The sequence below is a fragment of the Chiloscyllium plagiosum genome, unplaced genomic scaffold (assembly GCF_037043375.1).
Source record: "Chiloscyllium plagiosum isolate Xiang-an unplaced genomic scaffold, Cpla_swu_hap1 HiC_scaffold_2, whole genome shotgun sequence".
Lineage (NCBI taxonomy): Eukaryota > Metazoa > Chordata > Chondrichthyes > Orectolobiformes > Hemiscylliidae > Chiloscyllium > Chiloscyllium plagiosum.
The window spans coordinates 127,380,523-127,524,701 of NW_028270140.1; the positions used below are offsets into that span (position 1 = coordinate 127,380,523).

General features: G+C 41.7%; 2 protein-coding genes across 8 annotated transcripts; both read right to left on the reverse strand.

The window, feature by feature from the left end:
- Window positions 1-5,747: 5,747 nt before the first annotated feature.
- Window positions 5,748-64,176, reverse strand: LOC122557939 (neurolysin, mitochondrial-like). Of its 7 annotated transcripts, none has more exons than XM_043706222.2 (13): window positions 64,068-64,176; window positions 58,109-58,287; window positions 53,984-54,132; window positions 50,714-50,821; window positions 50,389-50,491; window positions 46,170-46,330; window positions 40,674-40,809; window positions 34,014-34,380; window positions 31,429-31,630; window positions 30,187-30,373; window positions 14,317-14,445; window positions 10,291-10,427; window positions 5,748-6,878 (listed from the first exon to the last, which is right to left on the reverse strand). In XM_043706222.2, exons 2-13 carry the CDS (start codon window positions 58,281-58,283, stop codon window positions 6,726-6,728), a joined length of 2,007 nt encoding a protein of 668 aa, XP_043562157.1. In that variant the 5' UTR covers window positions 58,284-58,287; window positions 64,068-64,176; the 3' UTR covers window positions 5,748-6,725. The 7 variants fall into 7 exon arrangements, 5 of the variants coding, with proteins under 5 accessions (XP_043562157.1, XP_043562130.1, XP_043562111.1 ...); XM_043706195.2 differs by having other exon boundaries at window positions 58,109-58,361; window positions 64,068-64,171; XM_043706176.2 differs by lacking the exon at window positions 64,068-64,176 and having other exon boundaries at window positions 58,109-62,442.
- Window positions 64,177-83,670: 19,494 nt separating this feature from the next.
- Window positions 83,671-120,489, reverse strand: LOC122547166 (toll-like receptor 3). The gene is made up of 5 exons (XM_088000837.1): window positions 120,161-120,489; window positions 112,986-113,454; window positions 99,746-99,937; window positions 92,593-94,433; window positions 83,671-87,998 (listed from the first exon to the last, which is right to left on the reverse strand). The coding sequence occupies exons 2-5, from the start codon at window positions 113,424-113,426 to the stop codon at window positions 87,770-87,772; spliced, it is 2,703 nt and encodes a 900-aa protein (XP_087856963.1). The 5' UTR covers window positions 113,427-113,454; window positions 120,161-120,489; the 3' UTR covers window positions 83,671-87,769.
- Between the last annotated feature and the right edge of the window lie 23,690 nt (window positions 120,490-144,179).

Consider the following 144,179-nt stretch of genomic DNA (forward strand, 5'->3'; position numbering starts at 1 on the left):
ACAAATTAGTTGGACCAACCCTTGGTAAACACCACCTAATTTAACAAATAGCTATCCACTACCACTTACTGCATTCTGTCACTGAATCGCTTTCTCAATTGCACGGGTTTCCATCTTCTTATTAAACTTTTGAAAGTCCAGGTAATTGCCTGGGATGCTGGCTGGATCAATTTCTTCTGTTTTGTTTCACATTTGCTTCTCTGTTACCTCATCAAATAATTTAGTATAATTTGTCAGTCAAGGTTTTCCTTTAACAGATGCATGCTCTCTCTTCTTCATTAACTACATTCTTAAAAATGAATGTTTGTTTTTTCTCTGATAATGGTTTCCAAACTTCGCACAGCCCTAACACCATGCTGACTGCATAGATGGAGACAGAGACTTCAATTTGCCCACAACAGAGCCTTCTGGCACCTCCCACCCCCCAACCCTTCCCAAATCCCCAACACCGCTGATCACATCCTTCGCTCGACTGTAGTCCACTTTGGTCAGGGATTAGGGAAATTGGTGAGATGGAGGGCAAAGTACTGAGGGCTCTTTCTGAATATACTTCTGGCTCAGTAATTTTGTAATTCATTTAAAGGGCACTTCTTAAATGGATAGGCTCCAGGACTACTCATGTATCCAATGGGGATTGAAAAATTATAACCAATGCCACAGTTATTTCTGTCTATACTTCTTTCAGCAACTAATGATACATCCCTTCCGGACAAGATGACTTACCAACTTCTGAAATGCTTGTCATCTTAGTGAATCTTGGTTACAACCCTATTCATAAATCACTTCTCTTTTTATTGCAACTATCTGCTTCCTTTGTGAGAGCTGATTCAAAATACCTTAGCTATTCTCTACCTTGACAAAATTAATTCTCCCCTGTGTTCTTAAAAGATCTAATTTTCCTCAGCCAACTGCTGATACTTTGTTTACAAAATGTGTTAGAATTAAGTTTAGTATTACCTGCTGATCTTTTCTGAAAAACTTATTATTAACTTTATAACATTTTAATTCCCTCCCATAATTTCAATGATATTCCTGGTTATCAATTGAATGGACTGTTGCTTCTCACATTCGTCACAAGTTTCATTGTAAAGTTGTATTTTAACTTTTACCTCAATTGTCACTCAGGTGCATTTACATTTTCCCTACATTTTCTCCTACAAAGGACTATGCCTTGATTGCACGTGTATTGCTCCATTGCTTTACTATACAATTGATCTTTTCCAAATTTAATTGTGATAGACTCCTTCATGAAAATTAATTCTGCACCAGTTGAACATTTCACTATTGATGTTTTCTGGGCTCTTTTCCATAATTCCTTTAAACCAAATTACATTATAGTCACTAATCTCTGAAATGATCTCCAAATACAACACACTCTACTTGTCCAAATTCATTTTCTGAAACTCGTTCCAACTCTCTTTCCTTCTTTGCAGGACAGGAGACATTTATTGACAAACTTACCTTGTATGTATAAGGAAATATCTCTTATTGCCTTAGCAATATGGTTTCCCAATGTACACTGGCTAATTAAAGTCTCCTAATATTACTGTTCTATTTTTGTTACATGGTTTTGAAATTTGCCACCAAATTTGCTCATCAATCTCTCTCTCTCTTATTGTTTGACACTCTATAAAAATCTCCAGCAATGTAACAGAACGACCTCTGTTTCTAACATCAGCCAAAAGATGCAGATTTAGTTTATCCTTTCTATTAATAACTATAACATAATCATGAGGCAATATTGCTGCACACTTCTCTTTTTCTACCTGAATGCATGCCAAGCAGGAATATTAAGCATCAATTCTTGGCCTCATTTGAGCCATTTCTCTATTAATTCAACCATGTCAGAATTCTACATGATAATTTGTAATTGCAACTCACCAAACCTTATTTTATGACGTACATAAAATTTAACACCACCTCCATAACTTTTGCTATTTTCTGAATCTGACCTCTGCAAATTCAAAGAAACTTTACGTTTGAATCATCTTATCTTGTTGCTGCCCCTTTCTGCTGTTCACTGTTTCCTGGCACCAGCAAAATTAGTTTAACCCCTTCTCACTGTACCAGTCAACACCTCTGCAACATTGGTTCTGGTTTTGTTCGAGTGCATTCTATCCAAGTTGTAAAAGGCGCACCTTCACTGGTCCCAATGCTGAAGGAACAGTCTCTCCTGCATCATTTAATTCTAGAATCTTCCTGCTTCTATATTCATTAAATTGTGGCACCACAAGTACTCCTATGATTATTATCTTTGAAGTTCTATTCTTAAAATCGTTTTTCTAGCTCTTCAAACTATCTGAAAGATCATGGGACGTTTTCTAACAACATTGTAGCTTCCAATATGTACCCTAGCTGTTTTCCTTCTCCTTTCAGCTTGGTCAGTACCTGCTTTGTCCCTGGACACCATAGAGACAATATGGCATTCCAAAATCACACTCATAGCTGCTTGAACATGTATTTGCCTTAACTATTTCCTAAGATACTGCATCTACACTTTCATTTGCCTGGCAGTCAACTCTCCTGCATTCCTGTTAAACGTCCAGACCCTTCTGAGTGTTCAAATGGATTTGTATATGTTACTAGCTATGAGAATTCCTGGACTATCTGTGTTCTCTCAAATCCTGTCTGGAGACCACATACCTCTTTACCTCCAGTACCTCCTGTGGCAGTGGGAAGACCATTGCCTATAACTTCTGATCTCAGGTTCCTGTAGTACCAAAACTTGCTACTCAAGCTTCTTACTCTGAGATTGAGTTCAAGCAACTGCTAATGTTTATTAAACCTTATGGTTATGGATGCAAGAAATGTTCTGATTTTACCACATAAAATCAGACAATCATAAAATGGCTCCTTTCTGGTTGACAATGATAAACAGTCCGCAGATTTCTAAACAACTAAGCCCCTGATAAATAAATCACTTGATGCTGAACTCTAATGGCCAAAACTTGTGTAAGATCATGCTGTATAAAGTTATAATGATCGCCTCGAAGGACCCTGATCTCTTTTTTAAAAAAAGGAACATTGAAATGATAAAGTTAATGAAAATACTGGAGTTGACTTTTTATTCCCCACCTAAAAGTGGAAACTAACATCAAACTGTGATTTAAAAAAAATGAAACAGTCAAGCTCTTACCTGATACCCATCATTCAGCTTTCCTCAGTGTTGCACACCTCTCAAATTTCTTAGTGTTCTGTGGAAAGTTCATGCATGACTTTCACTGGCTTACCCAGTTTCCTTTCAGGTTGCTCTTTCATTCTCACTGACTCCCTACCATCACATTTTCTGTTTTTACCCATATGTTCACATTGTTTCCCTTCAGACTTGCTGTCATTATCTCGTTGACACATTAAGATGCATCTGGACAGATGCATGAGTAGTTGGGGAGCAGAGGGATACAGATGCTTAGGAATTGGGCGACAGGTTTAGACTGTAGATTTGGATCGGCTCAGGCTTGGAGGGCTGAAGGGCCTGTTCCTGGGCTGTAAATTTTCTTTGCTCTTCTTTGTATTCATTTTTCCTGCTTTTATGTGGTTGGCCTCTCAGATGGTTTCTCCATAGAAATGTTTTTCTGCTGTTTTTGTTTCAATAAATCCTCACATTTATTTTCTTTATTTACACCTGTGTGGGCGGCACGGTGGCACAGTGGTTAGCACTGCTGCCTCACAGCACCAGAGACCCGGGTTCAAATCCCGCCTCAGGCGACTGACTGTGTGGAGTTTGCACGTTCTCCCCGTGTCTGTGTGGGTTTCCTCCGGGTGCTCCGGTTTCCTCCCACCATCCAAAGATGTGCAGGGTCAGGTGAATTGGCCATACTAAATTGCCTGTAGTGTTAGGTAAGGGGTAAATGTAGGGGTAGGGGTGGGTTTCGCTTCGGCGGGTCGGTGTGGACTTGTTGGGCCGAAGGGCCTGTTTCCACACTGTAATCTAATCTAATCTAATCACCTACAATATTATTAACTAAAATCTCCAAGGGATCCTTCCATATCCGCCACAAATTCACCTGCACCTCCACACACATCATTTACTGCACCCGATGTGGCCTCCTGTATATTGGAGAGACAGGCCGCCTACTCGCGGAACGTTTCAGAGAACACCTCTGGACACCCTGACCAACCAACCCAACCACCCCGTGGCTCAACACTTCAACTCCCCCTCCCATTCCAAGGACATGCAGGTCCTTGGACTCCTCCATTGCCAGACCATAGCAATACGATGGCTGGAGGAAAAGCGCCTCATCTTCCGCCTCGGATCCCTCCAACCACAAGGGATGAACTCAGATTTCTCCAGTTTCCTCATTTCCCCTCCCCCCACCTTGTCTCAGTCCCAACCCTCGAACTCAGCACCACCTTCCTAACCTGCAATCTTCTTCCTGACCTCTCCGCCCCCACCCCCACCCCAGCCTATCACCCTCACCTTAACCTCCTTCCACCTATCGCATTTCCAACGCCCCTCCTCCCTACCTTTTATCTTAGCCTGCTTGGCACACTTTCCTCATTCCTGAAGAAGGGCTCTTGCCCAAAATTTCGATTCTCCTGCTCCTTGGATGCTGCCTGACCTGCTGCGCTTTTCCAGCAACACATTTTCAGCATTAAATAAAATCTACCCATATAGCCCACTAAGCCCGCGTTAGTCAAAAACAAGCACATAACTATTCCAATCTAATTTCCCAATACTTGGTCCATATTCTTGGCATCACAAGTGCATATTAAATACAACATTAATGTTGTGAGAGTTTCTGCCTCTGCTACCCTTATAGGCAGTGAACTCCAGATGCCCACCACCCTCTGGGTGAAAGTATTTTTCCCCACATCTCCTGTCAATTTTCTGCATCTTCCCTTAAATCTACGCCCTCTGGTCATTGATCCCTCCATCAAGTCCCTTCCTGTATACCCTATCTATGCCCCTCATAAATTTATACATTACAATTATGCCCACTCTCAATTTTCTCTGTTCTAAGGAAAATAATCAAAGTCTGTCCAATTTCTATTCATAACTGAAACTCTCCAGCCCAGTCAACATCTTGGTGAATTTCCCCTTCAACTTGTCTTGCGCTATAATGTAATGTGGATTCTAGGACTGTCTCACACAATATTCTAACTATGGCCTAACCGTTCCAGCAATCCTCCCTGCTCTTAATTCTATGCCTTGGCTAATAATGGCAAGTATTCCATATGCCTTCTGAACCATTTTATCCAGCTATCCTGATAGATTAAGAAATCTATGTTTAAGCACACCAAGGTCTAATGTTTTTCAGGGTCTTACAGTTCATCATGTGTTCCCTTGCCTTTTTGTCCTGCCCAACGACATTACCTCATATTTACCTGAATTGCATTCCATTAACCACTGATCAGCCCATCTGATAAGCTTGTCTATCCTGTAATCTAAGATTATCCTCTCCACTATTATAACTCTACCAATATTTGTATCATCTGCAAATTTACAAATATGGTGGATTTCTAATTAAATGTCTTTGCTTTTATTTATTCAAGGCATATGGAGATTGCTGGCTAAGTCTTCATTTATTGCTATATCAAATTGTCCTTGAGAAGGTGGTGGTGTGTTGCTTTCTTGAATCAGTACACGTGGTTTGTAAGAGAGTTTGAGACTTTAGCTGGGCAACAGTGACAGAACAGCAGCAATGTATTTCAAATCAGGGTGTTGTGTGGCCTGCTGTTGGTCGTGCTGTTCCCATGTATCTGCTGTCCTTGTTCTTCTAGGTGGTTGAGGTCACAGATGTGGAAGGAGCAGGTAAAGGATTTTTATTGAATTGCTGAGTAATACTGGACTTGTAATCAATGGCCAATCACTCAATAAACATGCAGTGATGGAGGTAACAACTTTTAACCTTGTGCCTGGCTTTTCTCATCATCAGCATGATCTTTATTTACTGTATATGCCAGGATAACTTGCTGTAGGCAAAAAAATAGATGAAGCAGAACAGAAATTGAAGCAAAAATAAAGTGGATGTATTATTCAGTGGGGCAATAATTATAATTGTTTTTGTTCAGATGACCACTATAAGCAAATAATGAATTGGGATCCATTTATTTTAATTCCAATGGTTACTTTAGACAAAAAACCTCAGTTATCTCTTTGCTTTTTTTTTGCAAAATGTGAAGAGATATTGTGTATAATGCACTTAAGGGTAAATTGCAAAACAGTATCATTTATCCATATGCATGGGCAGAGAATTATGGCCCTTCCCATTGTCAATGAAAGGAAAGTTAGTGGTAAGCTGAAGGTTCTGATTGAATCCTAGACCCAGGTAGGTAGAGACCATTGGCTGGGGAGGTTTGGCCACTGAGTTGGCAGGGGGGGGGGGAATTATGGATTTTGTTTCTAGTTGGAAGCATTTGTTTTACATTACAAGTTTTAAATGAGAAAGGAAATGACTACTATCTTTTGTGGGGGTGCTCTGATGACCAAAGGGCAGCCTTCGAAGATAGACCCTACTTCTTCCAGTGCTTTTTATAATTCGTAAATACAATGGACTGCCCAAGCCAACAATTCCATTGTTTGGGTGGGGTAATACAGGGGTCAACTGAGCTTTAACAAGTTCAACTGATGTTTAATTATATTTGGTGAGCCAGATGGCAACTGCCTACTCTATATTATCAGAGGGAAGCTTAGGGCTGGTGGGAAGATGGATAGCTAAGCCCTGAACTATTTTAACATACTCAGTCGGCAGGCAGATAATATGCAGCCCTATGTCTTACTAGCTTCAATGAGGACATTTTTGATGTTTGATCATCAATCCTTTACTCAGAAGGAAAGCGTTTTGATTTGGTTCACGTCCGAGAAAGTTTCTGAGCATGTCCATGCCATCCAAAGATCCTCCTGGTCTAAGGATACAATTTCTGTAATGTAAACCAACCTATTGATGAAAAAAGAAAACGTTAGTATACTTCAGAAAATAATACTTTTAAAATGTATCAACAACTAAGAATCATTCAAAGCTTGCCACCTCTCAGTAGATTTGGGGCTCTAGGATACCTTTGGGGCTCTGCAGACCAATGAAAACTGGACAACTGAGAGTTTGCCACAGAAACCAGAAGACCCAAGGCTGAGACTGGGATAAAAGGAATTTCCTCCAATAAAAACTGTGCTGAAATCTTTGTATTTTTGAGAAGTTCTCCTGTGTAACTATGAGAAACTTGTCACAGAATAAAATCTTTAACTGCTGAACCTGATGACGTGAATGGACTGTTTAACCATAGCATTACCTACTTAGAGTCGTAGAGATGTACAGCATGGAAACAGACCCTTCGGTCCAACCCGTCCATGCCGACCAGATATCCCAACCCAGCTGAGGGGTGATCTTATAGAGGTTTACAAAATTATGAGGGGCATGGATAGGGTAAATAGGCAAAGTCTTTTCTCTGGGGTTGGTGAGGCCAGAACTAGAGGGCATAGGTTTAGGGTGAGAGAGGAAAGATATAAAAGAGACCTAAGGGGCAACTTTTTCACACAGAGGGTAATACGGTTATGGAATGAGCTGCCAGAGGAAGTGGTGAAGGCTGGTACAATTGCAACATTTAAGAGGCATTTGGATGGGTATATGAATAGGAAGGGTTTGGAGGGATATGGGCTGGGTACTTGGAATGTTTGCTGGCAGAGTGTTATCGATTTAAAGCAGACCAGGGAAGGTATTGGAAATATATGCAGCAAAATCCTTGAACAAGGAGATGGTTCTCTTCCCACCAAATGACAAATGTTTTACAACTTACACAACCAGCTGTGAAACTACTTGATTGGAGTTATTTTAAAGTATAAATAACTACCTTGACATTCTAAAATTTATAGTACTCTGGTGCAATCAACATAATAATGTAGTACTTTTCAATCTGGACAACTGAAACTGTATTTAAAAAGCATATAAAGGGGTGCCATCTAGGGCACAGAAGTACAGAAGCATTTCTTCCAAGAGTTGAAACGATGACCAAAGTGAGTTTAATAAGTATGACTGATGAGCTAAAGGAAGTTCAAATAAAATATTGTCAATCACCAACCACCTTGCAGATAACAAGGTTGGTTGTGGATAAGCATAAATAGTGGATCTCCCTGTTGGTCATACCAGACCAGAAATTATGGCTCAAGTCTTCCAAGCTGTCACATCACCACCAACAGATTCAGAGCTGAACTTCTGATTTAAAAAGTTCTCCTGAAATGAAATGAGGTAGTAAGCTTAAAGGGCTAGGGTGGGACAGATGGGAGAGTTAAGTGGATAAGAATGTACAGTGGCACATGGTAGCTAACAGGCAACAGGTAAAAGATGATTGGGGTTAAGAAGTGTGGTGCTGGAAAAGCACAGCCAGTCAGACAGCATCTGAGGAGCAGGAGAGTTGACGTTGAGCATAAGCTCCTCATCACATTCCTGATGAACAGCTTGTGCTCAAAACATCGACTTTTCTGCTTCTCGATGCTGCCTGGCTAGCTGTGCTTTTCCAGCACTTTTGACTCTGATCTCCAGCATCTGCAGTCCTCATTTTCTCCTAGTTGATTATAAGCTTACTGCAAAACCTCTTCCACAGATGCCCTACTTGAATAAGTTTTCCTCCTCCCTTTACAAGGATCTCTGTGAGTCTCTATCTCACAGCACACCCCATGTTGTCTCCTCTACCCTGAAGCACTTCAGCCACATCCTGAAGCAGACTTGCTACGACAGCCACATTTCCTTCCTTAATGCCTCATTCCTGATGAAGAGTTTATGCTCGAAACGTCAACTCTCCTTCTCCTCAGATGCTGCCTGACCGGCTGTGCTTTTCCAGCACCACACGTTTTGACTCTGACCTCCATCATCTGCAGTCCTCACTTTCTCCTAGGTGATTGGGGTTGCAAAGTACCTGGTGGGTGTAATGATAGGTGAAAAAGGTTATGGTTGACTGAAGTGACAGCTGGGTAACGTGGAAGGCTGCCAGGTGGATGAAGTGTGGAATAGGTCAAGGGTTGGTTGGACTAGATAGGACAGAGTCAGGTGAGGGAGACGAGTCAGGTTTGGTCAGGATCACATAGGGCTAGGTCGGAGGGGTGAGGGTTTGGTGCTGTGGGAATTTAAGGGAGATCGACTGATGGGGAGAATCAGTATAAGTCATTGGAGCATGAATTGTATTGTTACTCTGGAGTAAGACCAGGCTTTTCCCTGTCTAACATTTCCTGGTTACTATCTAGGTAGGTCAGAACTGCTTGCAGTCTCCCAATCTGACAGTATCAGAGACTTTCTTGGAAGTTCCCATGGAGCAGAGGAAATGTTTCAACATAAATCCTATCCTCCCATAATACTTCCAAGGAATCTTGAATTGGCATTTCCATGGGGTTCCATAGTGTACCTGCCAAGGCACGTCCATTCTCCAATGATTTGACCCTTTGCTGTTTAAGATAAGCAATACTACACCATGTGAAAGAATAATTTTATTGCTGAGGGTGAAAGTGAAGGAAATGCAATATTCAATAAACTATTAAACATAAATATCCTAACATTGATTATTTTTGTCCATTCATTCATTAAATAGGTATTAGATGTTACTTAATTGCCCTTGAACTGATTGGCTGTCTGGGCCATTTCATAAGATAGCTAAAAATTAACCACATTGTTGTTGGTATGGGCCTGTAGTCAGATCAGATAGAGATGGAAAGTTTCCTTCCTTAAAGGATATTTCTGAATCACGTAGGTTTTTACGATACTAGACCAGATTTTTGATTCCAGATTTTATTGCATTCAAATCTGATCAGACATCATGATGGGATTCAAAACCATGTCCCCGGAACATCAGCCTGAGTTGCTGGATTACTGTCAGTGATACTACACCATCCCATTGCTTCCCCTTAAGAAGGATAACCATTCCCTTATGTTTGGCAGCAACTTGTAAGTCAGTTGTTTCTCAATTGATTAGCTTCCTTTTATTTTAATGCGTTCTTTAAAATACGTTTACAAGACTTTGATGTATGTGCTTAGATATATTAATGTAAGTCTTTTTTACAAGTTTTGCTTTTTGTTTTTAAAATTCATACAGCTTGCCTTCAGTCAGTCCAACTCTCAGGTGCAACAGAAGAACTGAAATATGGAAGGGTCATCTGAAATGTACAGCATTGGGTTAAGATACTAAAAGGGATGATTTCTTAGATATTTATTCCCTGCTGACAACATTAAATATACAAAACATTGCCAGTGGAAGATAATGAATTAAATGTGTAATTGAAAATAGTTTTGTTATACTGGCCATAATCCAAGGTACTCAAACACTATTTCAACTGAATGCGAGTGTAAAATAAGGAGAGAAATGTTTTACCGTAGGATCCATTATGTGATTATCTTTGAAGAGGCTGTAGAACATGTCCACTGAAAAAACTTCACTGTACAGGTAGCCATAATACTGACCATCATAGTCATCTGCCAGATGCTCAAAGGTAGCAGGCATATTCGTTCCTGCCGAACAAACCAAGTAAACAAAATAACTCCTCTTTGATTAGAAAGTGTACTTGCAAATACAGCTTACGGTTTTTCATAGGCGTTTTGAAATAGTATTGCAAATGTTCCCTGTGATTCTTTATTTTGCATTAAAATAATCCATCTTAAGAATATTTGTAATCATGATGTGGTTGAAAACAGCATGATAGGTAAGTTGGCATTACAACAAGGCAAAATTTTGTTTGGCACTTACTTTTGGTTTCTACGAACAGGTAGCAAGTGCAACATAATGTAGGTAAGTGTGAATTTATCCACTTAGGGAGGAAAAGGATCAGCAATACACCAGATTCAAGACCAGAATTGGAAAGACCAGATTCAAGATTTCTTGTATACAAATCACAGAAGTAATTAGAAAGACAAGTTCTATGTTAGTGTTTAAGGCAAGGTGATAGCAGTATAGGTGTAAAGTTGTCTCTGATTATGCAGAGTCAGGTCACAAATTGAAATGTGCAGTTCTTGATCTCTTTACCCAAAAAAATATAAAATTCCCTTACAGAAGGTATCACAAAGTTTCCAGGATGAAAGGCTGTTCAGTGAGGAGAGATTGAGTATAATTAGTTTGTACTCAATGAAGTTTTAAAAAATAAAAAAAAATCTCCTTGATATAGATATGAAAAGATCTTAAAAGAACTTGATGAGGTAGATTCTGAGAGGTTTTAATTCTGGCTGCACAGATTAGATTTCAGAGTCACAGTCTCTGGCTATGGGTTCAGACACTTATCGCTGTGATGAAGAGAAACTCCTTCACACAGAAGGTTACATTCTCCACAACAGGGGACTGAGGTTACACAAATATTTTCAAGATTGAGATAGAATTTTGGATGCTAAGAGAAGTAAGGGATGTGGAGTTGGACTAGAAAGTGGAATTAAGATTTAAAAATTGGCCACGAAGAATGTTGCAGCTTTGATGGGTGATGTGTCCTACTTCTGCTGCTACTACTCATGCACCCCCTCAGAAGAAGCCATCTTCTGCTATATGGTATTTTTTGAATCATAGGTTAAAACAGTACTTCACTTCATTAATTGCATAGCCAAAATTAATGCTGGAAATATTGTTGTGAACTGGCATTCAGGGAAATGGGTTGCTGTAACTTTTAAACAGTCAGTAAGCAGCAGTCAGTCAGAGAATGGTTGACTGCAATTAGCAGCCGGCTGAACTGAGAAAAGTTCTGTTGTTGCCTTCAGTCTTCCTAGAAACAGCTGAACACAAACTGTTGCAGGTGCTCCAGGACGTCAGTGTGGTCACAGACCCACCACTGCACCACCACCTCCAGCACTCGCAGTATTACTGGAAATCCAACAAGAGCTTATCAATATTTTGAATTATCAGGCTGACAGAAACAAACCTGCTGAACAACTTAACACAAAATAAATGGAAACATTCTGCTTCAAAAAATGAGGTTTTATCACTGATCACATGATCACTAGCACGTGGCACTCAGAAGACAGGTTAATCGTGCAAATAGCTGCAGGAGGTTATTCAACCCAACTTTGGTAACTTTTTATGAAAAACATTAATAGGTTGGTTTTCCAGATATGACAGTTCTTGGTTGCTGAAGGGAGAACAGCCTGATTCATTCAGTAAATGACCACTTAAAGGCAGCTGGAGTATTTCACTTGAATTCCCTAAGCTTCAATTTTTATCCTCTTGGATGAATCAATCCTCTTCCCAATAGTCAATGTGATTCCCAACTGTTCTCCAGCTACGAGGCTGGAATATATACTGAGGACGGAGTCTCTGTACCCCAGCATAAAAGCCAGTGGAGCGCCCTTGTCGTGCAGTGGTAGTATCTCTCTCACTAAGGCAGGAGGCCCATGTTCAAGTTCCACATGTTCCAGAGGTGTGTCATAACATCACTGACTAGATTAGTTAGAAAATATCTAAAAAGTAGGAGAAGGGTGTCTCTGCTTGTGTGGTAGGTCCTGCTTAAAATGTTTAGCCCTTCATTTAGTAGGAGGCTTCCTTCCATCTCCAGGAGGTTGTCCTGCCTAACAGAGCCAATTGGAGGCTGGCAGGACAGTGCCACATCACAATTGGTGGCCATTGCTGGTACTGCAGGAGGACTGGGAGGAAATGAAACCATGGAAACCCCCAAAATTGGTCAATCCCAGAATTTGCTGGTTTGTCAAGGTTGGGAAAAAGAATAGAGGGATGTTGGATAAGACGTGATGGAACTAGAGACAGAGAGGCAAGTCTCTCCAATTGACATAAATGACCTAGGAATTCAGCACATTTGCTCATCAGCACATGCATGGCTAAACTTGCTGGGCAAGATTATGGGTGCAGGTCTCTTCTGCAGAACAGTTCTTTCCACAGATACTGTCAGATCTGCTGTGTTTTTCTAGCAATTCCTGATTTTGTTTCGAATCCATTCCTGACTTGCTTTTCAGGTCGACTATTTGCCAAACTGGTTAATTGTTGTACAGAAGCACCAATGCTTTACAGTAGGAAATGTACTTCCAGGATGAGTTTTAGTAATCATCATGAACACATAACACATTCGTCTCATAGATCTCTTTGGATTAATCAATGTGTGACTGAACACTAATTATATATATGTTTAACTGTGGAATTCCACCTGCCAAAGGAAAGAAATTAATTCTGATTCCTTATATTCCTTTAACTAGGTAATGGATGACCAACTGAGAAAAAAAGATCATCACAACATATGGAAAGCAAAATTAAAATGTCTTATTTTTGCTGATTTAAAAAATGCAGACGGGACATGACTCAGAACTGAGGAAAATCCAAATTCAGCCAGGCCACTCAGTGTTGATTTCAATCAGACTCCATTTTAGCTTCAGCAAGGGCCTTAGCTCAGTGTGGGTACTTCCAAATATTTTTAGAGTTGTCGTGAATGCACTTGAAGGGCTCTAAGTTCTGTAGAACTGACAAACTGTGAAGTTAAATCTTCTGCTCTTTAAGAAATATTTTAAAAAGGTCTGCCTGTGAGAGCTGAGAGAAAATGTTTGAGTAGTTATAATTGCCGATTACTGAAATTATTCAAAAGCTCTCACTGTGTCATTACGAATGCCTGGCTATCTTAACAATGTGTTATTATAGGAACCTGTGCTCATGGTTCAATTGACAGTTAAAAAGATAATGGGGTGGGGTGGGGGTGAGTTATGAATATTGATCTGTTTTTCTGAGGAATTAAGTACTTGATTGCAACTAAATGCTTGAAAAAGTTTTCATTTTCACGTAAACAATAGCAAAAGCTATAATAAACATGGAGACTATTATTTCATTTCATCTCAGCATGCCTCCTGAGGTCTCACAATGGTGCATACTGGCCAAGTCAACATGAATGCTAACAATCACACATCACCCTAGTCCAACACCAGCATCTCCAAATTATAACATGAATAGTAAGAAGGGCCATTAAGTTGGCATCGTTGAGGCATGGGGATTGGGTAGGAGAGGAAAAGTTATAAGTCCTAATAGTTAGCAAAACAACTGGGATGTATTCCCAAAGAAAAGACTGGCTTGGCAGCTCACACAGCTGCTTCTGATCCATGTCTAGGAATGGCAATCCTGACTATAACGCAGACATCAAACATTCTCTCCCCCACAGAAAGGTCTCACCATTTGGGTGAGTTTCTCCCTGAGGCTCGGGTAATAAACCAGGAGATTCTACAATTACCTTTACCTAAAGCAGGAGAAAATCACCTGGACTCATGACTCCTGTATTGGCCACAGTTATCTGATTTTCTTGACTTTCCTAGTTGGGAATGGTCAAAGAAAGGATTAACATATGGGGCAGGAATGAACCAAGGATGAGATGATGGCGCACGGGCCTGATTGCTTTGCTGATTCAAGATATATTTTGTTCTAAAGGTTTTATACCTGGTGAAGCGGGTATTCCAAGAATTTCTTCACAGCATTTGGCATACTCCTCTGCTGTATTAGCAGATGACTTTGAATGGATTGTCTGGTCAAATTTACTCAATACAATCTTCCAAAGGTTTAGAAGACCTATTTGGGAAGAAGAAAGGTAATATTGACTTCTTCAAAAATGTGGTAAAAAATTGAGAATGTGAAAGAAATAGAGCTCAAAGTCTGTATTCCTTAAGTATCAACGCTGCAAGTTCAATATTATGGAGGTTTAGCTGTTCTATAAAATGTTCCCAATCAGAATATTTTAGAATCATTTGGGGAGGGCATTATATCTAGCTCCACATTCACAGATAATTGGAACATTCACTTGGCTGCCTTTATGGGTGCCAAGTAGAAGAAAAAGGAGAGCAATAGACTCAAAAAAGGAAATAAAGTGAGAAATAAGGGGAGTGAATAAAGAAAAAAGAGAAAGATAAACAGAGAAATAGAGAAACAAGTGTAACAGCTTTTACTTAATAAAAGAAAAGCAGAAATACAAAGGGACAGAGACAAAAAGGGATTGGGCGAGTCATTTTGCTCGCCCTTTTTAAAGAAATTTACTTTTGCTATTGGAGCTGAGGTCTAAGATGTGAAAAATATTGACAACTATGTTTAAAATTTATTATCAGTAAATAAAACTAGCTTGAACAAGTGTTTAAACAAGGAAAATTAACAGGCCTTTGTTTCCCAACCATCGATTTTTCAAATTGCACTTGCGCCTCTATTCCATTCCTGAATAATCTTTACAAAATATCCCAAGAAAACTGATTTATCATTGACATCATGGGTTCTACTTCCTTTTAGTTTCTGATAAAAGCAAAACAAACAGTAAAACACAGCAGTCAAACGATTCACTGTGTCAGTGTAGACACTTCACTTGTACAATCCCAAGTTAGTCTCACTCTTTTGTTTTCCATGAAATTGTATCTTTCTCTGTTTTAAATATTTATTAATGTTTCCTGTACAGGATACCATAGTTTCTGCTTTCACTATATGTTGCGACAAAGCATTCCATGCTTCAACAATATTTTACATAAACAAATTCTTCCTATCCACTTTCTTCTCAACTTTAAATCTGACGTCTCAGCACTGAGTTTCAACCTCCCAAATAATTTTTCCATATGCAGATTAACAAATAATTCATAATTATTCAAAAATTCATAATTCAAAAATTCTCTGTTGAACTGCATGTATTATTTGCCAACTTGTGCACTCCTGCCAATTTCTTGTAAAGGGATTAGACATGCCAACAGAAATTAGATTTATTTCGCTTACATCAGACTCCATGTACATTCTATCTCCATTAGGTAAATTTATTATAAGACTCTTTATCAGAGCCATGATCAAATTAATATTGATGAGAGTTTTATTAAAGTAACTAGTGACAAAGCAGCAACTCTTTTATTGTTTTAACCATTTAAGTTAATCACTCAGAAGATGACTATTCAGTCTCATCTGTGTTTGTTCTTTGCTTGGGCAAACCAAAAGAAACGCCATTGCAAAATATTTCCAAAGGCCCTTTGTCTTCCTCTGCTTCAAATACATATTCAGTTATTTGATCCTGTAGAAACATTTCAGTATCTTTAGCACAGAGTGTTTATAATGTGGAAGCATCCTACCCGGACTGACTGACCTACCCTATCCCTGTAACCCTACATTTCCCATGGCTAATCCAACCAGCCTGCACATCTATGTGCAAATTAGCATGGCCAATCCACCTCACCCTAACATCTTTAAATTATGGAAGCAAACTGGAACACCCTGAGGAAATCCATGCTGACATGGGGACAATGTGCAAATTCCACAGAGTCACCCAAAAGTGGAATGGAACCTGGTCCCTAGCACTTTCAGACAGCAGTGCTAACCACTGAGATACCATGAAGCTCTTACTGTTGAACAAAAGACACATATTGTCTAAAGTTTTGCATTTCGCACTTGTCAGGGTAACTTGCAAGAATACAAGTTAAAGCCACACCCATTTTTCAGCAATAATCTAATTCTGTACTCTGAAAAGACAATTTATTTGTAAATTTTATGCTTTTTTATTTCCTTTGGTAAATATTCCACACATGAATTAACAATAGCATCACAGATCTCATTAAGAAAATGTTTTTCAAAAAGCCTTTCATATAATTGGGTGAAAGATTTTTTTAAGAATAAGTTTTAAAGACTGCAAATCTTTTCTGTTCAGTTCTGAAAGCCTGAAAAAAAACCATTTTCAAAGTAAGTTTTTTTCCAATAACTTCATACTAAACTATTCTAATGGATTCATTTCTCAACTGTAATAACTGATTGAAAATTTAAAAGATGTCCAGCTGCAAACCGACACAAGGGATTAAAATTCAGTTGAATCAGACAATCAACATAAAAGAAGCTGTCAGTAATTAAAGTCTCAGCTTACTGGGATACAAACGCTTATCTGATTATTTGTTACAATCCATTAAAAATTGTAAGATTAATTCTGGATTAAATCCAGGAACAATAATAGGTTAGAAAACAAAAAACGAGTAACACAAAATAAACATTCTTTCTATACGAATGCATGTGGTGTTACAATCTCTATGTTCACAGCAAGAATCAAAACTATAAATGGAGAAAGTTGGTATGGGAAAAGTTTTTAAGGACTGTACTAAACAATGAACTTTTAGTTTGGCATGTAAAATAAAATTTGATTGAAATCTGAGTACAGTGCCATGAATATGAAATTCATTCATACCCCTGGGCAACGTATATTGTAATTTCAATGTAATGTACATTTCTATCAAATTTCAATTCCTCTAACAGTTTTAGAAATGTTAGAATTCATTGGTGATTCATTCTTCAATTTATGTCAATGTTGCCAATTGGAGTTTAGAACAGATCTTTTTCCATTTTGCACTTTATTTGATATATTGGCAATAATTCCCCAAAACAGATAGAGGATGCAGTGGATTATTAATCCAGAACTGCAAGCTAATGTTCTGTGACTGTAGGTGTGAATCCTACCATGGCATATGGTGAAATTTGAATTCAATTTTAAAAAACCTGGAATTAAAATGCCAACTATGTAACTAACCATTACTGGCAGTCATTTAAAAAGAAACCATCAAGTTAATTATCTTTCTTTATAGAAGGAAATTTGTCTTACTTATTTGGTCTGGCTACATGTGACTTGAGACCGACAACAATGTTGTTGACTCTTAACTGCCTCCTGAAATGGCACTAATATTTAACAGAGGAATTAGGGATGGGCAATGAATACTAGCCCAACCAGTATACCCAAATCCCAGGAATGAATTGTAAATAAACCTACCAGGCTTTCTAACTCTGACATATACAAACATCATAAATTTCAACAATCTATTTGAAAATAAAAGATTCCTTGAAGAATGCACAAGGAAGCTTAAGATAGTAGAGATATCCAGCACCAAGAATTTCACATTTATCCATGTGGTTCTTCTCTCATTAAAAACGTAACTGGCACTTGTACAGGTGTCAACTTAAATTATCTGTGAGGACCTTGCTCTGTGTTCCATTAAATTGCTTTGGTCCACATTATGTCTATTTTTACTTTCATTTGATAAGTAACCAGCCAAATTTCTCATGGATTTCTATTTTTTTGGTGCCAATTTTATTCTCCACTCCCATTCTGATGGCTTGAATCTCCTGTTGAGTTATAAATGCATGCCATCAATTTCCCTATGTTACTGGCCCTGAAAAGCCATTCTTCATGAAATCAGAAATTCTGGATAGAAAGGCCGTTCAAAGGGAAGGAGGAAAGATAGAGGCACAATGCCAAAACTTACCTTCATCAAATATGTTCACTTACACTTCCAAGCAGAGTTACTGGGTGTTAATCAAAAGCAGGAATCCTTGCTTTATCTTTTATCGTGTTTTCACCACATATCTCCTTTGTTGGGTATCTGTGTTGGATGCAGTTAATATTGTTTTGCATGGAAGGAATAGAATGTGTGAATGTCATATTGCATCAAAAAAAACATGTAAGTGTTGGGAAATTTGATAATAGAGCAAATGTAAAGCCTTTGTACATTAATGCATAAAGCATTCAGAAAAAGGAAGATAAGGTAAACGAATATGATCTCATAGCCATTACAGAAGCACAGTTATAAAACTGGGAACTTAAATTCAGGGATAGTTGACCTTTTGGAAAGATAGGAGCAATGGAAAAGGTGGTACGATAGCACTGTTAACAAGCGATGAAAGTAGGACAGTTGTGAGGGATGAACTAGGCTTGGATAATGTATAGTCCATTTAGGTACACGTTAGAAAACAGCGAGGGGTAAAAAAAACATTGGTAGGAATAATGTACAGACCCCCAAACTGTAGTCATACTATAGGACTATAACTTAACAAATAGAAGCAGCATGTAAATATTTTCAAAATGATTGGGTTAATCAAATTGGAAAGAGTAGGTACAATAACAAATTCATAGTGTGAATTAGGGATAGTTTCCTAGTTCTGCGGAAGGGTCATTCAACCTGAAACATTAACTCTGTTTTTTCTCGAATGATGCTGCCAGACCTGCTGAGCTTTTTCAGCAATTTCTGTTTTTGTTTCTGATTTACAGCATTCACCTTTATTTGGATTTTTGCTAAGATAAGAAGACATTAGGTTGAAAGCAAAAGCATATAAAGAGGCAAAGTCATAATAGTCCCAAAGGCTGGGATAAATTCAGAATCCAACAAAGGAAATCTAAAAAGATAAAGAAAGTAAATTTGAGGCAAACTAATAAGGAAAATAAAAACTGACCGTAAGAGCTTATTTAAACGTATAAAAAGGAAAAGAGAGGTCAAAATGAATAGAGGTCAAAATGAATAGAGGCCCATTAGAAAACAAAGCTGGGGAGACAGTTATGGAGAACAAAGAAATGGCAGAGGAGTTGAACATATATTTTGCATCAGTCTTCACAGTGGAAGATAATTTGAACATCCCATTAATACTAAGGAATACAGGAAGAGGTATTACGTACCATCACTATCACTAAAATAGCAGTATTGGACAAACTACTGTAGTTAAAGGCAGCTAAATCCTCTGGCCTGATGGGATGGCTTGCATCCTAGGATCCTAAAAGAGGTAGGTACAGAGATTGTGGATGCATTGGCTATAATTTTCTAAAACTCCTTTGGTTATGGAAAAGTACCAGAGGATTGGAAAATTTCTAATGTAATACACCTATTCAAAAAGGGAAGGGGGCAAGAAGCAAGTAACTATAGGGTGATTAGCCTAACGTCTACTTTGGAATGGTATTGGAATCAATTATTAAGGATGTAAAAGCAGAACATTTGGAAAATCATAATCTAACCAAGCAGAGAAAGCATGATTTCATGAAAGGGAAATTGTGCCTGACTAATTTATTAGAGTTTTTCAAGGAAGTCACAACTGGAGTGGACAGAGGGGAACTAGTAGATGTGTTGTATTTGGACTTCCAGAAAGTGTTCCACAAAGTACCACACAAAAGGTTACATCACAGGATAAGAACCCAAGGTGTTTGAGGTAGTATATTGGCTTGGTTATAGAATTAGATAACAGGCAGGAAAGAATGAGTGGGAATAAGGGTTTTCTTTTTAGGGTGGGTGACTTGTGACCACGAAAGTGCACAGAGATAAGTGTTGAGACTGCAACTGTTCATAATATCTGTGAATGATTTGGAAGGGGAAGCATTTGCACTATGGACAAATTTACAGACAACACAAAAGTGGGTAGAAATGCAGGGTGCAAGATAGTTAAGGAACAGTGTGCAAATGGATAGAGTACAAATAGTTTACAGAGAGATATTGATAGATTAAGTAAGTGGGCAAAAAGTTGGCAAATGGAGGATAATATGGGAAATGTGAAGTTGCTCATTTTGGAAGGGAGAACAAATTAACAGTTTTATTCAAATAGAGAAAAAAAACTGCAGAAAACTACATTTCAAACTGACTTGGGGGTACTTATGCATGAAACACAGAAAGCTAGCACACAGGTGCAGCAGATAATCAGGAAGAATAACAAAATGTTGGCCCTTATTTCAAAAGGGATGGAGTGTAAGAGTAGGAGAGTTTTACTACAACCTTACAAGATGCTTGGTGAGACCATATCTGAGGTACTGAGAGTAGTTTGGTCCCTTTATTTAAGAAAAGATCTTGGGTAATTCAAGGTAAATTTAACAATGTTCACTTTATGATTGCCAGGTATGGAGGGAGTGTCTTTTGAGCAAAGATTTAACAGGTCGGAATTCTACTCATTGGAATTTAGAAGAATGAAACAGAAAGGAGTCTTAAGTTTGAAAGGGTAAATGCTGAGAGGATGTTTGCTTTCATGGGAGTCTGGAACTAGAGGACATAGTCTCAGAATTAAGGAGCATTAATTTATGACTAACATCAGGAGTCTTTTCAACTCATTTGTCACAGAGAGCTGCAGTGGCAGAGTCCTTACGCATAAAGGTGGATAAATCCCCAGGACCTGATCAGGTGTACCCGAGAACTCTGTGGGAAGCTAGAGAAGTGATTGCTGGTCCTCTTGCTGAGATATTTGTATCATCGATAGACACAGGTGAGGTGCCGGAATGACTGGAGGTTGACTAATGTGGTGCCACTGTTTAAGAAAGGTGGTAAGGACAAGCCAGGGAACTATAGGCCAGTGAGCCTGACGTCGGTTGTGGGCAAGTTGTTGGAGGGAATCCTGAGGGACAGGATGTACATGTATTTGGAAAGGCAAGGACTGATTAGGGAAATCATGTCTCACAAACTTGATTCAGTTTTTTGAAGAAGTAACAAAGAGGATTGATGAGGGCAGAGCAGTGGATGTGATCTATATGGACTTCAGTATGGCATTCAACAACGTTCCCCATGGGAGACTGGTTAGATCTCATGGAATACAGGGAGAACTAGCCATTTGGATACAGAACTGGTTCAAAGGTAGAAAACAGAAGGTGGTGGTGGAGAGTTGTTTTTCAGATTGGAGGCCTGTGACCAGTGCAATGCGGCAAGGATCGGTGCTGGGTCCTCTACTTTTTGTCATTTATATAAATGATTTGGATGCGAGCACAAGAGGTACAGTTAGTAAGTTTGCAGATGATACCAAATTGGAGGTGCAGTGGACAGCGAAGAAGGTTGCCTCAGATTACAACAGGATCTTGACCAGATGGGCTAATGGGCTGAGAAATGGCAGATGGAGTTTAATTCAGATAAATGCAAGGTGCTGCATTTTGAGAAAGCAAATCTTAGCAAGACTTATACACTTAATGGTAAGGTCCTCGGAAGTGTTGCTGAACAAAGGGACCTTGGAGTGCAGGTTCATAGCTCCTTGAAAGTGGAGTCGCAGGTAGATAGGATAGTGAAGGCGGCGTTTGGTATGCTTTCCTTTATTGGTGAGAGTATTGAGTTCAGCAGTTGGGAGGTCATGTTGCGGATGTACAGGACATTGGTTAGGCCACTGTTGGAATATTGCGTGCAATTCTGGTCTCCTTCCTATCGGAAAGATGTTGTGAAACTTGAAAGGGTTCAGAAAAGATTTACAAGGGTGTTGCCAGGGTTGGAGGATTTGAGCTATAGGAGAGGCTGAAAAGGCTAGGGCTGTTTTCCCTGGAGTGTCGGAGGCTGAGGGGTGACCTTATAGAGGTTTACAAAATCATGAGGGGCATGGATAGGATAAATAGACAAAGTCTTTTCCCTGGGGTCGGGGAGTCCAGAACTAGATAGCATAGGTTTAGGGTAAGAGGGGAAAGATATAAAAGAAACCTAAGGGGCAACGTTTTCACACACAGGGTGGTACATGTATGGAAATGAGCTGCCAGAGGAAGTGGTAGAGGGTGGTACAATTGCAACATTTAAAAAGCATTTGGATGGGTATATGAATAGGAAGAGTTTGGAGGGATATGGGCCGGGTGCTGGCAGGTGGGACTAGATTGGGTTGGGATATCTGATTGGCATGAATGGGTTGGATCGAAGGATCTGTTTCCATGCTGTATACCTCTATGACTCTGACTTAATCCCTCTAAAATCAGTAGGGGAATCATGACTTACATTGAAAAGGTAGGAAAGTGGATGACAGAATTGTCTGACCAGTCATGAACCTTTTGACAGTGCATGTTCAAGGGAACACACTCCTGTTCCTTCTTATTGGTCAGTGTTAAGGCCCTTACTGTTCGTGATTTATATAAATGATTTAGACATGAATGTTGGAAGGTTATAAATTCACAGATGATGCACGAATTGCTGGGGTGGTAAACAGCGAGGAGGAGAATCTTAGATGATAGGAGGCCATAAACAGGATGGTAAGATGGCCTGATCAGTGGCAAATGGAATTCCATCTGGATTAATGTGAAGGGATACACTAGGGCAGGACACTCAAGGCAAGTGAATACATGATGAACAGTAGGACCCAGGGAAGCATCAAGCCGGGAGGTTATGTTGGAAGTGTATAACACTTGGTTAGGCCATGGCTAGAGTACTGTATGAAGTTCTAGAATCCACATCATTGGAGGGATGTGATAGCACTTAAGAGAGTGCAGAGGAGATTTACCACGATGTTGCCTGGGCTGGAATGTTTCAGTTATGAAGAGAGACTGGATGAATTGGAGCTGTTTTCCTTGAAGCAGGCGAGATTGAGAGGAGACATGATTAAGATGTATAAAATTATGAAGGGCACAGAGAGTGTAGACAGGAAAGAACATTTCCCCTTAATGGAGCAATCTCTAACCAGAGGGCATAGATTTAAGGTGAAGGGAAGGAAGTTTAGAGGAGGTGTGAGGAAAAACATTTTCACCCAAGGATGGTGGAAATATGAAACAAACTGCCTAAAAGGATGGAAGGGGCAGAAACTCTCAACATTTAAAAAGTATTTAGATGTGTACTTACAATGCCGAGGCGTACAAGACCATGTGTCAAATGCTGGAAAATGGGATTAGAACAGTTCGGTTTTTGACGGGTGTAGATTTGATGGGCCAAAGGGCTTTTTTCTTTCCTGTAGATTTCAATGTATCTTATTGTGGTGCACCTATCCGTTCAATCAATACAAACTGGGTAGCAAGCTTGAGACCTTTCATATATTTGTAATTGACCAAAATAATACATTAAGTCTTTAAAATGTGCCTGTGCTGCCTTTTTGATGAACACGTAGATTTGGGGTATGATGAATTTTGTTTTCCCATAACTACTTCTCCATACATCAAGATTAATTAATTATTTGACTCTCCTCTCTCAATTGTTTGTTCCCTGTTCTCATGACGCTGCTGAAGCATAAATGTCTCATCTTCAGATGTAAACCCATCTAGTGAGCTAACAAATGAATCTTATCTTGTTCACACTCAAAATTCTGTTAACTATAAACTGGTGATAAGTAAAAAGCATAAATTCTTCCCACAAATCAACTCCCTCTCATGCACTTCTGAATTCTTACTTTCCCTTGCTCGAAATTTATGTTTTCAAAATTACCGGACGTGAAACACAATGCCCAGTGTCTGCAATGCAAAAATAAAATCACAATTTTTTTCATCATTCACTCTTAGATCTTTTCAAGCTCAGCCATCCCTGGAATGTGCTTCTACACAGGCCTGACTTCTCTCACAACAAGAAGGTATATGAAAATTTCATTTACAAAGGTATATGAGGCATCTTGAAACCCATTGAACAGGGGATTCCCAGCTTCTATCATGACACTACGGATTTCTTACAGAAACTCAGCACCCACGGACCAGTCGAACTGGGAACATTCCTCGTCACAATAGACTTTTCAGCACTCTACACCAGCATCCCCCACAATTATGGCACCGCGACAACAGCCACAGTACTCAACACCAACAACTGCCAATCTCCGAACACCGCCCTACAACTCATCCGCTTTATCCTCGATCACAACGTCTTCACCTTTGACAACCAGTTCTTCATCCAGACACACGGAACAGCCATGGGGACCAAATCTGCACCTCAATATGCCAACATCTTCATGCACAGGTTCGAACAAGACTTCTTCTCTCCACAGGACCTCCAGCCAACATTATACAACAGGTACATTGACGACCCATGGCGAGGAGTCACTAATAAAACTACACAGTGATATCAACAAGTTTCATCCCACCATCAAACTCACCATGGACTACTCGCTACTATCTGTCTCATTCTTGGAGACATGAGTCTCCATCAAGGATGGACACCTCAGCACCACACTCTACCGCAAACCCACAGACCACCTCATAATACGCCACTTCTCCAGCTTCCACCCAAAACATATTAAAACAGCCATCCCCTATGGACAAGCCCCATGCTTACACTGGATCTGTTCAGATGAGAAGGAATGTGAGGGGCACCTGAAAGTATTCAGGGATACCCTCATATGATGCTCAACTCATCGAATGCCAGTTCCGATGTGCCACAGCAAGGAACTATAATGACCTCCTCAGGAAACAGATACATGCTACAACCGACAGGGTACCCTTCGTTGTCCAGTATTTCCCAGGAGCTGAAAAACTATGCCACGTTCTTCGCGACCTGCAACACATTATCAATGAGGATGAGCACCTCGCCAAGATGTTCCTCACACTCCACTGCTTGCCTTTAAACAACTGCCAAACCTCAAACAGATCATTGTTTGTAGCAAGCTGCCCGGCTTTCAGGACAACTCCATACAACCGTCATGGTAGGCGCTGCAAGACGTGTCAGAGTGTGGAGACGGACACCACCATTATGCATGGGGACACCTCCCACCATGTACATGGCAGGTACCCATGCAACTCAGCCAACACTGTCTATCACATATGCTGCCGGCAAGGATGCCCTGCACCATGGTACATTGGTGAAACCAAGCAAAGGCTACGGCAACGGATGAATGGGCACCACACAACAATCAACAGAAGTGTTCCCTCCCAGTTGGGGAACACTTCAACGGTCCAGGACATTCGATCTTGGTCCTTTGGGTGACCATCCTCCAAGGCGGACTTTGGGACAGGCAGCAGCGAAAAGTGGCCTAGCAGAGGCTGATAGCTAAGCTCCGTACCCATAGGGAGGGCCTCAACCGGGACCTTGGGTTCATGTCACACTACATGTGACCACCACTGCACTATACACATACACAGATATTCCTACGCACACACTCCTACACACAAACACAGGCACTCCTATACACATGCATACACACAGACACACATATACGCAGACATGCACATAGACACTCACATACACTTCTACAGACATCCACACTCACACATGCATCCTCTCACAGACTTACCCTCACACACACGTACACTCTCTCACAGACACTCACAATCCTCAACCCCATACACACACGCGCACACACACGCACATTCTCACATGCATCGTCTTACAGACTTAGGCACTTTTTTTTAGATTAGAATCAGTCTAAACATTATGGCACAGACAGGGAACACCAGGGGGCTAACACCTTCAACATCTTAACATCTTATCTGGCTGACACCAATTGTTACAGTTAACCTGAGAATGTAACTTTTAAAAAAAGTTTTGTGATTTACATATGAAAGAAGTGAAACTAACATGGTCATTCTAACAGATGAGAGACTTAACAAACAATCCAGGTCTTTTTCAATATATAATTTGTTACATCACACTGTAAACTTTTGCTTTAAATTCTGTCTTACAATCATATACTCCTCAACTACCTGATGAAGAAGCAGTGCTCCGAAAGCTAGTGCTTCCAATTAAACCTGTTGGACTATAACCTAGTATTGCGTGATTTTTAACTATGAAAATTTCAATTCCAAATTTTATTGAATTCAAACCTGACCATTTACCATTGTGAAATTTGAATTTACATTCCTTAAATTTTGCCTGAGGTTCTGGATAATTAGTCTAATGACATTAAAACTATGCCACTGCCTTTTTTAAAAAAATCATTCACAGGATAAGGATGCCATTGGCTGGGTCAGCCCTTCTTAATTGTCTAGAGAGTAATTCAGTGTAGAAATATTGTAGATTTGGAGTCACATGTAGGCTAGATGAGTAGGGGTGGCAGTTTCCTTCCTGAAAGGAAATTAGTTAACAAGAGGGGTTTTTCTGACAACTGATTCATGGTCATCACTAGACTCTTAATTCCAGATTTTTAAAATTGAATTCAAATCCTATCTGCTGTGGCGGGTAACGAACCTGGTCCCAAGTCCTACATAGGTGTCTGGATTAATAGTCCAGTAATAATACCACTAGTCATCTCTCCGGCCAGAGGGACTGAGATCAAATTTAGTAATGCGTTATTGCCCTGCTGAGATTATCCAAACCATCACCTGCTGCATGTAAACCTGGGATCTTGTGCTTTACGTAGCTTTGAACTATAGTACTAGGTGGAATTAAACATTACGTCATATATTCAATGGAAATGCATCTCCCAATGGTGAATGAAATTTGTAGTACTAACATAACTAAATAATGTCAGTGTAACGTACTGTGCCAGCAGTTCAAATTACCAAAAATGGGTAAAAACAAATCATATCACGACTGTTCTTTGTTGTATAAGGTAAAGGTTCTTAAAATGTTAATATTGAAGTTGCATTAGATCTATAGTTTCTGAGAATCCAAGTAATTAAGCCTAGGACTCCAAGTTTGGGAAACTATAAATGGTGTCATCATGAAATAACCATCTTGTAGTTAATGATCCTCTTGGGATTAGGGATCAAAACATGGTAGTTTCAAATTCAGTGTGAGAGAGAGCATCTCAGTCTCAGACCAGTGTCCTCTTGAATAAGAGAAAATACAGAGATACGAAGAAAGAGTTGTCTAAAGACAGCTGGGAAAATTGACTAAGGGGAAAGTCAGTAGATGAGCGTGACAGAAATTTAAGCAGACTTTCCATAACTCTAAACGAAAATTTACTCCAGTCGAAATGTAGGACACATTGAGAATCTCCCATGATAAATAAAGGTGGTCGAGGACAATATCAAATCAAAAACTAAAGGATGCAAAGTAGTGAAAGCTTGTGGTAGGCCAGAAGCCTGGGAATTTACTTGAGGAATCAGAGTGGATGACTAAAAATCTTAGAAAGGGAGAAAGTTGATGATGAAAGTAAATTGACAAGGAATATAAAAACAAAGAAGAGTTTCTTCAAGTATACAAGAGAGTAGCGAGCACAAGAATGAACCCACTGAGTTCATTTGTGCTGACATAACAGAATTCCCTCCCTAATAGGGTCTAACTACAGAACATGATCGCAGTGGTTCAAGAAGACAGCTCACCACCACCTTCTCAAGGGCAATTAGGGACAAGCATTAAATGTTGGCCAGGTAGTGATACCCACGTTCCAGAAGTGAATTAAAAGAAGAGAACTGTTTTAACACTGTCAACATAGGATAAAGTCAAAATTATATGACATCGGGTTATAGTCCAATAGCTTTATTTGAAACCACAAAGTTTTGGAACCCTGCTCCTTCCTCAAGTAGCTAGTGAGTGAGAATACATTGGGTACAGAATTTATATGCAAAAGATGAAAGGGTCATACAATTTATGCAAACGGATTGAACAAACCTAGATGACAATTAAGTCTTTAATCAGTTAGAACAGGGATGCAGGTTTCGATTGATTAATACGTAAATCCCAGAACTTCTTTCAAGTAACTGCCCCAAGGTAACTTAAGGTTTAATCAGTATAAAGGTGATACCTCAGGTCTGATGATTCTTTTTTGGTATGAGGCATTGTTTTGAGTCTGTTTGTGTCTCAACCTGGAGTCAGACTGGTTTTATTTGCAAAATAAGAATTTATAAAATGCCCTTTGACTGACTGTCTATAAGTGTGTGGTTTTTGAACAAAATAGAATGTACCTGCAAATGCAATTTCATTCCATAGATTTATGTGTATGTGTGTTTGGGGGGGGGGGAGAGAGAGAGAGAGAGAATGTGTGTGCTTGAGAGGGAGTGTGAGAGTGTGCATGTTTGTGTGTGTTTGAGAGAGTATATGTGTGTGAGAGAGGGTTTGTGTGTGCACTTGCGCATTATATATGTGAGAATATATGTGTGAGAATGTATAGTTGGTGAGGTAATCTGTAGTGTGATATGAACCCAAGATCCTGGTTGAGACTGTCCTCAAGGATACTGAACTTGGCTATAAGCCTCTGCTCAGCAACTCTGCGTTGTTGCATGCCCGGTATTGTGTGATTTTTGACCAAGTCCATCCCAGTCCAATACCGGCTCTTTCACAACATAGGGTAACTAACAGGCTTTGCAAGACTGGTGGAAATATACAATTCTCTGTCTTCTTAAACTGAAGTTAACGCTTGTGATCGTGATAGTGCTGGTAAGCAGCAATCACTCAGTAACATGACAGAGTCTGAAAAACATCAACTTCACCACCAAAATAGTCACAGAGGGTGAATGAAAACATCCAAACTGTTCAAGAAGTTGAATAGTTGAGCTGCATTTCACTCCATGTGAGACAGGCCAATGCTCAGTGATACAGGGCATGGTCAAGAAAAAGGAATTATCTGCTCTGAGCATCCTGGATATTGCAATAAAGTGACTACCTCGTCCAATTATAGATATTGCTTTGTCCAGAAATTCAGGACACATCAAAGAAAAAAGTACATGTTTAAACAGAGCAGCTATCTTCTGTGATGTTATTAACAAGATTAAAGGTGCCTAGGTGAGGTATGGGGCAACTATTTGAACTAATAGAGAAGTAATTCTCTTAGGAGGAAATTCAGATCAAGGGTCCTCCAGATGAAGAAACTGAACTATGACAAGATTGATATCCAACATCATGTTCCACTTTAGAGATAAAAGATCCTCCAGCACAGAAGTGATTCATGGATTAGAACCAAGATCAACAGTCCTTGATGTTTGGGGAAATATCCAAACTGCCAGCATTTGTGAAGTCAGAGAATTGGGGAGATGAGGTAGTGGTAAAAATAATATATTCATTTATGATTGTATATTAGGTTACACTATGTGGAAAAAACATCTGAGAGTGTACGGAATGAGAGCATAGGGATATAGTTTCAAGTAACTGTTCTAGAATGTTAATGTTGAAGTTGCATGAGCTCTATTCAATCTGGTGACACCTGTGCACAGTCTTTGGATGGTGACAGGAGTTCTACACTATCCACTACATAGTGAACAAATGTATTCTGCTAAGTTCCTGATTGTCCTTGATTATTGAGTCTTAGTAATATCAACTGTGTTTACTTTGTTCAATAATCCATCTTGTTCCTCAAAATAAATGTCTCTTCTATCATCTGCCACTGATATTTCCTTGATATCAAGATGGCCTCTAGACACTGTATAGGCAGAGCAGTTAAAATGTAGCAGTGAACTATCTTGTACAACTCTCATCTTGTGGCAAGATACCATGAAATTCCAGCAATGGTAATCAGGACAAATACCACATTTTGCAGTCTTGCTGATACACTGTGGTTTATTTTTAATCCATTCTCAAGTGGACTGACATGCCTCTTAGCTCAGAAACATCCACGACAAGTAGGGTCAGCAACAGACCAAGAAGGCAGACCACTTCATTTCTAAAAGATGAAAGACTTAACAACAATCTAGGTATGTACAGTATATATTTCTGTTGCATGATATTGTAATCTTGTGCTAAAAAATTCTGTGTCTTTTGGTCCTGCTTCACAACTACCTGATGAAGGAGCAGCGCTTTGAAAGCTAGTGCTTCCAAATAAACCTGTTGGAGTATAACCTGGTGTTGTGTGATTTTTTTTAACTTTATTCACCCAGTTCAACACAGCCACCTCAATATCATCACACCTCCTTTAGGAATTGATGGTGGATGCAGCATTTCTATATTCTGAAAATATATTGTTTTACTTCTTATCAATACAGCATCACTACCACTTGGAACAAGTTTATTATACTATTGAGAGTTACTGTTGATCTTTGTATAATTCACTTCTTACCAGTGTTAGCTAATCTTGACTGAATAAGTTGCTCAAGTAAATAGTCAGGAATAGGATTCCCATCTTTATAATGATGTGACATTCTCTTAAGTGGTTCCTTCTCCCAAACCCAGTTCTCTAACATCTGGGAAGGTGCTTCCACAAAATCTGTTTCCACATTAGTTCCGCTGAACATGGCAAAATCAGCCTTGAAAATAAATAACATTATCAACATACTAAATTTCATGGCCTACTTAAGCAGTTTATAGAAAAAACAGTGAATTGTTAAATATCACTGGAAGTGAGAATAGCTTGAAAACAAATAAGCAATGCAAACAAGCTGTGGAACAATAAAACCAGGTATTGACGAAACACACTAGAAGACAATCAAGTAGCAGAATTTCTGATAGTCATAAAGTGTCGTTTTTGTTTTTGAGCTTATACAATGCCATAGTTTCACAGGCTCTGCTCATTCATTTTAGAGATTGTTCAGTTTCTTGTTTCACACCATGCAACTACTTTTGGGACATGATCTCTTCAGGATTAAAGTACTGAGCCTATGATTTCTCCAGCCAAGATCATGCAAGTCTAACTGCCCTCACCTGATCAGGCAAAGTTAGGTGAGATAATTTGATTCAGCATTTTGCATTTCAGCATTAATCCTGAAAAGCTGTTTCCTGGGTGTTAACACAACCGAAACTTACTAATCTGAATAACCAAGATTAGATTAGATTACTTACAGTTTGGAAACAGGCCCTTCAGCCCAAAAAGTCCACACCGACCCGCCGAAGCGTAACCCACCCAGACCCATTCCCCTACATTTACCCCTTCACCTAACACTACTGGCAATTTAGCATGGCCAATTCACCTAACTTGCACATTTTTGGATTGTGGGAGGAAACCGGAGCACCCGGAGGAAACCCAAGCAGACACGGGGAGATTGTGCAAACTCCACACAGACAGTTGCCTGAGGCGGGAATTGAACCCGGGTTTCTGGCGCTGTGAGGTAGCAGTGCTAACCACTGTGCCGCCCAAACCAACAACCACTATAAAGGTGGACAAATTAAGACAATTTTGCAAATTTACATGACATTCCAAAATACTTCACAATCAATGTAATTCTTCTCAACTGCAGCCACCATTAAAATTACAGCAATGTTTCTCAGACAATAAAAGAAATTACCAGGTTATTAACCATATTTGGCATAGGAGCGAAACCTTAGGCTGAGAAACCTTAGACTGAGAAAACTGTAAAATGAGTACCTGAGCACATATCTGGTGCATTACATGACCAAATTCATGGAAGTAAGTCTCAACTTCCTCATGGCGGAGAAGGGAAGGAGCATCAGGTGTTGGCTTGGTAAAATTTGCTACCATAGCTGTTACTGCAATCTGTCTAGTTCCATCAGGCAGTAGACATCCAGGCTGCAGATCAAAACAAGCTGCATGCCCATACTTCCCATCTCTACAACAAAAGGTCATTTTAATGACTTGATCATTTTAATTTTATAACTGTGTCAGAATCAAATCATACAAAAGTTATCTTGTGAGCATTAGATCCCTACTTTGGGATATTACTGCACTCAAATAAATGAAGTACTTTTACAAGAAGTACCAACATGTCTTTATATCAAAGATCTTTAACAGACATGAAAAAACGTTTAGCACTTGACTGAGGTGTAACTAAGCCTTTATTATTCATAGCAATAATATTAAAAAGGTAGATATAATAGAGAACATATAAATAATTTCTTAAAGTCAGTGCAGCAAAACTCTACGTATTTCTCAATTTCCTTACCCAATTCCATTAGATTTACAGAATACTGCATCCACTATCTGGTCTATATACATTTATTAAATACACAATCATTTTCCTAATTATAATAAGCAGCACGAGCTCCATCACTTGACTAAATCTAAATACTTTTCCAAGTGAGGTTTTTTTGCATAAAATGCACACATTTTCATCATATCTGTACTGTTGAAGTTAATACAGTGCATTTTAATTATCCAGAGCGATACAAATTTTTGATGTACTTTGTCACAAGTCATAAAAAGAGTCTGAGCATTTGTTATGTCGTGCTAGTTGCTTCCCACAATGAAGGGACTATAAATGTTCATGTCAATGTTCACTGACTACTTAGTCTGGCATCAGACTAAGTTATTTTCTTCTCAGCCAGAATTGCAGATTTGCGATGTTGGGTATGTATTGAAAGTATGACTTTTAGCATAGTAGTAGTGGATAAGAACATAATGTCTTCAACATTAGGACAGGTCTTAATGTCTTGAAAATGATGGCAATGCTCACTCTTACTTATACTGTCACTCAGAATTAGTTCACTAATACTGACAGGTAGAGGGAACGTTCATTTTTCTCTCATGTTGATTCACTGTTTGCCACTGGCCCAATTTGGCAGATATGTTCTTCAGGACTTGGCCAATTTGGTCAGTAGTGCTGCTGAGTCACCTTTGGTGATGGATATTTAAGTTCCCAACCCAGAGCTTATGCTATGCTGTTGCTACGCTCCTTACTTCTTCCAACAGGTGTTCAACATGGAGGAGTAGAGTATCTTTAGGCCAGGGCCAGTATAGGTTGTAATCAGGAGGCTTCCTTACTCATACTTTACCTCATAGCATGATGATGTTTGGATCTCATTTTGAGGAATGTAGGACTGTGGAGCAGGAGTAGGCCATTTGGCTGATTTGATTGTGGTCTCAACTTTACTGTCCTGTTTGCCTCCCAAGAACCTCAGACTCTCTTGTGTATCAAAAGTCTAACTAAGCTCTAACTTAGTCTAACTAAATTCAATGGCTCACTCTGGGGAACAGAATTCCACATACTAACGACTCTCTGAGAGGTAGATGTTTTTCTTCTTATCTCTTATTCTGAAACTCTGTTTCCTAGTTCAAGTCTCCCATAAAAACATCTTCCCAATATCCACCAATTCAATTCGCCTCAAGATCCTATGAGTTTCAATAAGATTGCCTCCTATTCTTCTAATCTCCAGTTGGTATTAGGCCCAAGCTATTTAAAATTCCTTCATCAGATAAGCCCTTCCTTCCAGTTGAATGAACCTTCTCTGAACTGCTTCTAAAGCAGTTATATGCTTTTTTCAAGTGAGAACTATTCAACAAGGCCTTGTAAAGCTGCAGTAAAACCTTCCTACTTATATATTCCATTCCCTTTGCAAGAAACATTTGTTTTCCCAATCACATGCTTGAACTGCATCCTAATTTTTTTTTATTCAAGTACCAAGACACTAAAATCCCTCTATACCACTTGAGTTATGCAGTTTCTCTTAATTTAAACAGTATACTGCTTTTCTATTCTTTCAACTTAAGTTGAAAATGTGTTGCTGGAAGAGCGCAGCAGGTCAGGCAGCATCCAAGGAGCAGGAGAATCGACGTTTCGGGCATGAGCCCTTCTTCAGGAATGAGGAAAGAGTGCCATGCTGCCTGACCTGCTGCGCTTTTCCAGCAACACATTTTCAGCTCTGATCTCCAGCATCTGCAGTCCTCACTTTCTCCTAGAAGATTTCAACTTAAGTTGGCAAGTTCACACCTTCCCACATCAAACTTGTCAAATCTTTGCGTAATCGTTTAGACCATTAATATTCCTTGTCAGGCTCTCTATCTCCTCTTGAAAACTTACTTTCTTATTTATCATGACATAAAAAGCAAATGTAGGTTTCCTGGGACCATTCACTCCTGGCTGTATTCAACTGCTACCTCATCCCTGCTGTACATACAGCAAAACCCTGGGAATGGTGAGAGGGGTTTTTGAGACGTTGGCTGAAACAGTTAAAATTTAAACTAGAAAATATATCCAAAGATGTAAAAAGACCTACCTTGGATACAAATCAAGATAAAACTGACCCAAAACATCACATGTGGCAGTATCCTCAACACTGTATAGAGTTACACTTTCATGCCAAGTATCAGCATTCTCTAATTGATGGAAAGTCAGACCCAACAATTCCTGATAGATGCTCAACAATGCTGTGGTTACGAACTCAATAGGGAAGAACTCCTTGAGATAATTCTCATCAATAGAATATTTGATTTTTTCAGTCTGTGTCATATAATAATGCATATCCCATGCATTTATTTTGTTATCATACTCCAATCCTCGCGCTTCACATTCTTTCTTCTTTAAGTCTAAAATGAAGCTTCTCTCCTGCTCACCTAAAGGTTTCATTTTCTCATATAAATCATCTGCAGAGCAAAAGTAAGGGAATGAATTACAAGCTAGATTTCAGTCACAAATTATACTATACTCCAACCACATTGTTGAACATTCTAAGAATAAATTGCACAGACTGGCATTTTAGTTGTAGAATAGTGTGGTGGGGGTATTTATCAGAGGTTCATGTATGAAAATCAGCTTGCTAATTGTGCAGTTCATGCTATTTTGTCAGTACTAAATTGAAAGGATAGCTGTTATGCAAACTGCAAATCAGATAAATAGACAGTGGTAATTAAAACAGAAGTTGCTAGAAAAGTACAGCAGGTCGAGCAGCATCTGTGAAGAGGAATCAAAATAGACAGCTGCTACTGATGTTCTTACTATGGGCTTCTGTTCTGCTGAAACATTTAGAGCAAAATGAACGCAAAACTCCACTCTGGCTGAAATAGGAATGTATAGAACTAGAAAAACCCAACATCCTCTCAATATCTTGGAAATATCATATCCCACAACATTGCTCACATTTTTTTTTCCAGGTAGTTATCCAGTAATCTCTGGTATTTGCTGATATAATCAGTCTCTGTTAAAGTCACTGCATACTGCATAATGAAATTGAAAGTTTCTTTTCACATTCCCTTTTCTATTTGAGGTTATACGCGCATGGAACTTATGACCATAATCAATATATTCACAGTCCACCCCATGCCTCAAATTTATGTCCGTTTATAGCTTTATGTCTCCTCCAAACCCTGCAACAGTCCCTTCCTTCCAGACTCGATATACCTCTGACCATTTGTAAATTTATCCATTTTGCTTTACCATAGGAATCTAAGAGTTGGCTACTCAGCTTGTCAAACCTGCTCCACCATTTAATGCGATTATGGCTGATTGCACACTTAAGTGCCTTCTATCCACACTATCCCCATAAACCTTTATGTCATTTGTAATCAGAAGTCTGTCAATCTCTACATTAAATATAGTCAAGGACAGAACTTCCATGTGACAAAATTACAAAGATCCATAACTCTGGTGGCAGTGCCTTCTGATTTCCAAGTCCCACTAATTAGTTCCTTCCCTAAACCCTTTTATCCCTTCAATTTGCCCTTCTATTTTTGTAGAACCCCCATTAAAATCTCCCTTTTTAATGAAGTTTTTGGTCACTTCACCTCCCATTTCCTTCTTTGGAGTGGCAGCCATTTTGTGGACTATGCTGCTGCCTTGCTATGAATCTTGTTTTGTCAAATAGCAATTTGAAAACTCAGCAAGACATCCTCATGAGGTTTTTATTCTTCAATTCTGCTGCTTCTCCTTGTGACATGGCTGGCTGATCTTATCTGTCAATTTAGTTGTCCTTCACTGCACCTTCTCCTGGGCAACACAATGGCTAGCATCACTGCTTCACAGAACCAGGGACCTGGGTTCGATTCCAGCCTTAGTTGACTGTGCGAACTCCACAAAGACAGTTTCCATGTCTGTATGGGTTTCCTCCGGGTGCTCCAGTTTTCTCCAACAGTCCAAAGATGTGCAGGTTAAGTTGATTTGCCAAGATAAATTGCTCATATTGTAGACTAGATAGATTATCCATGGTAAATGTAGGGTAGGAGAGAAGATGTGGGTGGGATGCTCTTTGGAGGGTCATTGTGGACTCAATGGCTCCAATGGCCTGCTTCCACACTGTAGAGATTTGTGATTGTCCAATATCCAGATATCTCTCTGATAATATATGACTATAAACAATAAGCAGTGATCTGAATAAAGCTGCACTTACAATAGTTTGAACAAATTTTGAATTACTTTTTCTCTTTACTAAGTGTTTCCACTTAAAAAGGGACTTATCTCGGCACTTGCGATTCCATTTTTTACAGAGTGGCGAGGAGTGAGGGCTGCTGGCACGGTAAATCTTCACTTAAAAAGGGACTGTAAACTCAGTAAGTTCTTCAGGTTTTCTTTTTTTTCCTCTTCCTTGTTTAGTCCTGTGTGGGCTGATTAGCAGGGTATGGCTGATAGGGTAGTTGCATGTTCCTTCTATAGAACGTGGCAGGTGACAGACATGACACATGTCTCCGTTGGCCACATCTGCAGGAAATGCACCCAACTCCACCTCCTTGAAAAATGAGTTATGGAACTGCAGCTAGAGCTGGATGAACTGCGGATCATCCGGGAGGCTGAGGGGGAAATTGAAAGGATGTACAGGAAGGTGGTCACTCCTCAGACACAGGATAAGGACAGCTGGGTTACAGTCAGGGGGAGGAATTGCAACTGTTGAACAGAGCTGGGATCCCCTGTGGACATTCTCCTCAGCAATAAGTATACCATTTTGGATACTGCTGGTGCGGATAGCTTATCGGGGAAAGCCATAGTTGTCAGGTCTCTGGCATTGAGGCTCAGAAGGGAAGGGGGTAAAATAGAAAAGCGCTAGTAGTAGGGGACTCAAGGTTAGACAGATTGACAGGAGATTTTGTGGTCAGGAACGGGACTCCCAGAAGGCATGTTACCTCTGTGGTGCCAAGGTCCGGGATGTCATTGGTCAGGTTTACAAGATTCTGAAGGGGGAGAGTGGGCAGCCAGGAATTGTGGTACATATTGGCAACAATGACATAGCCAGGAAAGAGACTGAGGATCTGAAAAGTGACTACAGAGAGCTAGGTTGGAAGCTGAAGAGCAGGACAAGTAGAGTGCCATGAGATAGTGAGGTGAGAAACAGGCAGTGAGTGCAGGCAGCTTAATACGTGACTGCACGGCTGGTGCAGGAAGGAGGGCTTCAGATACCTAGATCATTGGGATGCTTTCTGGGGAAGGTGAGACCTGATCAGAAGGGTTTAAACTAGTTTACTAGTTTGGGGAGGAGGTGGGAACCAGAGCTACATATCCAAGAGAGTGATAGTTGTAGTTGGGGCAATGACAGGATGTAGTGAATCTGTCAGGGAAGTTTTTCATGTGATGAAACAAAGGGATCGGTTAAAGTGTTTCTGCTTTAACGCAAGGAGTGTCAGAAATAACAGTGATGAACTTAAAGCATGGGTCAGAACTTGGGACTATGATGTTGTGGCCATAACGTAGACATGGGTTTCACAGGGTCAGGAATGGTTGCTAGATGTTCCACAGTTTAGAACATTTAAAAAGAATAGGGAGGGGGGAAAAAAAGAGGGGTTATAGCATTGCTAAACATAGAGTGCTATGTAGTCATAGCTATATAAATGAAGGTTGTTGAGGAAAGTTTGTCTACTGAGTCAGTATGGGTGGAAGTTAGGAACAGCAAGGGAGCAGCCACCTCATTGGGGGTTTCCCCTAATAGCAGGAGGGAGATCGAAGAACTCGTAGGCCAGCAGATTTTGGAAAAATGCAGATATAGCAGGGTGTTAGATTAGATTAGATTAGATTCCCTACAGTGTGGAAACAGGCCCTTTGCCCAATAAGTCCACACCGACCCTCCGAAGAGTAACGCACCCAGACCCATTCCCCTCTGACTAATGCAACTAACACTATGGGCAATTTAGCATGGCCAATTCACCTGACCTGCACATCTTTGGACTGTGGGAGGAAACCGGAGAACCAAGAGGCAGCCCACGCAGACACAGGTAGAATGTGCAAACTCTACACAGACAGTTGCCCAAGGCTAGAATTGAACCCTGGTCCCTGGCACTGTGAGGCAGCAATGTTGTTATTGGTGACTTCAACTTTCCCAATATTGACTGCAACCTCCTTAGTGCAGCTGGTTTGGTTGGAGCCGTTTTTGTCAGGTGGGTGAAGGAGGGTTTCCTTACTCAGTATGTGAGGAGAAAGTGAGGTCTGCAGATGGTGGAGATCAGAGCTGATGTGGACATGCCGACAAGGGGAGAGGCCATTTGGATTTGTTGCTCAGCAATGAGCCAGGACAGGTGTCAGATCTCGCGGTGAGAGAACACTTTGGTGGCAATGACTACAACTGCCTCATATTTACCATAGCCATGGAGAGGGAAAGGAGCAGTTACCATGGGAAGATATTTAATCAGGGAAAAGGAAATTATCATGCTATCAGACTGGAGTTGGAAAGTACAGATTGGGAGCAATTGTTCCACAGAAAGGGCACAACAGACATGTGGAGACTGTTTAGGGAGCAGTTGTTGCGAGAGAACAGAGGAGCTTCTCATCAAAAGGAAGAAGGCAACTTACATAAGGTGGAGAAAACAAGGATCTAGCACAGCTCTAGACGATTACAGGCTTACTAGAAAGGAGCTCAAAAATGGGCTGAGAAGAGCCAGGAGGGGGCACGAAAAAGGCTTGGCGGGAAGTGTTAGGGAGAACCCAAAGGCATTTTACTTATACGTGAGGAGTAAGAGAACATCAGGGAGAAGGTAGGGCCGATCAGAGATAGTGTAGGGAACTTGTGCGTAGAGTCTGAGCAGATAGGGGAAACCCTAGGTGAATTTTTTGCTTCGGTTTTCACTAAGGAAAAGGACCTTGTTGTGAATGAGAACTTTGAGAAGCTGGAAATAGGCTTGAACAGATTGAGATTGAGGAAGTTGATGTGCTGGAAATTTTGGCAAATATTAAGATTGATAAGTCCCCAGTGCCAGACCAGATTTATTATTGCTTGCTCCTGGAAGCAACAAAAGAGTTTGCTAAGCCGCTGGTGAAGGTCTTTGCTTCCTCACTCTCCACGGGAGTCGTACTAAAGGATTGGAGGGAGGCAAATATTGTTCCTCTTTTCAAGAAAGGGAATAGGGAAATCCCTGGCAATTATCGACCAGTCAGTCTTATATCGAGTCAGCAAGGTTTTGGAAAGAATTCTGAGGGATAGGATTTATGACAATTTGGAAAAACATAGCATGATTAAAAGCAATCAGCATGGCTTTGTGAGGGGCAGGTCATGCATCACAAATATTATTGAGTTCTTTGAGGAGGTAATAAGACGGGTTGATGAATGTCAGGCAGTGGATGTGGTGTATATGGACTTCAGCAAGGCATTTGATAAACTTCCCCATGGTATTCTCATTAATAAAGTCAGGAGGTATGGGGTACAGTGAGATTTAGCTCTCTGGGTTCAGAATTAGTGGCTGACAGAAGACAGAGAGTGGTTATAGATGGAAAGTATTCTACCTGGAGGTCAGTGATGAGTGGTGTCCTGCAGGGCTCTGTTCTTGGGTCTCTGCTCTTTGTAGCTTTTATAAATGACTTGGATGAGAAGACTTAGGACTGGGTTAGTAAATTTACCAATGACACAAAGTCGGAGGTGCCACTGATAGTATCGAGGGCTGTTGGAGGCTACAGGATGCAGGGCTGGGCTGAGAAATGGCAAGTGGAGTTCAACCTGGATAAATGCAAAGTGATGCATTTTGGAAGGTTAAACTTGAATACTGAATACAGGAGTAAAGGCAGGATTCTTGGCAGTGTGAGGGAACAGTGGGATCTTGGTGTTCAAGTGCATATATCCCTCAAAGTTGCCGGCCAAGTGGATTGGGTTAACAAAGCATATGGTGTTTTGGCTTTCATTAACACGGGGATTGAGTTTAATAGCTGCGATGTTTTGCTGCAGACCACACTTGGATTATTGTGGCCAGTTCTGTTTGCCCTGTCCTTGGAAAGATGTGGAGGCTTTGAAGAAGGTGCAAAGAAGGCTTACCAGGATGCTGCTTGGACTGGAGGGCTTGGCTTACGAAAAGAGGTTGGTTAAGCTCGAACTTTTCTCTCCGAAGATGAGGAGGACAAGAGGTGACCTGATCGAGGTGTACAAGGTAATGAAAGGCATGGATAGAGTCGATAGCCAGAGACTTTTCCCCACTGCCATGACAGGTCATAGTTTTAAGGTGTTAGGAGGAAGGTATAGAGGAGACATCAGAGGTAAGTTCTTTACACAGAGTTGTGAACGCGCGGAATGCGTTGCCAGCAGTGGTAGTGGAAGCAGAATCATTAAGGATGTTTAAGTGACTGCTGGACATGCACATGGACAGCAGCAAATTGAGGGCTGTGTAGGTTAGGTTATTTTAGTTTAGATTAGGATTATTCCTCAACAACAACGTGGACCGAAGGGCCTGTTCTGTGCTGTACCTTTCCATGTTCTACTTGCTGAGATGTGTGCTCTACTTGTTTGTATTTACTGTCAGTGGTTGTATTTGCTCACTTCTTTTGCCTGCGTTGCCTACCTGATATGAACACTAAATTTAAAACAAACCTTGTCACATCAGTGTACACAAAGATAGCAGAGAAAAAAGTTGTCAAGCATATTATCAATAAGATAATGAGCAGCCATAATATTTTAGATTCCATTTGTTTACTGAGGATCACCTCTCAGAAACAATCTTAAAACTGAATTCTCTGCGAAATTTGAATTAAAAGAACACACCTAAGAACTTGCCAACATTCTCCACTTTCTTGGCCATGTTCATCTCAAGTACAAAGTCAGCATGTGAACTAAATCCCAGTAATTCTGCTGCTTTTGCTCGAAGTGGAATCAACTTTTCAAGAATAATGGTGTTTTCCTGCCAATAAAACAAAGAGAATTAATCAATTAATTTAACTTAATAAATATTTCAAAAGCACATTTGAGATTTGTTTCTCAAGTATTAAGATATTCAATAGAAATAAAATCTGCCATCCAAACATTTTTAAAATTTCTTTAAGATTATGGTCACTGCATTTATACAATGCCTTAAAGTAGTAAAACATCCCAAAGTGCTGCACAGCAGCACGATAGGAGATTTGACAATGAACCACTAAAAGTGAGATTTGGATAGATAATCAAAGGCCAAAGAAATGGCTTTTAATTACTATTTTAATGGAGAAGAGGAAGATGGAGAGTTGGTGAAATTCCAGACCTTTTCTCTGAAAAATGCAGGAGAGTACGCCAGAAGCAGCACCAGGCAAATCTAAAAATGAGGTGTCAACATGGTGAAGCTACAAAACAGGACTACTTGAGAGCCAAACAGCACAAAAGCATAAAATGAGGCTGAATGGACAATCCAACCTGGCCTCATCCAGCATCAAAGATACCAGTCTCAGATAGTTTGATTCACTCTGTGAAAAGCCTGTGGACCCTGACAACACTCTGACGGTAGTTATAGAATCATAGAGATGTACAGCATGGAAACAGACCCTTGGGTTCAACCCGTCCATGCCAACCAGATATCCCAACCCAATCTAGTCCCACCTGCCAGCACCCAGCCCATATCCCTCCGAACCCTTCCTATTCATATACCCATCCAAATGCCTCTTAAATGTTGCAATTGTACCAGCCTCCATCACTTCCTCTGGCAGCTCATTCCATACACGTACCACCCTCTGCATGAAAACGTTGCCCCTTAAGTCTCTTTTATATCTTAGATCTCTTTTATATCTTTCCCCTCTCACCCTAAACCTATGCCCTCTAGTTCTGGATTCCACCAGAAAGGACGATGGATGAGGACTTGCCATCTGAGGTAGTTTGGGCTGAGGTTAGGAATAGGAAAGGTGAGGTCACCCTGTTAGGAGTCTTTTACAGGCCTCCTAATAGTCCTAGAATCATTGAAGAAAGGATAGGGAAGGTGATTCAGGAGATGAGTGACAGTAATAGGGTGGTTGTTATGGGGGACTTTAACTTTCCTGATATTGATTGGGAAAGCTATAGCTCAAGTTCGTTAGATGGGTCAGTGTTTGTTCAATGTGTGCAGGAGAGTTTCCTGACACAATATGTAGACAGGCCAACAAGAGGTGAGGCCATACTGGATTTGGTTCTGGGTAACGAACCAGGCCAGATGTTAGAATTAGAGGTAGGTGAGCACTTTGGGGATAGTGACCATAATTCGGTGATTTTTACTCTCGTGATGGAGAGGGATAAGTGTGTACTACAAGGCAAGAGTTATAGCTGGGGTCAGGGAAATTATGATGCGGTGAGGCATGACTTAGGATGTGTGGCTTGGAAAAGTAGACTCCAAGGCAAGAGTGTAAATGATATGTGGAGCTTGTTCAAGGAGCAACTATTGAGTGTCCTTGATAATTATGTACCTGTCAGGCAGGGAGGAAAGGGTCGTGCGAGGGAGCCGTGGTTTAATAAGGAATTGGAATCCCTTGTTAAATGGAAGAGGGCGGCCTATCTCAAGATGAGACGTGAAGGTTCAATTGGGGCGATTGAGAGTTATAGGGTAGCCAGGAAGGACCTGAAGAGAGAGCTAAGAGCAGCAAGGAGGGGACATGAAAGGTCCTTAGTCGGTAGGATTAGGGAAAACCCTAAGGCTTTCTATAGGTATGTTAGGAATAAAAGAATGACTAGGGTAGGAATAGGTCCAGTCAAGGATAGTAGTGGGAAGTTGCGTGTGGAGGCGGAAGAGATTGGGGAGACACTGAATGAATACTTTTCTTCAGTATTTACTCAGGAACAGGGCATTGTCGTCGATGTGAATACTGAGTCACAAATAAGTAGAATGGATGGCTTTGAGGTATGTAGAGAAGAGGTGTTGGAAATCCTGGAAAAGGTGAAAATAGATAAGTCCCCTGGGCCTGATGGCATTTATCCTAGGATTCTCTGGGAAGCAAGGGATGAGATTGCAGAGCCATTGGCCTTGATTTTTATGTCCTCTTTGTCTACAGGAGTAGTGCCAGAAGACTGGAGGATAGCAAATGTGGTTCCCTTGTTCAAAAAGGGGAGTAGGGATAACCCTAGTAACTATAGGCCGGTGAGTCTCACTTCTGTTGTGGGTAAAGTCTTAGAGAGAATTGTAAGGGATAGGATTTATGCACATCTGGATAGGAATAATGTGATCAAGGATAGTCAGCATGGTTTTGTGAAGGGCAGGTCGTGCCTCACAAACCTTATTGAATTCTTTGAAAAGGTGACGAAGGAGGTTGATGAGGGGAAAGCGGTAGATGTGGTATATATGGATTTTAGTAAGGCGTTTGATAAGGTTCCCCATGGTAGGCTACTTCAAAAAATACGGAGGTATGGCATTGAGGGTGAGTTGGAGGTTTGGATTAGGAATTGGCTGGATGGAAGAAGACAGAGGGTAGTAGTTGATGGTAAAGGTTCATCTTGGAGTGCAGTTACCAGCGGTGTTCCGCAAGGATCTGTTTTGGGACCATTGCTGTTTGTCATTTTTATAAATGACCTGGAAGAGGGGTTAGAAGGTTGGGTGAGCAAGTTTGCGGATGATACGAAAGTCGGAGGAGTTGTTGACAGTGAGGAAGGATGTGGCAGGTTACAGCAGGATATAGAGAAGCTGCAGAGCTGGGCAGAAAGGTGGCAAATGGAATTCAATGTAGCTAAGTGTGAGGTGATTCACTTTGGGAAGAATAACAAAAAGATGGGGTACTGGGCTAATGGTCGGATACTTGGTAGTGTGGATGAGCAGAGGGATCTTGGTGTCCATGTACACAGATCTCTGAAAGTTGCCACCCAGGTAAATAGTGCGGTGAGGAAGGCATATGGCGTACTGGCTTTTATTGGTAGAGGAATTGAGTTCCGGAGTCCTGAGGTCATGATGCAGTTGTATAAGACTCTGGTGCGGCCGCATCTGGAATATTGTGTGCAGTTTTGGTCGCCATACTATAGGAAGGATGTGGAGGCACTGGAACGGGTGCAGAGGAGGTTTACCAGGATGTTGCCTGGTATGGAAGGAAGATCGTATGAGGAAAGACTGAGACACTTGGGGCTGTTTTCATTAGAGAAAAGAAGGTTTAGGGGTGACTTGATTGAGGTGTACAAGATGATTAGGGGGTTAGATAGGGTTGACAGTGTGAACCTTTTCCCGCGTATGGAGTCGGGTATTACAAGGGGGCATAGCTTTAAATTAAGGGGGGGTAGATATAGGACTGAAGTTAGGGGTAGGTTCTTCACTCAGCGAGTCGTAAGTTCATGGAATGCCCTGCCAGTAGCAGTGGTGGACTCTCCCTCTTTATGGGCAGTTAAGCGGGCGTTGGATAGGTATATGGAGGATGGTGGGTTAGTATAGGTTAGGTGGGCTTGGATCGCCGCAACATCGAGGGCCAAAGGGCCTGTACTGCGCTGTATTCTTCTATGTTCTATGTTCCACCACCCCAGGGAAAAGACTTTGCCTATTTATCCTATCCATGCCCCTCATAATTTTGTAAACCTCTATAAGGTCACCCCTCAACCTCCGACGCTCCAGGGAAAACAGCCCCAGCCTGTTCAACCTCTCCCTATAGCTCAAATCCTCTAACCTTGGCAACATCCTTGTAAATCTTTTCTGAACCCTTTCAAGATTGACAACATCTTTTCGATAGGAAGAAACCAGAATTGCACGCAATATTCCAACAGTGGCCTAACCAATGTCCTGTACAGCCGCAACACGACCTCCCAACTCCTGTACTCAATATTCTGACCAATAAAGGAAAGCATACCAAATGCCTTCTTCACGTTCCTATCTACCTGCGACTCCACTACCTGCACTCCAAGGTCTCTTTGTTCAGCAACACTCCCTAGGACCTTACCATTAAGTGTATAAGTCCTGCTAAGATTTGCTTTCCCAAAATGCAGCACCTCGCATTTATCTGAATTAAACTCCATCTGCCACTTCTCAGCCCATTGGCCCATCTAGTCAAGATCCTGTTGTAATCTGAGGTAACCCTCTTCGCTGTCCACTACACCTCCAATTTTGGTGTCATCTGCAAACTTACTAACTGTACCTCTTATGCTCACATCCAAATCATTTATATACATGACAAAAAGTAGAGGGCCCATCTTGACATGCTCTATCGATGACCTTCCTTTCTTGGTAAGGTCAGGAGTAGAGAGGTCTTCTGATTATGGTAATGTTTAGCATAATTTGTAATTCCTCAAGTACTGAAGCAGTCCATACCCAAATGCAGCCAATATCCAGGCTTGGGCTAATTAATGTGAAGTAACAATTGTGCCACACTAGAGCCAGGTAATGCCCAACAGAGAATCTAATGTTCTTAGTTATTCAACTTGAAAGGATGTAGGAAAGATATTACCAAGGTTGTAGGGTTTTAGCTGTAGGGAGAGGTTGAATAGGCTGGGCTATTTTCCCTGTAGCATTGGAGGCTAATGAAAAAGGGGAATATTTAAGATGTTAGAATTAAAAGATCAAAAAGATTATACAGGATTGAAGAACTTTGTAAAATAAAAGAGATAGAAATTTGTGGTTTGAGGCAAAGGAAGGCAAGAGAGAAAGAGGGAGGGAAGGGAGAGAGACAGAGAGAGAAAGAGAGAGAGAGATAGATAGAATCAGAGAAGCAAAAGCTGCAATTACAGAAGGAACTGTCATCCTGTTTCAAGATGGAGGGAAAACATAGAACAGTGCATTCTGACCCATGGTCTAACATAGGCTGACAATTTCCCAGTGATTTATCATAATAAATAGCCTTTTATTTTAGGAGTTGCAAGCTTCCCCTAAGGCTTTTAGGTGAAGTAAAATTACTGCATGTTAAATTGATCTTTGTGACCAGCTGCCATACTGATTACAGCTGTAAATAGATTAAGGCTAAGTATGAAAGCTGTCAGATGAAATTTCAAGCCACAAAATGGAGAACTTGTGACATTTGCTTGCTAGATGGACACTTAAAAACAAAATCCTACTAATTATATACAGCACCATCCTGAACTTCAGTTCATAATACAGATCTTTTTTAAGAGATGTTTTGGAGTAAGATAGCTAAAGTTTCACTGGATGTTAAAATCTATGAACTCTGCATTACTTTAAATTCAAAAATTTTAGTACCACTATCATCCTTTTAAATCTTCAGGACAGTGACTGCAACATGCAACATGAATTTAAACATATATAAATATATTTATATACTGAAATATTTCCCAGCATTAAGCACTAAAATAGATTTCTGGAAATCAGCACTCATTCAATCTGTTTGAAACATTGTCACCTCATCTTACCTCTTTACATCTAGAATGAAAAGCTGCTTCCATTTTCCTTCTGGTTTCAGGGACATAAGACTCTTTAATGATAGGCGTGTAGTCAGGGTATTTTAAGGTCACCTTGTATTTGTTATCACTAGTTTTTTCCAAATCATCAAGAAAGTCATCTGGGAGGCCCCCTGTGAGAAGCATCCAAGCTAAATTTACAGTTGCACACAGCAAATTGGATTACAGAACAAATTTAGATCTTTACAGAAATGAATAAAAATCCTCATCATCACCATCTGAAGTAGTCTGGTGATAAATCCTTAGCTTATTCTTTTCTGAAGAATTAGCCTGAGCCATTTTCTCAGCAGGTTTTATCAATGGTGGCTTGCCATTGCCCTCCACAGATAAATAGCAGGTAAAGAACAGCTCCTAGGTCTACCTCAGCTGGAACTAAGTTCGAACCTGTGCTTTTGGTGTCATTCTGAAACATACACCAGCCATCTAGCCATCTGAGCTAATTGCTCCAAATTAAAAATAAAAACAATTAAACCAAATTTATCCTTTAGTAATGGACTTTTGTAGTGTTTGGTCACGAGAAAGAAGGTTGCATTAAGCTTTACTCACCTTAATCATAACTAAGAAATTCATATCTTCATTCACAAATCATGTCCATGCATATAAGTGGATGATTACAGAAAGCCAGTAACATCATAGCTGCAAAACCATCCTTTCTTTTGACTTTCTTTGTTTGCCTCATTGCATCCTTGCTGACTTGCCAATTCACAGAAGCCAATCAAAATATTATACCCCTTTGAAGGAGTTATTCTTTAGAAACCTTAATGGAAGCTAGTTAACATTGGAAGATAGCAGAGCTTGATTTTGTCTGCCTAGACAAGTGCATACCTTATTTTGCGATTACTAAGTACAACCATGAGGGCAAACTTTCTCACTTCAACATGTTAAGCTGGATTTTGCAGTACCTTACCAGTGGTAAGCTTGATTAGGAACCAAAAAAGAAAGTAAATTAAAGGCAAGGGGCATGGCTGAAATATTAAATGAATACTTTTTATAAGCAAATGTTCTCCATACCATGGTGACACAAAAGGAAACTTGGTCACTAGAACGGTTTAAAATTGATAAGGAGGTCATAGAGGTTTCACAGTACTGAAAAAGGCCTTTGGACCCATCATATCCATGATGGTCATCAAATATCTATTTGCTCCCATTCCATTGTCCAGCACTTGACCCATAGCATTGTATGCTATAGTGTTTCAAATGCTCATCTAAATACTTTACAACTTGAGGGTTCCTGCCTCAACATGCTTTTAGCAGTTGGTTCTAGACATGCCTAATGTGGGGAAAATTTTTTTTCAAATTTTCTCTAAACTTCCTACTACTTACCATAAAACTGTGCCCCTGGTTATTGATACCTGTACTAAGGGGGACGTTTTATCCCTAACTACCCTGTTGGTGTCTGTAAAAATTTTATACACCTCCAACAGGCTCTCCATCCTCGGCTTTCTCTGCTCTATGAAAAATAACCCCAGCCTATCTACGTCTCTTTGCATTGCTGAATCACTCCAGCTGAGGCAACATCCTGGTGAATCACTTTTGCACCCTCTTTTGGGCAACCACATCCTTCAACTAGAACTGGCAACCAGAAGTGCATGCAGCACTTAAGCTGTGGCCTAACTAACATCATATACAGCTCAATCATAACCTCTTGCTCATCAAGTTCTATTGCCTTGACTAATAGAAGCAAGTATTTAATATGGCTTCTTAGCCATCTTATGTACTTAAGGTATGCAATAAATTGTTGGTACATAAAGTTGACAAGGTACAGGGACTTAAAGAAAGGTACTGAGAATTTTGATTTTCCTGATAAGTAAAGGCTTAGATTTTGGTATTTAGGACACAATTTCACAGTTGGCAGACAAACCAAAAGCTTGGGAGAATTGTAAACTGCGAAAAGGACAGTATTGAACATCAATAGGACATTAACAAGTTAGAGGAGTGGGCAGATAGGTGGCATTTAAAAGTCAAAAAAAGAAGTGTGAGTTGCTACACTTTGATGCAAAGAACAAGAAAAGACAGTTTAAAATAAAGGGTATGGCTCTAAAGGGTGTGCAGAAGCAATGTGACTTTCCTCATAGGCCATTAATGGTAGCAGGACAGAGATGCTTATTAAAATACGCAGATTTCTAGCTTCATTAACAGGGGCATACAGCATAAGATTAGGGAAGTTATGATGAACTTACATAGGACGCTGGTTAGACCTACCTCAGATGGAATACTGGTTCTTGGGACCGCACAAAAGAAAGAGTATGAATACACTAAGGACAGTATGTAAGATATTTATGGGAATGATTTCAGGGATTTTAAAGTTTCAAGTTTAAACCAGGCAGGTTGACTTTGATTGGTTAAGGCACTGCTCTGTGTAAAAATAAAGTGAATCACTGTCATCTATTTTCTTGAGTTGAGCTCCAATTAAAATAACATGAAATTTACTTATATTATAGTTTTGTTACTTTATTTCTTTTTCTGTTTTGACTTGTCCAGTTATCTTCCCATATATCATTTATTTCCTCCAAAAATGGCTAGGATGGATTATTTCAATAGTTCATAAGAACACAAGAACTAGGAGCAGCAGTAGGCCATCTGGCCCTTTGAGCCTGCTCTGTCATTCAATAAAATCATGACTGATCTTTTCATGGATTTAGATCCACTTAACTGTGTGCTCACTGTATCTCTTAATTCCTTTACCATTCTAAAAATATCTGCCTTAGCTTTAAATCCTTTAATGACATAGCATCAACTACTTCACTATGGAATTCCATAGATTAACAACCCTCTAGGTGAAGAAGTTCCTTTTCAATTCAGTCCTAAATCTGCTCCCTCTATTCTTGAGGCAATGCCCTCTTGTCGCAGCTTCACCTGCCAGAGGAAACGTCCTCTCTACTTCTATCTTATCTATCCTCTTCATCATTTTATATGTTTCTATAACATCCCCCCTCATTCTTCTGAGTTCTAATGAATATAATCCCAATCTACTCAGTCTCTTCTCATAAGCCAACCCCCTCAACTACAGAATCAACCTAGTGAACCTCCTTTACACCCTCTCTAGTGCCAGTATATCGGTTCTCAAGTAAGGAGACCAAAACTGCAGACAGTACCCAGGTGTGGCCTTACCAGCACCTTGCACAGCTGTAACATTACCTCCCTGCTTTTAAATTCAATCCCTTCAGCAATGAAGGACAAAATTCCATTTGCCTTCCTGATTACTTGTTGTACCTGCTGACCAACCTTCTGTGATTCATGTATAAGGACACACAGATCCCTCTGCATGGCAGCATGCAACAACCTTTTAACCATTAAAGTAATAATCCTTTTTACTGTTACTCCTACCAAAATGTATGACTTCACATTTATTAACATTGTATTCCATCTACCAGGCCTTCGCCCACTCATTCAATGTATCTATGTTCCTCTGCAAAGTTTCACAGTTCTCTGCACACTTTGCTCTGCCACTCATCTTAGTGTCAGCTGCAAACTTTGGCACCCCACACATAGTCCCCAAATCAAAATCATCTTTAAATAATTATGGTCCCAACACCGATCCCTGAGGTAGATCACTAGTCACTGGCTGCCAGCCAAAATAGCACTTATTTATCGTCACTCTTTGCTTCCTGTTAGTCAACCAATCTTCTATCCATGCTAATACTTTACCTGTAACACCATGCATCCTTATCTTATTCAGCAGCCTCTTGTGCGGCACCTTGTCGAAGGCCTTTTGGAAATCTAGGCACACCACATCCACTGGGTCCCTGATGTCCACCTTGCTTGTAATGTCTTCACAGAATTCCAAACGATTTGTTAAGCATGACCTGCCCTTCATGAACCCTCGCTGCATCTGCCCAATGGACAATTTCTATTGTGATTTCATGCAATTTCTTCCTTAATAATATACTCAAGCATCTTCCCCCACTACAGAGGTTAAGCTAACCGGTTCATTTCCACAAAATGTACTGGAAAATCTGCTGTAGTGCTATAAAACCCAAGTCACTTGCTTCAGTATTTACTTGAGCATGAGCCGTAAATAGAAGCATTAAAACACCTGGCCTGGAAAATAGTGTTGATATCTTGTTACTTTTATACTAGACAGATTTGTTACTCCAAGGAGAATAAGATTTATCACCACCAAGTGCATGGGAGAAAGTTACTCGCATTTGTCATGAACCATTGTTCATACCCAGTTCTTCCTTGGTAAACAGAAGAACAGTTGTATCCTCATTGAGATTCATGCTGAAGTCAATACTGAGCTCACTCATTTGCTTCTTGATAGTCTTGAGCTCCTGAACAGTAAGGAAAAAAAAATCAGTGTTATCTAATATTTCCATGATTTTTAAATTTATACCACAGATCTTCTAACTAATTGGCTGTCCAGCTGTGAGAGTCTAGGTAACAAGATTCCACACGGTTCTAGAGCTCCCATGTAATTTTGCCAGTGAAACATTTATATAACTGACACATTTCTTTGTATTGAATATGGAAGATAATAACATGACTGAACTTACTAATTGTGTTTCTTTTGGTAGGTGTAACCCATTCCTTCTTCCCAATTTCAGCAGTCTCTCCAAGAATCGCTTAGCCTCTGGTTTCAGGGCCTTGAGATTACATTTTTTCTGTAATTGTGCATAAAACAGAAATTAATTTCAGACTATGAAAACTGGGGCACAGGTGAGGATTGAAATTTCAAGTCAAAAATTTGAAATAGTGCAAACTAACATCAAATACTGGCACAGTGAGAATTGCTATCAAGGCAATTAGGCCTTTGCACTATAAAAATGTGCAGCAATTCCAAGAGAGTTTGTTGTTGACATTTCCCAAACTTTATGTCAAGATGAATGCCTGTGTGAGTCTCAAAAGCTACAATCACTTGAGCAGGGGGATTCTGAGTTCACAGCTCTCTTTGATACAGCTTCTGAATAGAAGTTTGTTTTTAAAAGAGATTGAAATTTGAGGAGACTTAAAAGCTTTGATGAGTGTCACGAGTGGGAGTTCATTTCACGATCAAGTGAAAGAGAGAGCTATATTTGATTGTTTGAATTTATTTTTCATCTCCAAAAGATTCTAAGTTCCACTTATGGTGGATTCTTGTTGAGTGACTACAGAAGTGAATTGGGATAGAAGGACCAAGGAAGGTATGAACAAGACATGTGCTGGTATGGAAAGATCATGGGGAATGTGGTGGGTAGCAGGGGTGAGGACTAGAGAACCATGAAGCATCTAAAATGACTGAGTTGAAGTCCTAGAGAAGAGAGGAAAACAATCTATCTATCTCTATGTCTCCACCATTGTCCAGAGTGGAAACTGGGTTTCACCTTTAAACAAGATGTGTCCCCAAGAAATTTCTCGACTTGAGCAACCTGCCTCAAAAAGGAAAGAACAGTTCCTAAGATAGAGAAAGCAGATCTGAAGAATAGGATATTTTGCTAAGAAGCTTGTATTTCCAATAAAACACGTTTCGTTGTTTTACGTGTTGTTATTCTAAAGCAACTAATTGTATGTCAAGGTAAAAAGAAATACATTAATGCCCAATAACTAGACAAACTGTTATTTGATAGAATATTCTATCAAACAAAATGAATGTACTTACTCTGCTTGTTCCTGATATTGAAGATATTAAGTCATTCAGTTCTGCAAATGAATTACATGCTATTGTAAAGACTGATTTGAAGATGCTGGTGTTGGACTGGGGTGTACAAAGTTAAAAATCACACAACACCAGGTTCTAGTCCAACAGGTTTAATTGGAAGCACACCAGCTTTCGGAGCAACCCTCCTTCATCAGGTGATAGTGGAGGGCTTGATCGTAACACAGAATTTATAGCAAAAATGTACAACCTCACAATGCTACACTTCTCCAGCTTCCACCCAAAACATATTAAAACAGCCATTCCCTATGGACAAGCCCTATGCATACACCGGATCTGCTCAGATGAGGAGGAACGTGACGGACACCTGGAAGTACTCAAGGAAACCCTCACAAGAACGGGGTACGATGCTCAACTCATCGACCGCCAGTTCCGACGTGCCACAGCAAGGAACCGTAATGACCTCCTCAGGAGACAGACACGTGCTGCAACTGACAGGGTACCCTTCGTTGTTCAGTACTTCCCAGGAGCTGAAAAATTACACCATGTTCTTCGTGACCTGCAACAATGAGGATGAGCACCTCACCAAGACCTTCTCCACACGTCCACTACTTGCCTTTAAACAACCGCCAAACCTCAAACAGATCATTGTTCGTAGCAAACTGCCGGCTCTCAGGACAACTCCATACAACCCTGTCACGGTGGACGCTGCAAGATGTGTCAGATTGTGGACATAGATACCACTATTACGCATGGGAACACCTCCCACCTTGTACATGGCAGGTACTCATGTGACTCAGCCAACATTGTCTATCTTATACGTTGCAGGCAAGGATGCCCGGAAGCATGGTACATTGGGGAAACTGAGCAAAGGCTACGACAACGGATCAATGGGCACCGCACAACAATCAACAGACAGGAGGGTTCCCTCCCAGTTGGGGAACACTTCAGTGGTCCAGGATATTCAGCCTCAGACCTTCGGGTGACCATCCTCCGAGGTAGACTTCGGGACAGACAGCAGAGAAAAGTGGCCGAGCAGAGGCTGATAGCTAAGTTCGGTACATAGGGAGGGTGTCAACCGGGACTTTGGGTTCATGCCACATTACAGGTGATCACCATTGCACTATACACACACACAGGTATTCCTACACACACACACTCTCACATACACACGGACACAGGTACACACAGACGCGCACACAGACACCCACACACACCCTTATAGACACACTCACACTCCCACACTCACATGCATCCCCTCACAGACTTAAGATACTCTGCACTCACCACACACACACACTTTTTCACACTCACAACCCCCACTCCAGAAAGACAGACAGACAGACACACACACACACACACAGACAAAGACCCACATGCACACATATATTTTGTGGGGTGAATTTGTACTTGCAGAGTTACATTGTACTTTGCTCAAAAACTGCATGCATTCATGTAGAACTCTGAGCTCAAAAGCTGCATGAATTTATGTAAAACTCTGTTATCTCACTTTTTAGATTAGAATCAATTCAAACATCATGGCATAGACAGAGAACACAGGGGGCCAACACCTTCAACATATTGTCTAGCTATCACCATTGTTAACAGCTAACCCGAGAATGCAACTTAAAAAAAAAGTTTTTGTGATTTACACATGAAAGAAGTGAAACTATCACTGTATTCTAACAGATGAAAGGCTTAACAATCAATTTTTCAATGTATAATTTCAGTTACATCACACTGTAAATTTTTGCTAAAAATTCTGTGTTACGCCCTCCACTATCATCTGATGAAGGAGCGTCGCTCCGAAAGCTAGTGTGCTTCCAATTAAACCTGTTGGACTATAACCTGGTGTTGGGTGATTTTTAACATTGTAAAGATTGGTCGTCAAATCCCTGAATAAGCAGGACACAGGTTTCCAACTCAGCATTTAAAGTCTATATCAGAGAGTCAGAGATCTACAGTTCAGCAAAGAGCCCTTCAGCTCACTGACTCTGTGATGGTCCAAACAGCCATCTAAATCTTTAAAATCTATGGGTTTAGGAAGCCAATGTTTCCACTGATCTTGTGAATTCTTTTTATTTCAAGAGAGAAAAATGATCATTTTCCTTTAGTTACTGAGAGATAATAAAGTTGCACGTCTCAATTCTGCAACTGTCACTGTCTCTAAGATACTGGTCAAAATTTTCACCTGTAGAGCCACAATCCGTTGATACACATCCTCTCTCATAGACATGTCCACATCAAATTCTGAAAGGTTCTTGTCAGCCTCAGTGCAAGCAGCACGCACATCCTTGTTGTCAGAAACATGCTGTAGAAATGTAAGATTGCTGTGTTCCACTGAAAGAATTTAAACAAGGATGTTAATGTTTTTGCTTAAAAAATGAAATGGATACTAGTAGTATAGCTTATGAAGATGGTTACTGTGAAAATAAATCTACTATCTAACTGTAAGTAGTAATGAAAGAAAGGCCGGTGTTGATATAGTTTCATGTCACCTCTCTCAGAAATATTTCAAAGCAATTCACACAACACCAAGTACAATGATGGCTGCTAGCCAGGAAAACAAGTATCATTTTACCGTATTTAAAATCAGTTAGGTCTAGTTTAATAGATTAAGTGAAAATTGAGAACTTGACAACTCTTGCTTCAGTTAATTCATTAACTGGAAGATAATTAAGGCTCAGATTAAGTCATATTAAGCAAGTGTGTGGTAAGAACAATAGGTAAGAGAAGGAATTGATAACTTTCAGAGTTTTATCATGTAAATCTGATTGCTGAATAAAATGAACACTTATTGCATTTCTAGTAAATGCACATTAATATGCTTTTTTTAACTGAAATACACTTTGTGCTCCAAAATAAACTATGTTTTACCTAAATGTTTCCACCTCAAACATTATGAAAGTTAGCAACCTCCAGGCAAGGACCTTGGTGAATTTCAGGTCTTACTAGATTTTGAGATAGAAAGTTAGGCTGACTGAGGTTGGAGCGCAGGATAGCTTTGTAAGCAGCTGATCAATTGTCTGGAGCTACAGTACCAAAGTAGTGCCAAACCGAATTATCAATTAAAAGAAAAGAACTATGGATACTGGAAATCCGAAATGAGTTTGAGAAATCAGTTCTGGAGCATCTATAGAGACTGAAACATAGTTAACATTTTGAATGCGACCTTGCTCGAGAATTACTCTCTCCATAGATGCTGTTAGGCCTAGTAAGTTTATCCAACGCTTTTTGCTTTTATTCTAAATCGAACTATTCATACAAATTATTTTGTTTTACTAAATTAAATTGGTGGACAGTACATTTTATAAATGTCCCAGTTTTGGGACAACTGGATTTGAGATACCATATTTGCACTATGATTGAAATGATGTGGAGGTGCCGGTGTTGGATTGGGGTGGACAAAGTCTGAAGTCAAACAACACTGGGTTATTGACCAACAGGTTTATTTGAAATCACAAGCTTTCGGAGTGCTGCACCTTCATCAGGTAAAGTGGAGAACTGCAGATGCTGCAAGTCTCAAACTGTTCTGCCAGATTACACGTAATTGATTTATGCAAATATACACCCAAATCCCTCTGTTCCTGCACCCCTTTTAGGACTGTACCCTTTATTTCATATTGTTTGCCAACGTTCTTGCTAAAATGAAGTGCTTCATGTTTCTCCATGTCAAGCTTCATCTGCCACATGCCTGCTAATTCTACCATTTGTCTGTTTTTTTTGAAATTTAACAGTATCCTACTTATGGTTCATATTGTTTCCAAGTTTTGTATCATTTGCCCTGCAGACCAAGGTCTGAATTATTAATACATATCAGGAAAAGCAAAGGTGTCACCAATGACCCTGGGGAAGTGAACTTTAAACATTCCTCCAGTCTGTAATACATCTGTTGACCAATACTGTTTCCTGCCATCCATCCAACCTTATATCCATGTTGAAACTGTCCTTTTTACTTCATGAAAAGTGAGCTTAAATTATCTTCAGGAAACTGGAGCAATTGAATGATTAACTGGGCACCCTCTAAGGAGCAACCTTTGACATTGACAACATAGGGATGATACATTGTCATTAGAAGCATTTTACGGTTCTATCACACATATATCATTGTTAATGTCTTTTGCATGAGAACAGATGGAGTCCGTTATTAAAATTCAACTCAATAATTGCAGGTGTGCCGGCGAGACAATAAAATTCAGTTGTAGTTGGATTTTGTTTGATTCTTTCATGGGATGTGGGCATACTGACTGTGCCAGCATTTATTGCCTGTCTCTAAATGTTTTGGAGAAATTATCAGTGAGTTTTATTCCTCATCTGCTGCAATCCTTGGCGTGCAGGGACATGCTCAATGCTATTAAGAATTGAGTTCCAGAATTTTGACTCAGTGACAATAAAGGGGTGGTGTTATAGTTCCAAGTCAGGATGTTATGCAACTGGGAAAGGCACTTGCATCTGGTGGTGATCACTTGCATCTGTTGCCCTTGTCCTTCTCGGCAGTAGAGGTCACAGGTTTGAAGGTGCTGTTGAAGGATCTTTGGTGACTTTCTGCAGTGCACCTTTTAGACACACACTGCTGCCACTGTGTGTCAGTGGTGAAGGGAGTGAAAGTTGAAGGTGCTAGATTGATTGATTAACCATGTTATCTTATTTTTAAAATTCTCAAAAAGCCAGTACAAACACTTCCGCATCGTAACAATTCTGTGATTATCCTAAGTGACAGGAAGAACATGTTTTGGGAAGAAACATCAGGTTAGGTTTCAGACAAATTCTATTCTTGACAAACTGTATAGACAGGTAGTCAATGCCTGCACCTGGGATATCTGACCCAACAAGATAGCCACCAGAAAGGCATTTCTCCAATTAAGGAACTTTAATTACCCAAACCAATGGCTCAAAGCATATTCAATTAATGATCTTGATTCACATGGGGCCTTATATGCATAAGAACATAAGTTTATCCTCAAGAATCAAGAAGATAGATAATTGAAGGGAAACTGTAAATGGCTGGTCCCACTTTCTCCATCCAAATCATCATGTTATGTACCTGTGCACTAACTTTAGGGTGGCACAGTGGTTAGCACTTCTGCCTCACAGCGCCAGAGATCCAGATTCAATTCCAGCCTTGGTTGACTGTCTGTGTGGAGTTTACACGTTCTTCCTGTGTCTCTATGGATTTTCTCCAGGTGCTCTGGATTCCTCCCACAGTCCAAAGACATGCAGGTAAGGTAGACTGGCTATGCTAAATTGCACCGTAGTGTCCAGGGATATGCAGGCTAGGTGGATTAATCATGCTAAGTGCAGGGTTACGGGGATAGGGTTGGTGGCTAGGCCTGGGTGAGATGCTCTTCAGAGGGCTGCTGCAGACTTGATGGGCCAAATGGCCTCTTTCCACATTGAAGGGATTTAATGAACTCTTTCGCAGGGGTATTTCCCTTACCCCTCCAGTAGCATTGCCTCCTTCGAACACCACCTTGTACCAATCTTTCACACACATCCGTTAATAATTCTTATTCTTTATGGCCCAGCATGCCTCATGCTCAGAGAAATTTCTGTGTTAAATACATCTGAATTGGGTGGAATATAGTGATGAGGAACACACTTCACTGTATTTCTAGCCTCTGTTCCCTTGCCCCAGTTTTAAATTCAAAGGTGTCAAAAGAATAATTGTTCATTTGAGGCAAAATATACATTGATGATATAAAAATTGAAGGAATAACATTTTGACATGCCTTCCATATATCTTGCCTTCTGAACCTTTGCTACAGGATTCATCTGTTAGACATAGGAAAACGGCATTCTCCTGGTATCTTTGGTACATCTGCAGATTGATTTTAAGATGCACAAATCCAGCAGCACAATGTTTTGCTTATGTTTGATTACACTGTGGTAGTAATACTGAACCAATAATCCAACAGCTCAAACTGATGATTTGCAGCCTTCAGTTTAAATCCTACCACCATAATTAGGAAGCTAGATACAATCAATTAAATAAATGCTAAAATTAAAAATCTAATATCAATGATAGAAACCATGAAACTATTGGGTTATTGGAAAAAACATCTGGTTCACTAATACCATATAGCAAAGGAAATATGTCTTTATCAGATCTGACCTATGTGTCACTCCGACACATATGACTGCATCTTAACTACTCTCCCAAATAGTCCAGCAAGCCACTTCGTTGCATTCAAGGTAATGGCTCATCAACAACTGGAGATAAACAATAAATTTTGGCATTGCCAATGATGACCAAATCCCATGAATTAGCAAAAAATGGCGAACACAGACATTTCTTATTTATTGTCTCAAGACTTACCATCATACTCAACATCCATATTTGCCAGAGCCATCAGTGTATTTTTATATGTGACATCTTTAATGTCTAATGTTCCGATAGAGTCATACACTTGTTTGCTTTTGTGAATGAGAGCATCTGTCCGATCTCTGATTTGATCTGGTGTTAGATTCCATTGCAATTTGTTCATAATCATTATTCTGGAAACATTTGTAACAGAATTTAGAACAATTTCTGTTGCTGCAAGCACATGAAGAGAGTCTGTGGACACAAGCTTTAAGAAATAAAATAATAAAACAAACGTTTTGGACAAGCATTTTGTACATTTTGCATTAAAACTTAATACATTTTTCTGCATATATTTGAAAAAGAATCAAAAAATGATTCTGTCTTACTGCATTTCTGGGTGTATACAACCTACTTGGATTTTAATACATTTTTGTTATTCTACAGTGCATTCATTTTTAGTTTGATCATTAGCAAATGACCTCGTGTTCCTCTGATGGTTCAGCAGGTAAATGAAGTGCATTTGTGACACTTATCCCACTATGCCATGAAGTTCTCAGGTTCTGATAAGGCTCGATGTTGCTTATTTTTATATTCAATGGGATGCTTGCAAGGCCAACCATCACTGCACATCCCTAAATATATGAGTCACCTTCTCGAACTGCTGCAATCCATGAGGTGTAAATATAATCACTATGCAGTTAGGGAGTTCCAGGACTTTGATCTAGTGCATTTGAAAGATCCATGATGTAGCTACCTTGCTGATTCAGACAATTGGATAACATCTAGAAACCATTATAGTTGAGCTCAGTGAATCAGGATGCTAAATAAAACAAAGTCAACCAGGCTTCTCAGTCCTGACTGCAAAGCCATGTCCTGAAAACACGTATTGGTGAAGGGCTTGGAAGGGAACTTGCAGATGGGATATTCCCATGTATCTGCTGCCCTTGTCCTTCTAGATGGAAGTGGCTGTAGGTTTGGAAGGTGCTGTCTAAGATTTTCTGCAGTGCATCTTATAGATCAAATACACTGCTGCATTCAACCTTAGTAGTGGAGGAAGTGGACGCTTGTAGATGTGATGCCAATTATGTGAGCTGCTGCTTTGTCCTGGATGGTGTCAAGCTTCCTAAGTGTTGAAAATGGGGAGTATTCCATCACACTCCTGACTACTGAGCTAGGATGGTCATATATTAGTTTCAGCTCTGAACACTGATAGCATCGAAAAGCATCTACGTGCTCTGTGTCCTGTTTTCTCAACCCGCAAATTGCTAGCATTCAGGAGAAGGCAAAGAAATTGTAATAAGTCACTCCCAAGTTTCCTTTGAAGCACAGCAGCATTGACACTAATACTTGGAGGAAGAGATGTACTTAAATATGAACTAAGAGCAGGAATAGCTTGAAACCAAGTATTTAAAATGTCAAAAACCTGCCCATTAAGCTACATCATGATTTGGGTTGAATATTGTAAAGAATAGAATAGCAATTTATTGTCACATGTATTTCTACAAAAAAAAGTGAGAAGGTTTATAAGTCACCATACCACAGTGCCTAAATTAATGACAGAAATCATAAAGAAAAAGTGAAAAGAAGTGGTTAGCAATGCTGCCTCACAGCACCCCATCCCAGGTTCGATTCAAGCCTCGGGTGACTGTCTGTGTAGAGTTTGCACATTCTCCCCTGTCTGCATGGGTTTCCTCTGGGTGCTGCGGTTTCCTCCCACAGTCCAAAGATATGCAGGTCAGGTGAATTGGCCACACTAAATTGCCCATAGTGTTAGGTGCATTAGTCAGTGGGAAATGGGTCTGGGTGGGTTACTCTTCGGAGGGTCGGTGAGGACTGGTTGGGATGAAGGGCCTGTTTCCACACTGTAGGGAATCTAATCTAATCTAAAGTAAGAGTTCACCATTATTCAATTAATGGCTCCTGAATTCGGGGTACATTGGAAAATCAGGCCGAAACAGGCAATGCAAGGTTCGGCCAAGACCACTTCACCATGCTGAGTGACAAAGAAAAAGAAACAAATTCTGCACTGTTTATCCCACTACCTCAAGGGATATCCTGCACCACCTGCCAAAATATGTATCGGTCAGGAATGGACCTGTTCAATCAAATGAAGACCCAGTATAGAAACTTGCAACCGTGAATAGATGTCATCTTCAAATCCTAGGACAGTTAAATACAATTATAAAAAAAACTCATTTTTAAACAGTCAGACTTATAAACTGTATCTATTAAGTTTCAATTTCTCTGAGCATTGTCAAGGGAATATTCCTTGGCAGCAGCACTTCCTGGTAATTAAAGAAAATAGCAATAAGATTAGTCTGATGGCCTTGTTTCTGTGAAAAAAAATGTACAGGGCAAATATTTAGATAAGTACAGATGAAACAAGTTTCCAAATATGAACAGCAATGAGAGCAAGGATCTACAATTCTTTCCTAAAATATCCTGATTGAATCAATAATTTATGAAGTCTTTCAGACAATCTTAAAGTTTAATTTGTATTGCTTATGAGTAAAGCAGTCCCAACTGTCCAATATCAGTCATAGAATGCCGAGAGTGTAGAAGCGAGTAATTGGCCCATCGAGTCCACACCAACCCTCCGAAGGTTGTGGGCCAGCAGTGCTAACCACTGTGCTGCCCCAATTCAACTTACTTTCCATTTTCTTCCCCCACTTAGATGTGGAAATGTAGACTGAACATCTGTCATAGGATAAGTAAGCAAGGACAGTGAGATGGTGTGATATTGCCATACACAATTGGAAAATCTTAAAATAGCAGTCTGGGACACTTGCTAGTCTTTCGCCTGTCTTCACCTGTACATTATCGTCAATAATTTGGGATTTTGCGGATAGACTCAAATAATGGCAAAGTGAGGAAACCTTCCTTATTTCTCTGAGGTGAAAATAATCTATTATGTTAATGGAAAGGGATCAACGATGTAATAATTAGAACTCAAAGGAATTAAAGGAGATGTATACTAAACTGACGAGGAAAAAGAAACAAACATACTGCAAAAGAGGGAAATTAAGTAGTACACCAGAGATTTGGAAGCAGGTAATACTGACTTTTTGCTAAAAACATTCAGGAAAATTGAATATGGGGCATAAGGTATTGAAGGAATAATGATGAAGTCCAATGTTTAATGATGTTAATTCATCACTGCATATGCTAATGGCAGCTCAGGAGTGAAAGGATGGAAACAATCATGTAAGGTATAGGGTGAACTTGAAAGAAACCTAAATAGAAAATAAAATAAATGATTAAGGAAACTCAAAGAAAATGGAAAAACAATGTAAGAATAAACTGTTACATTTTCATTATTAACACAAAATCCAGATCAATATGTAATAAATGTCATAAAAACAAAAACATAGACCTCGACCCAATATACCGGTCACTGCAATGAACAACCGGAACTGGCAACCAGAAGCAGCAGGAACAGAATCAAACAAATTCCAGAGGACACAGTACAGCAGCGCTTCAGGAGGATCCAAAGCACTGAAGATGTCACCGAGACAGGGGACAACATGTCTGCAAGTTAACTTCCCAGCTCAGCCAACATACCCCCACACTACAACAACCAGATTCAGAGGATCTTGTGTGAGAACAGCTAGTGCCAATTGCCAGTGCTTGTCCAAGTCTCTGAAACCTATAAGAATGCAGGAATGAGTGCAGCCAAGTAAACCATGATCCCAGTCACAGGGTTGAGATCCTGTTTCTGAAATATCTTTTCCAAACAAAAACAGTTGTTGCTGGAAAAATTCAATTCTGAAAAGGGTCACTGGACTCGAAATGTTAACTCTTCCTTTTCTCCAGATACTGCCAGATCTGCTTAGTTTTCCAGCAATTTCTGTTTTTGTTTCTGATTTCCAGCAACCGCGTTCTTTGTTCTTTTTTAAACTCTATACCTTTGTTGGCTAAAGATTAAGCTGACTCACAGGAGGCTGCAATGAATTTTGTCATCTATGTCTTCTTTTATTTAGAGAAGCTCCCAAGATATTGAAAGTAGTATACATTTTCCAGGAATATTTAAGTAGTTATTGGAAAGGCAGAATATTGTTCTTCATTTTTTAATGGATATTGGCAGCACCAGCAAGGCATGCATTTATTGTCCAAACTAATTGTTCTCGAACTGAGTTGCTCGGCCATTTCAGAAAGTGCTGTGGGAATGGAGTCACATTGTAGGCAAAAATCAAACAAGGATGGCTGATTTCTTTTCCTTATGTATATTAATGAACCAGATTGTTTTTGACAAAGAGAATTTCACATTGCTAGCTAGTTTTGATTCATGTCACACCTCCAAAAGAGAAGAGTAACGGCTAATGTCATGTTTGTAAATAAAATTGTGGAGCTTTGTAATGTTATTTAAACAGATGAAAAATACATGGTCTTCGTGAATTGCACTACATACTCATGGTGATCAAGGTTTGCATCAAGATTTGTACCTTGTGCCAGTTGTCGCAATTGTGGGTATGTTTGCTGAGCTGGTAAGTTAAGATGCAAATAAGTCATCCCTTGTCTCAGTGACATCTTTAGTGCTTTGGAGCCTCCTGTGAAGCGCCGCTGTACTGTGTGGCCTGGAATTTACTTGGTTCCGTTCCTGCTGCTTCTAGTTGCCAGTTCCAGTTGTTCGTCATAGTGACCAGTATATTGGGTCTAGGTCTATGTTGGACCCACAGACTCCATTAACAAACACAGAAACCTAGACCCAATATACTGGCCACCACGATGAACAACCAGAACTGGCAACCGGAAGCAGCAGGAACGGAATCAAGTAAATTCCAGGAGACACGGTACAGCAGCGCTTCAGAGGAGGCTCCATGGCACTGATGTCACCAAGACAGGAGACAACATGTCTGCAACTACCAGCAAACATACCCACAACCAGGACAACTCATGGTGGTCATTTACATAAGTGATCCTCCAGCTCCAGATCATGTGCAGCCACCTCTCCATTCACAGCATCATTGGTATCCCTGTCTTTGGTAACCCAGGCCCCAGTTCCAACTCTTCTTTTTTTTTGGCCTCTCCAATATTGAGTCGTAGAAATAAAAAGCATAGAAACAGACCCTTTGGCCCAACTTGTCCATGCTGAACAGATAATCTTGTGTCATTTGCCACATAACACCCATATTCCTCTAAACTCTTCCTATTCATGTACCCATCCAAATGTTTTTAAATGTTGTAATTGTACCAGCCTCCATCACATCCTCTGGCAGCTCATTTCATACAGGCACCACCCTCTGTGTGAAAAAGTTGTCTATTAGATCCCTTTTAATTTTTTTCCCCTTTCACCATAAACCTCATCTAATTTTCAAATTCCCTACCCTGAGGAAAAACTCTTGGCTGTTCACTCTATCCACATCCCTCATGATTTTATAAACTTCTACAAGGTCACCCCTCAGCTTCCAAAACTTTTGGGAAAATAGCCCCAGTCCTTATAAATGTTTTCTGAACGCTTTCAAGTTTAACAACATCCCCTTGGGACAAGAAATGTGTTAAATTCCCTCAAAAGTGGAATCCAGGCTTTGGACCACATCCTTCCTACAGTGGGGAGATCAGCATTGAATATAATATTCCAAAAGTGTCCAAACTAATGTCCTGTACAGCTGCAACATGACATCCCAGAGGGATGGGGGTGAGAGTAGTTGTAGGGATGGGTGAGGGGATATCTTTGAAATGGGGGGGGGGGGGGGGCAGGGATGCCTTTATATTTTGTCATTTTTCCAGAACCTGGCAATCTTTCAGTGTTATAACAAGGAGTGGGCGAGTAATGAGCTTTGAATTGTTATGGCAGCCACTATTAAATTCCTCCCATTTTACAATGTTCTTAACCGGGCTCACACTCTACTGTTCACTTGAAGAAACCCCCAAAGAGTAGTAAGGGACTCCTGTTCCAGTCATGAGTAAACGACGACGACGACAACAACATCACCAACTGTTACCACCACTCCATCAGTCAGCATAAAAAAACCTTATATTTAGTTTGTGCGGCGGGCCAACGTAGTTCTGCCACTGGATTTCGGGAGAAATTGTTCCACGCGCGGTATCGTACGACGTCCAGTTGCAGAAACCAAAGGAGACGGTTAACCGTTGAGCAGCCGCACGTGACTCACCGTCTGGACACCCCGCCCCCACACATCCCCGTCCCCTAAAGCTGCAGCCCGTCTAGAGCAGTGTGCGCTTGCGTGCTGCCCAATGGCAGGGCGCTCTGGAATGTCGTGCAGGCGGCCGCGAGCTTCCGGGGGGGGGGGGTCAGCGCAAGCGGGTCCGCCTCAAGATACAGAAACAAACACGTACACGCAGGTAGCCAGCACCAAAGGAAAAACAACACGAAAACTTGCAAATGATCCATACTGGAACGACTTGTCTTGGCGTGCCTAAGAACTCTGTGCCCCTGAATGTTCAACCCCTAAATGCTTATTGCTTTGTCTTTATTCGTTTCTTTCTGTCTCTGGGTCGCACACGCTGCAGACCGCAGCTTTTGCACTCAGGGCTGTAGCTGACTCTCCATCGGGCGGACTCGATGAGACAGAATGGTTGCAGCATAGGATGTGACCGTTCGGCCCGTTGATTGCATGTCTGTTCTCTGCAAGAGCATTGTATTCAGAACCATCTTGTTGTGGTTCTGTTCGCTGAGGTGGGAATTTGTGTTGCAGACGTTTCGTCCCCTGTCTAGGTGACATCCTCAGTGCTTGGGAGCCTCCTGTGAAGCGCTTCTCTGATGTTACCTCCGCATTTATAGTGATTTGTATCTGCCGCTTCCGGTTGTCAGTTCCAGCTGTCCGTTGCAGTGGTTGGTATATTGGGTCCAGGTCGATGTGCTTATTGACTGAATCTGTGGATGAATGCCATGCCTCTAGGAATTCCCTGGCTGTTCTCTGTTTCGCTTGTCCTATAATAATAGTGTTGTCCCAGTCGAACTCATGTTGCTTGTCATCTGAGTGTGTGGCTACTAAGGTCATGTCGTTTCGTGGCTAGTTGGAGTTCATGGATGCGGATCGTTAGCTGTCTTCCTGTTTGTCCTATGTAGTGTTTTGTGCAGTGCTTGCATGGGATTTTGTACACGACATTGGTTTTGCTCATGCTGGGTATCGAGTCCTTCGTCCTGGTGAGTTGTTGTCTGAGTGGCTGTTGGTTTATGTGCTGTTATGAGTCCTAGTGGTCGCAGTAGTCTGGCTGTCAGTTCAGAAATGCTTTTGATGTATGGTAGTATGGCTAGTCCTTCACTATAAATGCCAGAGGAAACATCACAGAAGCGCTTCACAGGAGGCTCCCAAGCACTGAGGATGTCACCTAGGCAGGGGACGAAACGTCTGCAACACAAATTCCCAGCTCGGCAAACAGAACCACAACAACGAGCACCCGCGCTACAAATCTTCTCCCAAACTATCTTTCTGTTCTGCCCCCATCCCCAACATCATGGCAGATGTTGAGATCCAAATTCAGTTTAAAAAAATCTGGAATTACAAGGTCGGCAAATTGCAACTGTGCATCCATTGTCATAAAACCCCATCTAGGTTCACTAATCTTGTTGTGTTTGGAAAACACAAAACAGATCTGACCGCTTGTACAGAGAGAAACAGTTAACATTTCAAGCCCGGTGGTCTTCATCAGAACTGAAAATAACTGGGAAAAGGTATTACTTATGATCACAAAGCAGGGGGAGTGAATATAGTATATAGAAAGGCTGCAGAGCGAGAGAAGAAAGGGATAGGCAAATGAAAAGATTGTTGTTGGTATGCCGAGACAGCAATAAAAAAACGCTGCTGCTAATGAGAAATATAAATGGTTGAAAATGGGTTGGCTGTACTGGAAGTAACCCAATACAAAACAGGACCCTGGCATGGGGGGTGGGAGGCAGAGTAATGAACATGAATAAGGTTGTGAAATCATGACATTCAATGTTCAGCCTTGAAGGCTGTAAGGTACTCAAGTGAAAGATAAAGTTTTTCTGCTGCGTGCTAACTTATGGAGTAGTGGCAACAGTTAATGTTGTAATCGAAAGTGTAGTTCCTCCAGCGAGTGAGGATCTTCGTGGACTAAGGACTTGGCAGGGAGCTGCTACAAGTCACCGCCTTCCATTATTTTGAACAACCTTTACAGGCCAGTTGGGATGAAGCACTTCATTTGTTAATTGGCAGTGGGTGCAATTGTGAAGTGGAACTCTCTGTTCAGAGCTTAATTTAGAAAAAGTTTAGAAGGTGGCAAAGTTCTGTTCTGCCAACATCCCATTTAATTAAATTCAATTCCTGCCTCTGGGCCCAGATAATTTGACCCTGTGGCTCTTTGAAATTTAACACCATCATCTCACAGTTCACAATACTTTAAAGTTTCATGTCATCTGCAAATATATGAAATGGATTCCTAAAACAGACGCCTGAGGAATGCACTCTAAGAGATTGAAAAAACAGCCATTCCTCTCAGTTTCCTGTCACTCAGCCAATTTTGTATCCATGTCACCAACATGTATTTAGGTTGAGATTTATAAAATCATGAGGGGCATAGATGAGGTGTTGAGGGGTAGTTTTCCTAGTGTGGGGTAGTTCAAAACCAGGAGGTATATTTTTAAGGTGAGTGGAGAAAGATTCAAAAAGGACATGAGGGATAACTTTTTTATGTAGAGATTGGATTGTGTGTGAATTGAACTACCAGGTGAAGTGATGGATGCCGGTACAATTATAACATTTAAAAGACATTTGGATAAGTTCATAAATAGGAAAGGTTTGGAGGGATATGGGTTATGCACAGGCAGGGGAGACTAGTTTAGATTCTCTACCGTGTGGAAACGGGCCCTTCAGCCCAACAAGTCCACACCGACCCTCTGAAGAGTAACCCACCCAAACCCATTTCCCTCTGACTCATGTACCCAACACTATGTGCAATTTAGCATGGCCAATTCACCTGGCCTGTGGGAGGAAACCAGAGCAAACCCACGCAGACAAGGGGAGAATATGCAAACTCCACACAGATAGTTGCCTGAGGCTGGAATTGAACCTGGGACCCTGGTGCTATGAGGTAGCAATTGCTAACCACTGAGCTACCCATTTAGTTTGGAATGGGGTTAGTGTGGACTGCTATGTCAAATTGCTATATAGAGTACAGGGATGTACAGGCTAGGTGGATTACCCATGGGAAATGCAGGGTTATAGAGATAAGGTGGGTCTGGGTGGGATGCCGTTCGGAGGGTTGATGTGGATTCGAAGGGCTGAATAACCTGATTCCTCACTGCAAGGATTCTATGATTCTGATCTGCAGACTGTCACATGCAAGGCAGGTAATGCTGAAAGGACTGGGGAGAGGAGTTGTTTTGTACGCTCTCTTCAACACCTCGACATCACCTCCTCACATTCCTCCAAAATCTACCAAAGTGTTCAGTGTTTTCCTGAGTGAACACACCATTTCAATTAGTCACAAGCCAGGGACTCCCACAAGCTGGCAGAGATGTTTTAAATCTTCAGGGATTCTTTAAAGATTGGATTTGGTGATTAGTACTGAGTGTGGTAGTTTGGAAGAGGATGTTTCTGTTTGACCACCTTTCTTGTTACAGAATTTGGAGGATCTTGCGAAGATGCCACTGGTGATGTATTGAAATCTCCAATGTTTTGAGATGCCTGTTGTACGTGATTCAAATATTTGAAACATAAGTAGGAATGTGGGTATCACTGCCATTTGGTAACCGATGACCATAGTGTTGGGTTTGAAACATGAGTACTCAAATGCTCTCATCATCAAATCGTGAAGTTTGAGGTGGCATATTGAAGGCAAAGATGAATTTCATCATCGATACCTGCTTTCAATATGAAGCAGCTTCTAAATTTGGAGAACTCTCTGCATTTTCCAGGATCTCACCATAGATATTAACTGATGGGTAGCTGGCTGTTTTTAGTGAAACGACCATTTTCTTATATACATTTTGGGTAAATGCACACATAAGTGTTTTCTGCACATGGAGCTCAATGATTGAAATTGCAGTAGTTTTGGTTTTATAATGAAGGTGGTGTAAGGTTGAGCAATTCTGAATGGAGTTAAAGTGTCATGGATGATTTTGAATATTTTATGAAGGTACTATTAAACACATTTGGTTATTAGTGATGGATTTCCTGTAGCACTTATTGACACCGTTGAATATCTATTCACTTCAGAGTTGCATTCAAAGATTTAGGGCAGCATGGTGGCTCAGTGGTTAGCACTGCTGCCCTGTGCCAGGGACCCGAGTTCGATTTCAACCTCAGGTGACTCTCTGTATGGTGTCTGCACATTCTCCCCGTGTCTGCATGGGTTTCCTCCGGGTGCTCCGGTTTCCTCCCACAATCCAAAGATGTGCAGCTTAGGTGAATTGGCCATGCTAAATTACCCATACTGTTCAGGGATATGTAGGTTATGTGCATTAGTCAGGGATAAATATCAGATAATAGGGTAGGGGAATGGGTCTGGGTGGATTATTCTTCGGAGGGTTGGTGTGGACTTGTTGTGTCGAAGGGCCTGTTTCACACTGTAGGGATTCTATGATTTCCATTGTTTTTTAAAAAAAAATTGGAAAGCTGTTGACAATTGGTATAGTGGCACAATGGTTAGCATTGCTATCTTAGCACCCAGGACTCAGGTTTGATTCTGCTCTTGAATGACTATCTGCATGGAGTTTGTATCTACTTCCAATGTCTGTGTGGGTTTCTGCCAGGTACTCCTGTTTCCTCCCACTGTCCAATGATGTGTGGGCTATGTGGATTGACCAAGCTAAGTTACCCTGCAGTGTCCAGGGATGTGCATGCTGGATGCATTAGCTATGGTAAATGCAGGGTTACAAGGATAGGGTGGGAGTCTCTTTGGAGAGTTGGTGCAGACTCAATGGGCCAATGGTTTCTATCTGCACTGTAAGGAGTGTTTGGTTCTATGACCATTGTTAACATTCAAGTCATGATGTTTCAGCAGTAGTTTTTTTCACCCCTTTTTTAGTTGAAAAAAAAATGTGATTCAACAAATTTTCTCTGTGGGACATGAATAATTCCACTCCAGCTTCTTTCATCTCTTCAAACCCAATTTCTTTTATTAAGGTGATGATCTCCCACTGAAACTTGGGGGCAACATGATAAAATTATTTGAAGTTGTGGACATATTTGGATTCCATGTTTAGCTTAATAACATTCATGCACGACAATGCAACTTTGTCCCATGAATCAACAATAGTTTAGGTACGTTGAGAGTACTGTGGTACACCTATATTTTCTAATTATTGGTTTCCTCTAACCATCTGTTTCCTTGATAAGTTGTGAATTCTTTGACAATATTAAACTGTCAACTTCATTGTTGCCCTGATCCATGAGGTACATAAACAAATTTGTGTTATATGTTAGAAAGGGGAAGTGATGGCTTAGTGGCCTTATTGCTGGACTATCAATCCAGAGACCCTGTAGACTACAGTTCAAATCCCATAATGGTAGATTTTGGAATTTGAATTCAATAAAAATCTGGAATTAAGAGTTTAATGATAACCTGAAACCGTTGTCACTTGTTGGAAAAAAAATCTATCTCATTAATTAATGTCTTTTAGGAAAGGGAACCTTACCTAGTCTTTTAAGGTTTCATTTCCAGACCCACAGCAACATGATTGACTCTTAACTGTCCTCTGAGATTGGCAATAAATGCTGGCCTAATCAGTGGAGGATTTGAGCTATAGGGAGAGGCTGAACAGGCTAGGGCTGTTTTTCCTGGAGCGTCGGAGGTTGAGGGGTGATCTTATAGAGGTTTACAAAATCATGAGGGGAATGGATAGGATAAACAGACAAAGTCTTTTCCTTGGGGTAGGGGAGTCCAGAACTAGAGGGCATAGGTTTAGGCTGAGAGGGGAAAGATATAAAAGAGACCTAAGGGGCAACTTTTTCACGCAGAGGGTGGTATGTGTATGGAATGAGCTGCCAGAGGAAGTGGTGGAGGCTGGTACAATTGCAACATTTAAAAGGCATTTGGATGTGTATATGAATAGGAAGGGTTTGGAGGGACATGGGCTGGGTGCTGGCTCGTGGGACTAGATTGGGTTGGGATATCTGGTCGGCATGGACAGATTGGACCGAAGGGTCTGTTTCATGCTGTACATCTCTATGATTCTATGATACCCTCATCCTGTGAGTTAATTTTAAAAAAACTCTTTGATCCTAATGAATAATTAAAGTCATTAATAACCACTGCTGAACACAGTAATAGGTACAGTACCAGGGCTTCTGACTTTGCAGTCAATGATGAAGGGACAATTCCTGCCACTGCCTGCGGGAAAAACTTTGAATCACTTGCCCCTCTTCTTATTACAATTTCATTCAGAATCAAGCCAGCTGAGCAGCCAATCAGAAGGGGATATCATAGAGTTTTACAACATGGAAAATCAGTCCCTTCAGCCCATCATGCCTGCACCAGTCATCAAGCACTAATCTATTCTCGTCCCGTTTTCCAGCACTTGACAGAGAACCTTGCATGCCATGGAATTTCAAGTGATCATCTAAATATTTCTCAAATATTGTGATGGTTCCCACCTCTACCACACTTTCAGGAGGTGAATTTCAGATTCTCATCACTCTGTGGATGAACAAAGTTTTTCTTAAATCCCTGAAACCATGTACCCCTTATTTTAAAACGGTTCCCCCTGGTTATTGACATTTGTACTAAGTGGAAAATATTATTCCTATTCCTATCTACTAATGCACCTCATAGTTTTTAAAAAGTTCAATCAGGTCTTCCCTCAGCCTTCTCTGCCGAAAGAAAAACAACCCCACCCACCATACTTAGTCTCTCTTCATTGCTGAATGGCTTTAGCCCAGGTAATATCCTGTGAATCTCCTTTGTACCCTCAACAGAGAAATCACATCGTTCCTATAGTGTCATAACCAGACTTGCACACCATACTCGAGCTGTGGCCTGATGTTATATACAGCTCCATCATAATACCTCTGGTCTTATATTCATTGCCTGTATGCTGGGAAATTGAGGAGATAGAAAGATGTTCAATTAGTCATGGGTTGAAGGGTTATAGAGAGCAGGAAACAAAGTGGAACTGAGCCCAGGATGAGATCAGTCACTGATTATAGAACATATAACAGTACAGCACAGGATTAAGCTCTTCTGTCCACCCTGTCTGTACCAACTATGATGCCATTCTAAACCAATCCCACCTGCCTTCATTTGGTCCATATTGTTGTATTCCCTGCCTGTACATATGTCTAAATGCCTATTGTATCTGCTTTTACCATCTCCCGTGGCAGCGCATTCCAGTCACCTTTCATCTGTGTGTAAATAAACTTAACTCACACTTCTCCTTTAAATATTTCTCCTCTCACCTTCAACCTATGCCCCCATGTATTTGACATTTCCACCCTGGGATAAAAAAGATTCTGACTATACACTCTATCCATGCCTTTCATAATTTTATATAATTCTATCAGGTCACCCCTTAGCCTCTGACAATCTATGAAAATTTGTCCAATCTCTCCTAATAGCTAACATACTCCAATCAAGTTTAATCCTGGTAAATCTCTTTTGCACCATCTCCAAGGCCTAAACATCCTTCCTATAATGTGGTGAGCAGAATTGCACTCAGTATCCAAAATGTGGTCTTATATAGTTGCAACATGACACCTAACGTTTATACTCAGGGTCCCAACTGTTGGAAGGCAAGGATCGTTATCTCTTCTTTACCACTTTGTCCACTTGTATTGCCACTTTTTGGGAGCTATGCATCCCAAGATCTCTAGGTACATCAATGCTCCTAAGGATCCTCCCATTTACTGGATACTTTCCACTTGCATTTGTCCTTCTAAAATGCATCACCTCACTCATGATCACATTAAATGGTGGATCAGGTTCAGGGGCTGAATTGTCTATTTCTGCTCAGAGTTCTTATGTTCCTGGTCAATAAAGCCAAAAATCCCATATGCTATATTAATCACATTATCCATCTGTCCTGCTGCCTTCAAGGATCTGTGGATGTACATAGTCATGTCCCTCTGATCCTTTGTACTTCCTACCATTCACCATGTACTCCTTGTTAGTCCCCCCAAAATGCAACACATCACAGCTTTCCTGACTAAATTCTGTTTGCTACTATTCAGCCTATCTGACCAGCCTATCTATGTTGTTCTGCAGTCCAAGGCTTTCCTCCTCACTATTTACTATACCACCAATTTTCATGTCCTTTGTAAACTTGGTAATCATACCGTGTTAATTCATGTCTAAATTATTAATGTACACAACAAACAGCATCCTGTGTTATGCCATTGGTCACAGGCTTCCAGTCAACAAAAATATCTTTCACCTCTGCTCCTGTCAATAAGCCAATTTGACCAATTTTTCAAATTGCCCTGGATACCTTGGGCTTTTATCTTCTTAACCAGTCTGGCATGTGAAACTTTGTCAAATCATTTATTGAAATCTGTGTAGGTTATATCAACTGGACTAGCCTCATCTACATACCTAGTCACACCCTCAGAAAGTTCATCAGATTTGTTTGATATAATTTACTCTTTTTAAAATCATGGTGACCCTCCATTAATCCTTGACTATCCAAGTGGAGATTAATTCTATCCCTTAGAATTTTCAATAAGTTCCCTGTTACAAATACTAGGCCTACTGATCTGTGGTTTCTGGGTTTATCCCTACCCTTCTTGATTAACAGTTCCACATTAGTTATCCTTCAGTTCTCTGGCACCTCTCGTGTGGCCAGAGAGAATTTGAAAATTAATGTCAGAGTGCCCGCAGTATCCTCCTTTGCCTTCCACAGCAGTCTAGGATACATCTTGTCTGGGCTTGAGGATTTATCCATTTTCTAGCCTGCTAAAACTACTAGTACCCTCTCAAAGCTAATTTGTTCAAGTATATCTGGTTGGACTTTCTATATGCTGGCTTACAAAGCTCTCCCAGATACATAAGAATTCTGCTCTCTCCAAGTCTTTCACCCACTGTCTATCCCAGTTAATATTGGGGAAGTTGAAATGCCCTACTAATATTGTCCTATTATTTTTACATTTTGCTGAAATTTGCCCACCTAAGCCTATGTGACTTCTATCACTCCCTTCACTTTTAATCACTTTGGAGAAGGAAGGATCAGGGTTTTAACATGCGTATACGATTAAGATAGGAGATGAATTATCATAATTTGCACTATTTTAACAATCTGTGGATTATTCATGACATGAAGTGAAAGGCACTCAAATCATAGATTCCCTACAATACAGAAGGCAGCCATTCAGCCCATTGAGTCTGCAATGACCTTTCGAAGAGCACACCCTCTCCAGTCTCACCCACCTCTACCTTAACTCCACATGAGGTTTTTAAAGATGGCTGACCAGTTAACCTGCACATCTCTGGACATTAGTGGACAATTTTTAGCATGATCATTCCACCTAAGCTGCACATCTTTGGACTGTGGGAGGAAAATGGAGCACCAGGAGGAAACCCACCCAGATGTGGAGAGATTGTGCAAACTCCACACCGTCATCCAAGGTTGGAATCGAACCTAGGATCCTGGTGCTGTGAGGCAACAGTGCTGCCAAAATATTAAACATTTGTTTATCAGAGCTGTTCAATAGCCGACTCATGGATCAGTTGTTAGCGCTATCATCCCTGAGTCTGCAGGCTTCAGATTCAGCTTTCACGTCAGAATTGGTGCCCAAAAATTAATGTGGATATTCCAGTGCAGCACTGAGGGCTGCAGAATATTAGGTTACAACTTTCTGATGAAACTTTAATCTAAGGTCCAATGTCACTTTGGCAGAAAACAGTAGTGGAATTATCGTTGGTGTCTGAGCCAATATGATCCCACAGTCAACATTACAAAGACTTTTCAAGACTAATTAGATACAAAATAGATAATCTGGTCACTCTTGCAGTGTTTGTGTGGAAGCTATGTTAATTGACTGCTATGCTTCTGACCTTAAAGCAGTAACTACACTACGAAAGAATACCTCATAGACTGAAAAGCTCTTCGAGATGTCCCATGTTTTTGAAAGAGGTCATGTAAATGCAAATCTTTCCTTTGGTGTACAGTTAGAATCTTAGTAACAATTCATTCAACAAGGTTGACATTTTCAAAGATTTTCATGATGAGAACAGTAATTCACTGATTCTACATTGTTTCTATCTGTGGAGACTGCACTATAGCATCGTGCAGAGGGACCAAGGCCATTTAGCCTATTGAGTTCACTCTGCCATTTAATCATGGCTGATGGATGTTTCAATTCCACTTACCCACACTCTCTCTGAGAGGTAGGCTATCACTGTCTACAGAATCTCCATTTCATTATGGGTCTGTAGAGCCAAATGTTGCAGCTTTACAATGTCACTGACTCTACAGCAGTCACACAACCACAAATTCCAGGCCAATTTGACATTCTATACTGGAGTTTCCCAAATATTTTCCCACAGTGTATTCATTTTGAGGTTTGTAAATTCTGTGAGACTGGGAAGTGGGGAGACAGCTGTCAGTGGTCAGGGTTTGTGGGATGGGACAGGTGGTGGTGGTTGGACGACTGTGAGACCAGGACGTCTTTGGCTAGACAAGCATTTAATGTCCACCCCTTACTCTCCAGAGTTAACTACATTATAGAATCATTACATAGAGAAGAGGCATTTTGGATCATTAAATCTAAAACTCCAAAGATTCACAACCACCTACACTAGTCCCACTTTCCCACTCTCAGCCTATAGTCTTGAATGTTATGACATTTATAGTGCTCAACAAGGTACGTTTTAAACATTGGGAACTTTCCAACCTCAACTACCCTCCCAGGCAGTGCATTCCAGAACTCCACCGCCATCTCGGTGTAAAGGATTTTCCTCAAATCCCTTCCAAACTTCCTGCCTTTCACTTGACAATTTTGCCCCCTTGTAATTGACCTTCCAGCTAAGAGAAGCAGCTGCTTTCTACTCACCCTGCCCGTCCCCTCTATACACCTTATGCCCTCTTTTACCCCTCTATCAGATTCCCTTCTCAACCTTCCCTGCTCTCTTTATGGCTAAAATGCTCTATCTTAGGTATCATCATGGTGAATCTCCTCTGAACACCCTCTACTGCAATCATATTCTTCAGATTGTGTAGTGACCAGAACTGCACACAGTACTCCAGCTGTGCCCTCATCAAAGTTTTGTACATTTCTGAACAGCTCCAATATACGCTCCCTGCTGTTATCATCTGTGCCATGACTGATAACAATCTTCCTGTATGGCTTCTTAGCCATCCTGTTAACCTGTACTGCCACCTACAGGAATGTATGGAAAAGCACCCCAAGATTCTTCTGTTCCTCTGAGCTTTCTAGTGTCAAGCCATTCAATGAGTACTCCCTATTCTTGTTCCTTCTTCAAAAGCTGCATCACCTCACATTTATCAGGGTTAAATTTCATCTGCCATTGAACTGCACATCTGACAAAACTGTTTATATCCTCCTGTAAGCTAACTCCTCACTATCAAGCACCTGGCCAATCTTTGTATCATCTCCAAACTTACTTACTATCATCATTTATGAAGACCACAAACAGTAAGGGACTCAGCACTGATCCCTGTGGTACTTTATTGCACACTGAATTCTAGTCACATAAATAGTCTTCTACCAGTACCCTCTATCTTCTGCCAGGAAGCTTACTTTACATCCAACTTGCCAAGTTACCCTGGATCCCATGAGCTTTTACACCTGATTTATCACTTTCCCATGTGGGTCCTTTTCAAAGATCTTGCTTAAATCCATCACCTGCCCTACCCTAATTGAAATACTCGGTCACCTCCTTGAAATACTCCATCAGATTTGTTAGGCATTACCTCCCTCTCACAAAGCCATCCTAACCAAACCTTACCTCTCTAAATTGAGATTAATTTTTTCCTTTACTATTTTAACCAATAGCTTTCCTAGCACTGATGTTAAACTCACTGGTATGTAGTTCCCTGGTCTATCTCTACCACCCTTTTTGTTGTGAACCTGACCAAGCAAGAAGGGCAGCTTTTGTTTTTGAAAGAACATTAATGAACCATACAGTCATCGAGTCACAGAGATGTACAGCACGGAAACAGACCCTTCAGTCCAACTCGTCCATGCCGACCAGATATCCCAACCCAATCTGGTCCCACTTGTCAGCACCCAACCAATATCCCTCTAAACCCTTCCTATTCATATACCCATCAAGATGCCTTTTAAATATTGCAATTGTACCAGCCTCCACCACTTCCTCTAGCAGCTCATTCCATACACATACCACTGTCTGCATGAAAAAGTTGCCTCTTAGGTCTCTTTTATATCTTTTCCTTCTCACCCTAAACCTATGCCTTCTAGTTCTGAACTCACCCACCCCAGGGAAGAGACTTTGTCTATTTATCCCATCCACGTCCCACATGATTTTATAAACCTCTACATGTCACCCCTCAGCCTCTGATGCTCCAGGGAAAACAGCCCCAGTGTATTAAATCTCTCTCTACAGCTCAAATCCTCCAATCATGGCAACATCCTTGTAAATCTTTTCTGAACCCTTTCAAGTTTCACAACATCCTTCCAATAGGAAAGAGACCAGAATTGCATGCAATATTCCAACAGTGGCCTAACCAATGTCCTGTACAGCTGCAACATGTCCTCCCAACTCCTGTACTCAATACCCTGACCAGTAAAGGAAGGCATAACAAATGCCTTCTTCACTATCCTATCTACCTGCGACTCCACTTTCAAGGAGCTATGAACCTTCACTCCAAGGTCTCTTTGTTCAGCAGCACTCCCTAGGGCTTTGCTATTAAGGGTATAAGTCCTGCTCTGATTTGCTTTCCCAAAATGCAGCACCTCACATTTATCTAAATTAAACTCCATCTGCCACTCCTCAGCCCATTGGCCCATCTGATCAAGATCGTGTTGTGAACGGAGGTAACCTTCTTCGCTGTCCACTTTACCTCTTATGCTCACTTCCATGTCATTTATATAAATGACAAAAGTAGTGGACCCTGTATCCAAATGGCTAATTCTCCATGAATTCTGAGATCTAACCTTTCTAATCAGTCTCCCATGGTGAACCTTGTCGAACGCCATACTGAAATCCATATAGATCACATCTTCCACCCAGCCCTCATCAATTCACTTTGTTACTTCTTCAAAAAGCTCAATCAATTTCGTGAGACATGATTTCCCACGCACAAAGCCATGCTGACTATCCCTAATCAGTCCTTGCCTTTCCAAATACATGTACATCCTGTCCCTCAGGATTCCCTCCAATAACGTGCCCACCATCGATGTCAGGCTCATCGGTCTGTAGTTCCCTGGCTTGTCCTTACCACCTTTCGTAAACAGTGGCACCACGTTAGCCAATCTCCAGTCTTCCGGACCCTCACCTGTGACTTTCCAGGACATAAATATCTCAGCAAGAGGCCCAGCCAAATGACTTCTCTAGCTTCCCACAGAATTCTCAGGTACACCTGATCAGGTCCTGGGGATTTATCCACTCTTCTGCGTTTCAAGACATCCAGTAATTTCTCCTCTGTAACATGGACGTTTTTCAAGATGTCACCATCTATTTCTCTGCATTCTCTATCTTCCATGTTCTTCTCCACAGTAAACTCATCATGCAAAATACTCATTTAGTATCTCCCCCATCTCCTGTGGCTCCACACAAAGGCCGCCTTGCTGATCTTTGCAGTGCCCTATTCTCTCCCTTGTGACCCTTTTGAACTTAATGTATTTGTGAAAGCCATTTGGATTCTCCTTAACTCTATTTGCCAAAGCTAACTCATGTCCCCTTTTTGTTCTCCTGATTTCCCTCTTAAGTATACTCCTACTGCCTTTATACTCTTCTAAGGATTCATTTGATCAATCCTGTCTATACTTGGCAAGTGCTTCCTTATTTTTCTTAACCCCAAACCCTCAATTTCTCTAGTCATCCAGCATTCCCTATACCTACCAGCCTTCCCTTTCACCCTAACAGGAATATACTGTCTCTGGATTCTTGTTACCTCATTTCTGAAGGCTTCCTATTTTCCAGCTGTCCCTTTACCTGCGAACATCTGCCTCCCAATCAGCTTTTGAAAGTTATTGCCTAATACCGTCAAAATTGGCCTTTCTCCAATTTAGAATTTCAACTTTTAGATCTGGTCTATCCTTTTCCATCACTACTTTAAAACTAATAGAATTATGGTCGCTGGCCCCAAAGTGCTCCCCCACTGACACCTCAGTCACCTGCCCTACCTTATTTCCCAAGAGTAGGTCAAGTTTTGCACATTCTCTAGTAGGTACATCCACATACTGAATCAGAAAATTGTCTTGTACACACTTAACAAATTCCTCTCCATCTAAACCTTTAACACTATGGCAGTCCCAGTCTATTTTTGGAAAGTTAAAATCCCCTACCATAACTACCCTATTATTCTTACAGGTAACTGAGATCTCCTTTCAAATTTGTTTCTCAATTTTCCTTTGACTATTAGGGGGTGTATAATATCCCATTGAGGTGATCGTCCCTTTCTTATTTCTCAGTTCTACCCAAATAACTTCCCTGCATGTATTTCAGGGAATATCCTCCCTTAGTACAAATGTAATGCTATCCCTTATCAAAAACGCCACTCTCCCTCCTGTCTTGCCTCCCTGTAGCATTTGTATCCTGGAACATTAAGCTGCCAGTACTGTCCATCCCTGAGCCACGTTTGTGTAATTGCTATGATATCCCAGTCCCATGTTCCTAACCATGCCCTGAGTTCATCTGCCTTCCCTATTAGGCCTCTTGCATTGAAATAAATGCAGATTAATTTATCAGTCCTACCTTATTCTCTGCTTTGTCCCTGCCTGTCCTGACTGGTTGACTCACTTCTTTTCTCAACTGTACCAGTCTCAGATTGATCTCTTTCCTCACTGTCTCTCTGAGGTCCACTCCCCCCCATCCCCTTCCCCCCAACCCAACTCAACCTTACTAGTTTACATCCTCCTGAGAAGCTCTAGCAAATCTCCCTGCCAGTATATTAGTCCCCTACCAATTCAGGTGCAATCCATCCTTCTTGTACAGGTCACTTCTACCCCAAAACAGCTTCCAATGATCCAAAAATGTGAATCCTTCTCCATACACTAGCTCTTCAGACATGCATTCATCTGCTCTATCCTCCTATTCCTGCCCTCACTTGCTCATAGCACTGGGAATAATCCAGATATTACTACTCTCGAGGACCTCCTTTTTAAATTGCTGCCTAACTCTCTCTATTCTCCCTTCAGAATCTCATCCTTTTCCCTTCCTATGTTGTTGGTTCCAATGTGTACAATGACCTCCTGCTGGTCCCTCTCCCCTTTGAGAACATTCTGCATCCTCTCTGAGATATCCTTGATCCTGGCACCAGGGAGGCAACACACCATTCTGATTTTTGGCTGCTGGCCACAGAAACGTCTGTCTGTGCCTCGGACTAGAGAGTCCCTGCACACAATTGATCTTTTGGAACTCGACATATCCCTCATTGCATTAGAGCCAGTCTTGATTCCAGAAACTTGGCTGTTCATGTTACATTACTCTGAGAATCCATCAATTCCTACATTTTCCAAAACAGCATACTTGTTTGAAATGGGGATAGCCACTGAAGATGCCTGCACTACCTGCCTACCTCTCTTATCTTTCCTGGAGTTAACCTATCTACCTGACTATATCTGCGGCATTTCTCCCTTCCTATAACTTCCATCCATCACAGCCCCTTGTTCTCATCCATTTGATCTGATAGGATTCGCATCCAATGGCAATTATTGCAGGTATAATCCTCAGTAACACGTAAGTTCTCCCTAAATTCCCACGTCCGACAAGAAGGGCATATCACTTTACTAAGGGCCAATTTGCTTCTTCCAATCTACAGACCCAGAAAATAGCACTGTCTTATTCCTCTACAAAACACTGCTTAGAATAACTTAATATTTATCGCTTATATTTTTAAGTTTAATCAGGAGACATATCTCAATAAAACATATAATCAAGAAAGAACCCACTCTACTCACTATTGTAAATTTACAGCAAGGCTATACTTAAAACTATTTACTTATCTATTTCTGTGCTACGACCTCTCCCAAATGGGTTTCTCCAAGATCAGTTGTGAATTTCACTTTTTGTTCATTTTCCTAGACGCATACCAATGTCCAGCGATATAGAATTCAACAGCAAAGGCAGTAACTGCGTAGGTTCACTGCTGTGTTAGTTAGCAGTGTGAGTTTCTTTCTCTCTCTCTCCTGCACTGACCTGACCATATGCTGCCTTTGTTTGTTCCTCTCCCTTTTAAAAGTGCTGTTGTTTTGACTTTTTTTTCCTCCAAACTTCCAAAACAATGCAACAGCATATAAAACAGTAATTGCTGCTCCTGGAATTCGTGGAAATGACCTCCCACACCTAAAATACCTCAAAAAATGAGCAGCCTGTTACAGCCAGAAAGTTTCCCCGTCCTCCATCTTGGATTACCCAGAATCTGGCAACCTAGGTTTTTACAACATTTGGCAGCGGTTACATTTTTGCTATTGGGCCAGTTTATTTTTATTTCTAGCTTTTTCTTCCCTTTGGTAAATTCAAATTTCGCCATCTGCCAGGAACAGCTGCTTTCTATTCACCCTGTGTTTTGCATTACTAATCCAATGACCTTGCCACTGTGCTACTACCTCCCCTTGAACTGCACTTCCTTAGTATGCAGCTGTGCTCTTAGACACTTTCTTGGGGCTTTGTCCAATAGGAGGTCACTTACCAGTGCTGAAACTTCTTGCATGCCCACCTCTGGCATCATATTTATTGCCCAGCTGCACATCACTTCAGATGTGACAAACCCGGAATTGGTCCTTACACTGAGCTGATTGGCCATTAGCATAATAGACCAGAGTAAAAGAAAGCTTACTCCTTGGGCTTTCACATATAGGGATCCAGAGGTGTTAGAGGATGGGTGATAGAGGAGAGCGTGGTTTGTTTTACAGGACTGCTACAGGAAGACATGCCAGCAGACACAACCATCGGGGGTACAGATTTCAGCCTGCTCACTGCAGAGTCTTGGGTGAAATGGGATGGCCATCAGTGCAGGAAGAGCCAATATTCTTCTGCACTCCACAAGACTGACTTCCACCATTCCCTTTCCATTACCTCATGCTCACAAGACCACTGCTCACTCTAACTCTGCTACTGTACTTGCCCCTCATTAAAACTCATGGACTATAACACTTATGGCTTCATGTCCAGTAAATGGTTCTCACTCACGTCATTCTCACAAACTATCTACCCTCCCTGCCCGTTATGCTTCCTGCAGACTGACTGCAGGAAAATTCATTTTCTCTCCTGATCTTGCATCACCACTGATTATAATCTGTGATTGGTTCCACTTGACCTGCAGGACAGGCCCAATTACCAACTGCAAAGACGTGGATCCCAAACACTATAGGACCAAAAACCTGATTGACCATGGGAACCTCCTGAACTGGGATTGGACGAGTCACTTGACTGAATGATAGTACTCCGTGAAGGACTCTTGTATCTCACTAAGGAGTGTTCTGTTTTGAGTTTCGTAGCCATTTGCTTGAGCATTTCAAGCTTGCAGCATTGTTGCTATGTGGACTTATGGCACATGCTGCAGATGTGATGTTGACATGGCAGAGTGTCCTACAGCAGCAGTTGGTACCCCCTGCACTAAAAGCAATACTATCTACAGAACCTGGCAACCTATCATAAATAGGAAGGCCCATGTGGTTAAAATAGCAAACCACATTCTGTGTAGATGCATGAGATAGGTGCAAAGTCACCTGTCAGAAGCATACAAGTCATTGCTCCAAGTCGAAGTGTTGAAGGGCTTCCATTGTGTTCGCATTGGTTGGACAGCAGCCATCATCAGATGGTGGGACTGATGTTTTGCACAAAGGGTAGACGAAGGGTCAAGGAAGATGATGATCATGCAGTGTGATGAGATATTGTTTTGAGGAAGCAGTTCTGGGACAAGCATTCCGTTAACTACAGTCGCTAGTTACCCATTCTAACACATATATCAGGAATTTGGGCCATTTCGTTTCCCAGGGAAGGAGACACGAATTGGAAGAGGTGTATAAATCAGGTGAGATAGGAATAAGGTAGTCACCACTCAATAGAGTTGCCATTTAAGACTTGAGAGGAAAATTGCAAAACATTCTCTCAACATAAAGATTTTGATTTTTTTTTCATTCTTGGTACTTTCCCACCTTCCTCACTACTGCTGATGCCACTATGGAGATGGGAAATTTCCACTCAATGTCTATTTTTGGTTGAATATGTGGGCTAGCCAGAAGCATGAATTAGGGTTTTGTGGACATTAGGTGCAGGTGATATTTGCAATTTTCCTTTTATAAAAGGGAGCATTCAAGATGGAATAATTTCACTTCTAAGTTGAGTAACTGTACAATGTGGAGTATTGTTATTGTAATTAGAAATGACTGCCCCATCATAATATATATTTCTGAAGAAAAAGATTTTCTGAGGAAATCGGTTGTTAAGCTTGCAAAATTGATTGGATTTTTTTGCCTTCTGTTTACATTTATATTAATTGACCAAGAAAATCAACACAGCTATAAATTTACAAATTCAATTGTCTTTTGCTGGAGCTTTACAGAAAAGTATTTAAAAGCTTCTTTGCTCTAAGATGATGGACTGCATGATTAGTTTTGGAGTTTTGTGTACAGAGCTACATATACAAGCATTTTCTTTCAATGACTTTCTGCATATTCACCAGACATAATTATTTCCATCTCTCTGTAAGCTGTACTGACATGTTTCTGACCTATTAAAATCAAATGAGGAGAAAGTGAGGTCTGCAGATGCTGGAGATCAGAGTTGAAAATGTGTTGCTGGAAAAGCGCAGCAGGTCAGGCAGCATCCAGGGAATGGGAGAATCGACGTTTCGGGCATAAGCCCTTCTTCAGGAATTCCTGAAGAAGGGCTTATGCCCGAAACGTCGATTCTCCTGTTCCCTGGATGCTGCCTGACCTGCTGCGCTTTTCCAGCAACACATTTTCAGCTATTAAAATCAAATATCACCTTTGAAGAACTAAAACCAAAAATCCTTTTAATACTACTTTGGAACTCAAGTTCTCAATCAATAATAAAACTTAAATTTAGAAGCAAGTCAAATTTATTAAATCAAAAGCTTTTGGGAGGGTCAGCGTGATTCTGACCGTAATCGCAGGACTTGACCACACCGTCTCTCCCTAAACAACATATACAGCAGTGTTTAAAGTCTGGATGACGTGCAACAAAAGCCCGTGAAAGATGGTTTCTTGTGTTCTGCACAATCGCGCAGAGATTACTAGTTGTGTTCTGTGCATGCAGAGATCACTGTTTCTGGGAACGGCATACCACGACATTGTGTTCTGAAAGTATTTCTTCTTTAGTTAGTTTCTGTTTTCACCATACAGTAAACTAAATTGCAACATCCCCTCACCTTTCCTCCAAGGCTTTAATAGTCAAATCTAATTTTTAAAAATCTTAACTATCAAAAATGTATTTTTCCTTTGTTGTAAAAAAGAGGATAGTTTTGTTCAAAAGGTTTATTTGACAATAAATTATTTGCATATTTTCTCCATTGAACAAATCCAACAAATAAGCAACAGGCACAGATGGAACGTTTCAAATGTGTTTTAATTTTAGTAATGTGGATACATTTTTTCAAATTCAAAGTTTGTGACAAAAACTTAAAAGTACAGTTTTAACATGTTTCCACTTATGTTTAAATGGCCAAAAATCTTCTTTACTTATACACCCTGATACTTATAGAAACTAGGGGGACAGTTTATTTTTCACTCACATACCATGAAAGAATAAATAGAACAAAGAATACATTTTAAAAACCCGCCTTATTCCCATTTTACAATAACTTTCTTTTATCCATCTAAACTGAAATAAAGGACAGCACTTTCCCTCGAAGTGGTGGGGAAAATGGCAGATGCAGGTGAAGAGAGAGATACCTGGCTTCTCAGCAATTGTGTGGGTGGAAAGGTCCTTCCCAACCTGCCTCCACATAGCAGCCATTGAGCTCATCAATGACCACATAAGATTCTTCGCTGACCACCGGCCCAATCACCTGTCTTCCCAACAAGTGGAAGAAGTGGCTACTTTCCTGACAAGATGGTCTGCCTTTCAGTGGTGGGATAGGGAAGACAATAAAATGGCCGAAGACTGCCACACACTTTCCCTGAACTCCGAATATTCTCTTCTTCCACTCCAAGGACGTTATGCAATCCTCAAAATAAGAACCTTCTTACTCCTCCTGGTTTTCATAGTTAAGCAGCCTGCACCCTCTGACATTCCCCTGCAGTCTCTGATTGACAGTGTTGTGTGTGTGGGCAGCGAGAGCCTACCAATCAGCTGGTGCTTGATCTGGCAAGCTTTCTTGCTGGATAAGGGAGTTAATCGTGCTTAAAGACCCCTGTCTCCCCTGTAAAAGCAAAAGGAAATAATTTGTGGCCATTCATGTGGTTTTTGTTTTATTTATTCGTGTGAAGTGGGTGTCACTGGCTGGCCTCATCCCTAATATCCCTTGTGAATGCAGTACTGAGATAACTCCTCCAACAGCTACATTTCGTGTGGATAGAGCCACAGTTCTGATTGGAAGGTATTGGACCTAGTGACAGTGAAAGAGTGGCAGTAAATTCCAAGTTAAGATGATGAAAGGCTTGGAGGGGAATATACATATAATGATGCTCCCATGCATCTGTTATCCAAGTGTGCATAGTTAGTAGAGATTGTGGGTTTAGAAGATGCAGTTGGAGGAGCCTTGGTGAATTTCTGCAGTGCATCTTGAAGAAGCTACACACCATTGTGACTATGCATTGGTAATGGAGGGAATGCATGTTTGAAATGGTGGATGAGATGCCTTTATCCATAATGATATCAAGATTCTTGAGTCCATATATCTACCCTGTACTGTGAAATTTTAAATATTTGTACCTGATCAGTCTATAAGTATGCTGTTTTAACAGAAAATGGGCATTTTTATATCCTTCTTCATATCTTTTGATTGACATATAGTAACTAACATTATCTGCTAGTTTTCCAACAAATAGATTTTAAAAAGTCAGAAATCTTAAGATATTCCCCTTAGGACTCTGGCTTAAATGTATATGTTCACTTGACCGAAACATTAACTCTGATTTTTCTCACACATGCTGCCAGACCTGCTGAGCTTTTCCAGCAATTTCTGTTTTTGTTTCTGATCCACAATTCCTGCGGTTTTTATTTTATCGGTTAGTTTATTTTAATTGATGCTTGGCTGTGTAGCCAGTAGGATAATATTTCTTTTACATTTTCTTTGTCTGATCTGATTTTGTGTAAATGTCTATTGTTCCCATTTTTGAATCTTCCAGGCTAAAAATAATGCTGAGTTTAGCACATAGTATTGGATTTTGATGCTTGACTAAGAGCATGTTAAACTGAAGCTTAATCATTACAACTACTTGATTAATTACTAATTCTTCAATTACAACTTAATTAAGGTATGCTGTTTGGTCAGTCATCTGTTTCTGACTGGTTGCTTAATTAGGTAATAACCCCCAATGCATAAGTGATTATACAATGCAGAGTATGAAATTGCTTCTTCATATAAGTATTATTTCAAATTAACTTGACTTTGTTAGTTTTCAACAGTGGATACAAAAGAAACTCATCTGAAAATGATCACACTACTCTAAAGCCTACTGTGCTACTTACAAGTGGCAAGAAACACTTATGTCCTTCATCTCCAAGAAATACTACACCATTCTTTTGACTTTCTATGACATTACCATGGCTGAGCCTTCCACCAATCAATTTCCTGTTGTATTGTTTAAAAGCATTAATGTCAAAAATACTGCAACCGGGTACCTTATAAATTTGCTCAAACTTATAAAATATTGTACTGAAGATATATTAGACAGATCAAAGAATATTGCATAAGTTTATACATCTGGAGAATAAAAGGACCATTTTAGATATGATACAAAAAACAATCATAACATTAAAAATAAAATCATTCATGAGCTATGGGCTTTGATGGCCTAGCCAGAATTTATTGCACTTGAAAAGGTGCTGGTGAGCTGCCTTCTTGAACCGCGGTATTTCGATTGCTGCAGGTAGACCCACAATATCCTAAGGGAGGGAATTCCAGGATTTTCACTCAGTGACACCGAAGGAATGACAAGAAGCGTGACACCATCCAGGACAAAGCAGCCCACTTAACTGACGCCACCTTGACAATGTAGCGGCAGTGTAACTTACCACAGCTTCTCAGACAGCACCTTCCAAACTCACAATTTCTACCAACTCGAAAGAAAAACGCAAAGATTCATGGGAACACCACCATTTACAAGTTCTCCTCCAAGCCATTCACATCCTGACATGGAAAAGAATTCACTGTTCCTTTCGTGTTGCCAGATCAAAATCCTGGAATTGCCTTCCTCAGGGCATTGTGGGGTCTCCTGGCAGCACATGAACTACAGCAGTTCATGAAGGCAGCTCACCTTTTCCAGGTTTCACTATCATTTTCATTGCTGCCTTGTCAAATACAAGACAACAGTAATTCAAGTTTGAATAGAGAATTTGTTAAGGCTTTGTATCTTAGAAGGAGACCCTTTGTCCAATTGCGTTCTCAGCAATCAACAATTCTAATTCCGCTTTTTAGCTCTTAGCCTAAATTATTACTGCCCTGTTGTTTTGCAGAGATCTGCCTTACGAAAGATCGTTTTGCAGTCGATAGCACACTCCGAGCATAGTTATAAAACTTTTTTTCTCAGTCTTTGGTTTAACTCATATAGCCACATTTGATGATCATTCCACATTTCCTTCCCCTCACAGTTTCACGAAAATAATTCCCTAATGTTTTTGGCATTTGATGTGAAGGCATGAGAGAGAGTGCCAAAAAGATTCACAAGAGTTGTTCCAGGGCTGAGGAACTTCAGTTGTAGATTAGATTCCATCCCCTACAATGTGGAAACAGGCCCTTCGGCCAAACAAGTCCACACTTACCCTCTGAAGAGTAACCCACCCAGACCCATTTCCCTCTACCTAACACATCTAACACTATGGGCAATTTAGCATGGCCAATTCACCTGACCTGCACATCTTTGGATTGTGGGAGGAAACCACAATAACCAGAGAAACCCCACACAGACACGGGGAGAATGTGCAAACTCCACACAGTCGCCCAATGCTGGAATCAAACCCAGGTCCCTGGCACTATAAGGTAGCAGTACTAACCACTGAGCCACCATGCCATCCAATTATGTGGATTGATTGGAGAACCTGAGGCTTTTCTCCTTGAAGAAAGGTAACAGGTGATTTCACAAACGTGTTCAAGGTCACGAGAGGGATTTAGACAACGCAGGTCAGAAGAAACTGTTTCCAGTGCTAAAAGGACCAACAATTAGAAGGCACCGATTTAAGGTGACTGGCAAAAGAGACAACAGTAACACGAGGGAAAATGTTTCTACGCTACGGAGAGTTAGGCTGTTGTTCAATTGTGGCTTTCAAAGGAGAACAAGATCATTATCTGAAGAGAAAAGATTTGCAGGATTTCAGGGAAAATGTGAAGGAGTGACACGAGGTATGGGTAGAGCACAAAAGGAGAGCACTTCATAATTCTGTTCAGAATTTGTTGCTGATTTTTGCCTCAAAATTTCCCTTTTTATATTTTAACCTTGTATTAGACTGAGGAGTACTAAGTGCAGACAGTGAGTAGATGTAAGCCTATTGGACTCGATTAGTTGAACCAAGTGCGACCTTAAGTTTCTGGTGAAAGGCAGGAATTCGCTTACTCTGAGCAGGCCAGGTTAGAATACAGTGCGATTTGAACATTCCCCTTCGGAGGCAGAGCATTTGGTGTAATTTATAATCAGGGATATCCTGTAAAAGTATCAAAATGATGGAATCTCGGCTTTGCTGAATGACTTGCTGCATTGCCTGATGTACCTTGAATCTGAAATCAGAAAAGTGGTTGAATTAGGCAGAAGGCAACATAGGACATAGGGCATAAATATTTTTCCTGTTAACTCTTGTCCCCAAATCATGAAAATGACATTTAATGCAGCCAATGTTAGTGGGTGGGAGGCAGTACAAATGGATCACAAGATACCAGCAAGAACGTGTTGGGTTAAATAGCCTTGTGCCATTATACAGACTTTATTCAGCATGGAAACAGGCTCTTCAGTCCATCGGAGAATCACAAAGTTCAGAGGACACCCTTTGGTCCATCGAGTTTAAACTTAAAAAGTGACTTTAAATCTGCACTAATTTCATTTTCCACTATTAAAACTTCAACTTAATCCTACTTGCTAACCTTTCTAATTACTTAATCCTAAAGATACACACTTTACCCTAATTTTAGTCTCTTATTCTGACTTTTATTTATCTCTGGTGCTTACAGTCATAGAGTCCTAGAGCACGGAAACAGGCAGTTTCGTCCAAACTGATCCATGCCAACTAGAATATCCATCCACGCTAACCCTACATTTCCCTGCATTTGGCCCATATCCTTTCCTATTCATGTGTTTGTCCAAATGCCTTTTAAATGTTGTTAATGTACCTGCTTTAACCACTTCAACTGGCAGCTTATTCCAAATGCGTACCACCTTTTGTGTAAAAACGTTGCCCCTCAGGTTCCCTTTTATTCATTCCTCCCTAATCTTAAACTGATGCTCTCTAGTCCTTGATTGCCCAACCCTGGGAAAAAGACTGAGGTGCTTTCACCTTAACCATGACTCTCATGATCTTATACACTTCTATCAGGTTCCCCCTCAGTCTGCTACACTCTAAAGAAAAATGTCCTCGCTTGTTCAACCTCTCTCCATAACTCGGACTGTTGAGTCCAGGCAACATCCTTATAAATTTCTTCTGCACTCTTTCCAGTTTAATGATATCCTTCCTATAACAAGGTGACCAAAACGGAACACAATACTCCAAGTGCGGCCTCACCAATGTCCTGTACAACTGCAACATAACTTCCCGATTTCTATACTCAATATCTAAACTGATGAAGGCCAGAATGCCAAAAGCCTTCTTCTTGCCCTGTCTACCTGTGACTCCACTTTCAGAGAACTGTGAACCTGAACTCCAAGATCCCCCTGTTCCATTACACTCCTTAAGCCTCTACATTCACGATGAAACTGCTACCTTGATTTGACTTTCCAAAATGTAAGACCTCACACCTATCTATATTAAACGCCATTTGCCATTTCTCAGCCCGCTTCCCCAGCTGATCAAGGTCCTGCTGCAATTTCTGACAACCTTCCACACTGTCCATGATGCCATCTATTTTAGTGACATCAGCAAACTTACTCATCATGCCTTGTACATTCCCATCCAAATTATTAATCCAACAAACTGTAATGGGCCCAGCACTGGCCAATGAGGCACTCCACTAGTCTCAGACCTCTAGTCCGACAAGTATCCTTCCATTATTACCCTCTGCTTCCTACTATCAGGCAAATTTTGTATCCAATTTGCCAGCTCACCCTGGATTCCAAGCGATCTTACTTTTCAAAGCAGTCTACCATGTAGAGCTTTATCAAAGGCCTTACTGAAGTCCATACATCTATGACTACATCTACCATCCTGCCCTTCTCAAACTTTCTGGTCACTTCATCAAAGAATTCTAACAAATTTGACAGATATGATCTCTTACTCAAAAAGCTAAACTGATGACTCCTAATCAAACCCTGTCTTTCCAAATGCATGTATATCTTGTCCCTCAAAATTTTCTCAAGTAACTTAGCCACCACAAATGTTAAGCTTACTAGTCTATAGTTCCCAGGCTTTTCTTTGCAGCCCTTCTTGAATAATGGCACAACATTCGGTACCCTCCAGTCTTCGAGACCTCACCTGTGTCTAACGATGATCCTAAGGCCCCCACAATTTCTTTTCTGGCCTCTTGCAGTGTTCTTAGATATATCTGGTCAGGACCAGGAGATTTATCCACCTTCATACGTTCTAATACATCTAACACCTGCTCAACTGTGAAATGGACTGTCCCTAAGATATCACCACTAATTTCTGCAAGTTCCCAAGCCTTCATGTCTTTCTCCATGGTAAACATAGAGAAGAAAAATTCATTGAGTACCTCGCCCATCTCCTACAGTTCTCCACATATATGTCCACTTTGGTCCTTGAGGGGCCCTATTCTCTTTTGTTTCAGTGAATCCCTTAATACCTCCCAACACTTGGGCCTTTATCTGCTCCTGCCTCGCTGATCTGTGAACGTAGTTTGTTAAATAAGACCACAGTAAAAAAGAAAAACCTCCATTCCCTACTTCACCTAACTCATGGAGACCTCTTATTGTATACTCTACCTCAGCTGTTTCAGGAACTGGTTCAAACCAGATTAATTGATAACTCCAGATGACCTTCCAAGCTACAGCAGCATCACTCAGTAGAATTGCTTTTGCTCTCTACAGTTCCAAAAGAGACTTAACTGTCTCCCTTTTAGAATTAAAGCTTACTAATCAGTTGATATTATCAAAGAACTAGGAGTTAGATTCTAAGGCAAGAGATTAATTCTGAAATTCTCAAACTTATCAAACTGCTACACTCTGCAGGTTACACTCTTATTAATCATCATGTCCATGTTGATCATTAAACATCTGCATATTCTAATCACATTTTACAAAACCTGGCGCACAACCTTGTATGATTTGGTGTTTCAAGTGATCATCCAAATTGTTCTTATATGTCTTAGAGGTCCTGGCTGTATTACCATTTTACATAGGGGCGGCACGGTGGCACATGGTTAGCACTGCTGCCTCACAGCGCCAGAGACCCGGGTTCAATTCCCGCTTCAGGCGACTGACTGTGTGGAGTTTGCACATTCTCCCCATGTCTGCGTGGGTTTCCTCCAGGTGCTCCGGTTTCCTCCCACAGTCCAAAGATGTGCAGGTCAGGTGAATTGGCCATGCTAAATTGCCCATAGTGTTAGGTAAGGGGTAAATGTAGGGGTATGGGTGGGTTATGCTTCGGCGGGTCGGTGTGGACTTGTTGGGCCGAAAAGGCCTGTTTCCCCACTGTAATGTAATCTAATAGTGAGTTCCACCTCTCGGTGAAAAATTGTTTCTTCAAATCCTCTCTAAACCTCTTGCTCTTTATCTTAAAAACTTTATGCCCTGGTTATTAACCCCTCTACCAAGTGCAAACATTTTTCCCTGCCTACCCTGTCTATGCCCCTCAGAACTTACACACTTCAATCAGATACCCCCCCCATCAGTATTCTGTACATGAAGGAAAACAAACCTAGCCTATCAGTCTCCCTTAATTGCTGAATTGCTCTGGCCCAAGCAACATCCTGATGAATCTCTTCTGCTCCCATTCTAACGCACATTCTGTCTGTAGTGTGGTAACCAAAATTGCACACAGTCCTCCAGCTCTACACCAACTCATGTTACATACAGCTCCATCAAAACCTCCTTGTTCTTCTATTCAATGCTTTGACTAATAACAGCAAGTATCCATATGCATTCTTAAACACCCTATCTCCCTTATCTGAGTTGCTGTTTTCAAGGATCTATGGACATGTACACCAAGGTCCCTTTAAACTTCTGTACTTCCTAGGGTCCGACCGTTCAACATGCATTCTTCTGTCTTGTTAATCGTCCTAAAATCAAACACCTCACACTTTTCAGTATTAAATTCCTTTTGCCACTGTTTAGCCCAGCAGATCAGCCAGTCCATATCATCCGATATTCTAATGCTTTCCACTTTGCTATTTACCATATCATCAAGTTTTGTGTCATCCACAAACTCACTGATCATGCTTCCTACATTCTTGTCTAGATTTCCTATAATATTGTACACAACAAACAGCAAAAGAGCCAGCACTGAACCCTGTGGTGTTCCACTCGATACAGGCTTCCAGCGACAAGAGCACCCTTCAACCATCACCCTTGGCACCCTGCCGCTGAGCCAATTTTAGATCCAATTTGCCAATTGCCCTGGATCCAATGGGCTTCTAGCCTCTTAACCAGCCTGTCATGCAAGGTGTTGTCAAAAGTCTTACTGGTGTCCGTGTAGATTTCAACAACTGCGCTACCTTCACACTAGTCAGCCCCTCGGAAAATTCCATCAAATCTATTGGAGATGATCTCCCCTTTACAAAGCCAACTGACAACAGTTGATTAATCCTTGCCTCTCCAAATGTCCCTCAGAATTTTTTCCAATAGAGTCTCTACCACCGATGCTGAACTCACTGTCCAGCAGTTTCCTGGCTTATTCTTTTCACTATTCTTGAATAATGGTATCATATTAATTGTCTTCCAGAGAGAAGTTTAAAATGAATGTCAGAGGCTCTGCAAACTCCCCCCTTGCCTCCCATAGCAGTCTTGGATACATCTCCTCCTGGCCTGGAGATTTATATATTGTTAAGTCTGCTAAAACTTCCTGTCTGTCAATGCTCATTCATTCAAGCATATCAAAGTCATCCTCCTTGATTTCAATGCCTACATGGTCCTTTTCTGCAGTGAACATAGTTTTGGCTTCATTTTTAGTTTTGAAAGTAGTTTGTGAGTATGTAATTAAAGTGAGCGTACCTTCTGCACCAGGGATCCTTTAAAAGCTCTTGAGTCATAACAAAGATGATTTTTCTGCTCTGGCTTATACTGTTCACAATGGATTCCAGCTCAGAAATTCCAACTTCAGAGTCCCTTTCTTCCAAGCAAAACTGGAACATAGTTTTTTGATCCTGTTGCTCCAAAGGCAACAAATATTTGTTGACCCAGTTAATGTCATTTTTGGCATGAATGATATAAGCATCATACTGAAACTGAGCTTCCTGATGGTCTATTTCCTTAAACCCAAATATTCGGTTGACAGAAATGTTCCAATAGAATTCTAGCCACCATCCGCAAAAGTGAATCAGAAACACAGCAACAATGAAAAGAAGTATACTGCTGCTACTAATGATAAATGCATCTTTAAAAGGAGCAACATCTTTGCAGGGAGATATGTCAAAAGCTACAACAGAATGGTTGTGGTAACTTGGTGGAGTGTTGCAGATGTATTGAGTGTTCAAGCCAGGGATGCTGCTATTGGTCTTATTCAGCCAGGTAACAAACCAGAAAATACTTTCACAAGTACAATCAAAAGGATTAAATCCCATATAGAGAGCTGTTAGGTTACTAAATAACTGGCTAAAAACATCTTTTTCAACAGATGTAATCAGATTTTTCTGTATATGAAGCGATTTGAGAGATTTCAAGTCATTAAATACAACATCTGGAAGAAAGTTTAAATTGTTCATGCTTAAATCCAAATTACTTAGTTTATACAATCCTTGAAAAGCTTTCTCTGGGAGCTCATCTAGCCCATTGGATTGCAAATCCAGAATCTGAAGCTCTTTCAAACCACTTAGGTAAAGAACTGGACCTCCAGGATTGACACTCTTCCAGAGCCGTGCCAAGTTATTGTGTTGTAACTTTAAAACTTGAAGCTGCCGAAGCTCACGGAAAACATCCTTATCCAAATTGGCTAAATTATTGTTGCTGAGGTCAAGGACAGTGAGATTCTTAATGCAATCAAATGGTGAAGGTTGAATGTTCAACGAGGCAATTGCTGATTTGCTGAGCATCAAGATTTTCAGAGAAGGGACATGCATAAAGGAAGATGAAGACAAAATCAACTTCATGTTATATGACAGGTATATCACCTCTATCTCACTTAGACCTCGAAACTCCTCTCCTGTTAGCATCTGAGAGATGGAGTTGAGACCTATATCCAGCTTTTTCAGCTTCTTGAACCAGGAAAAAGCTCCGGGCTGCAGTTTTGAAATTTTTGTTTTTGTAAGATTTAAATTGACAAGGGGAGACTCTGCAAGTGACATGAAAGTTTTGTTACTGATAGTTTTTAGATCAACGATAGATGACTTATACAGGCTAAGATATTTCAGACTTCTCAAGCCTGAGAAAGTATGTGCCCTTATACTTGCAATATTATTGTCTTCTAGATTGAGTACCACTAGATTTCCCAACTCCTGAAATGAGTAATCATCAATGAGAGATTCTACTTGGCTGAGGCCTTTCTTCAAGTTCAAATACCTCAAATTTTCCAGTCCAGCAAATGTTTTTGGGGTGACATGTTGAATGCTGTTGTTTTCAAGTTGAAGATATTCCAATCTGTGCAGCCACTGAAATGAATTAGTTTGCACTGTAGTCAACTTGTTGTTTGACAGATCTAGAGTTGTCAAGTTTGTTTTGTTTAATTCAGCAAAAGTAGAGTTTTGTATTTTCAGGTGGGTGTTCCTCAGAAAAAGCTCAGCAATGTCAGTCTGTGACAATGCTGCACAGAGTTGCTTGGCAAGAGTGGAATGGAGAACAACATTGTCCAAAAGTAGCCCGTGTAAACTTCCAATTTTGTGGAAACAGCCAAGTTCAAACTGGAAAAGAGCAAAAGAGAAACACATTGTTCATTTCTATTTGCATGTTTTTGAGCCACACAAATGCAAATATCAAGGGGCGCAGGGGGGAGATGCTGGCTTAGTAATGGCTAATAATTCAGAGGCTCAGTGAGCTGATGGATTTACTAGGATCATTACAGGGAAAAGGTGGTGGAGTGACAGTGTCTAATGGATTTTGGGGGAATCCTAAGCTATCCTGGATTTATGGGTTCAAATGCCACCATAGCAATTTTCAGTGTTTAAACTGAATTAATAATACTGGACTGTAAAGCTAGCCTCAAAACAGTTGAGGGTGGCACAGTGGCTCAGTGGTTAGCTCTGCTGCCTCACAGCACCAGGGTCCCAAGGTTCAATTCCAGCTTCGGGCAACTGTCTGTGTGGAGTTTGCACTTTGTCTGCATGGGTTTCCTCCGGGTGCTCCGGTTTCCTCCCACATGCCAAAGAGGTGCAGGTCAGGTGAATTGGCCGTGCTAAATTGCCCATAGTGTTAGGTGCATTAGTCAGAGGGGGGGGGGTTGCTCTTCAGAGGGTCGGTATGGACCTCTTGGGCCGAAGGGCCTGTTTCCACGCTGTAGGGAATCTAAACTAATCATGTGATTACTAAAAAAATTACAAATTTTAATAAAATGGGCTGCACGGTGGCACAGTGGTTAGCACTGCTGCCTCACAGTGCCAGAGACCCGGGTTCGATTCCTGCCTCAGGCAACTGTCTGTGTAGAGTTTGCACATTCTCCCCGTGTCTGCGTGGGTTTCCTCCGGGTGCTCCGGTTTCGTCCCACAGTCCAAAAATGTGGTTAGGTGAATTGGCCATGCTAAATTGCCCGTAGTGTTAGGTGAAGGGGTAAATGTAGAGGAATGAGTCTGGGTGGGTTGCTCTTTGGAGGGTCGGTGTGGGCCGAAGGGCCTGTTTCCACACTGTAAGTAAGCTAATCTAATCTTAATAAATGGAACATGAATTGTCCCTTACTAACAACACTGTGTGTGCCCGTACACCCCAAAGCAGTGCTTCAAGACGGTACAAAAACAGAAATTGCTGGAAAAGCTCAGCAGGTCTGGCGGCATATATGGTGAGGGATCAGAGTTAACGTTTCGGGTCCAGTGACCCTTGCTCAGACCTGCCGAGCTTCTCCAGCAACTTCTGTTTTTGTTTTTGATTTCCAGCACACGCAGTTCTTTCAGCTTCAAGAAGGTAGCTCTCTAATACCTACTCAAAGGCAATTAGGGACGGTTAATAATTGCTGGCCTAGCCTGTGAGACCCACATATCATGAATGAATTTTAAAAAATTCAATTCATATAAATAAATATTTAAGTCACTACTTGGATTTAAAACTTCATATTATGAAGAGAAACACAGATTAAGAATGAACAGAGGGGGAACACTATACATATTGAACTTTTAGAACAATTGGTGACAATGAGTTCACTATTATGTTTTTTCCTGGAGCTAACTTTTCTGTTCTATCAGACTTAAGATGTCAGCTTCCAAAGGCAGCTTGTAAACACAGCATCTGGAGTGTGAACCAGCTAAAGCAATACTTTGAGCTAGGAAATGTGGTGAAGAGGAAAAAAATAACACCTTGAGGGGAGGTGAAAATATGCTGAAACTGTGTCCTGCAATATATATTTACAGATCATCAGCAATATGCTATTTTAATGAAAAAAAAACAAAGCTTCATTGTCAATGGTAATGAGATTTTTTTTGTTTCCTTTCAGACATTACTTACTGTGTAAATTGCCATTAGTTTTTCCCAAAACCCTGCTATGGTTTGTTGTTTCAACATGCTTCTTGGACTGCCCAAATTATGCATCCTAATTCACAGCTATCAGCTTGTAAAGACCAGGCAATCCATTCCTACTGACACGTACATTCTCACTTCCTTTGTATCTCATTTATGTTTTATGACAATCAGACTTTGAGAAAGGCTGTTAGTTTCACTGGCAAATTCAAAATGAGAAGTCCAAGATTTGATGATACTGTACAAATGGCAGTATGAATTTAAATTTAAATTTTCCATGTGATTCTATGATATGAACAATTGAGGGTCACAAGCCAAAAAAATGGATTAGCTCACAAATGTTGTCTTCTCTGGCGTTTGAGAATTTATCTCTTCCCATCCCTCATATACCACGGCCCAGAGTCATTCTTGACTTAACAAGTTCTTAATAAACAAAGGTCTTGTTTAAAAAAAAAGCTCTTTTTAAGAAAGGAGCAAAACTCAGAGTATCCTTATATTCAGAGATACACACAATCTACAACACAGGAACAAGCCTTTCAGCCCAATCTGTCTGTGCTATTTGTCAGTCTTTCCTCCCCACTTTGCTATTAACCTAACGTTGTTTTTAAAGCTGCTGGACTGCACTCTATTTTGGCAGCTTCCATGGGGTCTGTGTGAATGTATTCTTCCATGGAGTCTTTGAGGTCACTGGTTCAGCCAGAATTTATTGCCCATCCATTATAGCTGTTGAGAAGAGGTGGTCAGACATCTGTTTTCAGTTCAGTTTTGCCTCATCCTTGCCTCTGCTATTCATTGCTTTTCCTGCCTCTTGAACTATCTTGTCCTTCTTTTCTCTCAAGATTCTAGGTCATTTTCTTTTATTGAAACTTTATTGCTGGAACAGCACAGCAGGTCAGGCAGCAACCAGGGAACAGGAGATTCGACGTTTCGGGCACAGGCCCTTCTTCAGGAATGAGCAGAGAGTGTTCAGCAGGAGAAGATAAAAGGTAGGGAGGAGGGACTTGGAGGAGGGGAGTTGGAAATGTGATAGGTGGAAAGAGGTCAAGGTGAGGGTGATAGGTCGGAGTAGGATGGAGGCGGAGAAGTCAAGAAGAAGACTGCAGGTCAGGAAGGCGGTGCCGGGCTGGAGGGATCCGGCTGAGACAAGGTGGGGGGAGGGGGGATGAAGAAACTGGTGAAGTCCAAGTTCATCCCCTGCGGTTGGAGGGTTCCCAGTCGGAAGATAAGACGCTCCTCCTCCGACCGTCGGGTTGTTGTGGTTTGGCGGTGGATGAGTCCAATGACCTGCATATCCTCGGTGGAGTGGGAGGGGGAGTTGAAATGCTGTGCCACAGGTTGGTTGGGTTGGTTCGTCCGGGTGGCCCAGAGGTGCTCTCTGAATCGCTCCGCAAGTAGGCGGCCTGTCTCCCCAATATAGAGGAGGCCACACCGGCTGCAGCGGATGCAGTAGATGATGTGGGTGGAGGTGCAGGTGAATCTGTGGCGGATATGGAAGTTTCCCTTGGGGCCTTGGAGAGAAGTGAGGGCGGAGGTGTGGGCGCAAGTGTTGCACCTCCTGCGGTTGCAAGGGAAGGTGCCGGGAGTGGAGGTTGGGTCGGTGGGGGGTGTGGATCTGACAAGGGAGTCGCGGAGGGAGTGGTCTCTACGGAAAGCTGATAGGGGAGGGGAGGGAAATATATCCTTGGTGCTGGGGTCTGTTTGGAGGTGGCGGAAGTGACGGCGGATGATGCGCTGTACATGGAGATTGGTGGGGTGGTAGGTGAGGACCAGTGGGGTTCTGTCCTGGTGGCGGTTGGAGGGGCGGGGCTCAAGGGCGGAGGAGCGGGAAGTGGAGGAGATGCGGTGGAGGGCACCGTCGACCACGTCGGGGGGGAAATTGCGGTCCTTGAAGAAGGAGGCCATCTGTGTTGTACGTATTTTGAACTGGTCCTCCTGGGAGCAGATGCGGCGGAGACGAAGGAATTGGGAGAATGGGATGGCGTTTTTACAGGGGGCAGGATGGGAGGAGGTGTAGTCCAGGTAGCTGTGGGAGTCGGTTACGTATTTTGAACTGGTCCTCCTAGGAGCAGATGCGGCGGAGACTACGTACCACCCCACCAATCTCCATGTACAGCGCATCATCCGCCGTCACTTCCGCCACCTCCAAACAGACCCCAGCACCAAGGATATATTTCCCTCCCCTCCCCTATCAGCTTTCCGTAGAGACCACTCCCTCCGCGACTCCCTTGTCAGATCCACACCCCCCACCGACCCAACCTCCACTCCCGGCACCTTCCCTTGCAACCGCAGGAGGTGCAACACTTGCGCCCACACCTCCGCCCTCACTTCTCTCCAAGGCCCCAAGGGAAACTTCCATATCCGCCACAGATTCACCTGCACCTCCACCCACATCATCTACTGCATCCGCTGCAGCCGGTGTGGCCTCCTCTATATTGGGGAGACAGGCCGCCTACTTGCGGAGCGATTCAGAGAGCACCTCTGGGCCACCCGGACGAACCAACCCAACCAACCTGTGGCACAGCATTTCAACTCCCCCTCCCACTCCATCGAGGATATGCAGGTCATTGGACTCATCCACCGCCAAACCACAACAACCCGACGGTCGGAGGAGGAGCGTCTTATCTTCCGACTGGGAACCCTCCAACCGCAGGGGATGAACTTGGACTTCACCAGTTTCTTCATCCCCCCTCCCCCCACCTTGTCTCAGCCGGATCCCTCCAGCCCGGCACCGCCTTCCTGACCTGCAGTCTTCTTCTTGACCTCTCCGCCTCCATCCTACTCCGACCTATCACCCTCACCTTGACCTCTTTCCACCTATCACATTTCCAACTCCCCTCCTCCAAGTCCCTCCTCCCTACCTTTTATCTTCTCCTGCTGAACACTCTCTGCTCATTCCTGAAGAAGGGCCTGTGCCCGAAACGTCGAATCTCCTGTTCCCTGGATGCTGCCTGACCTGCTGTGCTGTTCCAGCAATAAAGTTTCAACTTTGATCTCCAGCATCTGCAGACCTCACTTTCTCCCATTTTCTTTTATTCCCTCCACCACCTCTTTGCTATGATACAAATGCTTGGTTGGTCAGATGAGTTTAAGTAGTCCAAACATATTTAGCTATTTGCTCCCCTAGCCTTTTAACCTCCTTCCCTTCAGCTGCCTATCTAATCCATTCTTGTGCTTTCTGCTTCAACTACTAATCCGACAAGTGAATTCCCCAGCCTGAATATATAAAGGAGGCCCCTTCTGCTTTCTAGTCTACATCTCTCATATTTACCCCAGTATCTTGATTCTCATTCCTGAACCCTCAATTACTAGTGACAGCTCACACCCATCTATTTTCAGAATGCTGAACAATTATTTCGCACTGAACCATGAGAAGACCCAGTTTCTGCAAATCTTTGTTTCTGTTTTGCCTTACACTAGCCAGCATCCCGCTAGCTCTGAAATATGGCGATTTTAATTGGGCTTGTTTCACAGTTTACTCATGACTTGCCTTATTCCTCAAAGCAATCTGGTGTAAAACAACCATACACCAACTGCCAGCACAAAATACAATTACCTCAGTGATGCTGTTGGACGACAAATCCAGCTGGTACAGCGTGCTGCCGTTGAGGAAATCAAAATCGTCATTCTTTAACTGTGTGATTTTGTTTGCAGACAGCGCCAATCTTTGCAGCTTTTGCAACTGCAGCTCAGTTCCCAGTTTGGCGGAAACCAATTTATTGTGAGACACATCCAGGACTGTCAATTCCTTAAAAAGAGAAACATACAATCGTTCAGTTAGAGCAGGATCAATTCTAAATATCGCTTATTCCTATCACAGTTCGATTAGCAATCAAATTTGCTTCATGAGAACAGATTTGATTTTCCTGACCTTTACCTAAAGAGAATGCAAAGCTCAGGAGAAAAGTCAGAATTATGAAAGCCTTGGGTTGTTTGAGCCTGGCTCAGACTTGCCCAGCTTTCCTGCTGATTAGACCGCACTTGGAAGGAGTATTTGTAGCCTGCCATCTCATTTCTTTGTATCATGTCTAGCTAAGTACCTCCTACTGCATTCCTTGGGTATTTAGATAAGATATCTTAGACTCCACTTTCCTTCCCATTTTTCTATCTGTCATTATCTGCCTATTTGTTTTTACATTTTCTGAGCTGTTGGATGGCACTCCACTTTGGCAAGTTTCTCCCGTTCTTGTTTCAGTTTTACCCATCCTTGTCTCTGCTGTACATCCTCTTTAATTCCTCTCCTCTGTTTCAAGATTTTCGCAGCAACTTAAACCGGTTTGTCTTCATCACAAATGCTGACCCATCTGCAAAGAATTTTCAACAGTTTTCTCTTTATTTTAGACATTCAACCTTCTTTTAACACCCATTGCTGCTTTATATTTGCTATCAAATTAATATCAAAACTCCAGGGAATTGGTTTTCCTGAATATAAAACACCTTTAATTAATTATATTAGATCTGGAATGAATTTGGAATTATATAGCTCCATCAAGTGGCTACAATTGGAAACGGTGACACCTCAGTGTTGCAGTTCCCACTTTCTGTCAGTAGATGGGAATATAATACATACTGCCTACTATAATGAAGTCCCATGGATTTGTACACACTTAAGACCTCTTGAAAGAGTGAGATCTGACAATGAATCCTGCTCGGAATTTCTTTTTCTTTATTCATTCACAGGATGAGGGCTAGGCCAGCATTTATTGCCCATCCCTAGTTGCCCAGAGGGCAGTTAAGAGTCAACCACATTGCTGTGGGTCTGGAGCCATATGTCGGCCAGGCCAGGTAAGGATGACAGTTTCCTTCCTGAAAGGGCATTAGTGAACCAGATAGGTTTTTCCTAACAATCAGCAATGGATTCATGGTTGTCATCAGACTTTTAATTCCAGATTTTTTTTGAACTCAAATTCCACCATCTGCCATGGTGGGATTTGAATCTGTATCCCCAGAATATTATCGGGGTATTTGGATCAACAGTCCAGTGATACGACCACTAGGCCATCACCTCCCTTTAATGATATCTGTTCTATCAGTGTAAGCTGTAATTGGCTGCAATAAATTTTATTGTTATCGGTAAGACACTCTTCTGTAAGACCAGGGAGCAGTTTTCCACAGCCACATTAGACCAAGCAGGCTCTGTTGTTTCCAACACTGAAAGAGTATGGTGATGTAAACCTTCACCATGAGCATCAACTCTCACAATGTTATGAGGTAGCATGCTCATACAACACATTCTTTTCCCAACGTGATCCCAATTTGAGACTTGAATATTGTCATGACCACCTCTGTGTGAATTGCAACAGTCAAAGAAGTGGTGGTGGTGGGGGTGGGGAATAGCCCAGAAGAATGGATGGGAATGGGGCACTCTCTGTTAGACCCAGATCACAGCTCCATCATAGCTCCCTGTGGTCAGTGATGCACTGGAGCTTGCCACAACAGTTGGTGCTCCAAGTACCTCCATTTTGAAACGTTCCGCTCTACATAACAATTGCAGCTACACTTTAAGTTAATTCAAGGTCTGAAAAATATTTTGGGGTGTTGATGAGAAATGTGATGAGGTGCTAGAAGTCTTTCTTTCTTCTTGGACAAAGACATCAACAACCAGCATACCGATGGATTATCAAAAGATGTGCATGAATTGTAAAGGGCGCAGGAGCGATTTACAACAATGGCTCCAGGGATGAGAAACGTTAGTTATGAGGATAGACTGAAGGAGTTGGGACTGTTCTTCTCAGAGAGATGAAGGCTGAGAGGAGATTTGATAAGAGATTTTCAAAATCTTGAAGCGGTCTGGATAGAGTAAATAGGGAAGAAACTCTTCTGTCTTGTCCAAGAAAAAGGGGATAAATTTAAAGGGATGTGCAAATGAAGCCAGAGTGTTCTGAGAAAGAACGCTTTCACACAGTGAATAATTAGAATCTGGAATGGATTGCTTGGAAATGTGCTGGAGGCAGGTTTAATTGAGGCATTCAAGAGGGTATTGGATGATTATTTGAATCAAAATGATGCACAGTCATATGGAGAAAAGATGGGGGATTGGCACTAGGTAATAGAACAGTGCAGGCATGATGACTAAACTGTCACAGCAGGGAACTGGAGAAGACAAAAAAATGCTCTTACTTAACAATTAGGTTATTTGAGAGCCTGCATGTGAGTATGTTAAAAATTACACAACACCAGGCGATAGTCCAACAGGTTTGTTTGGAAGTACTATCTTTCAGAGCACTGCTCCTTTATCAGGCAGCTGTGGAGCAGGATCATAAGACACAGAATTCATAGCCAAAGATCACAGTGTTATGCAACTGAAACGATACATTGAACAAATCTAGAACAAACCTGGAATAATGAACCCACAACCCATTCGAAACGATGAAAGACTTAACAGCAATTTAGGTTTGTTCAATATATCATTTCAATTGCATGACACTGTGATCTTTTGCTATAAATGCTGTCTTATGATCTGCTCCACAGCTACCTAATGAAGGAGTAGCGGTCCAAAAGCTAATACTTCCAAACAAACCTGTAGGACTAGAACCTGGTGTTGTGATTTTTTAACTTTGTCCACCACAGTCCAACACTGGCACCTCCACACTGTGAGTATGTTGTACCTTTAACCAGTAGCATTTGCTTTGTACAGGGTGATACAACTCTGGATCATCTTCACCTCGAGGCCAAAGCTAAGATGCCGTATTAAAAGGGATAGACCTGGGTTTGATGGGCTTATGTATAATGTAGGTAAAAACAAGGACTGCAGATGCTGGAAACCAGAGTCTAGATTAGAGTGGTGCTGGAAAAGCACAGCAGGTCAGGCAGCACCCGAGGAGCAGGAAAATCGACGTTTCGGGCAAAAGCCCTTCATCAGGAATAGAGGCGGGGTGCCTGCAGAGTGGAGAGATAAATGAGAGGGGGGTGGGAGTGGGGAGAAAGTGGCATAGAGTACAATGGGTGAATGGGGGTGGGGATGGAGGTGATAGGTCAGAGAGGAGGGTGGGGGAAGGTAGCAAAGAGTACAATGGATGAATGGGGGTGGGGATGGAGGTGATAGGTCAGAGAGGAGGATGGAGTGGATAGATGGAAAGGAAGATAGGTAGGTAGGACAGGTCATGAGGGCGGTGCTGAGCTAGAACGTTGAAGCCGGGGTGAGATGGGGCATGGGGAAATGAGGAAACTGGTGAAATCCACACTGATACCATGGGGTTGAAGTGTTCCGAGGCAGAAGATGAGGCTTTCTTCCTCCAGGCATCGGGTGGTGAGGGAGCGGCGGTGGAGGAGGCCCAGGACCTCCATGTCCTCGGCAGAGTGGGAGGGGGAGTTAAAATGTTGGGCTACAGGGCGGTGTGGTTCATTGGTGCGGGTGTCCCGGAGATGTTCCCTAAAGCGCTCTGCTAGGAGGCATCCAGTCTCCCCAATGTAGAGGAGACTGCATTGGGAGCAACGGATACAATAAATGATATTAGTGGATGTGCAGGTAAAACTCTGATGAATGTGGAAGGCTCCTTTGGGGACTTGGATGGAGGTGAGGGAGGAGGTGTGGGCACGGTTTTGCAATTCCTGCGATGGCAGGGGAGGGTGCCAGGACGGGAGGGTGGGTTGTTGGGGGGCGTGGACCTGACCAGGTAGTCATGGAGGAACGGTCTTTGTAGAAAGCGGAAATGGGTGGGGAGGGAAATATATCCCTGGTGGTGGGATCCGTTTGGAGGTGGTGGAAATGTCATCAGATGATGTGGTTTATGCGAAGGTTGGTAGGGTGGAAGGTGAGCACCAGGGGCGTTCTGTCCTTGTTACGGTTGGAGGGGTGGGGTTTGAGGGCGGAGGGCTGGGATGTGGACAAGATGCATTGGAGGGTATCTTTAACCACGTGGAAAGGGAAATTGCAGATCTGAAGAAGGAGGCCATCTGGTGTGTTCTCTGGTGGAGCAGATATGGCAGAAGCAGAGGAATTGGGAATACGGGATGGCATTTTTGCAAGAGATAGGGTGGGAAGAGGTGTAATCCAGGTAGCTGTGGGAGTCGGTGGGTTTGTAAAAAATGTCAGTATCAAGTCGGTCGTCATTAATGGAAGTGGAGAGGTCCAGGAAGGGGAGAGAGGTGTCAGAGATGGTCCAGGTAAATTTAAGGTCAGGGTGGAATGTGTTGGTGAAGCTGATGAATTGCTCAACCTCCTCACGGGAGCATGAGGTGGTGCCAATTCAGTCATCAATGTAGCGGAGCAAGAGGTGGGGAGTGGTGCCGGTGTAATTACGGAAGATCAACTGTTCTACGTAGCCAACAAAGAGACAGGCATAGCTGGGGTCCATATGGGTGCCCATGGCTACCCCTTTGGTCTCGAGGAAGTGGGAGGATTCGAAGGAGAAATTGTTAAGGGTGAGGACCAGTTCAGTCAAACAAATGAGAGTGTCAGTGGAAGGGTACTGTTGGGGATGTCGGGAGAGAAAGAAACGGAGAGCTTGGAGGCCCTGGTCATAGCGGATGGAGGTGTAGAGGGATTGGATATCCACGGTGAAGATGAGGTGTTGGGGGCCGGGGAAACGGATGTCTTGGAGAAGGTGGAGGGTGTGGGTGGTGTCTCGAACATATGTGGGGAGTTCCTAGACTAGGGGGGATAGGACAGTGTCAAGGCAGGTAGAGATGAGTTCGGTGGGGCAGGAGCATGCTGAAACAATGGGTTGGCCAGGGTGGTCAGGCTTGTGGATCTTGGGAAGGAGGTAGAATCGGGCAGTGAGGGGTTCCCAGACTATGAGGTTGGAAGCTGTGGATGGGAGATCTCCTGAGGTGATGAGGTTCTGTATGGTCTGGGAGATGATGGTCTGGGAGATGATGGTTTGGTGATGGGGGGTGGGGTCATGGTCGAGGGGGCAGTAGGAGGAGATGTCTTCGAGTTGGCGTCTGGCTTCAGCGGTGTAGAGGTAAGTGTGCCAGACTACCACTGCACCCCCTTTATCTGCTGGCCTGATGGTGAGGTTGGGATTGGAGCAGCGGGAGTGGAGGGCTGCATGTTGTGAGGCACCCTGCCTCTATTCCTGATGAAGGGCTTTTGACCGAAATGTCGATTTTCCTGCTCCTCGGATGCTGCCTGACCTGTTGTGCTTTTCCAGGACCACTCTAGCCTAGACACTTATGTATAATGTAACTGAGTAATATGAGCAGGACAGCCACAATGTGTCTTATCCACCATGTCATATGACATTTATAATATAAAAAGGTCTGTGATAAGGTGAAAGGCAGGAGAGACTGAATTACAAAAGGTTTCGTGGTGATAAAGGGAGAGGCTGTGACACATGAAAAAAGACAAAACATTAAGGAGGTGTGAATGTCAGAATCCTGAACAACAAGTTCTTTCTTGAGAAGGAACAGAACCTGACCTTCTCTTTGGAAATAAGGCAGGGCAAGTGACTGAGGTGTCAGTGAGACAGCACTTTGGGGATATTGATCATAATTCTTTTAGTTTGAAAATACTTATGGAAAAGGTTAGACCTGATACATAAGTTAATGTTCTGAATTGGAGTAAGGCTAATTTTGATGGTATTAGGCCAGAACTTTCAAAAGTTGATTGGGAGAGGTTGTTTGTAGGGAAAGAGACAGCTGGAAAGTGGAGGCCTTCAAAAATGAGTTAACAAGAGTCCAGAGGTAAGACATTCCTGTCAGGGTGAAGGGCAAGGCTAGTAGGTGTAGTGAATGCTGGATGACTAGAGATACTGAGGCTCTGGTCAAGAAAAAGGAGGCAAATGGCAGGTATAGACAACTGGGATTGAATGAACCCCGAGAGGAGTATAAAGGTGGTAGGAGTATACTCTAGAGGGAATTCAGGAGGGCAAAAAAGGGGACATGACTTGCCAAACAGGCTTTGGCAAATAGGGTTAAGGAGAATCCAAAGAGATTCTACAAATACATTGAGGACAAAAGAGTAACTAGGGAGAGAATAGGACCCCGTAAAGATCAACAAGGCCACCTATGTGTGGGACCGCAGGAGGTGGGTGAGATCTAAAGGAGTATTTTGCATCAGCATTTAGTGTAGAAAAGGACATGGAAGGTAGAGATCTTGGAGAAATAAATATTGATATCTTGAAAAGTGTCCATATTACAGAGGAGGTGGTACTGGACATCTTAAAATGCATAAAGGTGTATAAGTCTCCAGGACCTGATCAGGTGAAACCCAAAACATTTTGGGAAGCTAGGGTCACCATTGCTGGGCCCCTTGCTGAGATATCTGTATCATCAACAGCCATGGGTGAGGTCCAGGAGACTGGAAGGTGGCTAATGTGGTGCTGTAAGGAAAGGCTGTAAGGAAAAGTCAGGGAACTATAGACTGGTGAGCCTGACATCAGTGGGTACGTTCTTGGAGGGGATTCAGAGAGTCAGGATTTACAAGTGCTTGTAAAGGCAAAGACTGATTAAGGTTAGTTAACAGAGATTTGTGTGTGTGAAATCATGTCTCATTAACTTGATTGAATTTTCTGAAGAGCTGACAAAGATGATTTAATGAGGGCAAAGAAGTTACATTGTCTATAAATATGTCAGCAACATGTTTGACAAGTTTCCACTTCATAGACTGGTTAGCAATGGAATCAGAGGGATCCAACAATTTGGAGACAACATTGGCTTGAAGGTAGCTGACAGAGGGTGGTAGTGGAATGTTGTTTTTTTGGACTGGAGGCCTGTGATCAGTGGTGTGACCATGAGGATTGGTGCTGGGTCCACTGCTTTTTGTCGTGCATATAAATGATGTGGCTGTGAATGAAGGAATTACAGTTAATAAGTTTGCAGATGAAACCAAAATTGGTAGTGTAGCGGACAGTGAAGGAAGTTATCTCAGAATACAATGGGACTTTAATCAAATGGGCCAATGGGCTGAAGAGTGGCAAATGGACTTTAGTTTAGATGAATGTGAGATGTTTTGGTAAGATGAATCAAGAAGGACTTATGAACCTAATGGTAAGGTCCTGGGGTGTGTTGCCGAACAAAGAGATCTTGGAGTGCATGTTCACAGTTCCTTGAAAGCGGAACCCCAGGTTGACAGGGTAGTGAAAAAGGCATTTGGAACTCTTGACTTTATTGGTCAGTGCTTTGAGTGTATGAGTTAGGAGGTCATGTTGCAGCTGTACAGTACATTGGTCAGGCCATTTTTGGAATACTAGCCTCCCTGCTATGGGAAATGTGTTGTTGAACTTGAAAGGGTTCAGAAAAGATTTACAAGGATGTTGCCAGGGTTAGAGTTTTTGAGCTATAGGGAGAGGCCGAAAAGACGGGGGCTATTTTCCCTGGAGCTTCAGAGGTTGAGGGGTTACCTTATATAGAGGTTTATAAAATCATGAGAGGCATGGATAGGGTGAACAGTCAAGGTATTTTTCCCTGGGTAGGGGGAGTTCAAAACTAGAGGGCATAGGATCTAGGTGAGACAGGAAAAGTTTAAAAGGGACAACCTTTCATGCAGACGGTGGTTTGTGAATGGAATGAGCTGCCAGAGAAAGTAGTGGAGGCGGGTAGAATTACAACATTTAAAAGGCATCCAGAAGGGTACATGAATAGGAAGGGTTTAGAGGGATATGGACCAAATGCTGGCCAATGGGACTAGATTAATTTAGGATATGTGGCAGGCATGGACGAATTGAACTGAAGGGTCTGTTTCCATGCTGTGCGTCTCCATGACTCTACTGTTGGAAAATAAAGAGAAGGTAATCAGACAGAGATAAGATGAAAAAAAAATAAACCAGCAAAGAAAATCAAAATAGGGTTGGTGATTCTGATCTAAAATTGCATTACTGAAGGTGACATACTATGCTTTAGGAGTCACAATTACGAAACACGAAAAGAAATGTGCTGAATCAGTTCAACACAACAGGATTGCACATTTTTCTTTAACCAGGCCCTTAACTGATGCCTAGCTATTTCCTAGTTATTTATTCTTTAGTTGGTGTTCAGACATTACCAAGGTTTTGTATGCACAAGGTTCCTATGGTTTCATAACACATGTTGCATGATATAATTCATCCTAAATAGTTAAGATCTAAATTTTCAACACAGTAGCTTATCGTCCAGCAGTGTGCTTCCACTTGAGGTGTATAGAAGATTAGCACATCCAACTGCAAAGTCATTGTCGACAGTAATACAAGTGGATTTTCTATAACTGCTCTGGAAGGTTAGATCGCATGAAATTCAAAAGGAGCTGGCAAAATGGATACACAATTGGCTTGTTAGTAGGAAGCAGAGGGTAATAGTGGAATGATGCTTGTCAGACTAGTGGTGTGCCACAGGAGTCAGTGCTAGGCCCATTGCTGTTTGTTGTCTATATCAGTGATTTGGATGAGAATGTTGAAGGCATGATTAGTAAGTTTGCAGAAGACACTAAACCAGGCGGTATCGTGAACAGTGAGGTAGATTCTCAGAAATTGTAGCGGGACCTTGATCAGCTGGGGAAGTGGGCTGTGAAATGCAAATGGAGTTTAATATAGGTAAGTGGGAGGTCTTGCATTTTGGAAAGTCAAATCAAGATAGCAGTTTCATGGTAAACGGTAGACCCTTAAGGAATGTCATGGAACAGAGCGATCTTGCAGTTCAAGTGCATGGTTCTTTGAAAGTAGAGTCACAGCTTGACAGGGCAGTGAAGAAGGCTTTTGGCACACTAGCCTTCATCAGTCAGTGTACTGAGTATAGAAGTTGGGAAGTTATGTTGCAGTTGTACAGGGCATTGGTGAGGCTGAACTTGGAGTATTGAGTTCAGTTTTGGTCACCTTATTATGGAAAGGATGTTATTAAACTCGAAAAAGTGCAGAAGAAATCTACAAGGATGTTGCCAGGACTCAACAGTATGGGTTATAGGGAGAGGCTGGACAAGCTAGGAGCTTTTTCTTCAACTAACTTTAAATATGCAAAGTCATAGTGGACAACTGCATTAAAAATAGAACCAGTTACGTTTGAAAAATAACAAACAATATTAAGAAAGTGGTTTTATGAGAGGTGCCGCAATATAAATATGATATCATAGTGTCATAGAGATATACAACAGGGAAACAGACCCTTTGGTCCAACTCGTCCATGCTGACCAGATATTCTAACCTAATCTAGTCCCATTTGCCAGCACTTGGCCCATATCCCTCTAAACCTTTTCTATTCATATACCCATCCAGATGCCTTTTAAATGTTGTCGTCGTATCAGCCTCCACCACTTCTGGCAGTTCATTCCATACACACACCACCATCGGCATGAAAAAAATTGCCCCTTAGGTCTCTTTTATATCTTTCCCCCTCACCCTAAACCTATGCCCTCGAGTTCAGGACTCCTCCACCTATTATCTATTTACCCTATCCTTGCCCCTCAAGATTTTATAAACCTCTATCAGGCCACCCCTCAGTCTCCGACGCTCCAGAGAAAACAGCCCCAGCCTATTCAACCTTCCGTATAGGTCAAATCCTCCAACCATGGCAACATCCTCGTAAATCTTTCTGAACCCTTTCAAGTTTCACAACGTTTTTCCAATAGGAAGGAGACCAGAATTGCATGCAATATTCCAATAGTGGCCAAACCAATGTCCTGTACAGCCGCAACATGACCTCCCAACTCCTGTACTCAATACTGTACTCTGACCGATAAACAAAAGTATATCAAATGCCTTCTTCACTATCCTATCTACTTGCGACTCTACTTTCAAGGAACTATGAACTTGCACTCCAAGATCTCTTTGTTCAGCAACACTCCATAGGATTTAACCATGAAGCGTATAAGTCCTGCTCTGATTTGCTTTTCCAAACTGCAGCACCTCACATTTATCTAAATTAAACTCCTTCTGCCACTCCTCAGCCCACTGGCCCATCTGATCAAGATCCTGTTGTAATCTGAGGTAACTTTCTTCGCTGTCCACTACACCTCCAATTTTGGTGTCGTCTGTAAACTTACTAACTATGCCTCTTATGCTTATATCCAAATCATTTATATAAATGATGAAAAGTAGTGGACCCAGCACTGATCCTTGTGGTATACCAGTGGTCATAGGCCTCCAGTCTGAAAAGCAATCCTCCACTACCACCCTCTATCTTCTACCTTCAGTTCTGTATCTAAATGGCTAGTTCTCCCTGTATTCCATGTGATCTAACTTTGCTAACCAGTCTTCCGTGAGGAACTTTGTCAGAACGCCTTACTGAAGTCCATATACATGACATCCACTGCTCTTCCCTCATCAATGCTCTTTGTTACTTCTTCAAAAAACTCAATCAAGTTTGTGAGACATGACCTCCCACGCACAAAGCCATGCTGACGATCCCTAATCAGTGCTTGCCTTTATAAATACATGTAAATCCTGTCCCTCAGGATTCCCTCCAATAACTTCCCTACCACTGATATCAGGCTCACTGGTCTATCATTCCCTGGCTTTTCCATACCACCTTTCTTAAACAGTGGCACCACGTTAGCCAACCTCCAGTCTTGGCACCTCACCAGTGACTATCAATGATACACATATCTCAGCAAGGGGCCCTGCAATCACTTCCCTCGCTTCCCATATATTTCTAGGGTACACCAGATCAGGTCCTGGGGACTTATCCACTTATATGCCATTATCCAAGATGTCACCACCTATTTCCCCACATTCTATATCTTCCATGTCCTTATCCATAGTAAACACTGATGCAAAATACTTGTTTATTATCTCCTCATCTCCTGCAGCTCCACACATAGGCTGCCTTGCTGATCTTTGTGGGGCCCTGTTCTCTCCCTCGTTACCCTTTTGTCCTTAATGTATTTATAAAAACCTTTTGGGTTCCCTTTAACCCTATTTGCCAAGCTATTTCATGTCTCCTTTTTGAACTCCTGATTCCCCTCTTAAGTATACTCCTATTGCCTTTATAGTCTAAGGATTCACTCAATCTCTCCTATCTCTACTTGTTATATGCTTCCTTCTTTTTCTTAACCGAAACCTCAAATTCTCTTATCAATACAATAAGTACAGCACACAATCAAGCTCTTCAGCCCACCAAGCCTGCATTGATTCCGAATCCTTATTTAGACCTGCTAATTATTGCCCATGCACAATTACTTTCCCTCTGTTTGCAGCACGCACACGCGGCTATTAAGATACACCTTAAACATTGCTAACGTATCTGTTTCCACCACCTCCACTGGCAGTATGTTCCAGGTGCCCATGAAATGTGAGAAACATTTTCCCCACACTTCTGCCTTAAACATTCCCCCTTTCACCGTGAACCTGTGGCCTCTTGAAGTTGACCTTTCCACCTTGGGAAAAAGCCTCTGACTATCTACCCTATCTATGTCTCTCATAATTTTGTAGAATTCTATCAGTTTGTCCCTCAGCTTCCATCTCTCCAGTGAAAACAATCCAAGGTTATCCAACCTCTCCTGCTAACAAAAACCCTCCACATTAGGCAACATCCTAGGAAACGTTCTCTGCATCCGCTCTAAAGCATCCACGACCATCTGTTAATGTGGTGACCAGAATGGTACACAATATTCCAAATGTGGCCGAACTAAAATTTTGTAAAGGTAACATAACTTGCCAACTTTTATATTCAATGCCCTGCCGATGAAGTATGCTGTATGCCTGTGACCACCTTATCCACCTATGTTGCCACTCTCATGGATCTATGGACCTGTACACACAGATCCCTCTGTACGCCAATGCTCCTAACAGTTCTACCATTTATTGTATAATTATCATCCAAATTTGACCTTCCAAAATGCATTTGTCTGGATTAAACTCCACCTGCCATTTCGCTGCCAAAATCTGCAATCTATCAATATTCCGCTGGTATCCTTTGACAATCCTCCTCAGTATCTGCAACCCGCCACCTTTAGTGTTATCCGCAAAATTAATAATCAGACTGGTTACATCTTCCTCCAGATTATTTATATGTATTACAAGCAACAAAGGTCCCAGCAATGATTCCTGCAGAACACCACTAATCACTGATCTCCATTCTGTATAGCATTCTTCCACCGCTAGTCTCTGTCCTCTATGACCAAGCCAGTCTCGTATCCATCTAGCCAGCTCACCTGGGATCCCATGAAAATATACCTTATGTACCAGCCTGGTATGACGTACCTTATCAAATGCCTTACTAAAGTCCATGTAGACAACACCCGGCACCTTTTCCTCATCAATAATTCTTGTAACTTCCTTAAAAAACTCAATCAAGTTGGGTGAGACATGACCTTTTCCACACAAACCCATGCTGCCTATCACTACGAATCCATTTGCTTGCCAGTGTGAATAAATCGTGACTCTCACTATCTGCTTCAGCAGATTCCCCACCACTGATGTTAGGCTCACCAGCTGGATTATTTCTGTTGCCCTTCTTAAACAAAGGGACAACATTGGCCATTCATCAGTCCCCTCAAACCTCATCTGAGGCCAAAGATGACATAAAGTTATCTGTTAAGGCCCTTGTCTCCCACACTATCCTGGGATAGATCTTGTCTGGCCCTGGGGACTTGTCTACCTTAATGTATTTCAAGACACCCAACACTTCCTCCTTCATTATGTTTACTAGCCTGTGAGTATTCACACAGCTTTCCTTAACCTTAGCATCCCTCTCTTTGATGAATACTGATACAAAGTACTCATTAAGGATCTTACCCATAACTTCCCTCCTTTAGCCTACGCTTTCTCTCTTGCTCCTAATTTCTGTATAAAATGCCTTAGGATTCTCCTTCACTGTGCTGGCCAAGGACATTTCATAGCCCCGTTTAGTCTTCCTGACTCCCTGTTGACTCCTTCCTACTTTCTCTACATTCTTAAAGAGCACTGTTGCATTTTTTGAAAGCCAGTTGTCGACATACTAATTCTTACCTGAAGGTTTGTGAAAGGATTGCCTGTGATCTCCTTGATTCGATTGAATTGTATGTACAGCTCAGTCAGGTTGCTGCAGTACGAGAAGTAATGTACGGACAAATGAGAGAACTGATTGTGTTCAAGCCCCAGCATTTGCAGGAACGGAAGAGCTTTGCATAGGTTTTCTTCGACTTTAGTGATGACATTATAGCCAGCATTCAAAACTTGAAGCTGACTGTACTGAGACAGTGTAGAAGCTGACAAGTGCTTCAGCTGGTTATGGGAGAGATTTAGCACTGTGATGTTGACTGGAAGGTCTGAAGGGATGCTTGAGAGCTTTAAGTGTCCACAATCCGCAATCAGACCCTGTATTTTACATTGAGTTCCAGAGGCTGTAGCACCGTGATATAATATTGCAAATTTAAAGTACAAGATGATAGTCTGGAAATACATTTTCATTCTTCAAATGTGGAATCAAACTTTTATTCTACGTACAAAAAAAAGAAAAGACACATATATTAACACTACAGTCTCTTACTTCAAATTGTGTTTAAATTGTGCCTGTGGCACTTAATAAAGATTGATTACTATTGCACAAACTTTTAGGAAAGAAAATATCACAGACCAAAATAAAACTTCATAAATAATGACACCACACATTTATAATAGTGGATTCAAATGAGAAAATGTACTGCCTTATTTTGTCCAGTTAAAGCTTCACTTAAGTGGTTCACATTTCAGAAATAAAACAACAAAGTAATTAATGCCCTGATAACCAAATTATCCTGATACGCAAATCCCCACTCTCTGCTTTCTGTTAGATGAAGCTTCTATTAATGCTAACACTTTGCCTCTAATACCACGGGCCCTTATCTTACTTAGCAACCTCCTGTGTGGCACCTTGTTAAAGGCTTTCTTGAAATCTAGACAGATAACAAGGATTGGCTGTCATTGGTCTAACCTGCTTTTTACTTCCTCAAAGAATTCTAGCAGATCTGTCAGGCATGACCTCCCCTTGATGAAACCATGCTGAATTTGCCCTATTTACCATACACTTCCAAGTATTCAGAAATCTCAACCTGCACAATGGATTCTAGGGTCTTACCCATGACTGAGGTTAGGCTAATCGGTCTGGAATTTTCCATTTTTTGCCTTACTCCCTTTTTAAACAGAGTGTCACGTTAGCCTTTTCCCAGTCCACTGGGACCCTCCCTGACTGTAGCACTTCCTGAAAGATCACCAGTAATGCATCCACTATCTTTTCACTATCTCCCTTAGAACTCTGGATGTAGTTCATCTGGTCCAGGTGATTTATCCACTTTCAGGCCATTCAATTTCGAGCACCTTCTCCTTGGTGATCGCCACCATACTCAGCTCTGCCCCCTCACGCTCTTGAATTTTTGGGATATTACTTGTGCCTTCCAAAGTGAAGACTGACACAAAGTACTTATTCAGTTCCTCAGTCATTTCCTTGTTCCCCACTACTATGTTTCCAGCGTCATTTTCCAAGGTCCAATGACCACTTTTGCCTCTCTGTTGCCCTTTATATATCGAAAGAAACTCTTACAGCCTTCCTTTATATTGCTGGCTGGCTCATATTTAATCTTCTCCCTCCTTATTTCTTTTTTGTTACCATCTGTTGGTCTTTGTAAGATTCCCAATCCTCAGGTTCCCACTCCCCAGTGCCAGATTATTAGATTAGATTAGATAATTTACAGTGTGGAAACAGGCCCTTTGGCCCAACAAGTCCACACCGACCCTCCAAAGAGCAACCCACCCAGACCCATTCCCCTACATTTACCTCTTCACCTAACACTATGGGCAATTTAACATAGCCAATTCACCTAACCTGCACATCTTTGGACTGTGGGAGGAAACCGGAGCACCCGGAGGAAAACCCACGCAGACATGGGGAGAATTTGCAAACTCCACACAGACAGTTGCCTGAGGCGGGAATTGAACCTGGGTCTCTGGCGCTGTGAGGCAGCAGTGCTAACCACTGTGCCACCGTGCCGCCCATTACATGCTTTCTCTTTTATGCTATCCCTGGCTTCCCTAGTCCTCTACCATGCTTTGTTTTCCTCAGGATGAAGTTTTGTTGTGTCTCCTGAATTACTCCCAGAAACACCTGCCATTGCTGTTTCACTGTCTTTCCTGCTATGCTACCCTCCCAGTCAATTCTACCCAACTCCTCCCTCATGCCTCTGTAGTTACCTTTATTCAGCTGTAGTACTGTTACCTTTGATTCTATCTTCTCCCTCTCAAGTTACAGAGTAAATACAATCATTTTATGATCACTGCCTCCTAAGGGTTCCTTTACCTTAAGCTCCTTTATCTCGTCTGCCTCATTGCACAATACTAAATCCAGTATTGCTTGTCCCTAGTGGTCTCCACAAATTCCTTTGCTTGTGAACCACTACCAAGCTGATTTTCCCAGTTCACCTGCATTTTGAAATCCCGCATGATCACTGTAACTTTGTCTTTCTTACACATCTTTACTATCCCCTGGTATATCTTGCCCCCAGCTCCTGGCTACTATTTGGAAGCCTGTATATGACTCCTACTACTGGTTTTTTCATCTTTGCAGTTCCTCAATTCTACCCACACAGATTCTACACCACTGACCCTATTAATTTCTTAGTATTGATTTAATTTCATTTCTTACTAATAGGGCAACCTCACCCCCCTGCCCATCTGCCTATCTTTTCGATAAGATGCATATCCTTGAATATTCAGCTCCCAATCCTGATCCCCTTGCAGCCAATGTCTCCGTGATGCCCACCACATCTGCGTCACAAGCATTCAGATATAACACCTTCAGTCCTTTATTAGCTGTCCCTCTTCTGCTTCCGAAATCTTCTGAATAAAAGGTCAAAGGATCACCGAAACTGGCTGCAGCTTCATATCATCAAACTAGAAAAAAGAAGCCAGTGACAACAAGGCTAAACAAGATAACAACAGGTTATAAAGACACTATGCTAGGTTCTGCATTAAAAATTAAAAACGAGTTGATTCTCTTTGGCATGTAGAAATCCCTGAGTGGGGCTACGACTTAACTCCTTTGCCCAACCTCCACTAGATATTAATTTCTTAACGGAGTTCTTAGTAGACATTAACCTTTCACCCACTCCCATTTATATATCTTCAAGGTCTGAGAGGTTTAAATTAATTCCATTGTGCAACATTTTTCCATTCCATTATTTTAACATGCTCCTTCAAAATTATTTACTGTGTGTCTTCTTCAGTTGGTGGTCACTCACTCCAGGCATGTATCTGATCATTAATGTATAGTGAACAGAAGTGGTCCCAGAACAGAACCCTCTTCCAACAACTCTAAAATAACCTTATTTCCCTCTCTTTTACGGAATCCTGGCCTACTTAATCACGAGATGAACTGTTGCATGTAAGTTCTCAGAATACGACAGGTCGGTTGAAATACCCAATGAGAGGCATCAGGAAGCACGTTTGCATTTATTTGCATCTCATGAATGCTCATTAGAAAGCCAGTGTACCAGAATTAAGTTCCTCTTCCCGAGTAAGTTCTCCTCAACAGGGTAATGCATGCTTCAGGTTCGTGTCTCCTTATCAGGCAAGGTACTCAGTCACCTTTTTCAACTTTAGAGTGAGCAGCCACTACTCTGTCTTCTTTGCAGAGCATTTGTCTATATCAGGTGATGATCGAGCCCATGCGGTAGTTGTCTAAGTTGCATGGGACACAGATGCTGACCATGGGAGAGACAGGCTGGAGTGCAACGGATCAAGGAGATTGGCAAAGGGTGAAAGTTATCTGGAGAAGGGAAGCAGGCTGACCAGAGAAAGTGGAAGTTTGATTATAGAACAAAGAAAATTTACAGCCCAGGAACAGGCCCTTCGGCCCTCCAAGCCTGAGCTGATCCAAATGTACTGTCTAAACCTGTCGGTCAATTCCTAAGCATTTGTATCCTTATGAAGGGTGAAAGAGCCAGAATGGTTTTTAAAATATATTCACTCACTGGCCTTACTGGCTGCACCAGCATTTATTGCCCATTTCTAGTTGCCCTTGAGAAGGAGGTAGTAAGCTGCCTTCTTGACCATTGCAGTTCTTGTACACTAGCTAAACCCACAATACCCTTAGGGAGGGAGTTCCAAGATTTTGGCCCACTGCTAGTGAAGGAACAGCCATATATTTCCAATTCATGATGGTGAGGGGCTAGGAGGGAAACTTGTCAGGAGTATGTATCAGCTGCCCCTGTCCTTTGAGGTGAAGTGGTCCTGTGTTTGGACAGTGCTGTCTAAGGATCTTTGGTAAATTTCTGCAGTGCATCTTGTAGATTGTAGACACTGCTGCTATTGAGTGTTGGTGGTGGAGGGAGTAGATATTTTGAATTTGATGCCAATCAAGCAAGGTGCTTTGGATGGTGTCAAGCTTTGTGAGTGTTGATGTAGCTGCACCCATCCACGCAAGTGGGGAGTATTCCATCACATTCCTGACTTGTGCCGTATGGATGTTGAATAGGCTTTGAGGAGTCAGGAGGTGAGTCACTCACTGCAGTATTCCTAGCCTCTGACCTGCTGTTGTAGCCATGTACTTATAAGGTCATTCAAGTTAGGCTTCTGGTGGATAGTAACCCCAAAGATGTTGATAATGGGGGATTCAGTGATGGCAATACCATTGAATGTTAAATGGGCAGTGATTAGATTGTCTTTTATTGGAGATGATCATAACTTGGCATTTGTGTGGTGCAAGTGCTACTTTAGCTGCAGGTGCCTATTGCAAAAGCCTGAGTGATGCTGCTGGCTTTCAGTGAATGAAGGCCTTGCTTTAAAGATGACATTTAACTATACCACCAGGATTTTCAATCACATAAGCAAAGGTGTCAACTTCCTGCTAACTCCCATTGCACAAACCACGGAGCTACTTACAAATGTATACATAATAAGCTGGAAATATATAATCATTTGGAAAAAAGCTTACTTTTTGACTGGATGTTCACTTCCATGCCCAATGCCAAATTTAACTTGCACAACAGGAGATTCCGCCCTTTGATTCCTTCCTCCTTTCCTTCTGCTTTAATTCCAATTTCACACCTTTCCCCTAATTTAATGCCAACTAGTCTGTTCTGGTAATTTCCAGTGGTTAATGTTTTCTGGAGGTTCATGTATATGTGTCCCAGTCTAACACACCTACCACCTCAATAAAGTACTTGGTCATGACTGTTTCACAACCTTCCTTTCTGAAATCTGTTCAAATCGGCATGAAGGAGAAGATGAGGACTCCAGATGTTGGAGATCAGCACCACACTTTTCTACTCAAATTGGCATGTGTTTGGGTTGATATTTATCCTCAAAAAACCCCAAGGCCAATCACCCTGGCTGTCAGATCATTACTGTTTGCAGGACCTTTCTCTGTGCAAGTTAACTGTTCATGGTGATATATAAATGCAACAGCTGCCTACAGAACAACATTGACTATACTTCAAAAGTATTTTAATGTTGGTGGTGTTTTGGGACAATCTGAAAACATGAAAGGTATTGTAAAAAATGCCAGGTCTTTCTCTCAACCTCAGATTGAATTTTAAAGACATTTATAGCAATGTAACATTAAAGCACTTTGCTTTAGCACTCCTGTTATACCTGTGAATGTTTTGTAATGCTTTGTATCTCAACTGGACATGTACATATACAAACCTCCTATCATCCACAAAGGACCATGTTGGCTTTTACAATTCTATAAAGTAGAAATGTGAGTCAGCTACTTGCAAATGAAAGAATAAGTTAAAACACAGTTGTACAGGAAGACAGTGCTCATGAGTGTAGAAACGATTAATGAGAATGCTTCAAGGGATAAGGAGTTTCAGTTACGAAAGTAGATGGAAGAAGTTAGTTAGAAGTTCATTGAGGTCCAGGGCACAGAAGAAGGCTCTTTGGACCATCAAATCTGCACCAGTCAAAAACAAGGACCTGATCTCCCAATCCCAGTTTCCAGCTAGGAGCAGCATGAGAGGAGATCTGAAAAAAGTATTCAAAATCACACGGGGCCTGGACATAACAGACAGGGAGAAACTGGTACACTTGCAACATGGGCAAGAACGAGAGGCCACAGATTTAAAATAATTGGTAAAGCATAATGAGGGAAAGCTATTACAGGGTCAAGACCCAAATGCACTGCTGGAGAGGACAGCAGAGACGCAGAGACAACTTCAGTGGAGATATCCAAGGCAGAACTGAACTGTCATCTGAAAAGGAAGAATGTGCAGGGTTAGGGAAAAGAGGTAAGGGAATGGCACTAAATGGATTGTTGACTGGGTAAGGGAATCAAGGGTTACAACAGCGTAAGAAAGAGGAGCAAGAGTGGGCCATCTGGCCCTTCGAGCCTGCCCTGGCTGATCTTTTTGTGGATTCAGCTCCCCTTACATGCCTGCTCACCATAAGCCTTAGTTTCATTACTGTTCAAAAATCTGTCTGAATGTTTTTAAGGCAAATACAATCAGGTAGCCTCAACTACTTCACTGGACAGGGAAGTCCACAGATTCACAACCCTTTGGATGGTGAAGTTCCTCTTCCAGTCAGTCCGAAATGTACTCCCCCTCATTTTGTGGTGAAAGTGAGGACTGTAGATGCTGCAGAGTCCAGAGTGTGGTGCTGGAAACGCACAGCAGGTCAGGCAGCATCCCAGGATGCTCCCCTGTATTCTGGGGCCCTGCTCCCTAGTTCTAGTTTCACCTGCCAGTGGAAACAATCTCCTTGCTTCTATCTTACCTATTGCTTTCATAATTTTAAATGTGCTTGTAAAATCTACCACTCCCCCCCCCTCCACCGCCATTCTTCTAAATTCCAATGAGTATAGTTCTGGAGAAAAGGCAGAAAAGCAGCCAATGGATTATCAGACTTGCCATGGTCTTACTAAATGGCCAAACAGATGGGCCCTTCAGTACTGGTGCAACTTGAGCTGCAATTCTGTCAACGCAGATATACAGGTACATATATCTATATATAACACAGATAGACATTTTAAAGTCGAATCTAAGCTTATACCGCAAACAAAAGGGTCGGCTTGGTTGCAATGATACATTGAGACTGCCACGAAAGCGCCAGTGAATTCATCCAGGGTTAAGCGTGACCTGGAGCTGCTACTCACCGCTGCAGCTTCATCTCAGTTTCCCCGCTCACCCTGCCATCAGGTCAGGCTTCACCCCCAATACTTTAATCCTCACCTTTAGGATACTGATCTCTCATTGCCCCGTGTCCAGACATTGTGCAACCGCGTCAGTGCCTACAAGTCAAGGTGAATATTTGGTGCAGGCGTTGAGGGGAAGTTGGTTTATACCAGTTCTGCATTCGGAGTCTCGATCACTGTGCGATGGCAGTTTGTGGTCGCAGTTCATTTTAGGCACTTGGATCCTGGGCAGCTTCCCTTCTGTTCACTTTCACTTTCGAAGAGGCGGGCATTGTGAGACGGAGGAGTTCTTTGGCTCTTGGGGAAACTCCCTCGGAGGCCTCTGGCAGCTCCATCGGCCAATTGCAGAGAGAATTGTGAAGCAATTGGAGGCAGGAGGGACACCCCCGAAATGTCTCAGCGAAACAACGATCCTTCATGTTCTGAAGAAGGACCCCAAAACGTTAATTCTGCTTTCTTTCCACAGATACTGCGAAACCTGCTGAGTTTCTTCAGCAATATTTATTTTTAACTCTTTCTCATGGGAGTGAGGAATAAGTGATTACAGGTTGGAGCTGAGCCAGGTCCAAGGGGACAGTTACAAATGTCACATTTGCTTGGATGTCGAAACTCATACCACTAATTATTAAAATCTTGATGTCAAATTTCTGTCACTGGAACAGAAAAGAGGCAAAGAGATCTGAACACTTGTAACTGGGAATGGGGTTGGTAAGTTAATTACAATTAGCACTAGTTAGTGTCTCTGTAACTGAAGGGTATGAATTAAAGCCACTGTCCAGGCTGGCTTGGTAAAAACAAATGGTGTGTGAATACCGCAGGCAAAGTTAATAATTGTGATCCACCCTAATCACTCCTGAGAAGGTGGCACCACCTTCTGATATGATTCCTCTAGTAGAAACAAGGAGAGCAGCAGAACCCGTAAAAAAAAACTTTTTTTTAAACAATTGCTTGGTAGTTAAGAAGTTGAATATTTCTGATAGAGAGACATATTGGTGAAGCTTTTCATCTTGCATGAATCAGGGCAAATGCCCAAATGCCAAATTTCAGATGATCAACATAACTTTCATGGAATCCCTACGGTGTGAAAACAGGCAGTTTGGCCCAATAAGACCACACTGACTCACTGAAGAGCATCAGTGCAAATGAGCCACATTACAAGGTCAGCTGATTGTCTACATTGATTGCTGGTGCAGCCAATAGTTTGACAATATTCAAAAGTGTTTAAAACAAATTTGAAGAACAAAGAAAAAGAAAGTAGTTTTATGTAGTACTTTTCATGAACCCTAGAAATCCCTGAATAAAGTGTTTTTGACATGTGACCACCGTTCCAATTTTGAAACGCTGCAGTTGGGTTGCATAGTCATCACAAGCTCCCATAAAAAGAAACTTAATCATAAGAAGGCTGTCTGTTTTCGTTGATATCGACTGAGGGATAAATAGTCGCCAGACCATCAGGAACCAAACCCTTGAACTTCTTTGAAATATGGTGGTGGAATATTTTACATTCACTGAAACAGGCAAAAACGTCTCAGTTTAGAATCGCAGCCAAGAGACAGCTCGCACATCCTTTTTGCACAGGAGTGTCACTTTTGATTTTTCTGCTCAAATTCTGATAAGAGCTTGTCAGAGGCTAGGAATACTGCAGCAAGTAACTCACTTCCTGACTCCTCAAAACCTGTCCACCATCTACAAGACACACAAGTCAGGAATGTGATGGAATACTCCCCACTTGCCTGGATAAGTGCAGCCCCAACAACACTCAAGAAGCTTGACACCATCCAGAACAAAGCAGCTGCTTGATTGTCACTACATCCATAAGCACCCACTCCCTCCAACACTGAAGCTCAGTAGCAACAGTGTGCACTATCTACAAGATGCACTGCAGAGATTTACCGACAATCTTTCCAGACCCACGACCACTTCCATCTAGAAGGACAAGGGCAGCAGATATATGGGAACACCATGACCTTCAAGCTCCCCTCTAAGCCACTTACCATCCCAACTCAGAAACATCTGGTCATTCCTTCACCATTGCTGGATCAAAATCCTGGAATTCCCTCCCTAATATCATTGTGGGTCAACTCACAACAGGTGGACTGCAGCAGTTCATGAAGGCAGTTCACCACCTTCTCAAGGGCAACTAGAGATGGGGAATAAATGTTGGCCAACCAGCCATGTCCACATCCCACAAAATGAATAAATTTTAAAAATCTGAAAAGGGATCTAATCTAACCTCAAAGAACCTATGACTCCGAAGTAAGCATGCTATCAACTGAACCATACCAGACAGTTCAAAGGCTATAGGGGAATAGGACTAAGTGAATAGTTCTTTTACAGGAATGGTTAAGTAGCTAGTGTGTTGAAGTAAATCTCTGTGATTTGCTGAATCTGTGATCCTGCTTCTGTCGGGAGGTAATCACATTTTCAGAATTCTTTTAATCTAGTTTGAGATATTTTACTTTTATCAGAGAATACTATACTTGATTCAAGATCACTGGAATTGGTATTCTGTCTGTGATTTAACATCTGCATTCTCGGATGGCAGAGCCTTGCAAACCTATAATGGCAAAGGAAAGACAGAATGAAAGGCATGTCTACAGTTCATAACAAAATTTGCGAATGCTGAAAGGATTTTGCAGCCAATGAAATACATTGTGTGAAACTCAACATTCAATTTGGCTCCAGCAAACTCCCACAAGCAGAAATCTGACAAATGAATAGATAATATGTTAAACTGATGAGGGGTCGAGTGATAAATCGTGACCCATGCATGGGGGAAACACTCCATTCTTCCAAACTTTGCTGTGGGATCTCATACATGGACTTGAGAGGGTACACAGACCATTGGTTTCACGTCTTTGGAATGAAGGCGTCTCCAACTATATAGCATTCTGACAGCTTGAGTATTTCAGCATTGCTAAATAAAACATGGCCCCAGTTATCACGACTGTGTAGCAGGTCAGACAGAACCTGGCGTCAAGGTTGGTTAAACCTGAAACGCTGCATTAGTGTTTCCTACCCTCCCACCTCCTCTGACCAAACAAAAAGGCATGTGGAGGTGCCGGTGTTGGACTGGGGTGGACAAAGTTAAAAATCACACAACTCCTTCATCAGTGCTCTGAAAGCTAGTGTTTCCAAATAAACCTGTTGGGCTATAGCCTGATCAAAACAAAAGGCTGTGTGAAGAGAAGGACTGGCAATGTAAAGGTCTACAAGGGAGCAGCCATTAAGGGAGTGGGCCAGTGTTAGAGTGGAAGAGCTGAGTCCTTTGCTGGAGAGATTTTGGCATGAGGAGGCTGAGCAGAGGTACAGATAAAAGCAGGTAAGGGCGCTTTAACTCTACTTCCTGTCACAGCAGAAGGCAGAAGGGATGGCAGTTAGGGCAGTGGCATGCCCCTCTTGCAGAATGTGGGTTATCAGGGAAACTTCCAGTGTCCCTGATAGCTACACCTATGCGAAGTGCACCCACCTGCAGCTCCTGACAGACCATGTTAGGGATCATGTGGGGTGCAGAGAACATCATTGATCAGAGATGGAGTGAAATGGTCACTCCTAAGGTGCAGGCTGCAGGTAACTGGGTGACCACCAGAAAAGATAAGAGGGGAGTGCAGTCAATGCAGAGTTCCCCTATGGCCATTCCACTCAATAACAGGTAAACGGCTTTGGATACTGTTGGCAGGGGATGACCTTTCAGGGGTTAGCAGCAGCAGTCAGGTCAGTGGCACTGTGACCAGCTCTGAGGCTCAGAAGTGAAGGGTGCAGTCAGACAGAGTGATACTGACAGGAGACTCAATTGTGAGGGGGAATGACAGGAGATTCCGTGGCCATAGAAAAAAACACCAGGATGGTGTGGTGTCTCCCAGATGCCAGGGTCAAGGATGTCTTTGAGTAGTTGCAGAAAATTCTGAAGAGAGAAGGTGAATAGCCAGAGGTCATTGTGCGCATCAAAACAAATGGCATAGGTAGACAAAAGGATGGAGTCCTGTGAAATGAGTATAGGGTCGTAAGTAAGAAGTTAAAAAGCAGGACTTTGAGGGTTGTGATCTCTGGATTACTCTCAGCGCCACACGCCGGTCAGGATAGAAATAGAAATGCATGGCTGAGGAGCTGGTGTAGGGGCTAGGGTTTTCAGTTCTTGGATCATTGGGATCTCTTCTGGGCTAGAGGTAACCTGTACAAGAGGGACGGGTTGCATTTGAACCGGAGGGGAACCAATATCCTTGCGGGGAGATTTGCTAGTGTTACACGGGAGGGTTTAAACTAGTTTGGCGGGTTTGGGGGGGGATGGTGACACTATCCCAGAGAGACCATTGAGAATTCAGGGGAAAATACATTAGCCATCGAGAGCAAGTTCACTATTCAGGAGAGCCAGGTGCACAGTAAAGTGAGGGAAAAGACTTCTGGTTTAAAGTGCATTTATTTCAATGCATGAGACCTGAGTGGTAAGGCAGGAGAGCTCAGAGCATGGATTGGCTCTGGAGATTGTGATATTATAGCCATGATAGAAACATGGCTGAGAGAAGGGCAGGACTGGCAGCTCAGTGTTCCCGGATGCAGTAGCTACAGATGTGACAGAAGTATAAGTAAACGAGAAGAAGGAAGTTGCCCTTTTGATAAGGGAGGACATAACAACAGTGCTTGGAGAGGATATTCTTAAGGAGTCATCCAGTGAGGCTATATGGTTAGAACTTAGAAACAAGAAGGGGATAGTCACTGTATTATAGACCCCCAAATAGCCAGCAGGCACTAGGGAAGCAGATGTGTCGAGAGATTGCAGATACCTGGAGGAATAATAGAGTAGTATTTGTTGAGATTTTAATTTTGCCTGTATTGACTGGGCCACCCAGAGTGTAAAAGGCTCAGATGGAGTGGAATTTATCAAATGTGTCCAAGAAAGTTTCCTAAATCAACATGTAGAAGCTCAACTCATGAGAGTGCAATACTGGACCTCTTCTTGGGATTTGAGATCAGGTAAGTGACTGAAGTGTCAGTCAGAGAGCCCTTTGAATCCAGTGACCATACTGTCTTAGTTTTAACATAGTTATCGAAAAAGATTGGTGAAGTCCACAGGTTAAGGTGCTTTCCTAAAGCAGGGCTGATTTGGGGTCCATTAGGCAGGGTCTAGCAGAGGTTGATTGGGTGAATCTGTTTGAAGGAAAAGGAGTGACTAGCAAATGGGAAGCTTTTGAAACTGTGATATCAAGAGTCCAGGGACAGTAAGAGATGGATTTGGCAAATAAGCTATATTAAGTGTAAAGGGTGGCTAGGGAGAGAATAGGCCCCCTTAAAGATCGGCATGGCTGTCTGTGTGGAACCACCAGAAGATGGGGGAGATTTTTAATGAATATTTCTCCCCACTGCATACATAGTACCAGAGAGGGTTTTTTTGCAGACTTAAAGCACATTCAGATGATAAATTCCCTGGGCCTGATCAAGCCCATCCTCGGATGTTGTGGGAGACTAGGGAAAAAATTTCAGAGGCCCTTGCAGAGATTTTTGCTTCATCATAAGCCACTGGTGAGGTTCTGGAACACTGGAGGGTGGCTAATGTTCCATTGTTTAGGAAAGGTAATAAAGACAAGCCAGGGAACTACAGGCCAGTGAGCCTGACATCAGTGGTAGGCAAGTTGTTGGAGAGGATACTAAGGGACAGGATCAACCAACATTTTAATAGTCAAGGTCTGATTAGGGATAGTCAGCATGGATTTGTGCATGGGAAGTTTTTCGAAGAAGTAAACGAGAGAATAGATGAGAGTAGGGCAGTGGATGTTGTTTATATGGACTTTAGTAAGGCCTTTGACAAGGCCCTGCACAAAGGCTAGTAATGAAGGTTAGTTCGCATGGGATTCAGGGAGAGATAGCTAATTGGATTCAATATTGGCTCAATAGTGGAAACAGAAGGTGATAGTTGAAGGTTGTTTCTCCGTCTGGAGGCCTGTAACTAGTGGTGTGCCACAGGAATCGGTGCTGAGACCTTTATTATTTAACATAAATAATCTGGTTATGAATGATGAGTAAGTTTGCAGGTGATACAAAATTAGAAGGTATAATTGATAGCAAGGAAGGTTATCAAACATTACAGAGGGATCTTAATCAGATGGGGAAGTGGGCTGAGGATTGGCAAGTGCAATTCAATACAGCTAAGTGTGAGGTGTTGTACTTAGGAAAGTCAAACCAAGGCAGGGTTCTTGTACAGTAAATGGTAAGGTCGTGAGGAGTGCTGTGGAACAGAGAGACCTAGGAGTACAAATACATAGTTTGTTGAAAACAGCCTCACAGGTAGTGTGGTGAAGAAGGGATTTAGCATGCTGGCCTTCATTGATCGAGGCATAATGATTTGGGATGTTACGTTACAGTTGTCAAAGTCGTTGGTGAGGCCGCACTTGGAGTATTGTGTACAGGTTTGGTCACCCTGTTATAGGAAAGACGTAGTTAAAATGGAAAGAGTGCAAAGGAGAATTACAAGGATGTTGCCTGGATTAGAAGGCCTGAGTTATAGGGAGAGGTTGGCCAAGATAGGACTTTATTCCTTGGAATGTAGGAGAATGAGGGATGACGTTATTGAGGTCATGAGGGACATAGATAGGATGATGCATATAGTTTTTTTTCCAGAGTTGGGGAATTGAAAACTATTGGGCATAGGTTTTAAGTGAGAGGGGAAAGATTTAGGAAGAACCTGAGGGGAAACTTCTTCATGTAGAGAATGGTGTGTATATGGAATGGGCTGCCAGAGAATATGGTTGAGGCAGGTACAATAGCAACATTTAAAAAACATTTGGATAGGTACATGGATGGGAAAGGTTTGGAGGGATATGGACTAAATGTGGGCAATCAGAACAAACTGAGTGCGCATTGACGTCAGCATGGACCAGTTTGGGCTGAAGGGCCTGTTTCCATGATGTATTACTCTATGACTGTAAAAGAAAAGCTAGCAGTTGAGCCGAATGGTCTGTTTCTGTGTAATTATGTAATTCAATACAAAAAAATTGGTTGTTGCAGATTCTCTCTCTCTCTCTCTCTCTCATGATTGTTGCTCTTTTTCCTTTTGTTTACAGTCAAGAAATGGGCACTGTGCAATTGGGTTTCGAGTGCAACATTTAAAAATATTGTAAAGTTTGAATGTAGTCAAAATAGTGTATTTTTTAAAGTATGAAACAAGTTTTTTTGTAATTACTTTCCTGAAATATACAATTAATGAGAGTCAGGCAATTCATCAAAAGCACAATGAGATCAACTTTCATTTATTACCTAATTGTGAGACCGACATCACGAGTTTAACACAGATTTGAAGCAGACTTCAGAGGTTTCACATCTCTTGTCTCATCTCCCTTTTCCCACTTCCCTAAGTTTTCTTATTTCCTATTTAGTGCATTTTCTTAGTTTCTAATTTTATTTGCATTTTTATTATTTAATGAATCCTCTCTGCTTCTTCTTGAGTTCTCTGTCTTGAAGGCTAGCACCATGATTTTCCCGATATGTTTGGTAAGGGACCTGACTGGTCCCAAACCCAGACCGGCTCAATCAATGATTTGAACCCCATGCTGTTGGCCCCAATCTGAATTACACCAGCTGCCTAGCCAACTCCATCCAACGTAGGAATCTGAGTTGCTCCAGCAATGTATACAACATAAGGGCAAGCAGACAGAAAGGGAATAGGCAACTGCTCTTCATCTGCAAGTTGGTAATGCAGGAGGTCCCACTCAGTAATTGTCTTTCCATTTGGCACTGTGGCTGAGTGGTTAACACTGCTGCCTCACAGCACTAGACCCGGGTTCAATTCTAGTCTCGTGTAGAGTTTGCACATTCTCCCCGTGTCTGCGTGCGTTTCCTCTGGGTGCTTCAGTTCCCTCCCACAATTCAAAAGATGTGCAGGTTCGGTAAATTGGCCATGCTAAATTGCTCATAGTGTTCGGGGATGTGTACATAAGGTGCATTAGTCAGGGGTAAATATAGTTATAGGGTAGGGAATGGGTCTGGATGGGTTACTCTTTGGAGGGTTGGTGTGGACTTGTTGGGCCGAATGGTCTGTTTCCACACTGTACGAATTCTGTGATCCATTCTGGATACTGATTCATTGAGAAAGTGCTGCAAAAGCCAAGCCTGTGATACCACAGTGGGCCAGCCATACAGGAGGGAAGGAAGAGAAGTAATGCCAAGCGATTTCTTCGTTAGGGGAGCAGACAAGGCATTTCTGTGGCCATTGGTGTGACTTCATGATGTCATGTTACTTCCCTGGTGCGGTGTATATGGATGTCACAGAATGGCAGTTGGACACCATTGTTGGGGAGGGTGAACAAGTAAATGTCATCATCCATATTGGAACCAATAAGAAGAGGATGTTGTTCTGCAATCAGAATTTAGGAAAGTGTGTAGAAAATTAGCAAGCAGACTTCCAAACTAGTAACCTCTGGATTTCTCCCAGTGTCACATGCAAGTGAAAACAGAAATGTGATGATAAAATGGATGAATGTGTCATTGGAAAGATGGTGTAGCAGGGAGGTTTAGGATGACAGTGGAAAATTACATTGATCGATCTACAGCAGGAATAATCAACTGGCAGAGAACCAATTTCAACGGGGAAAAAACAGAGCTGAGCAAGGTGGGCTGGAACCAAAGGTTGCTGGGAAAAACTGAGTAATATGCCACCATTAAAGAGAAGATGGCTCAGGGTATTTATCTTCAAAAGGTAAATACAACAAACATACAGTTTGCATTCTTTGCTGTTTGCTGCAAACTGGATGTGGATATTACCACAATGACACTGCTTCCCCGAATTGCCCTGCTATTTCCTGTACTCTAAAAGCAGGGCAGACCAACCAGACCAATTACCACTCTTTCAGCTAAGGGTTAATGACAGTGCTATTAGGCGCACTTGCAAAGGAATAACCTGGCCAGTCTGGGTTTCGCCAGGGCTTTTAGGCTCCTGACATAAAGTACAGCCTTCGTCCAAATGTGGACAAAAGAGCTGATCCCCAGAGGTAGTCTGAGAGTAACTACCCTTGACAGCATCTGTGGGGTCCTCACACCCTAAGGATTTGCAGTGTTTAAGAAAGCAGTTCACCCTACTTCTCCAGTGCAGTTACAGATAGCTAACAAATGCTGGCGAAGCAGGATATGCTCACAATCCATGAACAAATAAAAAAGATCAGACTAGTCATAGTCATAAAGATGTACAGCATGGAAACAGATCCTTCGGTCCAACCCGTCCATGCAGACGAGATATCCCAACCCAATCTAGTCCCACCTGCCAGCACAAGGCCCATATCCCTCCAAATCTTTCCTATTCATATTCCCATCCAAATGCCTCTTAAATGTTGCAATTGTACCAGCCTCCACCACTTCCTCCGACAGCTCATTCCATACACGTACCACGCTCTGAGTGAAAAAGTTGCCCCTGAGGTCTCTTTTGTATCTTTTCCCTCTCACCCTAGACCTATGCCCTCTCGTTCTGGACTCCCCGACACCAGGGAAAAGGCTTTGCCGATTTATCCTATCCATGCCCCTCAATATGTGATATAAATAACCTGGGGATTACCATTGACCACAAACTGAACAGAGCTAGCCATATAAATACTGTAGTTACAAGACAAGGTCAGAGGCCAGGAAACTTGCAGTGACTCCTTAAAAGCTGTCAATCTTCCACAAGGCACAAGTCAGGAATGTAATGGAATACTCCCCATTTGAGTATAAGAGTATGGTATTGAGTATAAGAGCTGGCAGGTCATGTTAAAAATTGTAGAAGACATTGGTTCGGCTGCATTTAGAATACTGTGTATAGTTCTGGTCACCACATTACCAAAAGGATGTGGACGCTTTGGAGAGGGTGCAGAGAAGGTTTACGAGGATGTTTCCTGGTATGGAAGGTGCTAGCTATGAAGAGAGGTTGAGTAGGTTAGGTTTGTTTTCATTAGAAAAAAGGAGATTGAGGGAGGACTTGATTGAGGTTTACAAAATCATGAAGGGTATAGACAGGGTAGATAGAGATCAGCTTTTTCCCAGGGTGAAGGATTCAATAAGGAGAGGTCACGCTTTCAAGGTGAGAGTAAAAAGTTTAAGGGGCAAGTACTTTACACAGAGGTTGGTGGGTGTCTGGAATGCATTGCCAGCAGAGGTGGTAGAGGCAGGCTTGATAGATTCATTTAAGATGCGTCTGGACAGATGCATGAGTAGGTGGGGAGCAGATGGATACAGATGCTTAGGAATTGGGCAGCAGGTTTAGACGGTAGATTTGAATTGGCTTAGGCTTGGAGGGCTAAAGGGCCTGTTCCTGGGCTGTAAATTTTCTTTGTTCGTTGTTCTATTTGGCTGGATGAGTGCAGCTCCAACAACTCTCAAGAAGCTTGACACCACCCAGGACAAAGCAATTTGTTTGACTGGTACTACATCCACAAACATTCATTACCTGCATTATTGCTCATCAGTAGCAGCAGTGTGCACTATCTACAAGATGCACTGTAGAAATCCACCAAAGATCCTTAGACAGCACCTTACAAATTGAAACCCACTTTCACCTAGAAGGACAAGGGTAGCAGATACATGGATTCACCACACCTCCAAGCCACTCACCATCCTGACTCAGAAATAGGTTATTGTTCCATCAGCATCACGCTGTCAACATTCCGAAACTCTCTTCCTAAAAGCATTATGGGTTTACCTAACCCCAATGGACTGCATCGCTTTAAAAAGGCACTTCACCTTCTCAAGGACAATTGAAATGGGCAGGAAATGTTGGCCTGGCCACCAAAGCCAATATTCCCTGAATGAATAAATAGAAGTGGTTTAAGAATATGATTTGAGGAAATTAACTCATGCGTCATTTTGAGGTGACAAAATGAATTGAAGCAGAAAATACTGCAAAGGCACAAGTCATGCTGGCTTAATAAATAACCATGATCAATTGAGTGCTGGTTAATAGTAGTTTATTATTTTCTAAGATTGCAGAATTGGAATGGTGTTCACAGACACACAACTCTAGGCTGAAATTTGTGAAGCTCAGTCATGCAATACAATACAATTGACAGCGACTTCTGTCTCTTTCATGTCTTCTGTAAACAGCGTTTTCCAGTTTTCCACATCATTAAATTCATATATTGTGAGGTAAAATTGTTCCATTAAAATGGGATCTTCATTAGAAGCTTGTTGATAATTTTTGGTTTGATTCATAAATTGTGTGAAGAGCAAAGAAACATAGTAGATTCTTTGACTCAACAACAATATCCAGTGAAATTAATCTGAAAAGTTGAGTCACTCACAACATGTTAACAGAGATGAAATTTATGCTGTTCATAAATAAAGATCTAGTAAACTATGTGATGTGTCCCCAATACAGACATTTTTGAATAATTAGTATGTTTGAATAACATTTTGATGAAATACACATTGTGGGATTGTTGTCAGACTAATAGCAAAGCAATGCCGCAAGAACCTGTAATTTTTTTCACAGTGCAGCTGCCCCTTTCCTGAAGTTGCTGTCCATTGGTGCAGAAATAACATCCTTCATCAGGCTTTTGCCCGAAACGTCGATTTTCCTGCTCCTCGGATACTGCCTGACCTACTGTGCTTTTCCAGCACCACTCTGATCTAAACACTGGTTTCCAGCATCTACAGTCCTCACTTTTGCCTGAGTTATTCTATTTTCTGTTCTCTTTTGTTCGTGTGTAAATAAATTCTGTTTTCTTTAAAACTGAGCTGTTTGACCAGCTGCATCACTCCTAGGATATCCATTCTACACTTGCTTAAAGCAACCAGAAAATGTCATGGTTGTGCGTATTTTTGCTGAGCTGGGAAGTTGATTTGCAGGCATTTCGTCCCCTGTCTAATTGACATCTTCATGGCTTTGAAGCCTCCTGTGAAGCGCTGCTGTACTGTTTCTTCTGGAATTTATTTGGTTCTGTTCCTGCTGCATCCGGTTGCCGGTTCTGGTTGTCCGTTGTAGTGGCTGGTAAATTGGATACAGGTCAATGTGCTTGCTGATGAAAGTCCCGTGGCTGAGTGCCACGCTTGCAGAAATTCCCTGGCTATCCTATGTTTACACAAAACTTGAACAACTAGAAAAGTTAGGGTCTGGACTGCCTTGTTGAAATGTTTTGAGGGGGCCTGGCCTGGTCCATAACCGATTCGCAAGATTTGTTCTATCGTTCCAATTTGGGATCAGGGTTGTTGGACTCAAATGCAGTGAGTGATAGGTGTTAGTATCATTAGCATTCCGGGTGTTGAATTTGGTTGGTTTAAACAGTGCTTGGAGTAGTAATGGCTCTCTTAATCACTAAGAGTTTTCTGGGGGTGGACAAAGTGACTTTTGGGCTTTAAAAAAGGTGAACAAGGAAAAGCTGTTGGAATTGGCAGTCAGGCTGGAGTTGGAGCTGCCTCTTTCTGTGAGGAAAGGAGAGATAATTACAGCAATAGCTCAGCATTTAGTTTTGCTGGAAATGCCATCAGAGTCTTTGGAGATGGCTAAGATTCTGTTGAAAATGAAGCAGCTTGAGTTAGAGGCAAAAGACAAGGAATTATGATTAAAAGCAGAGGAAAGAGAAAAAGAGACGGAGAAGAGAGAGAAAAGGAAAGAGAGGAAAGGGAAAAAGAGGAGTTGAACTTCGAAATTAGCAGTTCAAAAATTCACTTTCTGAAGAAGTGGGAACTCGTGGAAGAACAGAGAGTTAAAAATGGTAAGATTAGCAGCTGAAATGGCTGATGATTATAAGTTGGTCCATAAATCGAACTTTGGCTTCCAAAGTCAATTTCAATCCGTGAGGGATAGAAACTGGGGAAAAGAGAAATTCATGCATGGAAAGGGAAAGGTAGATCATAGTGAAGATCATAAGGATAACTTACCACAGAGTTGAAAGGTAACTCTTCCAGTTAAGGAAAAGAGAAGTTAAAAAGCTCTGGTGCTTTCACTGCAAAAAAGTTGGCCACATGAAATCACAGCATTGGTGGTTTAGGAAAAGCACTGGGAAGCCAGATGTAGGAAAACAGCATAAGGCAGTGAATTTTGTTGCACTGGTAACAAAAAGCACAGTGGAGGCTAAAAAGCTGCACCAGAATGTACAAGCTGGTCAGAGCTAGATAAAGGAGGAAGTGCCAGATCTTCTTAAACCTTTCACCTGCGAGGGTAGAGTTTATTCATAGCGGCCAGGAGCAGGTAAAGAGGTTACAATATTAAGAGACACAGGATCATCTCAATCTGTGATGTTAAAAGAAGAGGAGATATGAACCTCTGAAGGACTATTGTCAGAAAAAGCGATGGGAATTCACAGTGAGACCAGAAATGGAGAAGTCATGGTAGGAGTACTGGACAAACTCTCAGCTCCAGGAATACAATTAGTCCTTGCTAATGATATAGCTGGTTCACGGGTAGGAGTGCTGCCTATGTGGTTAAAAAGCCAGTGGAAACTCAGGCAACTGAACTATCACAGGACACGTATCTTGGGACTTTTCCTGACTGTGTGGTAACAAGGTCAAAAAGTTATCAGTTGAAACAGGAGAGATCAAAGATTATAGATAAGGAAGTTGAAGTGGAATTAACAGAGATCCTGTTTGATCAGATGGTTGAGGTAAGCCAGGAGCAGATAGATGACACAGCAGACATTTTAGCTCAGCGAAATTAACTGAGTTACAGCAGAAAGATGAAAATTTAAAGCATTCACAGAAAAAGAATCCAAATATATTCCTGAATGTTATTATAGTAAATGGTGTCTTAATGAGGAAATGGAGACCATCATACATTCAGGCAGATGAGAAATGGGCAGAAGTTCATCAAGTCGAATTGCCAGTGGGTTATAGAAAAGAGATGTTGTGAGTGACGCATGAGCTACCTGTAGGGGTGAGAAAGACTCAGCTAAAATACAAAAACATTTTTATTGGCCTGGAGTGCATAAGGATGTAGTTGAATTTTGCCACACATGTCATATATGTCAGGTAATTGGAAAACCACAGGCAGTAATAAAACCTGCACCTTTAGTACCTATTCCTGCATTTGAGGAACCGTTGACAAAAGTCTTAATTGATTGCAGAAGACCCCTACCTAAAATAAAAGGTGGGAATCAGTGTTTGTTAACAATACGGATAAAATAATTCAAATTGACTGTGTACCAACCAGAATCGCAGGGAGGACTAGAAAGGTGGCATCAGACATTAAAGACCAGGTTGAGGGCTGATAGTCAAAACTACCCAGATGATGGGGATAAAGGAATTTCGTTTGTACTTTTTGCAATCAGAGATGCCCCAAATGAATGGACTAAATTCAGCCCATTTGAATTAGTTTTTGGGCATGAAGTGAGAGGACCACTGACATTGATTTTGGAGAAATTGGTAAATCAGAATTCAGAGGTCACATATTGGGACTATGTGTCAAATTTTCAGGAACAATTAAATAGAGCAGGGGAGTTGGCTAGACAGCATTTAAAAGTATCACAGCAAACAATGAAACAGAAAGCAGAAAAGAAATCAAAAACTCGCAATTTCACTATCAGAGATAAGGTATTAGTATTACTTCCAGTTATTGGTGAGCCTTTAAAAATAATGCTTAGTGGGCATTATTAAGTCAAGGGGAAATTGAGCGAGGTGAACTATTTGCTAAGGACTCCAGACAGAAAGAAATCTCAGAGTGTGTCATGTGAATTTGCTGAAAAGGCATTTTGACCGGGAAGGAAAGCAAGAGGAGAAGGTGTTATTGGATACAACACAGAGGAAAGAACCAAGTTCAGAGGATTCTGAATTGGACATAGAGTCATAGAGATGTACAGCATGGAAACAGACTCTTCGGTCCAACTTGTCCATGCCGACCAGATATCCCAACCCAATCTAGTCCAACCTGCCAGCACCCGGCCCATATCCCTCCAAACCCTTCCTATTCATATACCCATCCAAATGCCTTTTAAATGGTGCAATTGTACCAGCCTCCACCACATCCTCTGGCAGCTTATTCCATACATGTACCACCCTCTGAGTGAAAACGTTGCCCCTTAGGTCTCTTTTATATCTTTCCCCTCTCACCCTAAACCTATGCCCTCTAGTTCTGGGCTCCCCCACCCCAGGGAAAAGACTTAGTGTATTTATTCTATCCATGCCCCTCATGATTTTATACCTCTATAAGGTCACCCCTCAGCTTCCAATGCTCCAGGGAAAACAGTCCCAGCCTGATGGTCTGCATCCCAGGGTACTGAAGGAGGTGGCTCTAGAAATCATGGACGCATTGGTGATCATTTTCCAATGTTGTATAGATTCAGGATCAGTTCCTGCGGATTGGAGGGTGGCTAATGTTGTCCCACTTTTTAAGAAAGGAGGGGGAGAGAAAACAGAGAATTATTGATCAGTTAGTCTGACCTCAGTGGTGGGAAAAATTCTGGAGTCAATTATAAAGGACGAAATTATGACACATAATATAGCAGTAACAGGATAGGTCAGAGTCAGCATGGATTTATGTAGGGGAAATCATGCTTGATTTTTTGAGGTTGTAACTCAACAGGTTTGAGGATGGACAAGGGAGATCCAGTGGATGTAGTATACCTGGACTTTCAGAAAGCCTTTGATAAAGTCCCACATAGGAGGTTAGTGAGCAAAATTAGGGCACATGGTATTAGGGGCAAATTACTGACATGGATTGAAAATTGGTTGGCTGACAGGAAACAAAGAGTAGTGATAAATGGCTCCCTTTCGGAATGGCAGGCGGTGACCAGTGGTGTGCCGCAGAGATCAGTGCTGGGACCGCAGTTTTTTACAATGTACGTTAATGATATAGATGAAGGTATTAAAAGTAATATTAGCAAATTTGCTGATGACACAAAGCTGGGTGGCAGGGTGAAATGTGAGGAGGATGTTAGGAGAATATAGGGTGACCTGGACAGGCTGGTGAGTGGACGGATGCACGGCAGATGCAGTTTAATGTGGATAAATGTGTGGTTATCCACTTTGGTGGCAAGAACAGGAAGGTAGATTACTACCTAAATGGAGTCAAATTAGGTAAAGGGGTAGTACAACGAGATCTAGGTGTTCTTGTACATCAGTCAATGAAGGCAAGCATGCAGGTACAGCAGGCAGTGAAGAAAGCTAATAGCATGCTGGCCTTCATAACAAGAGGAATTGAGTATAGAAGCAAAGAGGTCCTTCTGCAGCTGTACTGGGCCCTGGTGAGACTGCACCTGGAATATTGTGTGCATATTTGGTCTCCAAATTTGAGGAAAGACATTCTGGCTATTGAGGGAGTGCAGCATAGGTTCACAAGGTCAATTCCCGGTATGGCGGGACTATCTTACGCTGAAAGATTGGAGCGACTGGGCTTGAGTTTAGAAAGCTGAGAGGGGATCTGATTGAGATGTATAATATTATTAAAGGATTGGACACTCTGGAGGCAGGAAGCATGTTTCCGCTGGTGGGTGAGTCCCAAACCAGAGGACACAGTTTAAAAATAAGGGGTAGGCCACTTAGAACAGAGTTGAGGAGAAATTTCTTCACCCAGAGAGTGGTGGGTGTATGGAATGCTCTGCCCCAGAAGGCTGTGGAGGCCAAATCTTTGGATACTTTCAAGAAGGAGTTGGATAGGGCTCTTAAGGATAGTGGAATCAAGGGTTATGGAGATAAGGTAGGAACAGGGTACTGATTGAGGATGATCAGCCATGATCATAATGAATGGTGATGCTGGCTCGAAGGGCAGAATGGCCTACTCCTGCACCTATTGTCTGTTGTCTATTATTCAGCCTCTCCCTATAGCTGAAATCCTCTTGTAAATCTTTTCTGAACCCTTTCAAGTTTCACAACATCTTTCCGATAGGAAGGAGATCAGAATTGCACACAATATTCCAACAGTGGCCTAACCAATGTCCTGTATGGCCGCAGTATGACCTCCCAACTCCTGTACTCAATACTCTGACCAATAAAGGAAAGCATACCAAACGCCTTCTTCACTATCCTATCTACCTGCGACTCCACTTTCAAGGAGCTTTGAACCTGCACTCCATGGTCTCTTCGTTCAGCAACACTCCCCAGGACCTTACTATCAAGTGTATAAGTCCTACTAAGATTTGCTTTCCCAAAATGCAGTGCCTCGCATTTTTCAAAGTTAAACTCCATTTGCCACTTCTCAGCCCATTGGCCCATCTGATCAAGATCCTGTTGTAATCTGAAGTAACCTTCTTCGCTGTGCACTGCACCTCCAATTTTGGTTTCATCTGCAAACTTACTAACTGTACCTCTTATGCTCACAACCAAATCATTTATATAAATGATGAAAAGTAGTGGACTCAGCACCGATCCTAGTGGCACTCCACTGGTCACAGGCCTCCAGTCTTAAAAACAACCCTCCACCACCACCCTCTGTTTTCTACCTTTGAGCCAGTTCTGTATCCAAATGGCTAGTTCTCCCTGTATTCCATGAGGTCTAACCTTGCTAACCAGTCATTCCTCAAATTAAATTGGACAATGAGGAAGTTGTCAAAAATTAAGTTACCTTCCAGAGGAAAATCAAAATGACCTGAAAGAGTTGTTGCTATCACATGGGGAAATATGTGGAAATAAACTGGGAAATACTAAGCTAACTATGCATGATGTAGATATAAGAATTGTTTTTCTGATTAAGCAACATCCTTATCGGCATAACCCTCTACAGTTGGCACAGATCCAAAAGGTGATTCAATGCATGCTCCAAGATGACATCATCGAAGTGAGTTACAGTGGCTGGACCTCACCTATAGATTGTACCCAATAGTTAAGTGTGAAATGTTGCAAAGTCAATGCAGTTACAAAGACTGATGCATATCCAATTCTGCATTTGGAAGACTGTGTTGAGAAGGTGAGCCAACATTTATTAGACTTGTTTGATTGACTTCGGAAGGCAGGCTTGGTGATAAATCTGGCTAAAAGTGAATTTGCCAAAGCCCAAGTCACCTTCCTGGGCCATGTTATTGGACATGGACAAATGGCCCCACATAATGCAAAAGCAAAGGTAATTGGGGAGTTTCCCATACCATCAACAAAAGAGCAGTACTACGATTCCTGGGATTGAATGGATTTTATCGAAAATCTATATCTAAGTTTAGCAGTGAGGCTGCTCCACTCACTGAATTGGTAACAAAGGGCAAGAAGTTTCAGTGGACAGTAGTCTGTCAGAAGGGATTTGGCATCCTAAAAGCTGTGTTAACCACTGTCCCAGTGTTAGCCACACTTATGCAAAGCCATTCAAGGTGGCTACCGATGCAAGTGATGTGCGTGTTGGTGTAGTGCTCTTTCAAGAAGACAACGAGAAGATAGAAAGACCCATCAGATATTTCTCCAGGAAACTGAATGTTTATCAGCAAAGTTATTTGATGTTTGAGAAGGAGACTTTAAGCTGGGTGTTGGCATTACAGCATTTCAATGTTCATGTTACCAGTAACGAATCTGAGACAATCATATACACTGACCATAAACCATTGAAATTTGTGGAGAAATTAAAGACAATAATGCCAGACTGTTTAGATGGAGCTTGTTGTTATAGCCATTCAATTTGAAAATTGTGCACGTGGCAGGAGGACAAAACATGATTGTCGATGCATTGTTGAGACCTGATTGAGAAACTGAGGTGTTCAGTGGTAGGAGTACAACAGACTGAAAGGGAATGTAGTTGTGTATGTTTGCATGTTTATAGTCCATGTAATGTATATGTTTGTTGTAGAGTATGAACAATTTCAGATTAAGGAGTTTTTAAATGAAGCCATCTTTGGATATTGATGGTTCATTTGTTTTTAAGTGGGGGGGGGGGGGGGGGGGAAGGAATATGACAATACTGATCTTTTAACAAAGTTATGCTATCCTTGGGATTTTGTTAGAGAAGTTGTAAAAGACACAAACTCCGTAAAGTCTAAATTGAAGGGTTTTAGGGCCAATTTGATTATAGCTAACAGATACTGCCTCAGGGAAAAGGCTTTTATGTTTTTTTTAAAAACACTTGTACAATGAAAGGGGAGTGACCAGTGCTTCCAGCTCAGCTTTTCTCTGGTTTGATTTGGTTTTAGCACAGTAGTATTTTGAAGCTGCTCGACCCAATGAAGCAGGTCCATGCTGGTACTCTATTTGTGATATTTTTCCTGTAAAGCCCTGGGTTTGATTTTACCATTTGTGCCAAGGGGTATTTTTGGGGATTATTGCATCATTAAGTTAGGATGCTCTGTTGGGTTTTCAGATAGGTTCAGTTATTCAGTATTCTGTTCTCATTAGTTTGTGTTTCATTTGGCAATCTTGTAAATAAATTCTGTTTTGTTTAAAACTAAGTGGTTTTGCAACTGCATCCCTCCTGGAATATCCACATTCCACCTGCTTAAGAGAAAGTGAGGACTACAGATTCTGGAGTTCAGTGTCAAAACGTGTGCCTCTGGAAAAGCACAGCAGCTCAGGCAGCATCCGAGGGGTAGGAGTGTCAACGTTTCGGGAGTTTCCTTCATCAGGAAGGGCTTATGCCCGAAACGTCAACTCCCCTGCTCGTCGGATTCTGCCTGATCTGCTGTGCTTTTCCAGCGCCACACACTTTGATTCTTCCACTTGCTTAAATCAACTAGCAAAGTTAGGGTCTGGGCTACTTTCTCGAAATGTTTTGAGGGAATCTGGCCTGGTCCATAACAATGGGGATGTTGCAGTATTTGGAACAGCATCATCAAGTTGCGATCGAGTTGAGTAGGTTTTCAGATAGGTTAAATTCCTCTATGTCCTGTTTTCTTCTGTTCACGTGTAAATAAATTCAGTTTCGCTTTGGAATGAGTGATTGGGTCAGCTGCATCACTCCTGGAGTATCCACCTCATAACTGTGAAAGACAACTAGAAAAGCTAGGGTCTGGGCTGCCTTCTTGAAATGGTTTAATGGGGTCTGGCCTGGTCCATACCATTTATGTGAATAAGTGTTTCCCAACAGCAATGCTGAAAAGTCTGCCTTCAGTTTTGACCTAGCCCTCCTCGTTCAAAGATCTCCCACTGATGGAAAAAGTTTAACCCAGTGTCTATTACATGTTCTTTTTAATATCTTGAGATATTTTGATAAAGACACTCTTCACTTTGCACAATTCATGGTTACAAATCTAGTTTGTGCATTCTCTCCTCATAATTTAATGCTTGGAGTCCAGGTATCAGTCGTGCAAATCGTTGCTGTCCTTGATATAATGTGGGAAAATGTCACCTTGACCGCTTTGGTTGGATAAATAGAAAGGCAGAATATCATTTAAATGAAGAGATGTTGCAGAATGCTGAGAAGTGGAAGGTACGGCACATTCATCACAAAATGTCATTATGCAGATTCCTACCTGACTGGAGTGAAATTCACAACTTTATTTCTAACTTCTTTGGGCACAATGGCTCACAGTTAGCACAATGATTAGCACTGTTGTCACATAGCGCCAGGGATCCAAATTCATTCCACCTTTGGGTGACTGTCTGTGTGGAGTTTCACATTTTCCCTGTATCTGTGTGGATTTCCTCTGATACTCTGGTTTCCTCTCACAGTCCAAAGATGTGCAGGTTAATGGGTTGGCCATGTTAAATTGCTGTGTAGTGTCCAGGGATGTGTAGGTTAGGCAGATTAGCCATGGGAAATGCAGGGTTTCAGAGATTGGGATGGGTCTGGGTGGGATGCTGTTTGGAGAGATGGTGTGACTCAATGGGCCAAATAGCCTGCTTCCATACTGTAGGGTTCTATGATTCTAGATTCTGCAATTAAATAGAAAAGCAAATGGAATGTCACTATTGTGGGGGAAACGGAATATAAAAGTAGGGATCTTTTGCTACATTTGGGGTACATTATATAGTTTTACTCTCCATGCTTTCAATTATATTGATGTGGATCTGGAGTCTCATGTAGGTCCAGAGCAGGTACAGAGCAGATGTCCTGCTTTAAAAACCCAAGATTACATGTAGCAGCAGGATAATACCCTGAAGTCTGCATCAGCTGCCTGACGCCAATCTGGCTGCTGGTATAATTACAGTGTGTGCAGGTGAGAAGGTCCTGGGCAGGCAATCTACTGAAGATGGTGAGCCACCCACCTTTAAACCCATTGGCAAGCACACAGTGATATCATTCATGTCCTAGTGGTATTCTCACTAGACTATTAATCCAGAAACTCAGTTAAAGTTCTGGGACCAGGATTAAAATCCCTCCATGGTAGATGGTGGAACCTGCATTAAATTAAAGGAATTTGGAATTAAGGTAACTGTGAAATAGATTAGATTTGATTAGATTACATTACAGTGTGAAAACAGGCCCTTCAGCCCAACAAGTCCACACCGACCCGCCGAAGCGCAACCCACCCATACCCACCCCTACATTTGCCCCTTACCTAACACTACGGGCAATTTAGCATGGCCAATTCACCTGACCTGCACATCTTTGGACAGTGGGAGGAAACCGGAGCACCCGGAGGAAACCCACGCAGACACGGGGAGAACGTGCAAACTCCACACAGTCAGTCGCCTGAGGCGGGAACTGAACTCGGGTCTCAGGTGCTGTGAGGCAGCAGTGCTAATCACTGTGCCACCGCGCCGCCCACAATTGTTGAGAAAAATCCATTTGGTTGACTAATGTCCTTAAGGAAAGAAAACTGTCATCCTTACCCTCCTGGCCTGCATGTGACCCCAGACCCTGAGAAATATGGATAACTCTTAACTGCCCTCTGGGCAATTTGGGATGGACAATAAATTATGGCCTCAGCCCACTTCCTGTCAGTGAATTAGAAAATAACTCCTGAGAGCATGTGAGCAACAGACATAAGGAAGGATTTATTTGTATTGGATAGATGTATGAATATAGATACGAAGCGGGAATAGGCCTTTCGGCCCTCGAGCCTGCTCCAGCATTCAGGATGGTCATAGACTCAGATAGTACTGGGACTGCAGCACTCAGTGTATCACATGATCTGCAGTGTGTTGGATATCTTACATGCTCCTGGCAGTCTGCAGGAAGTGCCTAGTTTAACCAGCTTGAGCACTGAGGTTTGAAGTTTGCACATCGACTGGAGGCACAGCAGTGCATTCGTGAGGCTGAGAGTTAGGTGGAGAGTATGATTTAGGACAGGGTCACCCCGTAGCTTAAGAAAGTGTGGTCAGAGAGGGGAATGGGTAGTGATCGGTCAGAAGAATGGAAGAAGGCAGGTCATCAAGAAAGCTCCAAAGTGCATCTCATTCAAGAACAGATTGTGTTTGGAAATAGTGAGAGGGTTGGTTCTTCTGGGTAGTGCAGTAAGAGCCCAGTTACACAAATGGGAGCAGAAGGAGAGGGAGAACAATAGGAATAGGAGATTTAATCAGATAATGATGGTGTGGGATTTCAACTTTCCCAGTATTACCTAGAAGAGATGAAGTGTGAAAGGCGAGGGTGTTGGGGTGGGGTTATTTAAAAAGTGCCCAAGATAGGTTTTCAATGCCAGCACATAGAAAGTCCTATAAGACAAGGGATGGGGCTGGACATAATTTTCAAGAAGGAAGCCAGGCAAGTGGTAAATGTATCAATGGGGGAGCATTTTGGTGATAGTGACCATAATTCAGTAAGGTATATGATAATTATGATTAATTACAAGTTGGACTGGAAGTGAAGGTTCTGAACTAGAGGAAAGCTGATTTTAGTCTGATAAACAGGATGCAGTCAAAGTGGATGGGATCAGTTACTTGCAGGCAAATCTAAATCAGAGCAATGGGAGCAATTCAAAAGGGCAGGGGTTAGTTAGCTCAATTGGCTGGATAAAAAAATGGAAAAATAAAACTGTGCATGCTGTAAATCAGAAACAAAAATTGCTAGAAAAGCTCAGCAGGTCTGGCAGCATCTGCAGAGAGAAATCAGAGTTAACATTTCAGGTCGAGTGACCCTGCTTCAGAAAACTGCCAGAACAATTGGCTGATGGTTGGTTTCGTTTGCAATGTTGAGTGATGGTAACAGTAAAAGTTAAATTCCAAACGTGGGCTGAACTTACCAAGAAGGTCCCACCTTCTCAACTTTACCTCTTGCCTGAAGCATGGTGACACACAGTTTGTCTCTCTCCAATGAGAGAGTGGGACCATGGCAACTTTATTTTGTTTAGAAAGGGGATGGAGAGAGTGCAGAGTCAATATGTTTCTGTAAAGGTGAGGGGTGAAATCCAACAAGTGCAGAGACCCCTGGATGTCAAGGGACTACAGGAATGTTAAGAAAGAAAGGAAGAATATGGCAGATACCAGAGATTCAAAATTAGATGCCCCAGCAGAATATAGAAAATGCATGGGATTACTTAAAAAAAGAAATTTAGAGAGCAAAGAGAGGATATGAGAATACAGTGGTGGATAATGTTAAGAAAAATCCAATGGTGTTTTATAAGTACGTTAGAAGGAAGAGATTAACCAGGGAAAAACTGGAACCCCGTAGGGACCAAAGTAGTAATGTGTGTGTGTGTGGAGATGACAGACATAGTTGATGTTTTAAATGAATAATGTGCACCTGTATTTTACTTTGCTTGTTGGAAGTTATTATCAAAGCATGTTGCTTTGTCCTGAATAATGTCAGGCTTCTTGAGTGTTGTTGCACTGGCATCCATCCAGGGCATTCAATCACAATGAGAGAGAGTCATAGAGATGTACAGCACGGAAACAGACCTTTCAGTTCAACTCATCGACGCCGACCAGATATCCTAAATTAATCTCGTCCCATTTGCCAGCATTTGGTTCATATCCCTCTAAACCCTTCCAATTCATATACCCATCCTTTTAAATGTTGTAATTGTACCAGCCTCTACCACTTCCTCTGGCAGCTCATTCCTCTGGCTAAAAAGGTTCCCCCTTTGGTCCATTTAAAACTTTCCCCTCTCACCTTAAACCTATGCACTTTAGTTTTGGACTCCCCTACCTTGGAAAAAAGTTATTGGCTATTTACCCTATCCTTATCCTTCTTGATTTTATTAACTTCTATAAAGTCACCCTTCAGCCTCCAATACTCCAGGGAAAACAGCCCCAGCCTACTCAACCCCTCCCTATACCTCAAACCCTCCAAACCTTGCAACATCCTTATAAGTCTTTCTGAACCCTTTCGAGTTTCACAACATCCTTCCCATAGTAGGGAGACCAGAATTGCACACAGTATT

What these genes read in the sequence shown, in the direction of transcription:
- LOC122557939 (XM_043706176.2), bottom strand. Translation starts at nt 58,445, where the DNA reads ATGCAGAAAAATGTATTAAGTTTTAATGCAAAATGTACAAAATGCTTG. An exon ending in AACGGATTGTGGCTCTACAG is followed by an intron (nt 50,822 to 53,983) that starts GTGAAAATTTTG and finishes GCACAATTACAG; the next exon opens with AAAAAATGTAATCTCAAGGC. An exon ending in GAATGTTGGCAAGTTCTTAG is followed by an intron (nt 34,381 to 40,673) that starts GTGTGTTCTTTT and finishes TTTGCTCTGCAG; the next exon opens with ATGATTTATATGAGAAAATG.
- LOC122547166 (XM_088000837.1), bottom strand. Translation starts at nt 113,426, where the DNA reads ATGAAAATGTATTTCCAGACTATCATCTTGTACTTTAAATTTGCAATA. An exon ending in CGTCCAACAGCATCACTGAG is followed by an intron (nt 94,434 to 99,745) that starts GTAATTGTATTT and finishes GCTCTTTTCCAG; the next exon opens with TTTGAACTTGGCTGTTTCCA. An exon ending in AAGGATCCCTGGTGCAGAAG is followed by an intron (nt 87,999 to 92,592) that starts GTACGCTCACTT and finishes TTCTGATTTCAG; the next exon opens with ATTCAAGGTACATCAGGCAA.